This window comes from Channa argus, chromosome 2, assembly GCF_033026475.1.
Source record: "Channa argus isolate prfri chromosome 2, Channa argus male v1.0, whole genome shotgun sequence".
NCBI lineage: Eukaryota > Metazoa > Chordata > Actinopteri > Anabantiformes > Channidae > Channa > Channa argus.
In genome coordinates, this window is record NC_090198.1 from 30,196,450 (window position 1) to 30,340,628 (window position 144,179).

General features: G+C 41.9%; 1 protein-coding gene and 2 non-coding genes across 5 annotated transcripts; 2 read left to right on the forward strand and 1 right to left on the reverse strand.

Moving 5' to 3' along the window:
• The first annotated feature begins 1,751 nt into the window (after positions 1-1,751).
• On the forward strand, positions 1,752-70,558 carry LOC137107626 (nuclear receptor ROR-alpha A-like). 3 transcript variants are annotated; one of them, XM_067491372.1, is made up of 12 exons: positions 1,752-2,269; positions 43,327-43,359; positions 60,043-60,128; positions 62,127-62,268; positions 62,837-63,099; positions 63,193-63,379; positions 64,513-64,634; positions 65,293-65,425; positions 66,307-66,414; positions 67,033-67,143; positions 67,274-67,386; positions 70,077-70,558. In XM_067491372.1, the coding sequence occupies exons 1-12, from the start codon at positions 2,113-2,115 to the stop codon at positions 70,239-70,241; spliced, it is 1,620 nt and encodes a 539-aa protein (XP_067347473.1). In that variant the 5' UTR covers positions 1,752-2,112; the 3' UTR covers positions 70,242-70,558. The 3 variants fall into 3 exon arrangements, with proteins under 3 accessions (XP_067347473.1, XP_067347482.1, XP_067347493.1); XM_067491381.1 differs by lacking the exon at positions 43,327-43,359; XM_067491392.1 differs by lacking the exons at positions 1,752-2,269; positions 43,327-43,359 and adding an exon at positions 47,307-47,459.
• trnav-uac (transfer RNA valine (anticodon UAC)) lies at positions 32,405-32,477 on the reverse strand. The gene has a single exon. It is a non-coding gene; the product is annotated as a tRNA-Val (tRNA).
• Positions 42,695-42,767, forward strand: trnav-uac (transfer RNA valine (anticodon UAC)). Its single transcript has one exon. It is a non-coding gene; the product is annotated as a tRNA-Val (tRNA).
• Positions 70,559-144,179: the final 73,621 nt, after the last annotated feature.

Sequence of the window (144,179 nt, forward strand, 5' to 3'; positions counted from 1 at the left end):
GACACCGTGGTAACTTATGGCCGAGCCGCCTCAGCTTACGGGGAACCTCTGAAACATCCTACTGTATGCAGCCAGTGTTGCGTAGCAAAACCTTGTGTAGAAATCCTTAACAAGCCACAGATCCTCCTGAGGAGTCAGAGGACATTCTCCAAGGTTTACAAATTCCATCGAACAAACTCATCTATTTGTGCTCTCAGTTCTGTAGTTGGCAGTTTCCCAAAGTCAAGCCAACAATCACAAACCATAAATTTGCCTTAGAGCACAAGCGCACAACTGCAGCAGTTTAAAGGAAGCAACATTTCAAAGCAGGTGGACGGTTTCACCGTGCTGAGATGCAAATGAGTAAAATATTTGAGTTCCTGAGGTTTTTCACTGCAGGATAAAGGAGACTGCCGACTGCTGTGGCCCTCAGCAAAGCTCTAAATAATCATCATATTCAGCTCTTTTTATTTCATCTGAACTAATTAAGGTGATGAAATCTGGAGCAATATTCTCTCTTTTCTTTATATTTTAAACGTTCCTGTTGCGAAAAGGAAATTAGTGATGGGAGAAGCTGATGATGAAAAGGGGGAGGGGGAGGCGGTAACAGCTGGCAGGGTTCACCGACTGGAGGGAGGCTGCAGGAGAGTCCGAGCAGTGCGGTGATACGTGAGATGGCACATTGGAAATGTATAGTTTATCTGTACGACAATCCTCCTCGAGTCAGGGAGAATATGAGTCACCTCTGGGACGTGACAGAGAGGTTTTCTGAATATTCCGTGTTATCGGTTTACGTTTGTTTTTATACATTGGGCACATTTCTGGCTTGAATATAATGATCCATCGAGGATCTGTCAACGTGTTTTTTAAGGTTTTCAGCCTGATGCATAAAAACGTAAGAATACGACAGAATTAAAAGATGGCTTTTATTGTATCCCCATCTCTCCCTCGCTCTTCCAGGTCAGTTTAATAAAAAGAACCTACGGGTCATTTCCATGAGGGTGGCACACGGCTTTCTGTGAACTGGCTTTAAACTGGTGAAACCTTCCAGTCTGTGATACTCTACGTCCCTTAAAGGTCTGACTGAGGTAGTGCTGCTCACATGTTTGTCCCGTCAGCTTCTCCCACTCTTCTGTTCCCTGACAGTGACTGCTGGGTTCCTGGCCACCTCCCTGACCAAGGTCTTTCTGGTCCAGCTTCCATCTAGGAAGAGTCCTGGTGGTTCCAGACTTATTCCATTTTAGAATCGTTGAGGCCCCAGCGCTGCTGTGATCACTCGGAGCTTTAGAAAACGGTTTTATACACTGCCTCACCACAAAGTGTTAGTGTGGAGGTCTGCAGAGACTTGACTGGACTTCATGGGTTTGTGCTGACACAGTGTGAACACACAGGCACAGGCCCAGAAGTCCAAGAGGTCAGAGGGTCGACTGAGCCCACGAGTGAAGAGTATTTCTTGCTTGCAAGATACAAAAAGTGACCACAAAGAATGAGAAGTGACAAAACATAACACAATGTAGAACAATATTCCGGACGTGGGTTAGTGTGTGTAGACTGATGGTGAGTTTAAATATTTACCAAGCAGTGAATTGTGCAAAACAATAACTTTGTGATATTTGAATGATCATTTGGACAAATCTAAACAGTGTGTGTGCTGAGGAGGCCCTGTCTCCGCCAATGATACACACGTTACATAAGTCTGGCGGTGTAATAGTAAAATCCGTTTTTGTGTCACAGGTTAGTCCTGGTGATGTCACACAGGTGGTTCATGCCTCTGGGCGGTTTCCAGAACTCCGCTGTTTGAACTAAGCGACTTGCTTTGGTTCACGCTGAGAACCGACTTTCAGTTGTGGGTCAAAGTCACGTTAGAAGACTGCGTTTGGTTTGTTCTCACACACTTTTTGTGCCGGATCTCAGCCTCCAGGGAGGGCAGCCCTGCTCTCCACAGCGCCGCCCTCCCTCTCTGTCAGCCGGGCTCCGTCTCCTCCGAACTGCGCTCACAGCAGCCGCTTCTCGCTCTGTTCCCACGCGCCGCTCCGCCGCCTCCCAGCTCAGTTTGCCGTCGCTCGGTTCCGCTCCTTGAGCACCCACGGACCCCTAAGAGAGATTAATTCTTTTTTTTTAATCACTGTACGGATGGAGTCGTCTCCGCAGGACTCGGCGAGCGACGCGGGCATGAGCGGCTCGGAGCCCGCTACGCCGCTCACGCAGGCGCCGGCGAGCGTGGAGACCGTGCGGGGCGGGGAGCACCTGACGCCGGCCAGGAGGCCCAGCGACTCCGGCTCCAGCAAAGGTAAGACCGGCGCTTTGGTAGTGTTCCACAGTGCTGCTGGTGCTGCGGCTCAAACTTCTGTCATTTTCCATGAAACACACACTGTTTGCGGGGACGTCGGTGTTTGTGAAGCCGCTGTCGGTCACTCAAAGTCGGACACAGAGTGAGCTGAGAGCCGCTGAGTGTGGAGATGGAACAAAGTCCCCCAAATGTCTCCAGCTTTGATTAATGGAGGAAATCAGAAACTTTAAAGGATAAAAATATGGGATTAGTGTCTGTTGTTGTGTCTTCTGACGTTGGAGTCTGCTGTTCCAGGTCCGGGCCTCTCGGGTCCAGTAAGCGCAGTGTGAACGCTCGTCCAGATTTCTGGCAACACTTTGTCTCTCAAGTCCAACAGGACTGTGTCCACATGTATCTGGACAGAACAAAACACCAGAAACAAAGTTGGCGAGAGGCCACAATTAACGTAAAACCCGCAGGGAGTTTGGAGCTTGTGTTGTGTAACTGTAACACACACGCTGACATGATGAACTCGTGTGTCCCCGGTGTGCAGCACATTTTCCTGCAGCTCATTACCGGTATGCAGCCTGGAGAGAGGCGGTCAGATGGAGCTTCATTGAGTTTCTCACAGCAGAGTCGGTTACATAACAGCTGTTCAAGGAGAAGGGGGGAAAAAATCCCAGTGAGGGTTTGAGCTGTGGGGAAATGGAGACGAGCAGATAGTGTGACTCTGTTTCGGAGACATTCGGTCCAAGCAGGGAGCAGCCAGGAGCCCGACCCCCGTAAATAATGAAAGATAAATAGAACCCAAGTCCCAGGGACGAGCCGGCGCTGCATTCAAGTGCGGCTCGTGAATGCAAAGATGTGGACGAGGTGAAAGTCTGCTGATGGGCCGAGTACAAAGCCCCCGAGGTGAACGACAGAGCCAGTCACGGTGGGTTCACGCGTTTGAAGGCCAAAGGCCGAAAACGCGCAGTCGGTCCCTTGTCGCTTCTCAGTTTCCACTGGCAGCACGTGGTGCAGTGTTTGGCACAGAAGAAACAATCAAAATTCCTGCACTGAGATATTATCAGAGTGCTAGTAAACAGTGCAGGGACGTCCAGATACTGGCTTTGTGGACTTGTGCCTGACACCGTGTTTACCTACGTACAGGTGGAATAATGAGCTGATGTAAGATCAGCCAACTACAGTTACTACAGAGTCACTTATGTTTAAGAACATTTAAAAAACATTTTGCGAATGACCGAGGCAACAAGGGTTAAATATAGAAACTGGAACGAGGTTTTCCAACGTTCTTTTACCTTCATATTCCTGTGTGGACACTACAGACCATGTTGTCCACGAGCTCAGTCTAAATCTGTGCTTTGTTTTTGTTCTTTTCAGCAGACATTGTCTAATAAAATACTAAAATGTACTTGTACTTGTACCCAGTGTGGGAATACATGGTATGGAAACCTCCCTAAAACAGACAAATGCCAACAGCTCCACACACAATCTCACAATTTTCTGCAGGTTCGTTCTAACACAGTAGCTCTAACCGGTGCAGCTGGTGGCTGAGGAGGTAGCACAAAGTCGCTAACTACAAAGGCTGGCAGTTTGATTCCGGGCTCCTCCGATCCACCTGTCGAAGTGTCCTTGGTCGAGAAACGAATCCCCAAGTTGCTTCTAGTGTTTGTTCCTGTCTGTGAGCTTGTTCTGGATGAAAGTGAAGTTTAATATGATTATGCCTTATGCATGTGATGGTGTTTGGGGTCACGTTGTGTGTCACCTTTTGCACGTCGCAGATCTCTTTCTCCTCACCTTGGTATCTTTAGTCCAGACGTTCCCCAGAGTTGCCCGTGTGCAGCGCGTTTTCATCTGGTTTTTTGGGGTAGAGCCTGCAGGACGAGTGGGGGCTTCAGAGATTGCAGTGATTTGTTCACCATTTCAGCATGTGTGAAAACAGCTTTTGTTTCATGTTTCAGCTCGTGCTTCTCACAATATATTTAGGAAGAAGCTTCATGTAAAATCACACTTAGAGGATTTAGATCATGCTGTTCGTTTTTAGTGAGATTCAGCATGAGTGACTTTTGCAAGTGATCCGATTGCACACAGTGACACGCTGTGAACCTTTAAGCCTGAGGACTCTTGTACATCTGAGACCCCAGAGCATTATTCCTCTACCAGTGTAATCCAGCTTCATTGGTTTATTAAATATGTAAATTCCTGGCACTGCATGTGTCTATGCGCATTACTTACAGACACTTGTCCAAACATGAATTTTTCTGTCATATTTTTCACATTTTATCAGCTTTTCAGGTTTGAAACACGCCTCTCTACAACGATTACTCTTATCAGATTATTTTTCTGAACGTTCCTCAGGAAACATTTGGATGAATTATGTAAAAAAAGTAGGATTGTTTCCCCAAACATGCGGCCGAACTCTCATTAAACGCAAACGAGTCTCCTGCAGCTACATTTGCATGGAAGTCACGTGTCTGTGTATCCACCTACGGTAAAACTGCTCGTCAACAGCAAACTTGACCTTCCTCCATTTGAAGGTCAAAGGTCAGACTTTAAAGCTGGTTTGAAGCGTGTGAGGTTGAAGTTCAGAATCATTTACGAGGCGTTTAAAACAAAACATCAGACACGGTCGTTCCAGCCGTTGATGTGCGTTTGAAGGTTTTTATTGCTCGTCTTCACTGGTGTTGCTAAATGTTAACATCCGTCAGTGCAACAAAGAAGCTTGTGCTGTTGTTGCTTTGCTATAAATTTAATTTTGATGAAAGTTTTACATCCTCAGTTGGAACCAGTGAGCAGTGATTACAGATGGCAAAGAGTGTAATAATACTTTCATGGCACGTGATGCAGCTCTGAATCTGGTTTTTAGTTATCTGGAGTTTTATTTCTGCTCAAACACATAAAACATGTCATGACTTGATCTTGTTATCCAAGAACTGAAGTAATAAGTCAAATAATATTTGAAAGTATTGTAGATTAAGTGTGCTGATTAAACACAACATGCGTTGTGTGAAATGATGTCACTGTGAAAATAAAACCTCGTGATGAAGTATTACATAAGACAGATTGGTTCCTGTCAGCTCTGCTCTCGTTCGCGCTGTGTCAGGTCCCTCCTGCACTCTCAGCTGGCAGTCGTGCTATTTCGGACGGCACTCGAAGGCAGCAGGCGTGTTATGTAAGAGGTTACGGGGTAGAAGGGCAGAGAGCCAGAGTCTGTGAGAGTGACAGCTTTAAAAACAGACCTGTGAACAGCTTCAGGGCTCAAAGCATTAACTAACCTGCTGACCCACATTCCTGCTGCCTGCTGGCAAACACAGGGAAACTTGATTAATTTTTCTTTTCTTTTCTTTCGAAACTAATTATATTTTCAGGAAAATAGCCGTCTACATCTTCCAAACGTGAACAAATCTTTTTGAATTGAACAAAATTTTCCATTAACCTAACAAAACACAAAGAACCATATAAATTGTTTCAATATAAAACATTTGTCAGAGTTTTTCCAGAGTTTATAGAAAAAAATCCCTTTTTCAAAACCTCCTGTAAAATTCCGATATAGTTTATGTGAATAATGTAGATTAAGTCTGTGATGGATTCGGAAATCTAAGAGGAGAATTGTGGAATAAAATGCATTATCACTAAACCTTAATAAAACTAACTTTGCAATTTCTGCAATTATTTTGTGCTGTGGGTTCGAAGAACAATGAGAAGTTCCCAGGTCTCGCTGGATTTGTGGGGTTGTTTACATCAGAACATCCAGTCGTGAGGTGTTTGCACCTTCCAGTTATGTGTGAACTGTCCAGTCTTCAAAAGTCTTCAGGTGTGTCCCCACTGGTATTTGTCTCTGTCAGTGTCCCTGTCCTCATACAGTTCTAATGATGTTGTGACACTGAGATGTTCTTCCGTCTCTCATCCTCCTTTTTGTCCTCTGGGATGGTGTCTCAGCCCCACGGGTTTCTGTGTCTCGCCCACACAACTCATTTTCCTCTTTCTTGTTGCAGGTTTTAGCATCATTACAAACAATAAACCTGATGCTCTCAGAGCTTCGCCTCCTCTCCTATGGTTTTTGTGGATAATAAAGCTGCTTCGCAGCTGCCGACTGAGCTGCAATGAACAAAGCCAACATTTCTGTTGTTTAACTCATGTTGGAGGCGAATCTGACCTGATTGACACTGAGTCCCAGACAAAGCGAGAGTGTTGCAAATGGAAAATGAACATGGTGACTGGTTTAAAGTCGTTACCTTTAATTAAGTGACACCACTTTCTTCTAAAACTGCCAGACTTTGACCATCCCTCTTTTTTTCTGCTGCTGAACGGACCAAAAAGCGCCGTGTTGTTTAGTCTCAGCTTCACATAGTCCCATGTTTGATGATCGCAGTAAAATTTTCACTAGACACAGTCTTCTTACTTGCTACTTGACGCATCGACAAACGTTGCGTAAATCAATGTATTTACGTAAACGACTATGTCGACGCATTGTCCCACCACTACACGAATCCCACCCTAACGAGCCCCCTCCTTCTCCATAGTGTCTCCTTCGTGATCTGATGCCAGTCAATCAGTTTGGGCGTATGTAGCCTCCTGTACCCTGCATTGATTTGTTTGACCTGGTTGTGTCATCAGAACTTAATGGAAATGCTTTGAACCATCTCATGATGTTCTTGATTTAAGGGTCTTCTCTGTTGCATCTCCCACCTTCTGGTTGTTTCTTTCAAAACACATGTGGCTCCAATAACCTGTCCACAATTAAAAAAACCTACTCAACACTCAGTTTAAAAAAAAACTGCTTTTGAATGTCTGTTCCTTTCTTTTAGTGTTTTTTAGGATATTTTATGATATTTTTCTTTAGTAAAGTGTCTTTGATTATTTTGAAAAGCACTATATAAATAAAAAGGATTATTATTAATGAATAAAGCAGTAATACAGTAATTAACTACTTAAAATAAACATCAAAATCACCAGAGATTCACTCATGAAACCATTGCTGTCGTTGCTCTTTTGAAAACTGATTCTTGATTTTACAGATTTTAAGCAGGTTTCAGCTTCTCAGATAGAACTGTTTAATGTTTCTGTCACATACAATATGACAGACTGAAGTAAAACAAGACTTCCTAAGACTCTGCTTTGTGCTGTGAGAAATTAAAGCACACAGAGTGTTTGTCACTGTTTTCTGACATTTCGTACGCAGAGCAATAAGTGAATAAATGGCACAGGGTTAGAGGTCACATGCTGTGTAGATGTGTTGCATCGCTGCAGTTTTTCAACTCTTTTTGTCACTTTCAGAGAAGTTGAATGTGAACGTGTGACCCAGTTTGAATTGTTTCACAAACTGGGTGATGATGTTCTCTGCACACACAGATCGTCCATGGTGCTGTGTGTGAAGTTATTTTGGCCTGCAGGTCCCTGGTGGCTCTGTGGCTCCAGTGGCTCCAGTGGTTTGGATGCTGGAGGAGGTTTGTTTCAGGCTGGATGTGACTTCCAAAGTTTGCATGTGGAGTCACTTCACAGGAAGCAGATGAATGTTTTTTCATGACAACCACCACTAACAGGATTTAATTATATTTCAGGACTCGATCAGCCAAACTTTTAAGTTATTTTTTTCTTATTTCTACAAAGATGCACTGGGATCTGAATCTCTGAAGACTTCAGGGCTCTGGGAGTGTTTGCAGAGGTTTGATTGGCTCAGAAGCAGCTAGGATGTGTTGGAGATGGCTGGCAGCAAGGTCTCTGTAGCTGTCCAGTGGAAAACATTTTTGTTTTGGTGACTGTAACTTTTTCATTTGAAGTAAATGCTCCTTTGTGGTCTTGGTAAAATGCAGTTTAGAGTTTTTAAGCCGAATGTCGTTTCTGCGGCAACCCTCCCATTTTTTCTGGGCTTGGGACCGGCACCATGGTGACCCTTGGTGGCTGGGTGGGGCCACACCTGGTCGGGCAGGATACGATCCCACGGATTTCTGCATCCCAACCCAGGCTCCCCAGAGCTCAGCTAGAAAGTTGCATTAATTTACAGCCATTTAGGATGTTTTCAGTCAGACTAGCAGCTCTGTGAGGTTGTGCTTAGACTCACGGCTGCTTTGAAGCATGCAAATGTTACCATAGTCACTTACAGGCAGCAGGTAATGTAACAATTTCTAATGTAATAAAAGGCCAACTTGTAAGTCTTAAGGACGTGAAGCTTCATCATATAATGTAGTTGTTGCCTGTAAACATCTTACAGACAACATCTGAGGCTAATGTCATTAGCTTCACAGTTAAAATTGTAACAACAGGAAAAAATGGAGCAAATATCTTGAGCAAGTATCATGTGAACTTCTTTATATTTCTCTGGATTTGGACTGTTGGGAGGATCAAAAGACATATTTATACATGTCAGCTTTGGAAAACTTTAACAAGGAAATAATTATGATATTAATCAGTAATTAATACAGTTCTGCACACATTAAAATTCTGACCTGATCAAAGAAAAGTCAGAGCATCACCAAACACTGAAGGAAATGTGAATGTCTGAGCCACGTTTCACATCACAATTCATCCAATTGTTGAGATTTTTCAGTCAGCAGCACCCAACAACATGCTGATATTCTCATCCCGAGTGGACTAAAAATGATTTTCCTAATCACAGGTGTTGGTGCTCATCAATCATAATGTAAATCAAACCCCAAAAGGAAGTTATGTTGCATAAGCAGCAGTGTGTGTTTCAGCCACACTGACTCTGAATGAGTCTGCTGTTGATCTGCACGGATACCTGCCCTGCCTGCAGGCCCTGATGCCTCATTGGTCACATCTGATGTTTTTCCATCTGAATATTTCAGACGATCGTCGGCTGGTTTGGAGTCAGGCAGGTTCACTGAGCACAGCTGGAGCTTTGAGTCTCCCTGCTAATTAAAGCATCAGTGTTCAGAGAAGCACAGCCGTCCAATGGAAACACTGCCCCTTTACCATCACTTAACACCACTGAAATTTATATCCAGCTGATCTCGACGTCCTTTTTAGCTCGGTTTTCTCTCTTCTTTACAGACTTTCAGTCACCACATGTTATAAACAAGCATTTCACATATTGATATCGTCACAATAAGTTGCATATTTTACATGTTTTAGGACAGAATTTATAAAAACCTTGACAAATTTTATGCAGTTTCATGTTTTCAGTGCACATGTAAACATGTACAACTTAATACAGGATACTATCTGTTCCTGAAATATTCTGAGGCTTAGTAATATTAAAAAAATGTTTACCTGACTTGAAAAGCTAAATTTTACTCTACTAAATGTTTCACAGTGTCCATGTGGAACCATAAGTTTAATCGGTCCGCAGGAAAATAAAGTTCTCCAAGAGAACTTTAAAAATGAATAAACATTATGTGATTGAAACTAATCACATATTTTTACACTATAATGTCACTGATGTAACATTTTGTCCATTTTTGCACCATTTGCAATTCAGACTCCATTACTTTGCTATAACTCGCTTTGTAACAATTATTTCAAAAAGATCTTTTCCTTCAGTTGCATTGGTCTCTGTGTCCAGAACATATGTTATAGCAGTCAAAGGTACAGACACATTTATATAGTGCGGATATACAGTAAACATGATGTAGTTTATAAGCCAATCTGGAATCAGTATCACTGGTTCCATCAACAAACAGCTGATTGGATTTTTCCATTCTATCAAGGCCTTTACTCTTAACATGATATGATCTTGCTTGTAATTATAAAACTATTATAAACTGATAAATCTACAGGTTGCAGATAACGAATAATAATGTGAAATGTCCCTAACAGCCTCTTTACTCACTTTTATCCATTTGTTTGACTTTTTAAAGACATACAAGCCTAAGAAAAACAAAGTCGGGTAGTAAATGATGAATTTTGTCTATGTAAAATAAAACATGAAAAACTCTGTGTTTTTGTGTTTAAAATCTAAATTTGCTTTGAGCATTTAACCAAAAAAGCCAATGGGGAAAAAGCTGTTGACTTAGAGCTGGAGGAGCAAAGAGGCAAGCGGATTAACAAACCTAAAATACTCAGTTGAACCATTAAAAAACACCATAAACAGAAACTGTAAAATGTACTGAGACAAAGAGTCACAGAGGCTCCAGCTCCATGGTGAAAAATGTTTATCTATTACTTGACATTTGTGTAATTCCCAGCATCCTGGAGGTTTCTCTGCTGCAACTCAAGACGACACAAAGGAGGTATTTTACTGCAGGATGCAGATTAAAACCTCTTTCTTCTCTTCTTTCTTGTGGAGATGTGTACAAATACTTCAGGTTCGTTCCTCCTCCTGCTTCCTCCCCTCTCGTTCATGAGGTGGATTTCTCCGCTCTCCTGATAAATACCCAGAGTGCCTCTCGCTCTGGCCTGAAGCCTGATTTTAATTGGCGTGTTGACGGCTCCTTTGTGCGACGGCGGCGGCCCTGTTTGGCCTGACACGCCTCGTTGCTCTCTGATAAAGACAGAAGAGAGCTGTCATGGAAATTTCATTATCTGAATCAGAACCTGATCCACTTTATCTAGTCTAACCTCTAGTTGACTCCTGCTTCTCTGTAAATCTGGGAATCTGTGACTGACTGATCCTATCTTTGCTTCTTAAAGGGCATCTTCACCATATGTCAACTTGCCCCTCACTGGGTGTAAATATACAATAATGCTTTTAAACTTATCTCTGAAATGCCTTTATTAAAATCTCTTGTTCTGGCTGAAACATGCCTACAGATGACATCACTTGGAGGAAACTGGTTCCGATTGTCATCTTGTTGCTCACACTATGGTGGTTATGATCGTGGTTAACCTGCCTTTCCAGAGCTCCCTCAGATGATATTATCTGAACTCCTAATGATGTAAAACTCCTCTGGAGTATTTGAAATATGAAAATAGAGAAGTCCAAGAGAAGTTTGAAAGCTTTATTGTATATTCACACCCTAAACTAAAGCCAAGGTGAGCAAGTTAAAAATTGTTGAAGCTGCCGTTCAATGCTCGTGAGGACGGTAAATGTCACGGGCTCCGTGTGTAAAGTGGGTTTTTTTTTTTACTTAAACACATTTGTGTAGGAAAATGCAATGAGGAGGTTTGGACGATGGTAAGAAAAAAGCAGGTGAGGAGACTCTGCATGAACATCCTTCACTGCTTTAAATAAAATCCGTTTTTAATGATAAAATGATGAGGACCATCAGTCTGTGTGACGGCTGACTGACTGATAAACTCGGACATCAGAAAGTCATCAGACCGTGTCACTGCTCATTCCACATCGGCGTTGACAATTGGAACTTTTCTTCATCATGCTGCACATTTTCATTCCAATCTGCTTTAATTTATTGGTTGATTTAATTAATCAAGAATCGGCTTCATTTAGTTTCCTAACTTTAGTGAATCTGCACAGTGTCACTTGTAACCATGTAAAGGTTTCCTGGTATGAACGCTTCAAAGTATAAAGCAGAACGTTGTGTTTGGGGTGGATCTGAGTGTCTGAATATTTCTGTAACTTTCTGAAAGAGACGCTCACTGATTCCTGAGCTGTGTGGATATATGAGAGAATGGAACCTTTTACATTAACAACCCTGTGGAACACTTTTCATCTACCACGTCCTTTCTAGTTTTATCGGGCTGGTGGACTTTTAACCTTGTTGAACAGATAAGCATTTGTTCTTATTTGAAGTCCCACATTCTTCGCTCTGTCCTAAACACAGACATATGTGATGCAGCCCGCTGGTGTGGTGCAAGGGAAGTGTGTGTTATCAGTCGTTGTCGTCCTCCTGGTTCAGTAGGTCACCTACCGTCACCAGCGTTGTTATCATGATCGAGCTGTGCGGTAAATTGACATCATGTACTGGTCACAGTAGCTGTGACTGGAACATCAGCGGCAGTTGGTGACATGATTTCAAGCCAAAGTCTGTGCAGTGAGGAGGTCGATGCAGATGGATGGATGACAAAGGACTATGTACAAGAGACATCAGTTTGTTTTCCATTTCAAACCTTAAGAAAATGTCTGTATTTTAACCCAAAGCATGATGGTCCTTTAACCCCAACTTTCCTGCTTTTGTGCCTTAACCAAACCATAAAATGTATTTTTGGCCTCTAAACCAAACAACATTTTGGTGCATAACATGTCATGGTAATGGAGCAGTAGCTATAGTGGCAAGTGTCTACACGTCATGAGTCTCTGTCTCAGACCAAAATGCTTTTAAAATGAACTACAGTATGAATAATGTGTAATGATACAGCTTGTGTTTACTGCTGATGTGTCAGTTTTAGCATGTTAATCTGCCAAATGTAGGTGGTTCACTTTTACACCTGATGAAAAGTAGCATTTTACTCATATTATCAATTTCTCTCAAGGATTAATAAAGTTGTTTGAATCTTGGATCCAATTTCAGCCTTGCAGAGCTGCAAGGTGGCAGACTCCTGTTTCAGAGCGTGTCTTTTATTTCTGTGAAGCACTTTGTAACTGTGCAGTCAGGTAGCACAGACGTGCAGTTGTTACAGCGTGATGTGTGTGTTGATGCTGAGGTGAAGTTTCCCTGCAGGATTAGAGCGAACCATCATTTAACTGCTGAGAATCCCGATCAGCTTCTCTCTGCACGCTGGAGTCTTGTCAGCCGCTGCCTTTGATGTCGATATGTTCCTCCCAGCGCTGGTGGAGTGGGTGTGGGGGTTGATTTACATACAGAGCTATTCTCACCTCCTCTTTGTTCCTGCACAGAGCGTGGAACCAGTAATTGTCTTCATTAGTCAGGAGTGTTTATCTGGTCGGTTGAGTGCAGGTGTGGCGTGACGCCAGGTGGTTGCAGGAAATGAAATGAAGTGTTTGGTAGGGTTTGAGCTGAGGATGCTCACGTTGTGTCAGACCAGGGGAGGTAGGGACTCGGGTCAGACTTTAGACTCAATAAAATCATAAAAGACCTGCAACTGAACTTGGACTTTAGCACCTGTGAATAATGACTGATGATTTAAATTCTCTGCACTGATATAGAGCTTTTCTACCTATCGGTGCTCTACACTGCTTCTTATTCACCCACTCACACACACTCACACTCCGATGGGGGAGCTGCTATGCAGTTGGCCTAAAAATCATTGGGAGCTGCTAAGCTTGGCTTCAGTGTCTTGCTCAAGGGCACTTCAACAGTAGACCAGCGGTATCGAACCAACAACTGTGGGATTGGTGGACGACCGCTCTAACCCCGCGCCACAGTCGCCCCTTTTGACTTGAGATGAGCTCCTCTTCTGCCCAAACATTAATCCTTATGATTTAAAAGTGTGTGCAGCGAATCAGCAGAGCTTTAAACAGTTTTACCACATGACTGTGACTGTTTCAACTTCACTGTCAAGTTTATTTTTACTATGAACAACCATCTAAAACACAGGTGCTTCCTGCAGGTGTCTCTGCTACTGTTGGTGCGTGAAGTAAAGGACCATCTGCTTCATTTTAAAATTAGCGCTTTAAATGTCAAATTTAAAATGCGCCGTCTAATCAAGGGTTTGAAGGACACTCCTGCCTGTACATATCTTACTGCACATTATTCAAATGTCATTCACTCACACACCAAGACCCTGGACTCAGTTCAGTGGCAGTTTAGTAGTAGTGATTTGTAGTAATTTTTTCTGACCTGAACTCATATACTTTAACTATGTACAGAAATTTAAAGCAACAATTATTTGGCCACAAACATAACGTTTAGGACCTGGGACTTGAATCTGGACTTGCTTCTTGATGCAGGACTTGACTTAGGACTTTGTAATCAAGCCCTGAGACTTAATTGAGACTCTTAAAACAGAGACTTTGTCCCAACTGTGCAGATCGGTGCTGAATGTCCTGCAGTGACGAACAGTAGACGACCTAAAGACTAAAACCACTTCCCACTTTGTTTCTTCATAGTTTTTCCCAGTCACATATTACATGTGTGTATTTCTAGCTGCAGTTTATTCAGTTAATGTGTTCATCTACGTGCACTTCATGCACTGACACGTGTTGCTACTGTTGCGCGTGTTGTCACTGGGCTTCATACCTAATGAACTTGAACTAATAAGAATGGAATTTTTCATGATGGTGCCAGTTCTGCTATAAAACCTACTGAAACAAGCCAACACACATCCTTCATACAAGCTGTCTTTGTTAACTCCACCCTTCTTAAATTTTGCTGTATTGTAGCTGGACATTTTTTTTTTCAATCCGTGCGTCTTCATGTTTTCTTTTCAGTCAGCATGTTTGAACGCCTGTTTATTTAATTGCTGCTCAGAATAGCAAAGGGCGACTTGATGATAATTTGGAATAAAAGCGAAACCCTATGATGTCTTTTATTAGAAAAATAATCCACAGGCTGGTAATTATTTCCCCTGATTATAAATTCATTTCATTTCCAGTCAGATCGAGCTCATCAGACTTTAACTACTTTCCTCCTCCTCTCTGCTCTGGCAGCTGTTTCTCTGTTGGTGCAGGAGCAGGGATTTTATTTTTGTTCATTGCCTACACATGTGTATATATAGTTTGATAAACACTATGTTTGTGTTTATGGGCAGAACAGAACATGTAGAGCTGAGTGATAGAAACAACACGGTCGGTCCTGAAATATTACAGTGTGAAGTTATTGATGCAGTACTTTAACTGCGTGTGTGTCGGTGACTGAAGATTCAGAAACCAGAGAAATACACACACACACACACACACACACACACACACACACACACACACACACACAGTGAAATGGGTTAAATGTTCCTTTAAATGCAAATCATAATTAACCAGTGAATGAATTACTTTACTACATGTGTCAATTATGTGACTAAATGGAATTAACCACCAAGAGTTATTGATTTTAGCCGTCACTATAGTCAATAAGCTGTAAACATTACATGAAACATCCGCCACTCGTCGACGTATCAGTCGACTACAGGCCAACAGAGCTGCTTGTTTCCAACTATCCCCTGTGAGTTTCTTCGCCCACTGAATGTAAACACAGCCTGTCCAGTCTAAACCAAGCATCTATACATTTATAATATAGGATTCAGTCTAAATTTCTGCAGCTTTGTGCACATTTCAGGAAAAGGAGCTCACTTAATCATATTGTGTGAAACACACATAGCCACTAAAGTCAGAGCTCTCTGAGCTACAGATACTTGGTTTTCCCATGATAGTGACATAGTGTTAATGCACTGAAGGAAAGCGACCAAACTGTGAACCTCCCCGGCATCGTCTCGTCTCTCTCCGGACTGCAGAGACTTCCACATCCCGACAGCCAACAGCTCTTTAAAGTAACCGAGCCGCTCGGCTGAGATCAAAGCAGGTGTTTCCCATCAGGCTGATGTGATCTGGTGTCAGTCTGCAGCTCAGCTTGCTGCTGCTGCTCCAAACATGCTGCTGAGTCCTGGCACCTCCTCTGAAGCCCGCTGCAAACTGTCTGCAAGCACCGATGAGCACGTAAAGCTTGAGTCATACTTTTTCACATGTCTGTATTCAGCGCTGTTCTCCTTGCTGCTGAGGAAGAATATTGTTTTATGGTATCTAAGGAGATCTGGTTCTTGTCTGTTTGAAATTTAAAGGTGTTAAAGGAGTAAAAACTTTCTAAAGGTTCTGTTGGGGAATGAAGTAGTTTGGAAGGTTTTTGTAGTTTGTAGTAGTAGCCAAGTGAAAAGCCACAGAAAGTCGTAAAGATTTGGCAAAAGTTTTTTTTATGTAGGGCTTTTGGTCGGCAGCGGCTCACTTGGTAGAGTGGCCACCCATGACCGTAGGGTTGAAGGTTCGCACCCCGCTCTCCCAGAATGCAGGTCAAAAACACTGAACCCCAAACCGCCTGTTCCCATTCCCAGCTGTGCAGTGCTGTTCCAGAGTTTGGTAAAATTGGGCAGAGTTGCGTCAGGAGTCATAAAAATGTGCCAGTCAACATGCAGAGCAATGATCCACTGTGGCAACCCTGAAGTCCAAAGTCCAAAATAAAGAAAAACTATACCTGTGACTCCTTTATCCCAGGCTGAGTACAAGTACTTACATTTGAGTACTTGGCAATACCAAGTACCAATAAAAGTACAAAACTGTTTTGCTTCTAGAATGAGTTGCTGTGCAGTAAAATATTCATTAATCCACCGCAGTTAAGCAAATCTAGCAAGTACAGAAAGTCTCAAGTGTTCTTCTGCCAAAACAAATATGGCGGCAACCAGTGTTTAAAGAAGCACCTTTTGCTGAAAAGGGAAAAAGCACATATTTAGGGTGAGTTTCTGGATGTAGAAGCATGGACAACATGGAATGTAGAGTTGGAGGTTTTCATGTTGGGAAACCTGTTTGGAAAGACGAAGAACACGTTAGCGTTACGAAAGAATAAAGCATTAAGGAAGAGAGAAGCTATGAAGGTAAAATAACTTTACGGAACTTCAGAGAAGTTCAGGTAACATTCTTTATAACCCTATTTATCAGTTGCAAATATTAAATGGTATTTTAAATATTATTAGTTATTATTAGAGTTTGACTTGAACTTAAGACTTTAGCAGTGCAGCTTTTATCATCGACAGTTATTTTAAAACAGCTCTAAACCAGGCATTTTTTAACGTGCTCCTACCTGAGGAGGCTAATGTGGTAGATTTACACATGCACAGAGACAGGATTGGGCCTGACGCCGTGTCTGAAAGGTGATATGAACTAAATGCCACGACAAAATACACAGCTGGCATGAGAGCTTTAAGCTTTGAGGAGGGGGTGACTGAAACTGTTTGTAGAGAAATGAATGATGCTCCCACAATGAAACCTCACCTGCTCCTTGGGTAAAGCTCAACAAACGCTTCAAAATGTTATGATTTGCTTTTAAATTCTTCTGAAACAGGCCCAAACCACACAGAGCGGCAGGAAGTCTTAAAATATGAACACATTTAAAAAGTTCTGGAGCATTTGTGCCGTGTTTTCCAGAAGTGCAGAGACTCCAACACACACACACACACACACACACACACACACACACACACACACACACACACACACACTGTGGCCTCCTGCTCTCTGAGCTTCAGGCCAAAACAGCACAGATCACTTTGATCTGGCTGCCATGTCTCAGCCAATCATGGGCCTGACAGCCACCGGCTTCAACCAATCGCTTCGTCCTGCTGAGCGAGTATGTGGACACTGCTGATCAGTGCAGAGCTCTGACCTCAATCCCGTCCAACACCAACTGACGGTCAGACCTTAACATCAGACCAATCATTTAATGATTACCAGCCACGCAGGGCAGCAGAATTTTCTGATTAAAAAATGTTCTTATTTAAGCCATGTGAATCTTAAGGGTTCATATGTGAGGAATAAAGATCATGGTCACACATTAACAGCTAGTTAACAGGTTAAAATGATCACAGTACCATAAAAAAATAATCCCAGCTCACTAGGAAAATAATATTTTTACGTGGACACAACACAGTTGATCGTGAGATATTCTAAGTTGTAAGTGTCTAAATTGGAGTAAGTAAAGTTTAAAGTTTTATTCAAAGCTTAAATTAACGAAATTAAATGAAAACACACAACGCAGACGTTTGTTGCCAATTTTCCCAACTTGTTTTTTCCCTCTTTCACAGTGTAGACAGTTCGGGAAATACACAACAAGTCACATTAACTGAATGTTGTCTATCGTTGACGAGATATTTTGGACAGTGACAGAAAAGTCTGCAGCCCGTCCGTCATTTTGACTGATCACAGCACAGAGGACAGTTGGTGCTGAATGTGCATAAATCGGTGTCTGGTTGATCTCATTGGTCGACAGGAAGCGGGAGCACGAAATACTCGATGCTCTATCACATATTAAGGACTTTTTCACCTTGATCAACGCACGTCTTTCTCCACGAAGGAGAGCAAAGAGGAGGCGGCAGCCATGTTCCCCTCTCTAAGTGGGACGATGTTTGAGCGGCTGGTGATCGATGAGGAGGTTCCTCCCATCTTTTACAGCAGTGGGTCGGCGTGAGCTGGTATTCTTAGACTGACCTGACACAAACACACACACACACACACACACACGTTGCTTTGTCTTTGTATCATAATGTTTCAGAAGTAGGACGCCGTGTCTTTTCTCTGTGATGGATCAACTTTTGATGGTGTATCTGTCGTCTGTAACTTTGTGCAAAGTTAACCAAAGTTGAAGTGAAAGTGATGTTTCACTTTCCTCGAGGAGTTTTTCTTCCTCTGTTTTTTTTTTTTTTTTTGCCCTCAGGAGCTCGGCAGGTTCTCTCAATATTGATTCATTTCTGTTTCTCAGACGAGATATTCAGGGAGAAAACCTGACTGCGCACTGAAAAAAGTGATTGATAGCACAAAGTAAAGGCGTGGAGCTGCTTTAAAGGACAGCAAGAAAGTTCTGTCCTCTGGTGACAGAAGTTTGCAGACGGTCCCCTGTGCTCACTGTGTGATGGGCAGCTAATGAGCATTAAAGGCATCATTTAGTTTGGGGCAGAAATAATAATATTCTAATAAATTCAGACAGTTTCTGAGGGAACTACTGGGATCAAAGAGGAATGATTAGAGGGAGTGTTTTTTAGGTCAATGAAGCCACGTGGAGATGGTCAAAAAACAGCCCGCAAGGATCTGATTCTCCCATAAGTTCTGACCACTGCAAAAACAAACAACTTCACAGCAACACAATCAAGTTTTCTACAGATTAATTGATCCAAACTTTATTCAAATACAATCTTTCTTGCAGATTAATGTAATTCAAAATGTTGATTAAAGGTGTGGCAACCATGGCAATAAAGATAAAAAAACAAACATCCACACTCCGATGATATTGATGCCCTTTTTAAGACATGTATGTAAATTATTGGGTTTTGTAGTGATGAGCATCCATCCATTAGTGAAGCCTATCCCACCTGTCACTGAGCAAGTGGGTCCACCCTGGACAGGTCTCCAGTCTGTCTCCGAGACATAGGTAAGAGAAACAAGTCATTTTAGGAATAACTCTATAAGGGAAGTGAGAGAAAAAAAACGATTCATAATTGTTAATGCAAGAAATCTTCCTAAACCTGGAAAAAGAACAGACGACAAATAGAGGACAGAAGGAAAAAGCCTCACAATGGGGATGCAAGAAAAAAACAAATTTGTAGTTTGGGGAACAAGGACGAAAGAATTATTGAGGAAGTGACAGTCACAGTGACGCCTCTGCAACATAAACAGGAGACGTGAAGAAGAAATTGTTCTGCAGTTGAAAGTAGTGATGCATTCACAGGCTGTTGGAAACCTGATTAACATGAACCTGAAACATACAGTCAGCGGTCAACTAATAAATATAATAGTGTAATATTTCTCCTGAGGCGGAAACAACATTATCACTGATGTGACACACACAGACACACACACACACACACACACACACACACACACACTGTCCAGAGTCTGTGTTATCTCTCAGCCACATGTGTGAGTAGGAGGCCGTCGTTTCCAAACCTATTTAAATTCCATTATCGGGCGTTATAGCATATCAGCGATGCCACGTTCCTATAGGTTTTTTATTTATAGGAACTGTGATGAGACAAAGTCATTGTCAGAGAAAATTGAAGTGTGTGTGTAGGTGGTTTATAGGGAGCTTTACATTATTTCCTTAAACGATAAAAAAGTGCAGATGTTTCACAAAATAAAAGCAGGTGATGCATCAGTGCTGGTTAATATTCTGGCTGTCACCTCTCCCTCCTGCTCCTCTCCAAATTAAACTGACACTGGCCGCTCACCTCCTGCTCCGAGAAGTAAATTAACTTTCGGAAATTGAATTTTTTGGGTCTGAAATATTTCTGTCCGACCTGCTGGTGAACAGTGGAGGGGTGGGGGGGTCGGAAGGAGGCTGCAGGTAAATTAGGTCTTCAGTATTAGTTTTAGCTGTACTGATCCCAGAAAGAAGTGTAGGAAGTTGTTCGGTCCTTTTTTTCCCCGGCGGCCTTCTTTCTCCTGGTCCCTCATGTTCCGTCACTCTTCCCAGCTGAAGAACTCCCATCATCCTCTTCTCCTGCTATTTAAACTTTCTCCTTCCTTGCTCAGCACACGGTTCCTTCTTTGATCCATAACTGGGAGTTTTCTGTCCCCTGGAACTTTACTTTCTTCCTCTCAATAAACAAGCTCCTTCATCATGAACGTCCTTCATCCTTTAGCATAAATTAAGAATATTCCACTTATTTTATGTCTATTTGCTAACGTTGAAGATTTCTCGTTGGTCGTTTTGGAACTTTTTCCTTAATGGCTGATGCTGAGTTTAAGGCCGTTCCTATTTCAATGACTCAGACTGGGGAACAGTTTAAAGTACGTTGACTTTATCGAAAAGCTGCCTCAACCAGCTTCACAATGTATACAACAGCATTTCTTCCCAAGAACAAATCTTCCTTCTTCCTTGCTCTATACAGTAAGTACGGTGTTTCTCTCTTCCTCAATTCTTTATTCTTTCGTAACGCTAACGTGTTCTTCGTCTTTTCTAAACAACAGAAACCTGTCTTTCCAAACAGGTTTCCCAACATGAAAAGCTCCAACTCGTCGCTTCGTAATTACAAAGGGTTTTCCTCATTCTTAAATAGGAATATTTCTTCTGCATTTTTCTGCCTTGCTTTACTTCCTACTCTTATATGTTTCTGTTAAATAAATGTGGAACCTTTATCTTTCTCCCTTCCCTCCTCCCTAACTGACACACTTAATCCCTAAATGATCGGTCTCCTTGCTTCCTTTTTTCAAAAAAGTTAGGTTTGATTGTTTTCTCCATCATTCCCTTGCAGTGAGGTAGCTTCCGCTCTGCATTCCTTCTTCCTGAGTAGGAGGTTTTATTATTTCTAACTAAGATGCTTCTTCTTAGTGTATAAATTAGGAAGCTTCTCCTTTCTCGTCTACTTGCCTCGTTCTTTCTTTGTCTTGCACCAGAAAGCGCCTTGTTCATCAGTGAGAACTTTTTTGATGAGGCTCCTCTGCTCTTGGTTGATCTGTAAAACACCAAATTACACAGAGAAACACACACCGGGTGGTGTTTGAACGTGCTCGCCTTGTGTTTCACTCTAAATATGGAGAGTGTGTTGCATAACAACCTGCAAAGTTATATCACCGCTCATCCAATTTCGAACGGGAGGAACAACTTTTCTCTAGAAGTGTGCGAACCCCACGACATCCAGCTTTTAGCAGTGATTTAAAGTGACTCTAAAGAGATTCACAAAATGACAAAATCAGACATTAAAGTGCTTAAAATAGCACCGAATGTCCACTGAAGAGCAAAACACACACTGCTTCGTGTTTGTTGTTTTGTCTCGAACTGTAGGAGGCAACTTACTGGAAAAAAGACTGAAGAGTATTAGACAGTTGCTGGCTCATTTTTAACTTTGCCGAGATGTTTTGCTTCATTTTCTTTCTGCATGATTTGTTGTTACTTTTCTATACAGGATATAATGTTGCCTGTCACTGAGGTACGACTCTGATGACTTCATGTTGTCCCTATAAAATAGATCAAGAGTTCTACTAGTCAGGCTTGTATCTAAGTAGCCAAGTACCTCAAACCAGCTTGGCTGTAGCTCAGTTGGTAGAGCAGTTGTCCACACAGCACAGGGTCAGCGGTTTGACTCCTGGTCCTCCTGGTTACTAAAGTGTCTTTGTATTGAATTGGAATTGAGGCCCAATCATACTTTTGACGTCCACGTCTCTGTGTGCGCTCTCTGCAGACTGTCACAGCTCTAATGTGCCAGTTAAACCAGCCCCTTGTTTCCAAAATATCGAAGGTGTGAGATGTTCATGCAGCAGCTGACGCTCGGTGTGAAGCACTCACACACACTTCTTATTTCTTTCACTGTTTTATGTTATTCAATCAAACTCAACGAAGAAAGGAGCTTCTTCTCGTTGTGTCCACGTCCAAAAATGCACCGATTCCTTTTTTTACTTTGCCACAGTTTCAGAGACAACAGTTTAGTGGGAACCGAACAAAGCCTGTAAGCAGCTGTTGTAACATTTTTGTCTCCTCTCACGTCTCCTCCTCCTCCTCGTCTCTGATTCATTTTCCACTGCAGATGTTTCAGCCTGTGGTGCTGTTGTCTTCCTGGCTCCAGTACGGACAGATTCACACTCCTCTAATGGGATTTAGCTGCGTTTGATTTGTCTGTCTGGTTTGTGTGTTTTCTTTATTTGTTGTTAAGGATTTTTTATTTTTTATTTTTTATTTTCCTCCGACAGTTCGGTGCTGCAGAGGCAGGCAAACCAAATGATGGGTCTTTGTTTCTACTGCTGGACTGTGATATCTGGCTGATGAAACCTTGATGTAACACAAACCCTCAGAGCTGTTGGTAAAGTGTACAAGAAACTGCGTCAGGACTCACAGTAAATATATGATCTGTAGCCAGATTCAGGCCTGTGATTCACTACAGACCATTATCAGTGACCGTGTGGGAGAAATTACAAATCTTAAAATTTCAAATGAGACACAGTTTTTGTTAAGAACAGACATTTATTTTATTATTTTTTCTCTTTTCATCAGTTTTTGAATATTGGGAGTTAGGTTACAGCTACTGTGACTTTGACTCCACTACATCTTAGAGCAAATATCTACATTCCACTAGATTTCTGTTGTGTAAAGAAACATAATTGTAACACATTACAGCACTGTGTCAGAAACTCCTTCACTAAACCCATCAACAGTAAGCAGGCATATTGTTCGTCCATCCGTCCACAGCCTTATTTTAAAACTTTGACATCTTTGGTCCAACATAAAGAGGACAGTTGTTGTCTATAGAAAACCTCTCTAGTTTTTCATATTTTTGAACTTAGCTTCTCTGCAACTGTGTGGAGTAGCTGAGCCCCACTGTCACAGAGCAGGAGAGAGGGTGTATCTCTCACTCTGGTCTCGCAAGTGCTGATAAAATGCTACTAGTTTAGAACCAACCTCCTCAGAACCACTGGGCCCAAATAATTGTTCAAATTGAAGAGTTTTATTCCCGAAGCAAGTGAAATGCTCACACTGTGGGTTTAAAGTGAAGTGTTTACTGGCATTTCTTTAGCAGGCATATTTTGTTTCCTGCCATCCAGATACAATGGTCTCAGTTTTCAAAGGCTGAGATGAACTTCTCATGTTGCTGAGGACTCTCCTCTCTCAGTTCAAGTGCTTCCAGCCTGTTTCTAGGTCATTTCTTTGTATTTAAACTGTGAGTTAAATACCCCCCGCTGTCTTCATCATCCACCTCCTACAGCGGCAGAACAAACAGCCTGTTCGTTCATTAGCTGTCTGCGTCTCCTGCAGGCCGAGCTTCATCCTGGGCTGAGGATGAGGACCAGAGCGGGGGTTAATCAGAGTGTTTGGCATCTCCTGCTCGTCTGCACACCCATGTCACCGGCCACAGCTGCAGGAGCTCATGTGTTTAACATTACAAACTGTTACACAACTGCAGCACAGGAAGGTTAATATAAACTTGCAGATAAACACGAGGGAGGCGACCGTCTGTGCCTTCGGCTGTGGTCGGACAAAAGTCTGTCAAAATTTATACATTTAGACAATTTTCCTCATAACACTTTCTCCACAAATCCACTAAAACAGACCGATAGGTAACATCTAATGTGATAAAAGCCAGAAAACCATCTGCAAGAAAGACAAAATGCAGGAAGATTAGCAGATGTTGTGTTCATGTTGGCAGTAAACTGTGCATTTAACCTCTACAACGCACAAAATTTAAAGTTTAGGTTTAGGTTACAAATGCAGCTGGAAGTTTGTAGTTTCATACTCATTAGCAGCTGTGCACTTCACCACAGTTGACTTTCAAGCCTTTTAATTGTTCTCTACAGTATGTTACCGTGGGGCAGCTTCAGTACACGAGAAAGCAACAGACCTGGGGTTACACATTCACACTGTAAGTGTGTGTGTGTGTGTGTGTGTGTGTGTGTGTGTGATGGATGCAGGGCACAGCCTCAGGTAATAATAGCCATGATGGATTCTCACCTGGCCTGGTGAGCTGCAGCTCGATCGAGGAAGATAAAGATGTGCTGGAGCTGGTGCTCTGCACCGTGCTCCCGGCCGGAGCCAAGGGAGATATTAATGACAACTGCAACCCCCCCCAACACACACACACACACACACACACACACACACAGTGAGATTCCCCGTGGAATTAACTGGATGTGTTTGGACCAATTCAGATGGATGCTTTTGCCCTAAAAACATTGTTAGCCGATGACCAATGGTGTAATGGTATGTGGGGAGACCGTGTGTGTGTGTGTGTGTGTGTGTGTTAGGTGCTAATTAATGGGAGATAATAACAACATGTGTGTTTAAGACTCACTGGTGTAACAGCATCATTATTGAGGTCCCACAGGCAAAGGGGTTCATCTGTGGTATGAGGTTTAAAATTAGACTTGAATATTTAAAATACATCTGGTGATTTTCTTCTTCACATTCAATCCAGAGCCAAACACCAATCAAGCGCACGACCATTTTTCATCAGGTTTTTATCCTGAGCCGTGCGCATGCTACCTGCTCTGCTGTGTCTCTGATGTGGCAATAAAATCAGCAAAACCTAAATCTAGGACCACGTCTACTGTACATTAAGACAACTTTGACTGCAACTTCCTATTTTGTCTGTTCTGGCTTTGTCCACACTGAAACTGCCGTTTCTTTCACTAAAGCCAGAATCTAAAAATGCTGCTCTATCAGTATCCAAACAGGTGTTGGCAGTAGCCTCTGACTTCTTTGGATGGATGAAGAAATTCGGTTTACTTCTTCCGTATCGAAGCCAAAAATACTTGCAGGTGGAAATAATATTAAAAGTTTCTTTCTTGGTTATCAGTTCTGTGCTCAGTGGGAGGAGAATCACCAGTTTCCCAGTTTATTGGCATTTTACTGGGAACAGAGAGAAATGCAGAAACAACCTGTCAGTACACTGGCAGCTATAATGATGAGGATACGGTAGACAAAATATTAATTTAGCATTTAGTTTGTGAATGAACCTGCACCACATTCTTGTATCACATTTGAATTCCAAATTCATTCAGATGAAGCCACAACAGTATTTAATTCAAGGGAAAGTCTTCTGTGGCTGGATGTCTCTTTCTAGTTCAGGTAAAAAACACTCTGCTGTGAGGAGCTGATGTTCGGAGACATTTGTTGGGGCAGCAGTAAAAATTGTGGATCCATTTTTCTCAGTAAACCTGAAAGCGCTGCAGCCTGCGGCCTTTGCAGGGCAGCACAGATATTTCACATATTTCAGGAGCCTCCTCGGGGACAAACAAGCCGGCCTCTCTCTCTCCCTGCTCTCCTGTTTTTAGCTCCTGAATGTCTGGAGACGCTGCTGTGATTTATTCTACCTCTCTGCTGCCGCCGCCGCTGCTCAGGTGAGAGTCGACTGCACCGACAGGATGAATGAGCAGCTGTCACACCTGCTCACTCACTCGCACATGCACGGCTTTATTTTAGGCTGTAGGAAGAACAGAGAGCACAGATTTTTCCGAGCCAGTTTATATTCATTCAGAATCTAAGTCAATGGGAAGTACAGTCGGTGAAAGCAGCTGAAGTGTCACTTGTACACACAACTGGAGCTGAAGTATCAGGAGAAGCTGGAAAAGAGATGACTTGCCAGATGAAGTGTGAGCAATAGGCGCTGAAAGGAGCAAAAGTAGGAAAACTGCAAAGATCAAGTGTCAGCGGAAGTGTGAGTTAAAGGGTCAATGTGAGCAACGAAGAGTAACAGTTGTGTCCAAGATGAAAGCTGAAGTCAGTGCAGTTGAGTTTACTGTTAAAATATTCACTGAGAGCAGCTGTGTTCATACTCACCAGCTCTGCTTTTACTCCGGCAGCACAGGAGGCAGCTGCAGAAGTAGGAACCAGGTGAATTCATGAATCGAAGCTTCTGTGTTGGAACCGTATCGAGTTTGCCACCATGTTGGTTTTTTGTTTTGTTATCTGACTCGCAGTGGATTCGTGACACTGAAACACCATAGAAACGCTGTGTCGAACAGACCTGGCAGTGGGGTTGTTGGGAAAAGAGGGCGGGGACCATAACTCAGTCGGCCTACTCGCACATTTACTCATCTACAGACTTACAGGTTTACTGCCTAAAGCTCTGTATCAACGGTTGAGCGGCTTTTCTGGAGACATACAGTTGACCATGTGCGATTCAGCCTTTTCCTAATGTTCAAATTCGCTTTGCCTGTCTGAGTATTTGGTTGTAAGGCAGCACAAAGTGAGATCTTGAAGTTGAGATTGAACTGTTTCTGAAACTCTGCCACTGTGGACATTTTATCAACAAGAGCAAATTCTGTAGTTGAAATACTGAAGAAGACTTGTTGTCCACAAACTGAATGGAAAACATGTCCTTTTAAAAACAGCAGTGACCATCCAACGTGTTTTACCTCGATTAAATCAGTTCCAAATGACAGGAAAGTGCTACAAAATGAAAGTGGAATAAGAAAGAAACAAACAATGAAGAAGATTAAAAGAAGTTTTATTTCAACAACAACAATTTCAGCAAGTTTTGTTTCAACAACAACAACAGCTTCTTCTTCTTCTTTTCCTTTGGGCTGTTCCCTTTCAGGAGTCTCCACAGCGAATCATGTGCCTCCATCTAACTCTGTCCTCTGCATCCTCTTCTCTCACACCAACTAACCTCATGTCCTCTCTCACAACATCCATAAATATCCTCTTTGGTCTTCATCTAGACCTCCTGCCTGGCAGCTGCAACAAACCTCAGTCACAAATGCTTTATCAATAGGGTTAGAGATGAGCTGCAGTGTGTGTCGCTGTGGGTCACTGACTGAACTGCTGTTTCTCTGAACTGTCTTATTCTGTGTGGAACCTCGGGAAGCAGCGGCTGGTGGACGGCGAGTTATTTCGCTCTTGGTTTTAGGTGTAACTTTACATCCTGGTACCTCACATCTCCCTGTGGACTGTGGAATCCAGACCCACATCAGGGACAGAATGGGTGTAGTGCAGGGGTCACCAACCTTTATGAAACTGTGAGCTGCTTCTTGGGTACCGATTAATGTGAAGGGCTGCCAGTTTAATACGCACTTTTGAAATAACAAATTTGCTCAATTTACCGTTAATTATATGTTATTATTAATAATTAATTAAATTAACGATATTCATCTATGTGAAGACACGGATCATGTTAATGATTACTCATAATAGCTTTCAAATGTGATTTAAAAAAGAATAGCAACAAAAAAAATTAATTGCATCTCATTGATAAGTGGCACTAAGGTGAGCTATTTTTAGAACAGGCCCGCGGGCGACTCGTGGTCCTTGCGGGCACCATGTTGGTGACCCCTGGTGTAGTGGGTCCTCTTATCCTCTTTTCTTCATAGTCCCTAGCGATTGTGGAAGTGGGACGGCCTCTCAGCACTTTTGCACAACCTTTCTGTGATATACGGCTTGTACATAAAAAGCTGTTCTGTTCCTCTTTTCTCATCCCAGTATCATCATCTTCATTTTGCTCTTCATATACAGACTTATTGTCATCAGACTGCATCATCCTGTTTTCAAAAGAAACCAGGAAGCATTCAGTTAAAACAGGTCATGTACGTCTCTTCACCCACTGATGCACACGGCCATGAACCCTCATCTCCTAGCTCGCCCTCAATCCTGATTCTGGGGTCCACTCTTCCTCACTGTCCCTCTCCTCAAGCTCACTGTCCTCACTGAGCCGAACACCGTGCTCGATCATGCTCCTTATACCCAAAAAATGTTTACGCGTCCATTTCCTGTGAGTAATAGCAGATAGTACAGGAAAACATCCTCCACAAGCACGTTATTAAAACTGCTCCATGTTACCCTGAGGCAACGGATGAAAAACTACCATTTTCATATCAAAACAAAGACCATGTCTTTACTCAATCACATATTCATTCACATCATAGATATTATTTATCCAAATTATTTAAATTTAAACACGTTAAAAAGGGAAACGTATCTTACCTTCTGCCAGCAGTGTGTCCCAGCCGGCTACGGGCCCAAAAAGGACTGTTCCACCTCCAGATGAAAGTTCAAACCCACGTCCACCTCAAGCTTCATTGTTTCAATGTTTTAATGCGATGTTTTAAAGGGGCAGTGTGGGGGTCTGAGGGGTTTGTTGCCTGAGTCCAGGCTTGACTTAAATACACCCAGTGTTGAGCTAACATATCGCCTACACAACATGACGGAGTTGTAAAAACCTGCTCTTTGGTGACTTCTTGCTCTGGGTAGCGGGCACGTTTCACATTTCACCCATTTTGACTGAGAACTTTTCCGGGTGAATTTACCTTAAAACCTCAGAAGTCACATTCACTTCTTCAACTTCGGGTAAAATAAAAACATCGTTATTAATTTCATGTTTCTCTCATTTCGTGCCTCCTGTTCCTTCTCCTTTTCCCTTCCACCAAATTCCTCCCAACTGCTATTGCAGCGTTTATTTCAGAGTTGCCCCGCGGCAAGGATATGGATAAAAGGATTAACTTATCGTGTACCAGTTTAGAGCTCGTAAACTCAGCCTGACGCTCCCCTGAAAATTGAAAAGATGGATGGCACAGAGGCTTCACTCAATATGTTAAATTCATTTCCCCTGTTTATTACACAGACAAATGTTAATTTTTAAAGCGTGAATTTTTAAGGCTCAACAGTATGAAATGGCAGGACCTGAACTGTGTTGAGAGTCCAACTGAAATTATTTATAGTTAGAATTAATCAGATGATAAATGCAAAACTGATCGCTCATAGAGAGGCCACATAATCAGTCTCAGGAGCCCTTGAAGGCCGAAATCAGATCTGCAATAGAGTGAATAATGGTACCACACATCGCTAAAATGAATCATTGTGTTGCTCTGTAACAGCTGCATCTGAAAATGATCACATGCATCTTTAATTTATTAATTATTTACTGTCATGGAAATTAGAGCATCCAGTTCTTATTGACGTTTGGACCAGGAACCAAAATGATGTTGCAGTGGTAAAAAACTGTATTTGGCAAAAATAATATGAGCCAAACTTTCTACTTTCTACTGTGAAAAAACAGCTTTGTCGTGTGTCCCATGTTCTAGAAACAAATATCAATTAATATCAAATATCAATTAATTATTCATCAAAGGAGCAGCAGATGATAACATTAATCGCAACTCTCATTTGTATTATGGGAAATGTTTTTCTTTTCTTTTTTGACAATGAACAGGAATGTAAATGTGCTGGAGATACTTTAAAAGCAAATTTACAGTTCTGACACAATTAAAAATAATTAGAGCAAACAATCAAAAATAATAATCATAAACTATTCTAACGATGTAACCCTAACCCCAAAACCGAACTTCCATCCGTCTTCCCTCCTTGTGAATCTAATTTTATTTAGACCTTAATTTATTCATCCATTCATTCAAAAAATGAGTTTGTTCAAAACATAATCCATGGATTAAACTCCTTACAAAAATGTAATCACTGTTGCAAGTTGCACAGGAATGTAAGTTTTAGGGGACATGATTAATTCAAGAGGATTGCTGTGTTCAGCTATTATAAATATTCTAAATATGAACTGTCAACAGGAGCCAAAAGTTATGTCCTTAAACTGCAAGAACCCAGAAAGCTAAAGGGGTCCTCAGAAACGGTGAAGCACGTCATGCTTGCTGATATGTTCAGTGTTATTTCATGTGTTTTTTGTGTAAGGCTTTGTCTCTTTCATAGATCAATTCGTTAGTCTTTGGTAACGTGAAGAAGTGTCATTAATGGATTCACAAATGTGCGTTCAGAGAGTGAGCGGCTGAGACAAAGCTGAAGTAAACAGACAGTAAACAGAGCGATAAACCCACACACATGGCTGCAGATCATCAGTCACTGTGCTCCCAGCAGATGTCAGTGTTACATAATGACTCTGATGTAACACACACACACACACACACACACACACACACACACACACACACAAACACTCCGAGCATGTGTTAGCTGACAGAAACAGACGAGGACACGAGACAGTTCACAGGACGAATGCAGCCAGAACACCTGGCCCTCAGGTAGTCAGTGCACAGTTTGAGCTCTAAGCTGTTAAGAATTTTCTATCCGCGTTTTGTTTTTACCAGCGTCAAGCAGCTGGTATTAATATTAGATTGATTCTAGATCTTTCTTCCAATAACAACGTATTACATAATCTGTCATTACGAATGTGTCTCAAACAGCACATAAATGTAGGCAGACTTAGTTTGTACACTAATACGTTTATACAGAAGGCTGTGACATTATGATGATGGTGTGTATCGTTAAACTGACACTGTAAAAACACTGTGGTCATTTGACAGTTTGATCAGCTTGGGATCAGTTTCTGTTGGTGGTAAACAGCACAGGGACATTATGTTAATCCGCTCCTGGACACAGTGGACAGAACCTACTCGCCTTTGATGACGCCGTCTTTTCATTTTCACTCATGTGTTCACCTGTCGGCCCAGTGAACACAGGGTCAGTTATTATATGAAAAGGTTCCCAGTGACTCTTACAATGAAAGGAAGATGGATCTGATGTTGGTTAATTCGCTCAAGTGAAACCAACTGCTGCTGTATCTTAGTACCATAAATGACTGTTTAGAAGCAATTCGTCAGATGATGTTTGAGGATAATAATCATATGCAGGTATGAAAGGCACCGACATACAAACAGTCTGTTAGTAAAATGCTCTACTCATCTGGATCAGCTTCAGCGGACATGAAAAAAAAATCGATGCTATCTCACTAGGAGACAGTTGGTTCTCCTGACATTCTACAATATCTTTGTAGCATCAAAATAGATCAATTTTGTCAACTTTTTATAATTAATACTTACATTACAATACATTAGACTAAACTTTGACATTACACATGTACAAGTACAAGGCAACGAAATGCAGTTTAGCATCCAACCAGAAAGGTCCTCTGAGATGTGAGAACTTGAAGCAAGCGACACGTTCAATGTCCTGCATCCTCCAAGCGCCTACTGCTGTGGTATCAAATCGGAGGGGTCCAGTGTCTGTGGCAGGCAGGTGTGCCAGGACCAGTTGCCCAAAGCGCTTCATAACAATGGGTGTGAGTGCGACAGGGTGGTAGTCGTTCAGGTGGGGGGGGGCTGTACCAAGTTTCACTCCGACAATGAAATGGTGCTGATTACAACTGGTTCACCTCGTCTTGGCCCTTTGTTCCATAGAGTGACTGCTCCTTTGCCATGGTTAGAATTTTCAGATTATCCTTTCTTTCATCTTGTTTTTCACTGGGGAAGTGATGCCCTTTCCTCCAGCAAACGGAATTTACTTGGGAGACCGAATGACTCCCCACCAACTGTGAATTCTATTGTGCTGTTCACATGGCATCATAAAGTGCTCACTGTATTAACTGAAACTGTCTGCGGCGTAGCCCAGGGTTCTGTTCTGGGTCCAATTCTGCCTGCCTTGTACAAGCTTCCTCTCGGCCAGACAATAAGTCCATGCAAAGGCACATCTTACCATTTTAAAAAAAGCAGGGAAATCAATGAAAGACTTTACTTACTGTTTACTGCCTCCAGCTAATGTTAGCTAATTGTATTTGTCTGAACAAAAGCTGGAGAAACTCAGGGTGGAGCTCATTCTCCGTCACCAGCTGCTGATGAATCCCAGCTTCTTTTATCTTCTTATTTCTTCCAGTGAACATGTTGTAAATAAGAACTCAGTGTTGCGGTACTTTGCTTCAGCTGCTTTGCTTCGGACTGACGTAGGTCTGGTGAGTGGGACAGAGACTGAGTTAGAGCCGACTGTCCACACAGTAACAAAACTGTGGCTTTACTGGGGATTGAACCCAGGACCTGCTGCATATAAAGCAGATGTAATGGCCAATGCACTATGGACCCACTCATCATGTGGGTCTGATGAGATTCTGAACATAACCATAACATCAACACCTTGAAATGTGAATATGTCAAATGTAAAGACCTAGAAAAGATTCAGATCTGGTGAAGCTGCTTTTTCCTCTCACTTTTTTTACGTCATAACTTTTCATAAAGCTAAACGAAAACTTTTTCTCAGGTTTACACAAACACATACAGTAATTAATACAAACATGCTTAATTTGAATATATTAAAATTTACAAGCTACTACCATGACACCTGCAGGTTGATGGGTTTCTTGCATATTTGTAGAGAAGCTGCGGGAAAAACAAAGAGAGACAGAATCACATGCACGCGATCAACATGCTTCTTCATGTGTGAGGAAGATGATTATGATAGAACTTGAGTTTGACCACTAAAAAACATGACGACATTATGATTCCACTGGGGTTTGAACCCAGGACCTTCTGCGTGTAAAGCAGACGTGATGACCACTACACTATGGAACCTCAGGTGTGCTGCGTAAAGTGTCTGTGTGATCATATTCCTTTGGTAGTTACCAAAAGGTTATGACCTTGGGTGAGGGTGGGAACATAAATTTGGAACCTTGCCTTGCTGTTGTGGAGCTCTTTAACTAACTCAGAGACTTTCACCAGCAATATGGATGAAGCTTCTCCCAAGTCCTCAGACTCTTCCCCCCTCCTCAGAGGTCATGTTGGTCGGGTTGAGGAGTTCCTCATGGTATTCCCTACACCATCCCACAATGTCCTCTGTCCACGTCAGCAGTTTTCCTACTCGGCTGAGTACAGCCTGGACCAAGGCATCTGATAATACAACCACAGTGTGTCCTTGTGTGTCCACCATGGGTCACCCTTAGGTTCCACCAATGGTTGGAAACATACTTTTTACACCGCAGACGTGTGTCAACCAAGACAGCCTGGCAATGTCCAGAGCTTGATATGATGGGATTCTGACTACAGACTATCAGTAGTAAACATTGACCTCAGCATGACGTCAGTGTCATTCTTTGTGTATCTCCGTTGGATTTGAGCATCGACATAAAAAAAGGATTTTGATAATACTTTCAATAAGCCAGTACAGATGATGAATTTAGTTCAGCCTTCACATAACCTTATGCTTTGCCCACCTTTTAGTTTTAGCAGCATGAATTTATTGCTCATTATCACATGCAAATTAGACCTTAGTCTAGCTTAGCTATGCTTTCCAATGTTTGTACAGGTTGATTGTGGTAGAACTTGATTTTGACCTCAGAACAACATAACAGACTTGTGAATTCACTGTGGTTTGAACCCAGGACCTTCTGTGTGTAAAGCAGATTTGATGACTACTACACCTTTGAACCACTAGCCAACAGTTTTATTCGAATCGATTGTAGGTATAAATGGGACAATAAAGTTTGTGAACTGACTAGATGGCAGCTTCTTTGGCCAATTCAACGTGTCGTGTCAGTGACAGGGGCCTTTCTGGTGGTTTGGTGGTTCAGCTTAGCGAGTGTACGAGATGAGAACTGTACTGGCAATAACAACACTGCTTTGCTTTCAGTATCTCAGATTTCCTGCTTTCTCTACCTGTTACGCAAGTGCAGAACATGCTAAACCTTTGTCGACTGTCATCTTTGCCATGTGTTCAGGTGCCACTTGACTGCACAGACACTAGGCAACGTGAGATGATACAGCAGTTGACCTTTAACATCACTTTGGTGTTTCACAGTCCTCAGGTCGACTCCATGCGTCACTCTTTTTTAATGTTTTTTAACCACATTGCCATGTGACAGAGTTCAGGTTATCGTAGAGACTGTCATGAGATTTTATTGAAGTAGTCTTGAGATATATTAGACCACATTTCCTTTAGCAGCTCCTAGAGTTTTTCTTTAGATTTAGGCCTTTTATGTTGTTCTCTGTCCCATAATGCATCTTCAATATTCAAGTCTGGACTCAGTGATGACCAGCAGCCATTTAACAAATTGCCATTTAATGCGATACAATATATCGGCTCTGCAATAAATTCTACTGTGGGAAGTGGAGTCGTATTGGGTGCATTATACTGTAAGAAGGGGTGGTTCTAATGTTTTGGACACATAATTCATTTGAAATAGGATGCACAGCTTAATGTTGTGCCTGATTGGTGTTTATGGATCCACATGTATGTGATTGCATTAATCTCTTGTGCATTCACAAGGGAAATATTCTTTTTTTAGAAGAATGATGAACAATATTAAACCTCTAGACAGGAATGAAACTCACAATCTTACTTTTACCAGCTTCCCAAACACCCATGTGAGCTTTATATGCTGTACTGTACTATTTGCCATGTGCTGGGCTTTCTGCTCATGTCTGCGTGAACAGCTTTGTAAAGGCTCATCCATCAGGTCCATATGGGGCCCTGAGGGCAAGAAGGGGTGTGTGTGTGTGTGTGTGTGTGTGTGTGTGTGTGTGTGTGTGTGTGTGTGTGTGTGTGTGTGGAGTTTGGGAGCAGGCACAGAAGGCTGAACAGCATGTTTCTCTCTCACTATGGAGTCCAACTGGAGCACTGAGAGGCTCAAACAATTCTACTTAGTATGTTTAATAAGTTTGGCTGAGGAAACATTTGCATGTGTATTATCTTCAGAATATTTTGTCTATCTATCCCAAAGGTGCTGTTTGCTTGTAGTTCTTGAAGACGTTTCTCCTCGGTTGTGGCCAACTGGACCAGAGAGACAGGTGAACTCTGTGCTCACCTGGGGGGTTCGTCCTGCCCCCAGATGCTTTAGAGTGTGAATGACTGTGGACTGTGGAAAATACAATAAAATACACACCACGCTGCACATAGCGCAGTAATTTAGAGTAACACATCAGTAACACTTCCAAATTTCTCAGCATCTAAATTCCATAACTTGTGTAAAGCACCTTGAGTACCAATAGGTAGAAAAGCGATGTATACGTTTTTTCATCAGTTTACTACAGAAAAAGTTTTGTCTGAGTCAGCTGATTATTTGCAGCCTGCTCGCTAAGCCAACAAGTTGACTTCTGGCGACTCCAGCAAAGCTGGACACATTAGGCTCCTCTGCTAACTTAGTTAGCCGAGTTAGCTGATGTTAAACGTCAAAGTAAACAAAAAGAAACAATGTGACACCAGTGAATGTTCTGTTAATCAAATGTGTCTTCACCACAATTGCAGCTACACTAGCAGCAAATACCTAACGCTAAATGTTCCTTTTAATCACTCCCACAATGATGACTCCTCTTCATTTTCATCATCTGGTTTTCGATTCATACCTGTGCGTTTACACTGAGTAACGTGCTACTTAGGGAGGTTTGCTACTGGTAATATCGTTGCAAACCTTGCATACAGTCAGTGCTGTACATAGTTTAACTTTTGTGAACCCTAGCGGGCCCCATACTGGCCCGGGTTCTGATTGACGATGCCCCGATACCACTTTTTCCAAGAATAAGTACAAGTACAATGAGAGACACTGGGCGGACACTGGTGGTACAAATATCAGTGGGGAATATACCTAAAGACAGAGTAGAACTGACAGGGTGAAGTATTCACAGAGCTTAACTTTATGTTATGTTACATCTTTATTTTCTAAATGAATTTCCTCAAAATTCTACAAACAATATCCCAAAATGACAAAGTCAAAGAAGTTTGTTGGAAATCTGTGCAAATTTATTAAAATAAATAATAATACAAAAAAATCACATGTACATAAGTGTTTATGGCCTGACACTCAAAACTGAGCTGTGGTGGATCCTGTTTCCACTGATCATCCTTGAGATGTTTCTCCAACTTGACTGGAGTCGACCTGTGGTTTGTAAAGGCACACACCTGTTTATATAAGGTCCCACAGCTAACAGTGCATGTTAGAGCACAAACCAAGACAAGAAGTCCAAGGAATTATCTGTAGACCTCTGAGACAGGATTGTATTGAGACACAGATCTGGGGGAGGGTACACGAACATTTCTGAGCATTGAAGGTTCCAAAGGAACCTATGGTGGCAACCAGCTTTAAAAAACAAAAAACAAAAAAACACCTCAAAGGAAAAAAAGATGAACAAAGCACAGATTTTGGATGAGAAGTCTTGGACTGTAGAGTCTACAGATGTATATAAAGGTGAAATAACTTTGTAATACAAAGAAAAGTTCAGGTAAACTTGCAGTAACTGTAGATCTACCTCAGTTGTTACAGCAAATGTTGAAATATTAAACATCAAACATTTAAATAAATAATCTTAATGAACACAAGTGTGAATCTTAAGACATTACGCAGAGCAAACATTGCAGTCAGCTTTACTTTGTTTGACTTATCTTAAAACTGCTCTAAACCACAGACATTGTTTCACCTCCACCTACAACATGAGGTTAATGTGGTATCAGGCGTTGTATAGAAGTAGGTTTTCTGAGTTTGTGTACACGAGACGCACAATGGAAGATACAGGTTTAGACCCTCCCAGTTAGTGTTCCAGAGGGTGGTGCACATCAAGTAAATATTGACCTGTGTTTGAGTTTCCTTCTTCCATGTTAACTGCACAGTCCACAAAGGTCGGGCAGTTCCCCATGACCTCCTGCTGTTTGAACTTGGTGACCCAATATACATAAATGTTGAGATAATAAAATAATTTTCGTAAAAATATATATTTAAAGAAACTTAACAATTCATATATGTAACAAGTCCTTTTTTTTGTCATCACTGCAACATATCAGACTGTCAAGGTCTCCACTTGTTGACTGATGTTGTTGGGTCCCTTTTTTTTTTATATAATGGCAAAAAAAGATTTGCACCTAAATTGTCAACTAAATCTTTTTAAATCTTTTTTTTTTTCACTAAAAGTAGACGTTTAGGTGAGGATCAGAGTTGGGTTTATTAATTTAGTTGTAATGGTTATGGTTGGAAAAGAAGGACTATAGAACTATAGAAGGACTGTTTGTGTGAAAGTACATTGGGGAGAATTTGCTGAATGGCTGGTGGGTGTCTAATACACCTCGTCTTTTATTGTGACAATGTGATTTATTCTTGGTAGATAAACTTCAGTCTCTTCCAAACATATCACAGTGAAAATTAAACCACAATTAACCTTTGCAAAAAACAGGAATCTGCATGGAAACAAAATGTGGGCAACAGTTTAGAAAAACCCAATAACTGATGTTCAGAAGTGTCTGCTACAAGTTATTTTCTATTGAAAGGAGGCATCTGTTGATATTTTATATAATGTCTCCTTATACTAACAACTAGTGTCTTTCCACACACACACACACACACACACACACACTCACAAAGCTCGTGGTAGTTGTTTCCTGTAGTTTATTCTCAGTACCATATTCACCGTCCTGCTGCTACAAATGAAAAACCCTAAATGTGGGTTAAGTGAAAATACAGATACAATCCTCATTTTCCTCCTGTTCATTTCATTGAAAACTACACCACTACGTGGTGTTTTTTGGAAGGTGTAAACTATTATGCTCTGTAGGTCTGTTACGTGCTATGTGTATCCCAACAGTGTCAGTATACAGTTTGAAGTGCACGGACCTGTAAAGGACAGGCGAAAAAAGTGAAGTGCTGCAGCAGGCTGATCCAACACTTGCCAGATGAAAGCAAAGCGGGTACTTTTAGCGACCACAGATGACTTTACAGCGGCGTGTGATAACTGCTTGTTTGGCTGGTTGTTGTTGTTGTTGGTGGTAGTGGTAGTGTTGGTACTTCCCCAGCTCTTGTACCTGCAGTAAACAGTGTTGGGAGCAGCTTCAGTTGCAGCAGCAGTGTGTCAGTTGTGTTTGGCTGCTGGTGATAAGCTGCTGCTCTTTCATGTGTCACTGTCTGAGGTGACAGCGAACGTTACTGCTGTTAGACAGGAAACAACTACCACGAGCTTTGTGAGTGTGTGTGTGTGTGTGTGAGTGTGTGTGTGTGTTTGTGTGTGCACTGTACTCTTGTCATAGGGAAACCTGGTGTATCCAGTAGCTCATGAACTTCAGCTACAAAATGATTTGAAGGTGCATGTGCATCAGTAGCCATAAAGGTTACAATGTTTTATGCAAGATCTGAGCAAAAACGGGATCGAACAGAAACGTATGTTAAAATGTGTAAATATAACTTCCAGTGTCATTTGATCAGTTCACACTTTACTTTCAGCATGTGGATAAATTTAAACCAACGTTCCTCTGTTGCATGTCTACAGATGATCCTCAGCAGCAGCAGCAGTGTTCCTCACTCCCTCTTGTCATTTTAAAATGAGTCACTGAAGGTTCACTCACATCTCTCTGTCAAATCCTTAAATCTCATTTTATCTTCACCATCTTAAGTCCTCAGCGGCTGCAAGCGTCGAGAGGGAGGGTGTTTCTTTTTTTCTTCTTGTTTCGAAGTCCCTGATGAGCTGCGATGAAATGACTTCGTCTGCTGCTGCTAATGCGCTATAATTGGCACGAGGAGCCGCGCGCTCTGAACAATTAGAAGATGTGGGAGCTGTAATCTCTGCTGAGACTCCGAGGGAGACCGATTCTCTCTGTTCTGTGTGTTTCAGAGCCTTAAAATGGAGTCAGACACAATGGAACAGCAGTGATTGTAGTTCCTGACAGTGCAGGTCGCACTTGCTGCAGCCTGGAGGACTAAACTTTAGTCTTTCTCCTGTCAGTTGTGTTTTTGGAAATGTGAACTGTCAGCGAGCAGACGGAAACCTGACACAGCCTCAGCTTCAGTTTACAGGCTGCCTGAAGGCCTTTAAAATGCTCGACAAAGACCAGGCCTTCAGGACGCCCGTGGAGCTTCCTTCTGTGTTTCCCACAAAAAGACACGTGAATCCTTGAGGTCTGACGTGTTGCACGTATTTTCTTCCTCAGGAAACAAGCAAAGATGATTTTTAAAAATAGTTTAAAACCTGCATGGCTGACATCCGTGTTTGCTGGCAGCAGTCTTTTCCTTTCCCACTTCTCTCTATGTGTTGCACCACTTCTTGTCACACTAACATGACAGTCATCATCATAGGAACCATGTGGCTGTGTCTCACACTCATATGTGACTTCATGTGCCTGCAAATACGCAAGTATACAGGGATTTGAAATATTTTGTAGATCTGATGATGGGGCCTGATGAAGTCAGGGGATTTAACCCTTTAGAGGACATGTCTGCACCACATTTTCAAGATGAATCAGATGTGGCAGAGAGGCTGTGATGTGACTGTGTCTGATGCAGTTCAGTTCAGTTCAGGCGGATCAGTGTTTTTAGGCAAAAGGGCAAACGATTAAAAACACACGAAAAGGAAGTATTTGTGTGCAGATATAGGTACATGCAAAAGAGTTTCGGAGTGAATTCGCCCTTGGCTCAAACCAGCATTGTTTTCCTCTTCCGAACTAGGCTCGTGGAGTACTTCTTTAACTGAGGTATTCATATCACCTAAGTCATCAAGCAGTTGGTTGCACTTTTCAGTTTGGTTTCCAACTCCTCCACACAGCAAACACCATCCATTAAACAGTTTATCTTGTTCTAATTTTCCGTCAGCTGCCCTAATTTGGCCTTTCTGTCTCTATCCGACTTTGCAGAGCATAGTTGGCTTTGCTTGTCGTTTTTCCACTATATTCTATTATTCACAGCGGATGTTAACCCATGTGTTTAGTCCATGTAGAGATGGTTTCTTACAGGTCTACTCGTGTCCGGCGGTCAAACAATTATCCACTACAGATATCGTTGTATGACAAACATTTATAGGATTCCACGTTCCACAAATTAATTCCACAGAACACGGTAAGAAACCGTTGTCCCTCCACAGCTACACACTCAACTTTGCACTACTACCTTGTAGGTCCAACAGCTGTAAACAAATCATCGTTTCCCTGACAACTGACTGGGCAAACTCTAAAGGCATCATCATCGGTACACTGACATGCACTTCTTAACATCTCTAACCCTTCAAGACCCAGCGACTACAGTAAAAACTAGACAGAACAAACACAGAGAAAACTCCTGTTGGCTCTTGCACAGAGAAAAATTCTTTTTTAGTTAGTAGTAAAGCTGTGATCTGAATCCATCTGAGCTCTTTTGCCCTCGTGTTCAGCTCAGTGTCAGCATGCTTCCGTCCTCCGTCCATCAGAGCCGGGATCCACTCACCGTGTTTCCTGCTTTTCCAGTTGATGCCTCCACTGTCCACTGCAGAAACTCAGAAGCCATGTTTCTGTGTTTCTATGTGCTACTGCTGCTGAATTATGGAGGAGGGCAGGAGGAGAGCATCTTCAGCATTTGCTTAGATTTACTACATGGACCTGCCAGAAAATATGATACAACCATCATCACATGGATTGATTAAACAGCCCAGCATCTCTTGGACTTGTTCTTAGCTCTGATTGCACAGATGTTATTCACACATTTTTGTGTGACTGAGCCTTTGAGAATACTGTTATCCAGGTCAGACACAATTAATGGGCGGCTGTAGCTCAGTTGCTAAGGCAGTTGTCCACGGACCCCAGGTGGTTCGATTTCCGGTCGCTGCTGGCTATGTGTCGATGTGTCCTTGGGAAGACACTGAACCCCAAATAGTCAGGTGAGCACCTTGCATGGCAGCCACCACCATCAGTGTGTGTGTGTGTGTGTGTGAAGCAACATTGTAAAGCACTTTGGATTAAAGCGATATATAAACGACTGCCAGTATTAATCAAGAAAATATAGGATAATAACAAAATCTGCAAAGCTACATTTCCAAAATGTAGAACAATACAGAGAAAAAAAAGCTCATCTATGACATTATAATGTACTTCCCAATTCTTGTAAAAATTAGTTTTTACTCCTTTTTTAACTTTCCTCTTCAGTCGTCTCACAGTGAGACACAGATGGACTAACAACTAGCTCGTTGTGTGTTTTCTCCAGCTTTTAGGGTTTGTTCACATTAAACACGTGTAGTTTGTTCGAGCAACAATATTTCTTGTGTTACGTTTATGTTCCCTTTGTTGTCAGCAACCACTGACTCTGCAAACTCTGCATGTCAGACTGTAATGGTCCCACAAACTTTACTTCCTGAATGTCCTCCATCAGAGTCGTGTCTGCTCTGAATATTTCAGCAGTAAGCTGCAGGTTCTGGGTCAGTGTGTCAGTGTGTGATCTGCTGTGACTGAGAAGCTGGCAGAGGAGCAGTAGGGAGGCAGCCTGAGGAGGACGGGAAGGGGCAGCAGTCATGGCAATACTTTCAGCAGCAATGTGTGCTGTTGACTCCACAGCTTCTGATTTATCCCTTTTTGTTCCAGCTGCACACAAAATGGATGAAAGCTTTTTACATTGTTGCTTTTCGTTCACCCAACAGGAGCCACTTAGGGTTCAGTGTCTTTCCTAAGGACGCTTTGAGCCAGGAGGGACCAGGAGCCAATCCACTGACCCTGGGCTCCATAACGATCAAGACTAAAAACACAAACAAGGCCGAGAACAAACGGAAAGGACAGAGGGAACAAGAGGGAAGAGACATGGAACAACCAGAAAAAGACCTAAAACACGCAGAGAGACCAGGTGTTGCTATGCATCATTTTCTGGGCTCCTGCTTTCTTTCTGAAGCAGCTTCTTCTACTGCAGCTTAGAGTTGAAAGAGCAGAGAGAATAAATCAAATCTGGCCCAGATTCCATGTTAAAGCCATGCGGGTGCCTATTATCATGTCTTTGAAATATGAAGTGCGCGCAGGCAGGATTAATGTTTGAGGCAGGCAAAGGTCGCAGCAGATAAACGACGTCGGCCGCTGGACCTGGAAACACAGCGCCAGTGTTTTTCTGCTGATCAGGGGGTTTGCAGCCACATTATATCACATTGGAGTTTGATGATCAATGAAACGATTAGTGTTTTTTTTTTGGGTTTTTTTTTTTTTTTTGGCTGTTGCCCAGCAGCAATTGCAGCTTCATGCACCTCGCTCAGGTTTTCTCAGTAATACCACAGTAGCCTCAGTTTGTTCTGAGTCATCGGACAGGAAGCAGATCAGATCGAGAAAGTGTAAACCACTTCGTGCTGTGGCACTTACGTAAGTTGCATTCAGCTCCCTGGGAATGATTTTCTGCACTGTCAGAACTTAAGAGAATTCTGGTCACTGAGTTCAGGGCAGTGGATCAGGCAAATCCTCGCACTCTCCCGGTGAACACACACCTCTCTGCCACGTAGACATGTAAACAGCTTTCTAATCAGCTCTTCACAGATGCACATGTGCAGGATAAACATGTGCAGACTGAGTGGAGCAGCTGAATGAAAGAAGAGATGATAACTCCCAGTCCAGGAGTCTAAATAACTTGGTTTCTGTATTAGTAATATTCAGTTCGTCTCCAGACTGGTTGACCGTTGTGGTGATTGAGGACACTGCCACTATTGGCCAACCTGACCTGGTCCCTAACACACATGCAATAGGGGAAAACCGAGCAGCCGAAACACAGAGAGAAGATGCAAGAGTTGCACAGAAAGGCCCTGTCTGCTCCAGGGATTGAAGCGGGGACATTTCTACTGTGAGCCACTCTACCACCACGCTGCCCTAAAGATAACAGAGCTTCTCTCATACTACAGAAACATGTTCTATTGTTACTCCCCAGCATGCAGCAGAAATATAAACACTATCCATTAGCATGAATAACCTACTGTTTATATCAACCTATTTCCAGGACAGTTTGAGGACAACCTGCTATTTAAACACCACTTTATCCTTTCGTCAATTCAGGGGTCAGCTGGAGATCTCACTGTCCCCAGGTCAGTTTTTGACGAGTCTGTCTTATAAACACAGAGGTTCCATAGTGTAGTGGTCATCACGTCTGCTTTACACGCAGAAGGTCCTGGGTTCAAACCCCAGTGGAACCAAGAATGTTGCCGAATATCAAAGACTTGGGCCAGTAGTAGTTGTTTTAAGCATCTGTTCACCTAAATTTGTGTTAAGATTCCTTGTGGAAGTGACACAGCTTGTGTCTACAAAATGTTGTTACTTTGGGTAAAGCATCTACTAAACATACATTACGGTTTCTCGGGAGCTTTCTGTCTGCTGTCATGGTCGATGTGCAGAAAGACATTTAAAACATCAAAGCACACACACACACACACTCTGTGACCTCATCCAGATGGGCTGAGTGAGTCGAGCATCACCAGATGCCTCCTGTGAGGTCAGAATCTCTGAGCAGAGTGCAGAGTGGATGGTAGCTGGAACTTTACGCCTACAGAGGTCATTTGTCCACAGCATCTCATGCCACCAACAGGAGCATTTGTCAAAATGCTCTGCACTCCCACAAAGGAGGCAGGAGCCGAATGAAAACACACAGATTTGGCACCAAATGTCAGACCTAAAGATTTGCTATCCTTCTTTTTCACCTTCTTTTTCCACTTGACCTGCAGCAGAAAATGATGACTTTCTTTCCGTTTCTTGCAGGTTTGACTGCAGCTGTGAAGAAGACGCATTCGTGTAAGTTTACAGTTTTTAATCATTTTCACCAGCTGCCGGTCGGTCGGGAGCTTGAAATGCCTGAATGTGTTATCATCAGTCTGGCTGTGATGGTTTTGGGGCAAAAGAGTTCTCTCTAAGACAGACCGGGTTATTTCACAGTTACGTGGTTGTTCGTTTGAAATAATTGATTTGAATATGAATGTGCTGAGGTGTAACGTGTGTTTGTGTCCAGATTTGAAACAATCTCTCGGTAGTTTAGATCCAGATTGTATGTTTGTAGTTGGAAGTCCAGCAAACTGGATCCAAAACAGCATTAATTATCACCTCATTACCAGTGACGCATAAATCTATCTTCAGTTTCATTTGGTTGTTAGAAATGACCATCATGTCCAGACATTTGTTACTGGACTTGAACAAGGTGACTACTTATTTCCTTCCAGCTCGTAAACACACTCATGCACGTCTTAGACGTCTATCTCTGCAACTTCCTGCATGTAAACATCCAAAGGACTTTAAGTGTTGCTTGTTCTTCCAGTTGATACGTATATTTTCACGCATTCTTCCCATGGATGTTGGTGACTGCACAGTTCCTACAAACCACCAGAGTGTTGTGCACTTTAAATAAAGTTGCACGGAGATGATGCTTTTGTGCCAATAATCAATGCTGCATAGATTTCTCTCTTTGTAATTAGGTTGAACCGACAAAGGCAAAGGTGGTGGCAAGCGAACTCCTTCGCCAGATGAGCTTTTGATGCTGTTTTGTCCTCTCCGTGGCCTCTCTTCACGAGCTTTCTTACTGTAAAACATGTAAGAAGCGTGAGTGTGCCGCAGAGATGAGGATAAATGTGAGAGGGGGGACTGCTGCCAGAGTCGAGTGTCTCTCATTAGAGCTGATAAGGATGGATAATGAATGTGAGATCATCCTGCATCGACTGTGCGTGGGATGATCGCAGGGAGAAACACTGATCCTCCGGGCGCTGTGGAGGCATTTTCCACATCTCATAACACGCTGCAGAGAATCCTTTGACTGGGTGTGATGGGGAGGAGGTGGTGGGCAGCCGCCAAGCCGTTCCGAGCGTAAATCATCATCCTGTTGTGCCAATTTGGAGGAAGAAAGAAGCTCCTGCTGCTCCTCAGTTTCCTCTCCGCGCTGGCAGGAGTTGTTCTCGCCTGCAGCACGAACGTCTCCAGCGCTCTGATATTTACTCAGCCTGGCTGTTTGCTGCGAGCCTAATCGTTTTCACTGATGCTCTGCAGCTCAGCGGGGATTTGTTTTATAAAGCTGAGTAGGATGTTGGGTGAAGTGGCCTGTTAGCTCAAGCTGCACTTCAGTCTTTTCACTTACAGCTGAAATATGACTTATTTAACTTTGCAAGAGAACTTGTGTGTTTGTCTCCACAGATACAGATAAACAGGAACAACAGGGGAGTGAAAGTTCCCAGTTCTGGTTAGGGTCACAGTTAGATTACAGCACAAAAACAACTCGGGGAGGTTTAGGAAGAGATTGTGGTTTGGGTAGAATTAAGTTCCTCTTTACAGGTAGAGAACAAGCAGGAAATGAACAGTGTTTCCCACTTGATTGTCCACTCATCACAAACCCTGTGTACAGCATGTGGCTTTGCTGCTTTGCCATCACACTTCCTTTATTTTTGCCATAATACTGCAAAAAATGCCAGTTTGTCAGAATGAGAAAAATGATGAAAGACTCTGGAGGGTAAACCAAGGTGGTGGTCGTCCATTACCTGTCACTGAGGGTAGTGAGAGCTAACTAGTTTTACTAACTAGCTGGCTCATCCAAAGTAATGCTACAATGGCATCAGCAGGCTATTTTTGACTGTCACATACATTTGTTTTAATAACTGCTGGCGACGGTGGGTTTTTCCCCTGTTGAAGTCATTACGCTCACACTCCCGCACGTCTTTCTGCCAAGTGACATCGTACTGCTCAGAAATTTCTGAGATCTCCGACTCTCATGATGCTTAGGGCGTATGGGAAATGGTGTTTCTTAAAGGCTGCTACAAAATAAAAGACTGGATAAACAATGATGGTAAATGAGAAAAGCTGGAGTTTTAGTTATGGAATTAGCATTGATAATGGGATTTTAAAAGTTTCCTAATTTCTGCACCACAGTCTGGAAGTGTATTTCACGCTTCATAAAGTGCTGTACGTGTGAAGGGACTATTTTGTGAGGACACCGTCATCATTTATGATTGGGCTTGTTGTTTGTCGTGCTGACAGACAGAATGACAGTGGACCCTGTCTGAGGATCTAAACATGTACCGTGTCGAGGTTTCTGTTGAAGCCGGTGAGCAGACACTTAAGAGCTTCACTTATGAATATTACATCCAGTGTGTGAGTCGATTGTTTGTCTTGTCTTGTGGACAGATTTGCGCTGAAGCCGTGTCTCTCAGTGGTTTTGTGCTCTTTGTCTCTCGTTTGCATGTCCTTCCTTCCTTTGCATGTCTGCTCAGCATCTCCCCTGTCTGCATGTTGTTGTTTTGTGAACCACAGTGAAGGAGAGAGGCGGCACAAACACACCACGTACACTGTGTGTGTCTGTCTGTGTGTGTCCAACATCATGCTGCTCACTTTTTCCTGATGAGAAAAACTAAGCCGCTGTCTTTGGGTCCATCACTTTGAGCAGTTATTATTTCATGGTGACAACAAGACTGCAGGAAGTACTGGGCCAATATAGCCGCCAACACATGGTTTCACAACAAACCACAACGTGTTTTCTTGACATTTCGATCATCTGCAGATTAAAACAAACAAGATTCACCGGTTGACTAAATGAGCTTTAAAGGTGTTGCGAGCTGGAACTTCAACTTTCCAGTGTTGTGTAACACACACAAATGAAACTTTTTCTCATCAGTGTTAGTAGAAAAAAATCTTTGTGATCATGTCAGCATGCTGGTGCTGGTCAGTTCAGTTCTTGTGTGTTTAGGATTATTGTGTATCTCTTTCTGGCATTGTGTTGCTGAAAACAAGACCTCACCTCAAATAGTCTGTACCACTGTGTCTATCAATGCCCCCCACAGCATAGCAGATGCTGTTGATGTGAGTACTGAGAACAAGTCAGATGGTCCCTCTTCTCTTTAGCAGGGAGGAAACAGCGTCCACGATTTCCAAACAGTCCATTTTAAATGAGTTCAGAAGGTGACAATGTTCTTTTTTTTTTTGTCGTTTTTACATTTGTGGCTACAGAGACAAACTGCTTTCACTGACAGCGGTTTTCAGAGACGAGTCCATGCAATGTTTTCCACTGCAGAATCATGTCTAGTTTCAATAGAGTGGCCCCTGAGGGCCGTAAGATCAAACATTCAGTAGTGTTTTTTGTTCTCGTCCCTTGTGTGCTGATGTCTCTGGATTCTACAATGATGAAATCCCCAAATTATTTCACATGAAATTTTTGCCCACACATTGACACAAAGTGAATCCTCACTTCTGACAGACACAGTTTCTCTCAGATGTTCTTTGTTTGTTTGAATTACTCACATTTTCTGCTTTTTCTTGCCCCGTCTCAACTTTTTATCATTTAGCTTATGGAACTGTAACTGATGTCTGTAGTTAGCATTTTAAATGCTTTCCAACTTTACTCTTAGTTCCTGTTTTGCACCGTAGTGTAATTGCATTTCCTTCTTCTAATATTCTGGGCCTTTAAAACGAGAGAAACATAGTGTACTATACAGTGTGTACTTTACAGTACACACTGTATAGTACACACACAAACCTTACTGCATTAAAACGAGCTGCATATCCTTAAGAAGGAATTATTTTTTTTATTGTCATTTGTTTTTTAAATAAATCTTTATCCGAGAATTTTTACATGCGCGCGCACGCGCACACACACACACACACACACATAAGTTGAGCGCTTACCTGTACTCTCTTGTCATTGGCTGGCAGCTGTGTCAGTCATAGGAGCAGGCGTATGGTGGGAGGGGCATGCTGATGATGTCACAGTCACATGCTTTCTCATGCTGTGCAGGGAGCAGCTCAGGATGTCAGTGCAGAGCGAGAGTAGCTGCTGATCACACATGCACAGACGAAACTCCTGCTGCTGTTTCCTCCAGTAGTGTGGATTTTAAATATGTATTTTGTCATTTCTGCCATGAAAGGTCAGTGATTGTGTCTGTCTGTGTGTGTGTGTGTGTGTTTTGCACTGCGATCCACAGCAGCACAGTCTGCATGCAAGACTGAGGGTCTCATGTTAATTATCTTCCACATTCAGTTCAAAGTTTTCCAAGTCAAAGATATTGTGTTGTCTGGGAGGATGCTCCACTCTGCCTCTTTTTGTTTTTTCCTTCTGAGGAGCAAAACTGATTGTATCCTGTTGTCAGGTGGTTCTTATGAAACCGTTTGCTGTAGCTGTGTTTGGTGGACAACTTGTTTCAGTGTGTTCTTGTGTTTACTGTGAAGCCCGGAAACATGACACCGTCACTGATGGTGTAAATGCTATTTTGGGGATTGTCGGTTAAATTGACTACTGTAAAGGAATGTGATAGAAAGGAGGCAGGGAGCAGGTCAGGAGGTGTGTGGGAGTGAACAGCAGGTTTTCACATGTTCTCAGTGTAACATTGGAGTAAATAAAAGTTTATTAGCTGTTGACAGGATGAGACCTAAAGGTTTTAAGCAAACTGGGATTAAACTCATAGAGAAGACTAATGGTGATGAGCGCTTGCAGCCATGCAGGCAGTGTGGCTCATGAAGCTGTGTGCAGACGTTCGTGGTCCTTGATGATAAGTCCTACTGATGTTCCTCTAGCACCATCAAGTTGTCACTTGTGGTTCTGAGTAAAATGTTTCCACGGCTGTTGGAAAGATTGTGATCGAATGTGGTTCATTCATGTTCCTCTTAGGATGATTTGGCTTTATTTGTTTTTTGGTGTTGCGTGACACAGTGACACATCTGCTGCTTTCCAGGGTTTTTTTCCAACAATACACATGACACTTGTACTTGCTAAGTAAATGTACTTCACAGTTGTTTGTACTTACTGTGAACCTTAGTTCCTCTAGATCATGTTACACGTGTAAGAATAATTTTATATGAAAGTCTTGTGGATAACAAATTAACTGTTACTTGAGTCAAACTCTTTGACCTTATGATGAAATAGCAGACAGAACAGTGTCCATTCTTCTCCTTGTATGGACTTTTGTCAGGGTTGGTCATCAGAATATATTTGTAGTGGTGAAATTTGTAAATGATTACAAGTGACTAACAGGACCAGCAGCTTAAAACCATTCCCCAACACGTGGACAGGAGAAAATGGGGCACTGGGCTCAAACAGGTAAAAGACCCCCCAGCCACCCACCTTTAGTAGTTTTTAGTGTAACCTGGTTGGAGTTTTTTCTCTCTCTCTTTTTTTTTTTTTTTTCTTTTTCGAATACTCTGAACTCAGGAGCATCCTGACCTCTGTGCCCCATAGACTCCTGTTCCTATCTGTGCTAGATAAAAATGGCTGATGTTATCCAAAGTCAGTGCGTCAGAATTACTCAGAGGAAGAGTCAATGTAGGACTTTAAGAGGCTTCATAAACTACTTTTCTGTGACTTTCACTAGGTTGGTTTGTAGGTTTTGTAGAAAGTGGAAAATTTTAATACTAAAACAGTCTACAGGCCAAATCATTCTATAAATAACAGATGACACAAAATCATTAGTGACATGTTTTACACTAATCCTGTGTGTTTAGTTGGTTAAATGTATTGAAATCATTAATTATTGTCTGTTGTATAGTTAAACTGCTGTGGCTTCTTTTTGTTGATCTCTAAACTGTGAGATGGACAAATGAATGGATCTGTGCATCTGTGGAGCTGCAGGAGCCGTCAAAGTTTGATTTATGTGAACAAAACCAAAATCTGCCTCGTTTTCTCCGTTAAACACAAAGTGTCGACGATTTTATGTTTACGACGCGCGTTTCTCTTTTTGATGGAGCAGTTGCATCCTGCACAAGAGCTGTCAAATAAAACCCAAACGAAAACACCTTTTAATGAGCTCTGTGTCATGGAGTGTTAGAAACATCTGTCCTCCTACAGAATCTGTGCTCGTCTCTGCCTACACACCATCTCCTGGCTTCTCCTAACCACTCGGGACACACTGAGGCCTCCTTCAGTTTGGAATCTTGAGGAATTGCTCTGATTCCTGATCCTAAAAGTGGAACCAAACTTGGATCATTCTCGAGTATTTCTGGGAAGTTGGGAGTGATGGTTAGAAAAATTTGCATCGTTAGACATTTGCTCACCTGCTTTTTCAACTTATTGACAAACCAGCTACAACTGATATCTCTCTGACAGAGCTTTTAGTGGAGCCTCAGTATTATCTTCATCACTTGCATTGTCACATATTTTCTCCTCGTACTGACAGACAAATGTACCTCAGTCAGTTCGGAAACAAACTCTGAGCTTTTTGTGTCATGAAGCAACATAGAAACAGCTGCTCGAGAAATATTTAGCAGCCACATGTTCATTTACTTTTGAAGCGTTGCCATTGTAACAATATGTGTTGAATCTAATGAATATGTGTATGTCAACACAAAACTAATCACATTAAAGCCGATATTTGGCACTTTATTGTAGTATGGAGCAAAGAAATGTCTAAAATGTCCAAACACTTATGGTCTGAACTGGACCTGGATGTTTACATGTCTCCGTGTCCCATTTTGTACTGAGGATGTCCAGCCTGGCTGTTAAGCATTGTCAAACCAGGTAAATCCACTGAACGAATTAGCCGCTGAGGACCTGAGGGGATGAGGATCTGGATCTGTTACACTCAACAGAATGAACCCAGAGCCCCGAAATCATTGATCATTTAATGCAGCAGCAGCTCAGACATTAAGCCGGACTTTAGTTGTAGTCTCTGTTGATCTCGGTGCACAGAGGCGATTAACATTTGATGATCAGTGCAAAGCTTAACACAGTTGGCCTCAGTTCACATATCACTGTGACTTATTAGTGAAGTTTTATTGCCCATTTTATTGATTTTTATGTCCGTTAGAAGCCGATTCTGACTGAAATTGTGCCCAGTTTCACAGTTGGTTACAATTAGAAGAACTAACGTTTTTTTCATGTCAGCGAACAGTCATTTAGAGTTTTCAATGTATCGTGTGTGTGTGTGTGTGTCTGCATCCTGTTATGTCACCGGATTACAACAGACAGGAGATTATTCAACTGTTCTATGCAGGTGTGTGTGTGTGTGTGTGTGTGTGTGTGTGTTGCTGACATCACTTGTATCTCACCTATTACAGGTTTTACTTACAAGAGTAGCCATCAAAGCAAAAAAAATCCAAACCATTTATATAAATTAAGTGAGTGAAATACACCAGAAATGCTGAAATAAAGCTGCAGGCAATATAACACAGCTCACAGTACAAGAAACTACAACTGACAATATTTAATCTACTTTAATCCCCTTTTGCTCCAAGTTGTAAAAAAACTTGGTACATGCAGAGAAGACTTTTCCCAAAACAGCAGAAACTACTCCTCACATGAACAACATGAGCTGACGCTTTCATTTTTAACTGTCTGCCTCAGCACTGCCCACGCCAGTAGCGTCAATGATAGACAGTTACCCTGGAGACAGACAGACTTGTAGACATCTCACACATTGATGGTGCTGGAGGTTTGACTGGTCTCCTGACCTGAGCAGGAGGAAACTGACGGATGTTGAGTCAGTCCAGCAGGCGGAGCCGAAGGTTAGATAAAGGTCGAGAGAGCTGGAGACCTGCTGTCCACCAGCCTGTGGAGACATGTCTTAGTTCTGAAGTCCTGCAGCTATGTTTGCTTAAAACAATCTACCGTCACGAAACAATGTCCACTGTACGGTTCTGTGCATCTGACCGGAAGTTGTTCAAGAATTATCCAGTGCCCTGCATAGTTGAGCACGAGACACAGAGGCCCAGGAATTAGCCACTTCTGTGTATAAAGGAGGACAAGCTGTGGATCAGTGTGTTCAACTCTGCCTGGAACCTGAAACTGCAGCCATGTCTCACAAGCTTTTCAACTGCTGCTCTCTGCTTTATATTTAGAAATCGCTTTTGTTTCCAAGGAAAATCAGCACTGAGAAAAGCTTAAAAACCATCTGTAGGAGGGGGAACGTGCAGGATGCAGAAACTCAAATCTCACTTGAGCTGAACTTCAGAAATAATGCAGGAGGATGGAGGAGTGGAGGATGGTAAACCTTGACATATTTTTGAAAGCTTGGTGGCCGTCCACTTTCCTCCCTCTTTGATCCAGGCTTTGAAAAACTTTGCCATATTTTTTAGAGCCATGTTTCACATAATTTAACCATCAGGGACTTGTTTTGCCTGAGCTTTAGCGTTTTTAGAGTAAACAGCGGTGGCTCTCATGAAATTCTTCCAGCTCATTAGTCTTCCTGTAGCGCTGAGACGCTGCTAATTACACAGTATATAGCAACATCCATACGTGAGCATCTGCAGCATCCACAGGGAAAACTCTGAGGTTTCAAGTGTTCATCTGGTCCTGGGCCATAAACCAAAGTGTTGATGACGACGATGGCGCTAAATCATCAAAGTCACTGCAGTTCATCCTGAACACGAACCACATCTCGTAACAATCCACCCATTAGTTCTGACTGAACCACAAATGTCAACAAGACCAAAGTAGGCTTGTCCTTAGTGTCTCGTCACCTATAGATTCCTGAGGAAGACCTAGAAAAACAGGAAGTTTGGGTTGGTTTGTGAAGGCATCATGACCTGCACTCAAAGGCAAACTACAAGACCACGAACAACAAGAAGAGAGGAAACATGAACGTCAGCTGCCATCCGGAGGTTGAGGCACAGAGAAATGTCCAGTCAGCTGTTTGACTGGATTAACAGCGAGCATGTGTCACACACCGATCACACAAATGTCCACACACAGGTTGTTGCTTGGGGGACATACAATTAGCTATTTACCGCATTTTCATGTGTTGCGCTTGTGATACAAATCATATTTACATTGGGTAACCAGTGTATCTGCATTTAACCTAAGAATGAAGGCGGTAAAGACTCACAGATTGGAGATTACTGTGCAGCCCTGCTGGAGCGGTGACTAAGTGAACCAACTGTGGCTGAGGAACAAGCTGCTGCTTCATCTGCTGACGGACTGAATGCATGTGCTGCCATATGTCGGCCGTTATTACATCCACTCTGAGATTATCTGGAAGCTGGCTGATGAAATTAGCTTTGTCTGCATGAGGGGATGGAGGCTGAATGTTGGCCCACAAGGCTTTTCATCCTCGTTTACTCACGGTGTCAAAGCACATCGGACCCTCAAGGGTTTGTCTGAATAGTGCGATTGCTCTTTTCCACGCTGGGGCACGGTTCAGTGTATTGTGCCATGGCCTGCTTGAAAGGGGGAACTAACATTGGCATTAATGTTTCCAAAGAACAGCTTTAGAAACCGTTATACCATCATGTGGTGACAATGATGGCATAAGGGTTAAATGCATGTAGAGGCGGCTGTAGCTCAGTTGTTAGAGCAGTTGAACCACAGGGTCAGTGGTTTGACTCCCAGTCTTTGGGAAAGACACTGAGCCCATTAGTAGGTGAGTGTGTTAATGGGCACCAATTAACCTAACATGTCTTTGGACCGCGGGAGGAAAAGTGAGTACCCGTAGCAAACCCACAGTGTTTTTGCAATGATTGCTCTCCATGTAAAACGGGTAATTCCCCATCTACTGAGTGTGGTTAAAGGGCTGACAAACAAACAGGAAAGAGTCTCAGTACAAAACAAAGATGTTCAAACCGAGCGGGCCATCACAATTTCAGTGAACATTTTGAGTCTTCAAACAACAAGCAAATAACATTTTTGTTAAAAATTGACCTTCTTTGTCCATCCAGGAAAAAAAAAGCTAATTTCCATATAATGGGAAACGCAGCATCACTGCATTTGAAAAAAAAAAAAAAGTGGCATTTGCAACTGAGGAGTTAGATGATGGTGTGTGTATATGAAAATGTATCTCACTTAAGATGTCAAAAAGATCCAGATGCATTGTGGGTGTAGCAGGCTCCGGGTTTTGACAATGAGTGGACAGTGTAGAAGCCCTGACGTGTTCAAGGGCACAGACGGGACCAGGCATCTGCAGCAGAAAGTCTGTTAGTGCGACTAAAATATGCTGTTGAAGGACTTTTATCTGACAGGAGGAGGGAAGACGAAGGCTGGGACAAAGAGGATGATGATGAAGAAGAAGAGTGTGTTCTCTGAGGGACTGTCGTACACACATCCTGATGAAAACGGATTCAGAAACACGGCGGCTTCGTTCTGCCCTCTGTTGTCTGCAGACAAAAGCTGAACAGACACTGACGAATATAAAAGTGGTGTGTGTGTGTGTGTGTGTGTGTGTGTGTGAGACGGCTCTGACAGCTGATGAGTCATTAAAACGATTTCCTCTCAGGTTCACTGAGAGGAAGAGGAGTGCGACCGAGGACAAGAAACTGTCGCATCAGAATCGTCAAACCAAAGGTCAGCCTGAGCTGGAGGATGTTGACTGAAGCAGCATTATGATCTTATCGCAGTCTTATCTCTTACTAATTCAATTCACAATTTATTTAGTCTAAAATAGGCAGGAAAGATGTCAGCCACTGTTTCTCAGAAACCATGGTGACATCTTCAGATGGTTCTTCTGACAAGTTGTCCAAATCCAAAAGCGCTCAGATCTCTGTGATACAAGACTGAAGAAAGCGGCTTGTTTGATGTTTTCTGCCTCGTACACGACTTATTAAGAATCGCTTATCAAAACACTTGACATTAGATTAAATATTTGTGAGACTGCTAATTGCTTCAGCAGGATTTACCAGATGTTCAGTCGTAATTTAACGGATTGCAGTATATTTGACAGTGTAACAGAAGCACAGTGAAGCATTTAGGGACATAATTCATAATTCAGCAAGAGAATCTTAACCGCTCAAACTCAATCATCAGACGTAAAAAGTTACTGTTGGGGTGTAAACAAGCTACACAACGGTCGCTTGGCTCAAACATCACCACCACTAAACTTCCAGCTTGTAATTGGATTCAGTTTAGGACCTTGGAACAGTTCCGTGGCTCATTTGGGACTTCCTGGATGATTGGTCTCTGTGCTCTTGGACTTTGGAAGGTCTGCTGTTGTTTAGTCGTCTCCATGGCTAGATTGTGTCTCTCCCAGACAGAGATGGAGTTTAGGCTGGTAGTTTTTTGGATGCAGTAACTTATTTTGAAGATCTGAAACATTTTAGCCTGCAACACTGCTGCCACGTAACTGAAGCTAATCCGTTACAACAGCCATGTTTTTAACAGCTTGTCTTTATGAAGCACGTGATTTTAGTTTTTGTTGTAATTGGGGAAAAATGTTACAATTCACTGATGTGTTTATTCATTATTGGCCATTTACATACTGAAAGGCTTCACAATATAAGGAACACACAGATGTAAAGTGCACGTAAACGTCCTCAGTCCTTCATTTACTGTAGGAGAAGCCAGAGAAGAGAAAGAAGAGCTGCAGTGAGCCTGAGGCTGGATGCTGGACCCAAAAAGAACAAAGCAGATGTTTGTGTTTGCAGCTGGCTGTATAAATAACTGCAGCTCTAATTTCAGGCGGTGGCTTTGCTGAATGTCGTCTTTGATGTTGAAATGCAGAATTCAGATGGGATTAACACTCAGAGAGCTAATTAGTGAGAGAGGAAACTGCAGCGTAGACTGTGTGTGCGAGGCTTTTTCTTTTTTTCTCACTTGTTTCTGCACATACTGAATGTGTCAAATTGGAACCACTGTGTCACACATTGTATATATAGTTTGCATGTTTAGCCTTTATTTAATTCTTTCTGCATCTACTGAGTCTGTTGCACTGCTGCACATACAAAGGAAGGAAGACGTTTGAATTTTAAACCTGCTGGTTTGACACATTGAAGGAGTGAAGGGACAGCCGGTCATGTCGACATGCTGCACTCACATTATAGCACCACACTCTGACATCATTTGAATGATTTGTTTTCTCCTTCCAATCCCTGATGTCGGATATGGAATTTGTTTCTTGGGTTCTGGAGCATTTTCTTTCCAAGATTTTCTAATGAACTTAATGTTTTTCCAGTAGAGACGGTCACGTCCTTTAAAAAGTGTGACTCACACTGACTCTAAGATGTGTATCATGTGTATCTGAATAATGTCTGACGGCACAAATTGAGTAACTTAAACACTGAGGGATTTACAGTAGCCAGTTTTACTTGATTCCATAGTTGAACGTGTTGATAAGACGATAAAACGTCCTACTGCACAGAGGTAGTAGCTGTTGAATAGACGTGTGTCCTGCATCTAATGATAATTCTTTTTGGTCGATTTAAAAAGATAAAATCATTATTTTTCCATTAAGCTCTTTTTGTTTTTTCCATTAATAGAACAATTCATTTACTGAAAATACAAAATCTTCTAAACTCAGAATTCCTAAAAAAACTGTAACTCAGGTATTGGACAAAAAGGACATTTCCTAATGAGGAAGCCTGCACCTGGGTTGCTGGGGGTCTAACTGGATTTGGACGTTGTGGCAGACTGAAGTGGAGGCTCACTGAGGGACCAGGCTCTGCATCATGTGTTGACAGGTTGTTCTCAGTGGAGCTTTGTCCCAAGAAACACAACCAGAGAGAACTCAGTTTTTAGCTCTCAGTAAAAGAGCCGGTTGATGACGATTTACGATTAACAATGCCGACTTCTTCTTTCTGATGAGTACAGATTAGCGTGCAAACAGAAGAACACGTCGTTCTCTCTGTACTGAACCTTGTGCTCATACAAACCACCGACTTATGAGACAGTTCAGCACACGTCTGACTGAGGTTCAGCCTGTGCATGTTTCATTTTCAGATCACAATACAGTCCACAGCAGGAAGCTGACAGTAACCACCAAGTTCATTTTGTTAAAGGGAATTTTGGTCCTGGAGATGTTGATCAGTTGTGCACTGATGATTGTCCTCTGTCCTTTTTGTTTGTGACCTCATCTTCTGATTAGAGTGGTGGATGCTGAAGAACAGCTGCTGGAGACAGGAACAGCAGGTTTGGTCGTGTTATTCTAACGTGTCTGATGAAACATGAAATGCTGACACACCACTCACTGGAAACGGGCTGTGGATGTGACTCTTGTTGTTCACTGGTTCAAAGAGAGCAGCACCTGCAGCCCCGTTTCCATCGTGGCAGTTTTAGGGCCCGTTTGGAGCCATTTCTGAGCCGGTTCACAGCCAGTTCTTCCTGTTTCAACAGCCAGCGTACGTGCTCTCAGCCAGGAAAACTATTTCCAGAGCAGTGCTGGTCTACAACCAAGTACTGTTTATATGAGGGGCTGGGTGCAGGATTTAATTACCAACAAGACAAACGAAATCACGTCTAAGGTGTCTGTATACGCTCTTAGACGGCCTCATGCCTTTTGCAAATCAAATCAAACTCTGAACCCGGCCCAGGTGTTAAAGGGCATTCGATCTTCATTGACTGTGCCAGCTGGTGAAATCCTCTGTTGGACAGACAGAGACGGAGAAGAGGAACTGAAGAGTTAGTTCAGGTTTTTGTGCCTGAAACTGCACAATCGCAGACGGTAAAGTAACAGATGCAAAATGTTCTGTTTTCCAAGCAGAAACCGCTTCCAGCTGAGAGCAGAATGAGCTGTTAGGACGCAGTGACCACGGCCCTCAACTGCCACTCAACAGAAAATTCACAAAATTCCACCAAAATTCAGTCAGTATTAGTAATTTTCTGCAAATGGTGGATGTACAGTATTAACCGTTTGTGGCGATGAGGTCGGGCACATGAGCGTTAAGTGGGAATCTGGTCTCTTATTTGTTGATTGATAAATGAGTCTGAGCAACAGCACGGAGGGTCTGCGCTGCCCGTCTGATGAATTCAGCAACATAATCAAAAGGCTGTTTGTGCTCATGTGTAGTTAACAGCAGGATATGTGTGTGTGTTCATGTGGGTGCACACTAACATAACTTCCCTCGGCTAAATATAGCTGCTTCGAGGCGACCTGTCACTCTCTTCGAGCTGCTGCCGAGCGTATAAATACACACAGCCGGGTTCAGCGTGAGCCCGTCTCACAGATGAAATCCTTCAGTTTCACTTCTGAGCTGATCCTCTATGAAAGACTGAAACAGGAGCCACATGTGATCACTTCTTGGTGAAGATTACAGCATCAGAACACCTGTACACACGGTTACAGGTAGACATAAACCAGCATTGTGAGATTTATAGCTCATACGTTCACACTCACTGACTACACTCGCGTAACCTGGTGAAGTCCCCACATTTTTTAAAGTTATTTATCATTTTATTTATTTACAGTCGTATATTTTCTTGTTCTTTCCCACATTTACTTTGTCACTATTCATGTAGTGTTGAAACTAACATCAGATAATAAAATTGTTACGTCAACCTTAAAAATTCAGTATCTATGGTGCTAAAGTTGTTAAACCCATTCAGGTTTAACTCAGCTCTGGAGGCGTAACATTACTGTGAGCTGTTATTGAATAAAATCATTATTTTAGTTATAATTTTGCCATCTATGATGGAGGATTTTTTTTTATGTTATCAAGACAGTTTCAAAAAGAATTTTTTTCCTCAGTTTATTTTATTGGAAAAACTGTTAAAAACAAATGCACACATTTTGTAGTTTGATTAATGAAGTAAACTGACCTCAAGTCAGTTTGGATTAAAAGGAAAAGTCTGGGCAATACATGTAAACAAAGGCCATTATACTTCTGATGTATTCACCTCCTTCGCTTAAGACTTTGCTGAAGAACCTTTAGCACCAATTACGGGCTCAAGTCTTTTGAGTATGATGCTACAAGCTTGGCACAGCTGGCACATTCGTCTTTGCAGTACCTCTTAAAGTGCATTTCAGCCATTTTCAGATCTCTCCAGAGATGTTCAGTCGGGATCTAGGCTCTGGCTGAGCCACTCAAGGACATTCACAGAGTTGTCCCGTTGCCACACCTTTGTTATCTTGGCTGTGTGCTTAGAGGCAGGTTTCCATCAAGGACGTCTGTGTACATTGCTGCATTCCTCTTTCTCTCAATCCTGACTAACATCCCCACAACATCCGTCTGGTAACTCTACCATACAGGCCTGATTGGTGCAGTGCTGCTGCAGCTCTTTCAGAGTGACCATCGGGTTCTTGGTCACCTCCCTGAATAAGGCCCTTCTCTCTTGATCGCTCAGTTTGGCTGACGGCCCCATTCTTGGAAGAGTCCTGGCAATTCCACACTTTCTCCATTTATGGATGATGTAGGCTACTGTGCTCATTGGGACCTTCAATGCTCAGAAATGTTTCTGTGCCCTTCCCCAGATCTGTGTCTCAATGAGGTCTACAGATAATTCCTTGGAGTTCATGTCTTGATTTGTGCTCTAACATGCTCTGTTATCTGTGACACCTTATATAGACAGGTGTATGCTTTTCCAAATCAAGTCTAATTAAATGAATTTGCCACAGGTGGACTCCAATCAAGTTCTAGAAACATCTCAAGGATGATCAGTGGAAACAGGATCCACCAGAGCTTGATTTTGAGTGTCATGGCAAAACATGTGATTTTTTTAATTTGATTTAATTTTTTTTATAAATTTGCAAACCAAGTTCTTTCATGTTGTCATTAAGGGGTATTGTTTGTAGAATCTTGAGGAAAATAATACATTTGATCCATTTTGGAATAAAATGTGGAAAAAGTGCTGTGAAAACTTTCTGGATGCACTGTTTGTCATCTAGCACTATGAAGTTTCTAATCATGGTCAACCTGCTCTTCCAGATGACATCATCTGAGCTCCTATTGATGAAAAACTCCTCCAGGTGACTCCTCATGGAGGAGTTTTTCAGCTTTTTTAATACAAGGGATTCAGAAGGAAGTTTTAAAAACATTAATTTAAATTTACACCCTAAACTAAAGCCATAGTCCAGTGACCAGCAAGATGAAAACTGATGAGGTTGCTCTTTAAAGTATCAAAATGAGATACTTTATTAATCCCTGAAGCGGAATTTTTGTGTCTTAGTAGCTGTTACACAAAATACAGTTTATATACAAAGTAATAAGATATTATTAAAATTAAAAATGTAATGAAATAATACTACTACTTAGACACAGTACATACTGTATTAGTGAGGTGAACACTCCTAAAAAGCCAGAGCTATGATTCTTTATTCCCTATTGAAAACACCTTAGTCCATGCTGTATGCTGTTTATATGTAGAATATTAGTGACCTTTTCATAAAAACACTAGTCCTACAATCCATCAAATGCTTTTTCTCTATTGTGGCAAAGTTTAGGTTAGAAAATTATATAATAATAGAATTTCTTGCTAAAGCAAATTATTCTTCAGCAGGTTTTTAGTTCACTGCTATATTTGTTTGTTTGTTTATTTATTTATTTTTAAATCTTAGGATGCAAAGACTTGTATTTACCAGTAAACAGAAGTTTGTCAAGTCCATTTCATTTCACTATGCTCCTGTTAAAGAGTCAGGCTGATAATGTTCCAATTCATTTTGAGAAATACTGTATGTTGGTTATACGTTTTTATAAGATTTTCATTATTATTATTATTATTATTATTATTATTATTATTATTAACATTCAGGATTTTCTTCTTCAGGTCAGCTGACAAAGAGTCAGTAAATCGTGACATTTCGACCTGCATCATCTGATTGTTGCAGCTCCTGCTGATGGATGTTTTGCTGTGTGAATCTGACTGTATTTATTTCTTCCCTGCAGCTCAGATTGAAATCATTCCTTGTAAGATCTGTGGAGATAAATCATCAGGGATCCACTACGGGGTGATCACCTGTGAGGGTTGCAAGGTAAGCCTCACTTTTACATTATTATAATTATTATTATTATTATTATTATATGTCTATAAATGTGGAATATGTTCAGTTACGGTGGGGCATTCAGGGTCCAACCTCATCGCTCTCCACATGGGAACATTAGTGTTGGTTTAGTCCAGTGACCAGGAAATTTTGGATAATTGGAATCATCATTGTGGTCCTCAAATTCTTATTTCAACAAAACCATGTGAGACATTTTGAGTTGAAATCACACTTTGATGTGACCTTTCACTAACACTAGTTACTATAATTACTAAAAAGTGGCATTAAAGAATCAAGTGATCATAATAAAAGATGATTTTGTAGATAAGTCTTATGCTGTCCTTCGTGTGGTGATGGTTTTATTGTTTGATTCAGGTTGTTTGATAACTTTCAATAATTCATGTTTATATTATTTCTTTCACTGATCAATTTATCATTTTATTGTGGAGCTCTTTCAGACAAACTTATCAGGAAGTAATAAACAATTCAGCCATAGGTGGACCTTAATCAGGCAGTAAGGTCAGGTGGTTACGTTTGGGCAACGCCATTGGTCGAGGCGATGAAGCCCAGTAACCTTACTCCCAGAAAAAGTTGAATCTTTCCCACCGAGGCTGAGAGTAAACCCTCATCTCTTTACTCTCTGATGTTATTGTGCTGCTCCTCTGCTTTGACATTCAAACTCTACACCTGAACGAAGAGCAAATGTAAAACACTTATGCAAAGAATAGACATTTGTATAAATTGCAGTCTTCAGTTTTCACAGTGTTAATTTCTGGACATGGACACAATCTTACAACATACAGTGCCTTGAAAAAGTATTCATGCCACTTAAACGTTTCCACATAATTGTGAAGTGAAGGGAAAATGATAACTGGCTTTGAAACATTTTTATAAATATCTGAACAGTGTGGCATCCATTTATATTCAGCCCCCTGAGTCAGTACTTTGTAATTATGTACCACTTTATGTTGGTCTGTCACATAAAATCCCAATAAAATACATACAAATGTTCAATACAGTTCAATACTTTTTCAAAGCACTGTTTGTATTCTATATGCATCTAATCTTATTTTTATTGTGACTAATACAATTATTCTGGAAGTTGTTGAATATGGGAAGTGCAAAACATTGCACTTTTTAAAAAATAAAACCTGATTTTAATGCCAGACAAACGTATAAAGGTTTGATTTATTAGATTAAAAAAAAAAGTATTTTTCTGTGCTGGATGTTTGTCGGACGACTTTACATCATTGTCTTTTCTAGCACCACTACTCACATTAACCTTAATATGTAACTTGTATCCATAGTTCATTTATTACTTCTGCTCCTGAATTGTCTCCATCTATTATGCAACTCCTTAGTGTCGTCTCTTCGGGTACGTGCTGCGTTTGACAGATGAGACATAACAACTGTCTGTTTGCGGTGTTAAAAATGTCCTCGTCAAAGGTTTCGATTTTTTTTGTGACATTCTGACCCAGCAGTGTCTCAAAGACACATAACTTTACCCAGTGAATCCTCGATTACATTGTAATAACTGACTTACTGTATTTCAATCCGTTCTAGCAATGATTTTCTTTTTTCCTTTAAACATCCACTGTCAGCTGGACAGCTTGTCTTTCTGCCTGTGGTCCATCCACGGGCTGAGTCTCATTACCAGAATCAGAGGACACATTTGATGCTCTGTTTGGACCATCAGTCACAATTGTTTGGCTCAGAAAACCCCAAACAAGCTGGTGTGTTCAGCTGCAGCAGCTGCTGCTGATGTGACAGCTGTTGGCAGCTGGAGGCTCATTTCACAGCCAACGAGCAGCTGATGAAGATTTATCTATGTGCACACTCACGAGAGAGACAGAGAGAGAGGCGGATGGGAGCTGTGGGGATCATAGATAGAAGGAATTGTGGGTAGAGATGATGGGAAGAAAAACTTGGGAGTTTAGGATTAAACATGGTGTCACAGCTGTGTGAAAAACAAACCTCTTCCTCTCTCAGGGTTTTTTCAGGCGGAGTCAGCAGAGTAACGCCACCTACTCGTGTCCTCGCCAGAAAAACTGCCTGATCGACCGAACGAGCAGAAACCGCTGCCAGCACTGTCGTCTGCAGAAATGTCTGACTGTGGGCATGTCCCGAGACGGTGAGACACACACACACACAAACACTCTCACCTGCAGAAACATCTGGTGGTCAGCAGTTTGCAAGATGTTAGTCTGCAGACACAAGTGTGTGGCTGGATGCAACATGTGGTCAGTGTTCACGCTGTCTGCAACAGCAAACGGTTAGATTAATGAAGAGACGTCTGTAGCTGCGATGACATATTGTTGGACTGTACGTCCCCTTCAAGATTTATCAGTACGTCAAAAGTGAAGTAACAAAAGGACAAATGCGGAGGAGTTCAGACTTATCAGGACTGTAGAGCTTCATATCTAAAAATGTATAAAAGTGTTGTTGTTGGGTCGGTAAGGACAGGATGTTTAGTTTTAAAGCATGTTGAAAGTAAGACAAGTTGCAGGGACGATGTCTGCATTGAAAAACTGTGCAATGTCAAACATGTAAGGACAAATTTGGGTTTGTTATTTATTTGTATTGTTCTAATACTGAACAAATCCCATGAAAAAACCAACCAACAACACGCTGTGTATCTCAGCACCTACTGTTTAAAGCTCCACGTGTGACATGTCGCTTTTTTTTTTCTTGAAAAACAGCTGTAAAGTTTGGTCGCATGTCCAAGAAGCAGCGAGACAGTTTGTACGCCGAGGTCCAGAAACACCGTCTCCAGCAGCAGCAGCAGCAAGGTTCCCTCCTCCTGTCCCACTCCAGCCTCGGCAGCCCAAGCCCAGACAATGTGGAGCAGCTGAACGGGTCCCCCCATTATGGTCTCTCCTCCACCAGCATCACAAAGCTGCCAGACGAGCTGGGAGGCTACATGGAGCAAAACTCGCCCGAAGGAGGCTCAGTGTCACCCAAGGTTTGATGATTTTCTCTTCTGAAGGTGTTTTTTGAAAAAAAAAACAAAAAAAAAACAAAGACTGACATAGAGCTCTTGCTCTCGTTTCTCCAGGCAGACTCTGGAGGAGAAGGAGGGGGGTTCTACCTGGATGTCCAGCCATCTCCGGACCAATCCGGGCTCGATATTAACGGCATCAAACCGGAGCCGCTGTTCGACTACAACTCCAGCAATGGCTTCTTCCCGTACTGCTCCTTCAGCAATGGAGAGACATCGCCCACTGTGTCCATGGCTGAACTCGGTGAGAAGTCATTCAAACAGAAACCAAACTTAAGTTTGGCAAGCGGTGAAACTTAGCACAGTAAGATTACTCCTAAAAATAAATATCTAAAAATCTGCTAAGACACTGCACAAACAGGAACAACGCAACCAATGATATGTGTATTGATTATACATTCATCCCAAATGTGTGGACAGAACGTCCAGTAAGACAGTTTCAAGGGCTGGAGAGACACACTGAGCTGCATGATTGACATGTTTAGAGATTATTTTTGTGTTGTCAAATCCCAGGAGCACTGGGTGTAGCTCTGATTCCCTTTGTGAGCTCTCAAGATGTATAAAGCATCCAAGTCGACTCCTGATGCTCTGCGAAGGAAAACAAAACAGCCGCCGTACGGCAGACGGTTGTAGGGAGCTGGAGGGAAAAACAGTGAGAGAGACGATGAGGAAACACCAAGAAAGGGCTGAAAAAGAAAGAGAGAGCAGGAGGAGAACATAAGAAAAGGAGATGGAGGTATAAGAAGGCGCATAGACAAAGGAGGAGAGAGAACTCTGGGGCAAACAGACAGAGAAAAGCGTTTTAAATAGCGGGAGGTTGAAAACTCATCTTCAGAGCTCATTAAAATCTCTGCGTGGTAATTAGTTGTTCGTTAATTAGGGCCAATTGGGACGTGGCAGGGCGCTCGATGGGGGAAATCATTTCATTCTCCCTGGAGATTTATTTTATTAACTTTTTTTCCTTTGACAAAAGCATTTATTGTAATAACCCCCAACCCCTGAACCAAGCACAAGCTTTGTTGTCGGACTATTTTAGTACCGTGATGTTTTAGTCTTTGCAGATTCGTTCGTTAACGCTGCAACAATTAGCAGCGGCACAGAGACGCTGAGTAGAACAATCGTTGTTGTATGTTTTCTTTTGGGCTCCAGACCTCAAAAAAGAAGAAGGGTGTTTGTAGCCGTGAATCAAAGCCCCACTTCTTTTTAAGGATTTGTTCAGTGGAGGGTTCTCACTGAGATCCAGGTTTAGGTTTCTATTACAACTGTCAATTTTCATCTTTACGGCCTTTACGAGACAAGTATTGAGTCCATTCCTGCTTCCCAAGAAGGTCAGTTTCCATCAGCATCACCATCTCACAGTCGTGGGTTTTGTTTCAGACCACCTGGCCCACATCATCTCCAAGTCCCACCTGGAGACATGTCAGCACCTGAGAGAGGAGCTGCAGCAGATGAACTGGCAGAACCTCCTGCAGGACGAGGTGGAGAGCTACCAGAGCAAGGTGTGTCTACAGTGGAGTTTGGTGACACAATTAGAAAAAATCTACTACAATCTACAAGTACTGTTAATACCGTCTGTTGTTCTAATCACTTTCACTCACTTTCCCATTTTATTTCAAACAGAATTAAGGTCGACTTCTTAAATGAAGAAAAAGGTGTTTTGATAATAGAGTTAGCTAGTTAGCATAAAGCTAATGAACATTTTACACACACACACAAAATTTAAAAGTTGAACTATTGTGAACAAGTCAGACATATAAGCACAAAAATTGTATTTTGGAATAGTTTCACTGTGGGACCCAACAACAGGCAGTGAATCACGTTAAAAAACTATTAAAAACATTTTTTTTAATAAACGTGCTAATTTTTCACACACTTTACTGTGTTTAATTGCAATTAACCGACTGGATTTGGACAACAGTGGCCTGTGTTGTTTATATCGCACTTTCCGTACAAATCCACGCAATTCAAAGTGATTATAGATGATTAAAAGTTGAAGAAAGGTGAACCAAGCAAAGACAATGATAGATAAAATAATAGTCTTGTTTTGATGACATTAAATCATATTCTGTAGACTCAGTCACAGTGATCTATTCAACAAGTGTTAATTCGTTCAGTAAAGGTAACGTATGGTTTATGTGTCCTGTCTGTTCCGTGCAGCCGCGGGAAGTGATGTGGCAGCTCTGTGCCGTGAAGATCACGGAGGCCATCCAGTACGTGGTGGAGTTCGCCAAACGCATAGACGGCTTCATGGATCTCTGTCAGAACGACCAGATCGTGTTGTTGAAAGCGGGTGAGTGCATGTCGTGCTGTGCTCCGTGTCCTGCTCGTCGATAAATCCGTGAGCAGGCCGTCACAAAGCCCGAGTGTGTAGCTGAAAATAATGAGGCATTTTAAAAGATTTAGATGATGGATTTGGAGCTGAGGGCAGATAAAAATGTCGAGATGTTATAACACATTGCTTTTTGAGTGATTTATGGGATTTCTAGGCATTAAGAAAGATATAAAACATCACCTACCACTTTGTTTGTTTATATTGTCAATGTTAAAAGGTAACAGATACACAGAAATGTTCCCTGAAGGCTGAAGGTCCAATTTCCCTTGTAAACAGTTTCTGTCTGTTTTTTAAAGCAGTTGTTGATTTTGCATCAAGAATTATCACTGGTTTATTTAGCTTTCTAATTTGACCCTGAAGTGATGTTGGCTTCATCAGCAACCAGGGGCGGAGCCACAGGGGCGGAGCCAATCAGATTTTAGGGGCGACAAGGTGGTAAATAGCTGATGTAGAACCTGTTTGTATTTATGACAGTTTGGAATATATAAAATGCATAAGTTAGATATTTGGCATTTCTTATACAAACACTTCAAATGTTCTTATTAAGAATGTTTTCATTCCCCTGGAAAACATTTCTGCATGATCCCCGCATGATGCATGATGGGATTAGCTTAGCAATTTTCTAACTAGCTCATTTATAAACAGCTACTGTAGTTTAGCTAATTTAACCTTATTTTATTATTAGTACATTTTCCCTGCATTCACTTAAAATGATGTTTTTATATGAAAATAGTTTTAAAATCAAATTTTTAAGCAGTCAGTCATTAAATTGTCATTAGGTTTGTCTTGACCTGAGTCAAACATTCATCATCAGTGTCTCCACATTGTCTCTGGCTCAGGCTCTTTGGAGGTCGTATTTATCCGAATGTGTCGGGTGTTTGACTCTCAGAACAACACCGTCTACTTCGATGGGAAATTTGCGGGTCCTGACGCCTTCAAAGCATTAGGTGAGTGGAGGAACAGCTGATCTTTAACCCCTTTCTTTTGTCATTGAGGAGGCAGCTTCCCCGAGTATCGTCTCCAACATTTGCTTAGATGAAGCAGTGTTAGATTTTGTGGACCAAATTTTTTTTTCGTGATAACAAGATCATTTATCAAAATCCACATGAATGTCTCAGTTTCCATATATCACAACTAAAGTCTTATCCATCAAAGTTTGCTTTTCTCTACATATTTTCTGATGCGTTGTTCAAATATAGGTTACAAAATATTTCTTTAAATTTCTTTTAGTGTGAAACATTAGCTCATCATTTACAACAGATTGCACTGTGATCTGAAGCCATTTTTGCTCCTTGATCACTGCTGCAAACAAGCTAGAATGAGACAGAGCAGCTCCTCGTTATCGCTGCATGTGAAGCAGTACCTCCATCAGGCTTGTTTTTGAGCACTGACTTCTCATGAGAAAAGACAAAAGGGGGAAAAAAAAAGACATTATGAAGTAAATGTTGCATCTTTGGGCCTAAACTAAGGCTTAACAACCTTGGGTATATAATCCGTGCATGTCAGTGTCCAAGCATCATTGTGTTCACTATTTCCCGTCTGTTTGTGTGTGTGTGTGTGTGCAGGTTGTGATGACTTGATCACTTCAGTCTTCGACTTTGCTAAGAGCATGTGTTTACTGCACCTGACGGAGGAGGAGCTCGCTCTGTTCTCGGCGTTTGTTCTCTTCTCTGCAGGTGTGTGTCTCTGAGGTTTACCTCCGTCCCTATCTGTCGTCATAAATAATCTGCAGCTATGTAATAAAGTGTGTGTGTGTGTGTGTGTGTGTGTGTGTGTGTGTGTGTGTGTGTGTGTGTGTGTGTGTAGACCGATCGTGGCTGCAGGAGAAGCTACAGGTGGAGAAGATGCAGCAGAGGACTCACTTGGCTCTGCAACACATCCTACAGAAAAACCAGAGAGAAGATGGAGTACTGAACAAGGTACACATGTTAAAACACACACACACACACACACACACGCACACATTGTGTTTGCAAGTCCCACCATCAAGTGATGCTTCCCATTACTTCATTTTATGTCTCTGCACTCGATAATCTTACAAATTTTGGGACATTTTTACAATAACCTTGATAGAAATATTAAAAATAAGCTTATTGGCTTGTTTTGTTTTTAAATCTGATGCAAACCATTTTAAATCCTAAATTCAAAATACATGTTTTAATGAATGTGTAGGTGCTTGTTAACTGATTTATTTAAGAGGAAACCTGCAGCACTATTACGTTCGGTCATACGTTCACCTTTTGTCAGGTTACACCCCTGCATCTACAATAGTTACCAGATACCTGCAGACAATTCAACAAAGACCAGCAGTAAAAAAAAAAAAAAAAAGTCTAATTATCCTAAAAACATGTCTCTCTCCCACCATTTTACTTACATCTGATGGCAGAAGGACGAGGACATTTTAGATTTACATTTAGTCATCTTACACTTTTTAAACAAAGTAACTGATGAACAAAGCAGCAAAAAATCTAAGTCAGGGAGGAAACATTAAAGCACAGTGCTAAAAAAAGAAATGTTTGTTTCATGAAGCCCAAATACAGAACAGGACAGGTAGGATTCTTTTTATGTTCACAGGAATTTGCAGACAAGGTTCCACTAAACTTAGAGAGGTTCCACTAACCTGCAGAACTTTGCTTGGGATCTTTTGCTGTTTGAAGGCACTGCAGTGGGCAGGAAAGTTTGTAGACCATGATGAGGAGGTTTGGGTAAGGAGGTGCTGCTGAGTTGACCACTCTGTAGATGAGAGTTCTTTGAAGCTGATGAAGCCAGTGCAGAGGTCTGAACAGTGGTGTGATGTGGTCTTTTGGCTGATCAAAAATGAAATGTTCTGCTTCATTTTGGATACGTTGGAGGGGTTAGATTGTGCTGCTGGTGGCCGTCCTGTCAGCAGGGCATTGCAGTAATCAACATGCGATATGTCCAATGACTGCACAAGGAATTGGGTGGTGCATTCAGAAAAGTAGACCCAGATCTTTCTGATGTTATAGAAGGCAAATGTAGTGCACGAGAGATGCAGGGGATGTCGTCAGTGCTGACCACCAGATTTCGGGTAGAATTTGTAGGGACAGTAAAGATCCAAAGTTGATGCAGAGGTCTTGTTGTCTGGCTGAAAAGGCTAGAACTTGTGTCTTGGAGAGGTTGAGGTGAAGAGGTTTCTCTTTCATCTAAGTAGAGATGTAAGAGAGACAGGCAGAAATGTGTGATGAGACAGTGGAATCATTGGGTGGAAAGGACACAGAGAGCTGTGTGTCATTTGCATAACAGGTATTAGGAAAAGCTATGTGTGAATTACACAACCCAGGGTATAGTTGGCAGAAAGATGAGGGCCAAGAACTGAGGCTTGTGGCACATCGTTGATCAGGCAGTGAAATTTACTGTAAAAACTTTCCCCTTCCAAGACACCTCGAGGGTGGTTGAGATAGGTAAGACTTTAGGCTGCAGATAGGTTAAATAGGACCAAGACAGAAGACTGAGCCACAGCTTTTGCATCGCGCAGGGATTCCATGACTGTCATGGTGCCATTTCTGCAGAAAGACCACTCCTGAAGCTGTTGTTCAGAGAATGATATTCTGAGATTTGATTGAAGGCTGCTCATACAAGGGGCTGTGCCAGAAATGGAAGAAGAGAGTAAGTCTTGGTCATGAGGGAGGCGTCGAAAGTAGTCTGTTTAAACAGTGGGGTAACTCAAGCTTGTTTAAAGGAGGTGGGGAAGGTGCCTGTTGTGAGACATGATTTATGTAATAGCTTTGATTAGTGTGGGTGCAGTTCCCTGAAGGAGATCGGAAGGATGGAATCCAGAAAACAGGTGGTGGGATAATTTGAGAGGAGGAGTGTTGGTTTGCCATCCTTGATCAGAGTGTAAAACGAGGAGGGTGGTGTGTTGTTTGAGGGTGTCTCCATCTGCTGGAGAGAACTGGGGGCTGATGGCCGTCTTCTTGTTATTCAAGAAGCTGGGAAAGACATCAGCACTGAGAGTCGTGGAATGGGGAGGTGAAAGGGACTAGAGGAGTGAGATGAAAGTGGAGAACAACGTCCCGGTGTCAGTGGTGATGGTAACTTCATCCTGGTAGTCTTCAGTTTTTGTCTTGGTGATGCTGTGAGGCTCTGATATTCAGCCAGCAGTTCTGAGCATGGTGCTCTGCTCTCGGATCAGGCCAGTGAACCAGGGATTAGGAGCAGAGGGACGGGCAGGTCTGGAAGACGGGGACAGGGACTATCCAGAGAGAGATGGAACGTAATAAGTGGGGTGGGAGCATGGGAAGGTCTAGAGAGAAAGACACTGATCTGATATGTGCACAGATTTTGAAGTGAAGGGAAAAACCCAGGGAAACGGATCAGACTTGAGGTTCAGCGTAAACTGTTTCATTCTCAATGAATACGCATAAGAAATTTAAATTATTATCTATAAACATCGACCAACGTGCATTTGTATGAGTCAGACATCTTCAAGCAGAACATAACCACACACTGCCATCCTGTGGAGAAGTTGCAGGCTGCAAGAACTAAATCTCAAATCCCTCTGAAGAACAGGGCAACATGTAACCAAGCGTAACACTGTCTACCAATGTTACAGGAATTAACTTGTACTTCCTTCTTGTCTTTTCCTCAGCTTAGATGTAAAGTATCAGCGTTGCGTTCCCTCTGCAATCGACACACAGAGAAGCTGTCGGCGTTCAGAGCCATTTACCCCGACGTCATTCGGACACACTTCCCTCCTCTTTATAAGGAGCTGTTTGGTGCTGACCTCGAACTGACTCTGCAAGCCGATAACTAGATGGCGACCAAACCACGGAGCCTGGTCCGGTCAGGCACAGGTGGATTAGAAGACGTCTCATGGAGCCAAAGACAGAAACTTTCAATAAAATGGCTGCTGCACTTCTGGGAAACTGAGGTGCACAAACAAAAGAACATTGTGCTCTTCTTCTCTTCAGTTTGTGGATCTTCACCTCATTCTCCTCCTCTCATGACTCTGAGGGAAGAATCAGGTGGTTTTTCCCCACCTGTGCTGAAAGACATCTTACATCCAGGATCTTGGATCCGGATTAGATTCAGCTCTGACATTAAAAGGCACTTTCATTATTTACACTGAAACCTGGTTTTGATTTCCTTCAGCAGAAGGTCAAGACAGCACTTCTTCATTTACTAACAGGTCCTGGTTACAGCAGAAAGTGGCTAAATGGTCATTGGTATGGAGGCTCGGTGACATAGTTACTCTCAGTGATTAGTTAGCTAGTTGCTGTGGCTGGTGAACAAACTGAAAGATCTAGAAGGCTCAGGGGCCATAAATCAGACCTTCTGTTTCAACTTCCTGTTGGAAACACAATGACCACAAACAAGAAGATTTACCACGTAGAAGAATAAATCTAAGGACTGTAGATTACAAAAAATTACTCAGAATTAACAAGACGCAAAACAAGTACGAGGGGATTCAAACGAACCTGATAAGAGACGCAAACCAATGATGTAGAGAAACTAAACAAGAATCGCAGAGGCGATCAAACATGTTTCTAACTAATCAAACACAATAGTAACAGAGCTTTTGTGGAGCAATACACCCACAGCAGGTTCCTCTGTTTTAGGCTCACTGCCTCTTCGTACCCTTAGAGAACGATGGCGGATCAAGTCTCAGCTCTGGTAGAATCAACACTTTTTGTTTCTTTAAATTTGGGACAAACACACACAATGATGGAAACATCTGCATCATCATGAAGTTAGACTGAATCAAATATTCAAAACCTGATTAAGAAAAAGTTTTTTTTACGGTTTAACCAGAATTCTGCAGCTTGTCCTGTGACCACTTAGACACATTTCACCAGAACTTTGGGATCTCCACTACACTTCACTTTCTATTAATACTTAGCCTAACATTATAGTCAACATGTTTAGGAGTTGAACTGAACTTCCATGAATGAAAATAAAAATGGAAATCAACCAGTGCTTCTAGCATCTGCTGAAATTAAGAAACAAACTTCATATGTTCAATGTTACTTCCATACAGCCAGCCATGCTCTGCTTACTCTTCAAGGTGTGAACATCAAACCAGAAGAAGCAGAAGTGCATCCACAGACTGAAATATCAGCGTATATCCTGGTTTTGTTTAAATCTACAAGTTTTGCAGAAAAAGTATTTTGAATTACTTTGACATGAAACTTATTAGTTTACTTGATTATTAATTGGCAGAAAACGTAAACACTCATTATTCCACCAGATCAGAAAATGGATCACGTTTTTTTTCCTCTGTAGGAACTGAGAAGTTCCTGTAAAAACCCAAATGCGAAGATGAACAACTGACATTCCAACAGTTTATTCGAGCTGATCTCTTCTCTGTAGCCCCAATCACTGACTCGAGACTTCAGAGAGATTTACCACATTTAAGAAATGTTGTAAATGGACAGTAAATGTTACACTATATTGCCAAAAGTATTCGCTCACCTGCCTTTAGACCCATATGAACTTTAGTGACATCCCATTAATCCATAGGGTTTAATGTGACGTCGGCCCTTTGCAGCTATAACAGCTTCAACTCTTCTGGGAAGTGTGTTTATGAAATACATAATACACAGTGCTCGCAGTCTTCGCTCTAATTCATCCCAAAGGTTTCTATCGGGTTGAGGTCAGGACTCTGTGCAGGCCAGTCAAGTTCTTCCACACCAAACTCACTCATCCACGTCTTTATGGACTTTGCTTTTTGCACCTGAATTCATTTGTTTGGATGGTGAGCGAATACTTTTGGCAATATAGTGTAGTTTAGGAAGTGGCTGTATCCACATAATTACTCTAAAACTGAACAGATTAAACTTCTCACACAGAAACTGTAGCACGTTCAGGAACAGACGTCTTCACTTACCACAGACGTAACCAAGTTGGACGGAGCAGAACATACAAGTCATCGTTCATGAGTTATGGTTGGATTTTGTGTCACGGTTTCAATCTCCTCCCAGCAGCACCTGCTGATGCGTCTGTGCTCATAGATGAGTTATTCTCACTCAGCAGTTGGCCTGCACCGCCATCTAGTGGCACCGACGTAGAAGTGCAGGTCTTCTCACGTCTCCTGTCAGTTTGTTTGCAGCTCAGGACTGCAGCCAGTGAAAACTTCTTCTTCACTTTGTCTTTGGCTCTCAGTTCCAATTTGAGTCTTGCTAAACACCTAAAAAAGACGTGTAATTATGTAAAATGGTCACTGTAGAAACGTGTGCATTTGTTGAACTGAAATGTCTTAAATTGAGACAAAAATCCTGAACCAACAAGTCAATTTCTTTTAACATTTTTACATTAAGACCATCCACATTTTACTGAAACTAATGATAATGCATCTTAATGAAAGCAATAACCACAAGGAGCAATATAAAGACTTTATAAAAAAGAAACTATGCAGAGTAAAGCAAACATCACTGCCTGTTGCACTAGTGTGTGTGTGTGTGTGTGTGTGTGTGTTTAATTCTTCATCCATTTTCGACATTTGGACAACAGGAGCTGGGATGAGTGACATTTTCCCACCATTCACTGCCTCACGTTTGAAGAAAACTGCTGGAGTCTGTTGGGCAGAGAGAACTTCATCATCCACTTCATTAACATGTTCATTATATGGCACATGCAGGGGATTAAAGCCGGAATCAGGAACCAAACTTAAATAAGAACACGACAGTTGCAACGAGGTAGATGCTAAGAAACTGTTGGACACTTCAAATAAAATATACAAATACATAATAGGTTCTTAAATGACTGAGAATGACTCAACTATGCTGACAGACAAACCAACCAATCAGGCATTTACTAAAAGCACCATAGATGTACTCCAACACATTATGACTAATTATGAAATGATTATCACAGTTGGCAGCAGGTTTCTAACCACAAGACTCTGCCAGAGGTGAAAACTGGATTTAAATTTCATCAGAGGACAATGGAACACTGCTTTTAGCATGTTGATGTGAAAGCAAAGTGGAGATATCCGGACATTTTACTCTCCCTGGGTCTAACGTGTGCGATACATGCTCTGAAAGTATCCTTTCCCTGACACGATGCAACCTCTCATTCGTCCCCCAGTCTGGTTTTGATTTGACAAGCTCCTCCACAACTACAGCTGTTTTCGCAGTTTTCACTTTTAAAGGAAAAATCTTCAGTGTAAATGAATGGTTGCTATGTCTATCAGCATAGTTGAGTCATTCTCGGCGGCTGTAGCTCATTTGGAAAGGGCAGTCATCAATGGACCACAAGGTGAGCGTTTCGATCCCCAGCTGTGCAGTGCTGGTCCAAGCTTGTTTTATTACACTAAGATTACATTTTACTTTACATTAGACAGCATACATTGCTCAAAACCTTTGAAAAAAAGTCTAAATATTTTTCCATCCTTAATGAAGAATAGGAAAGAAAGTCCTGAATGATGTAGGAATATCAACTATAAGTAATATCAATATGAATAATCCTCACTGTAACGTTTAGCACCTGCTCTACCCCACATTTAAGGTCCAAAGCCCAATAAAAATCTGTGTTTCTGGCGAATAATGAAGGTAACTTAAGCCATAACTGAATGTCAAGCAATAATGTAAATGTTGTATTTTTATCTTTATTGTGTACAGTTTGAAAAGATGGCATTTTAAGGCCAACTGACATTTCATTTGGGGTGTTTCCTCTGAATCTTGTCGTTTTTGGTTCAACTTTTTGTCCCAGAGTTGTGTATTCGCATATGCCGACGACACAGTATTCTCTTCCTCTGCCACACGAGTGGTTTAGCAGTCACTGTGTAACTTTAAGTGTGTACAGACCACAGGAAAATACTGCTATAGAAACCCAGTGAGGGTCCAGGTTTTTTCCTGCTCATTTGTTTGAACCAGAATGTAGAATATCTGGTTTATATGCACTGCTCTCCTAAAACTTAGTTTGGTTGCAGAAAGCAAAAGAAGCGTTAAGAAGCGTTTGGTGCCAAGTTACCTTCTGTTATCAGGGTCTGGAGTTCGTCATACACCACAACAATGCCACATTCTCTGTTTCCTCACAGGGTAACACATAAAGGAAACATTTGTTTTTACCAACCAGATAGTGAGAACATTTTCAGAATATGATAAACCCTTAACTGGTTATGTTCTGCACTGTAATGTCTGGTGCAACAATGTTGTACCGAAATGATTTGATGTAAATATATAAACTGTTGTACTGCAATAAATGTGTGGCAACACTGCAGACAGGGAGACACATTTTGCACGGGAGTGAGACAGTGCTAAAACAACCGAATGACTGATTTGTTAATGATTAACCACCAAAAAAAAAAAAAAATGTGCAAGATGCTGTGAATGAATTCCATATTGTCTTCACATCCCAAACTAATATTACAGTGTATTACATTGGACTCATGTTTTTCCTGCTCTTCTTTATCAAACACTGTCACAAAGCTAACAAGCTAGTTAATTAATCTCACCTCTGAGTCAATTAAAAAACTATTTACCCCAATCTGGGCATCGTTTAAAACAGTAAAATGTTCCATAAAAACTAAAATTTCCTTTGAATTGTGAAGCATAATGATGCATTGTGACATCATTGCCAAGCCTCCACCTGCATCAGTATGTCGGCTCGGGTCAGTCTGTGGTTAAACTGGTCACATACCACTTGATTTGTTCGCATACAGTGCAGAGCTGCTTTATCTGAAATGTGTTCATAAATAAAACTGAGTAATGCTTTGGTTTCTTTTCTTTCCGTCACTTTCCGTCAAATTGTACTTAAAAAAAAAAATGTGAATCTGACTACATTTCCTGTTTCCCATAAATTCAGGTCAAATAGAGGTAATCTTGATATTATAAATACATAAAAGTACATTTACAGTACATTACATTCCTGATGTACTTACTTGAAGTGCATTTAAAATGTAACGTGTACAAAAATTAATTATTAATTCAAAATATGCTCAATTGTACTTTTAATGCCGTTTTCTGACGTTTGTTCAGAGATTCCTCAAACGGAGAAACCTCACAATCTGACCTTGGACACGTGTTCCAAGGAAGAACTTCATAAGGCTGCCACTGAAAGGCCTAAATGAAAATGTGGATGTTGCCCACAGACGCTGCCATTGCAATTTAAAATGCTCAAATTCAGGTGTGAGAGTAAGAGTAAGAAAACCAACCTTTATGGTAACAGAAGTCAAACACATGCCATCGATCCAGGGAAATGTTCAGCATAAATGTTGGGACCAGAACTGTCCCTGGCCAGCGTCTCAAAATGAAGGATCTCAAAAGTAGGAGACTGTTGCTCCAGGATAAAGCAGGTAATTCCCTCTGATTTCTGGAAAATAAGTTAAAGACAAACAGTTAAGTGATGACGGAAAACATTTGATCTTTTCATTGTGATTTCAGCTCTTTGTGATAAAAGTCCTTAAATCAATCAATGAAACGTTATTTCTGCAGCACCTCTCGAACAGATTGATGCAGTTCAAAGTGCTGTACAGATGATAGAAAGCTGATTAAAAGGCACCAAGCAAAGACAATAAAAGACAAAATCACCAAACAAGAACATTTAAAATAAATTAACAATTTAATTTAACAGTGAGCATCATCAGCCGTGTTTGGTTTCCATTTCATTTCCTTTTGCAGGTTGAAGGGAATGAACATCTCATTGGTCTCATTTCCTGTGTCAACTCGAGCCCTTTGAAAACCAATGTCTCATGCTCTCATCCTGAATTTGTTCCTCAATTTGATATTGTTGGGAGGGAAAGGAAAAAGAAGAGTTAAAGCCAAAGGGGGGGGGGAGCAATCTGCTGGTGTTGATTTTCTTCATCGAGCTGCATGTTTTCCATTCCAGTAGATGGCAGCACAGTACAGGTGTCCTACAGTAGAAGGAGTCTGTTTTTTAGCAGAAAACAAATGCATTTCATCAATTGCTGTGATGTGATAACTTTATAGCTGGTTGGTATCTTGTGCTCAGGGTCAGTATCAAACTGTATATGTTAGTGATCCACATAAAGAAACAGGAATTTAACTCTGTGACAGCTGATTTCTGCTTTTAACTCCACCACCAGGTGTTTTTAATGTTGTGGCTAATCAGTGTAAAGACAATGAAGAAGGAAAGATGTGTTCGCATCTGTCTGCATGGAGGTAAAATGCGGGTGGCAGGCTTATTAAATTCTCCATCTGTAATGAGAATTCCTTTGGTAAATTAGTCCTTCGCTAATGAACAAGCATCTGAAGCTGTAAATGGGTTTTAATGAAAGTGGAAGTTATAAAACAGCTCACACTTTTATTGCGCTGATCATTTTGTCCTCATTACCACCTGTTTAGCCTCACACACACATCTAGAAGTGATGGAAAGTACATCAGGGAATAATAATTACAAAATATCCTCATCATCACTGTCGAAATGTGCAGAAGTCGAGTCATTGTGCGACAACCACAGCGAGAATCTGTGGATTTGAAGAGCGTGGTCAGCTGATGTAAAGGGGACATTTGGACACTTATCACATTTTCAACTATCCTCATACAGACACTGAAGCCAACAATGAACTGTCTCGAGTTTGTAACCAGGATCAGCTTCTTGCTCTGCGCTGACGACCTCTGTCGTCTCAGAGAGGAGTTTTTTAAAATGAATGAGGAGGCCAAAACATTAGACCCACCTCTTCTTATAATGCACTGCTGCTTCGACCTCAATCATAAACACAGAGTAGAATTATCACCTTTCTGACACATCATATGTTCCATGGATGCTGGACACTCAGTAGCCACATGGATAAAAGTTGCTGCAACCTTTAACATGATTTTTTTCGGTTCTGAAATGTCACAGTTTGAAACACTCTGCCTGCCTACGTGTCCTGTACAAGCAGCCAAAATAAAATAGCGTCCTCCCCCGTCCTAACACACAGCTTTGGGAAGGTTTAGCTCACTGTTACTGGGGGATGAAAAGCACGTGAAAAACAAGCAGCAATTTGCTCAGTGAGCCAGGGCTGTTAATAGCACTGGCAGGCTCCTTTGTTTCTGAGCATTGTTCACAGAGAACAGTTTACATTTAGCAGCTGTCTGCTGGCTTTTTCTGTCCTCGCTCTGGCTCAAGACAAACTCTTAAATATCACGAGAGACCAGAATTAGCCAAAGCAAGTCGCTGTGTTCGCCGCCAAAGCCTTCGTCTGTCTCCTCGACAATCTTTGATTTACACAAGCAGCTTACATGGGCCTCCTCTGCTTTTACCTCGTCGCCCCTTCGTCCAGCCCTCCGGCTCTAATTACCCCGACACGCAGGGGGACGTCGGCGATGACGGGCTGAGGGAATGAGGCGAGAAGGAGGGAGCCGCTGGGGAGGCGTGTTTGTTAGGGAGATAGATCAGACTTGGCAGACAGCAGAGGCTGGCAGCAAACTGTGGACACAGAATCTGTGAGCTCCAGTTGCAGTTAACCAAACAAATCTGGAGCAACAGCAAAGACCTGGACTGTAAATAGCCTCAGAGTCTATTTTAGAGCCTGGGGGATTATCTCCTTTTTCATAGAGTCAGTTTGCTAAAACCTCGGTGAAGCAGGACTGATTTCATGGTGGGACGGGCTGAGAGGATTGTGGCTTCAGTCGCAGGAAGGTTTCTCAGCGACAGGGATAATCTGAGCGAATAATCAGGCAGAAAAACAGATCTGCCGCCTTCTCGGTGGGCGTTTATCACACACCAGCACGCTCCAAACAGGTGTGTCGGCTCGCACATCAATAGGAAACACCTGTTGGGAGATTGCTGGCTGAAAGGTCGACACGCTGGAAGGCTTGGTGCCATTGAAGGGTGAGAATGAGACTGCGTTTTATCCTCGAATTACTGTTGAATTAAGGATCGAGCATGAACCGAGTCTGGCAGCAGCTGAGCTAAACCCCAATGAGGCCAAAGTCCTTTTGTCTGTGAGATATTAGAGGAAATACGCAGATGCTGGAAACCAGTCATTACGGTTTGAGGCAGATTCCAGAGGAAAAGAGTCCAATGATTCCAGCTGCAGGTTACATGCATGTCTGCCCAAACCCATATTCTAATCAGTTCATCCATGAGTGTTTTAGATAAGAGCCGGAGACATTTACAGGTGTTTGTAAAGCAAATGACTGGACAATGAATCCATCTAATATTCAAAAGTCAATGAAGCAAACTAACAGCCCCGAGCTTCCTACTGCAGTTTGTTCCGGAACATTGCAGCCACATCGTTGAAAACCACCGCAGCCGTTCGTCTCCGACGGACATTTATCAGCTTTCAGCCTCTGTGCTCCATGTTCTCATCTCCACCTTCTCCACACAGATTCCACTCCCATCCGCCAGGTTATCTGTTCAGCGAGGCTCCGGCCGTGGTCGCCCTGCCTCCTGGGGCAGGTTTCTCCCTGTATCAGGACGCTCTGATAAAAATCACACTATGCTCTCTGCTCCAGGCCAAAGCCATTAGCTACTCTTCACAGTTATTTCCACTCAGGTCACTGCTGACTCGAATCATTTCATTCACAGGAGGCCCCGACGGCTACATTTTCACACACTGAGATCGTCCTGGATTTCAGATTTGTCATCCGGGAAATGAAGGAACAAGTGATGACAGTTGTGACGACACAGCATCATATTTAGAAATAACACACGTTACAAGATGAGTTTGATGACTTGACCTCCATTAAATGTCTCATTTTCAAACCTGTAGTTTGATCACTTTTCTCCAAATCAGTGCAATGGTCTTTAAACTCGGTCCATTTCCCACCTTGTTGGACTTTCTACCAAAACGCATCACAGGATGTCACACAATAGTCTCTCGTCCACTCGTGTGGGACGGAACACGAGAGTAAGCACAGGAAGTAGATCCTGTACGAGCGTATTTCTGACCACACAACTGGCATTTGTCCAGAACCCCGGTGATTATCTGGGCAATAAACCAAGCTTGACTTTGCAGCAGATGTTGAATGCACACAAAGAAGAGGAGTCGTTAGCGAGCCGTTCAGCTAAAAACCTGAGGTCAGATCACATCTCATCACCAACAAATCGCTCCAGTTTGATTTGGACCAGACTGAGCCTCGGTTTGATCCCCACCCGAGATATTTTTCTACTCCATCTAAAACACACACAGGCTCACACAGGAAGCCTCGACTTATTTACAGAGGTTTAATGATCCCGTCAGCTAAAATAAAGCCTTTTATTTCCTGAACTCCAGCATATTTCGTCTCAACCAGCTGAACTCCTGCAGACGAAAGTGAGAAGTAAAGTGTGTGGATTGAAAAAAAATACTTGCCTGGATTCTCCATCTTCTGACAGCGTTTATCGTGAGCAGGCAGCAGTGGACAAAACCCTGGCTACAGTTTGGCCTGCTGCATCTCCCGGTCACAATGATGAATGAGGGCAGCATGTAGCCGGTGTTTCTACTCAACCCAAGGTAGTGAGAGAATATACTTCACTCGGAACAACTGCAAATGAAGTCGGCGCTCAGATAAATATACAGCTGGTACCTGGTCAGACTTGGAATTGGCCTGTCGCTGCCTCGGCCGAAGAACTTTCTGATGTGCATCAATCAGCAGCATTTAATAATGTTTGAGTCCAAATAAGATCATTGTATAATAAAAGCTACATAAAGTCCTCGTGTTAAAATACCTGAATACGTGTGCACTGGCTACATCATGCACGGTCATGTATGAGCTATTGTGTATGGATTATGGGAACTGGGTTCCAGTGTGGTGCTTTGACATCGTTGTTTGGATAAAGAACCTTCACTAAACCTTTACTTTGTCCACATTTCATTCACAGCTCCTCTGTCTTCTCTCTGCAGCTTTTAATAATCACACGTCTTTGTTTGTCATCCTCCTCCTCTCTTCACCTGTTTCGGTCTAAACCAACCCTGAGAGCCACCAGACCTGATCCACACCTCCCATTGCCTGCACACCACATTCCTGCCATGTCCCCCTCGTCCCTGTGGGTTCTCCTAACCTCCCCTGCAGCGTGTGAAGAGGTTCACCTCCGAGCTGCTTGTTACATTCAGAAATAACTTCACGTTACTCGAGTCTCGGGGTGAAGATCTAACACTGATGGCTGAGTCGCTTTCATCCTCCTCCACTCGTCTTTCTGTCTCTCTCTGTGTTGTGCTCTAACTTTCCTCCTCATGTCTCAGACTCTGTTTACTGTGTAACTTCCTAATCTTTTCATCTTCACCAAATATTTGCAGTTTTTGTTAAATCTTCCCTCCATCATGTCTCGGGCTCCCAGAGCACAGCTGCAGTTCTGAATCTGGAATTATTAAAGCTAAAGCTATTTCAGATAAATAGCTATTTCAAGTAGGCAATGAAGGAAACATGTATGTTGACTATCAAACAATCAAAGACTATTATCCTATTCTGATGCCATTTCCCAGCAATAGTCCATCCATCCATTATCTGAAACCACTTATTCCATAATTCCATATTTTGGACACATGTAGTTCTGCTGGGACACTACAAGGATCAATGCTTGGTTCCATTTGTTTCTCAAATGTTTTCTGCCTTCCTCAATGTGATTATTGTCAGGATTTCTCTTGTCATCTGGCTTTAACTGTTCTTACAGGTGACCCCACTGGCTCTGCTGCAACACTCACTGACCACCCTATTTAAAATGAATGAGGTGGCCAAAACATTAGAACCACCTCTCCTTATAATACACTCCAGAACGACTCCAATACCCACTTTGACCCCGGTCTTCAAATCCGGAAAACTACCTATTCAACCTACCTGTTCAAGATGGCCTACTCACTATAACCTGTTAATACATTGTCCTGTCATTAACTTCTGTTTGTTGATCATTTGTATAATGTTATGGAAGGTGCTAATAAATAAAATGCTAATAAAAGTGCTAATAAATAAAAAGCAGAGAATTATCACCTTTCTGAAAGTTTCAAACTGAGAAATTATAAGATTTATCAGAATTCATGGCAGAGCTGCTGTAAAATCAGATTGGATTAGATTGTACAAGTGTACCTAATAAAGTGGCCAGTGAGGTTATACATCATGTCCATCTTAAGCTACAGAATTTACCAAATGTGTGCGTCTTTAATATCCATCTCAAATTCAAAGTCAAATTCAAAATGTACCAGTGATTTTTTTTATGTCATTTTGGACTAAACTTTAAAATAAAAAAACTTTCCAGAATTCACAGGATATAAGGAAAATTATTCATATATATTTTTTTAAATATATAATTTACATGTTCAATTAATAATAAATTTCATTTCAAGTTTGGGAGCAGCACAAACTATTTTGAGCAGCACTATTTTGTTCTCATTCATTTTTTTAATCTTAATCTAAAAGCTGCTAAAACCTGAAAACTCATCCACTGTCAGTGTGTCTGTGTCAGGCAGGTATTAGTATGCGCACAGGTGATTCGTCCTGCAGCACTGGACGAGCAGAATACAAATATATATTAATTAAGGACTAATTTCCTGCTCCGTTGATTCCAGCTCACACGTAGCTCAGCTCCTCTCCTCAGAGGTTCAACGAGAGCACAGGCAAAACCCCAGGTACGAACAGTCACGTGGATTGGATTTGTCTGCAGGTCTGTTTCTTGGCACCGATTTCCCCCCCCCCCCCCCCCCCCATTTCTTATATTTTTAGACGTGAGTCAGTGAGGTGGGAACTTCCATAAACTGCTGCTATCGATGGAGAGACACGGCCTCAAGGTTTCACTGTGGGTGGGGTAAAAAGGTAAAAACACACGTTAGCTTCTTTCTTAATGGACCTTCAGTGCAGCTGCAGGGAGCATGTGTGGGATGAGGCGGGATGAACATTTTGTTACATACTAGCAGAAGTTTTAACAGTCATCACAGATGGAGGTTTTCTGTGCTTTTGCACCGTCTGAATTGCATCTCGTGACTGAATTTGAGCACCGTTTCCTAAAGATGTTACAGAGATGGTCACAACATGGATTTCTGTGAAGCCTGAGCAATCAGGGTTTTTCAGGGTCACTGCAAACATCGATGCTAATGATGCTAGATGTATATGTGTGACGTCATTTCACACCTTAACACCAACAACACCATTTTCAAAGAATTTACTTTTGAAAATGTTTGTGCTGTATTGTATTCAGGGACAAATTAAGCAGCAAGGAACTTTTGCATTGTATCTGTGCATCTTATTTTATAATTCAGGGGAAACATCACGAAATACAACAATTATTTTGTTGACCTGCAGCATTTACTGGGTTAAAATGATGAATGCAGCAATTCAAAATCTGCCTACTAATCAAAATTTTTATTACCTTAAAAAGTTACTCTTAAAACCTGCAGAGCTTTGCTGATAAAAAGCAGCTTTTAAAAGCATAATACCGGTCATAATAATTATTGTTCATAAAATGCCAACAAGTGTTTTAACAAGCGCAGCGATGATTTGTACATCGGTCTGAAGTGTGCTGGTCACTTGCTGCAAGTGGGAGATCTCCCAGTGGAATTATGCTGATTCGCAGCATTTGTTCACGGTCCCTAGAATTTGGCCCAGAAGAACCACGTCACCGCAGGCTGCAGACTGACAGGGATTCGCTTGGGGACTGTTGAAAATAGCATTAATTTAATAAACGGTCCAACCTGTCGGCTGAAAAACAGTCCGTCTTGATTGTGTATGAAGTGGGGCTCATGGTGTCAGACTGAAAACCCCTCATCAACCCATGGATACAGATGGGAGACTTATGCCAGCTGCTCAGATTCACCACTGGTGCTGGTTTGCTGTGATTAGCAGCACTGACTGTCTGCGTAGCTACAGACAGTGATGTGAGCTGTGCTGAGGAATCTGAGCTGCAGTCGTGTTTCTTTTATGTTTCTGTCATCGACCGTGTTCCTCTGATCGAGCCAAACAGCGTCACACTCAGAGAAACCCACCGAGCTTATCAACACTTTTACCATCTTTTAATTTGTTCATCCGGCTTCCTGGAGAGTAAAGTAGCTTTGTGCTGCTCCCATTTATCTCAAATACAGCATCTTCTCCAGCTGCACACATAATGCTGCTGGAATAATAACAAATGTTAGATACCAGAGCTGTCAAAGTTATCTCCCGTAAAAAGCAAGCGCTTTCTTGCAGCGTGAATAAATAGACTGAATCCACACACACACACACACACACACTCTGTAGAGTCCAATCAAAGGTAAACTTTGAACTTTCATGTTCAGCCTCAGTCAGACAGAAACACAAGACTACGGATTGTTTTCCTCCATTGAGCCTGACTGACACACTTCACTGGACTCAGCACAACTTGAGTGCAACACAAACTGAGGAAGCAACATCAAAGTCACCATAGTGATGGAAAACGTCCTGTTCCTGACTGAAGGGACAGACAATACTATGTACTTCAAGTATCAAAAGTACAACAGAGTGAGATAATATCACTGGATATGTACAGAGTTGTTTGTGTAGTTTTTTTTTAAATTTAGTATCAGGAGGTGATGGTATTAGCATCTACTTTACACATGTTTGGTTAAAAATACATAAAATTTAATAAAGTGTTTTTTATTTTATTTTAACATAATGTGTTAAAAATATCTCAGAATAGTATTATAAAGTACAATAACTCCCCCTGAATTTAACTGCATTCGGTTCCAAAGGTTTCCTGCCCGATTTAATGAAATTGCATCAAGATGGATGCAGATCGAACTGTAACCCTCTAACATAACAACACATTCAGCTGGTACAAATTTTCCTTCCTCATGAAAATCAACAAAAAATAGACAAGGAGGGTTTGTAAGGTGATGAGAAATATATTGGTGCAAAAGTTTGAAAATAAAAGTGTTTCTGTTCTTTTCTGATGAGGGAACGTTTGTATTAGCTGAATGTGAACAATGCGATGAAACATTTGCATCCAATAAGATTTAAAACACATTAATCCCACATTGAGCCCATCATTTCACTCACAGGATCGAGTGCAGTTTTTGATTTTTGAGTCCATTTTCTAGTTACATGCATGTCTATCCAGACCCATTGGAATCCGTTGATTCACGAGTCCAAGTGGATGTCTTTGCCAGCTGTGCTGAAAACCCCTTCAGGTGTTTCTGAGATCCAGCATTGACATAAATAGGAAGGATGTAAAGTCAGAGCTTGGAGGGGCTGACATTCATATTTACAAGTAGTCATTAAGCAGAGGCTCTTATCCAAAGGTAGAAATACACACGAGGGCGACTTAGACTTCACGTTTTGCCCAAGTACACTTTGATATGTGGCCAAATAGAAGCAGGAATCGACCCGCTGACACTACAGTTCCTGAGCGACTGCTCTACCCACTGGGCTGCCAACATCTGTGCCTAAGGTGAGAAATTCCCTCAAGGCCTTTCTGAGAGTGGGACAGACCATCTGAAAACACAAGGCTTCCGGCCGGATGCATGGAGATGAGGAAGAGGAAGTTAAGAAGTGGAAAGTTTGAGTTGCGCCTCTGCTCCCTTGATAAGATACCGTGCTGCCAGGCACCATCGACCGTCGCCTCCCGAGTTGCTCTTCTCTGAGCGAAGCCCCGCCGACGCTAAAACAGCCGGTAATCACATCCACCTCACCGGAAGACCGAGCCACAACACTTAAACAAAGAGTCGATAAAGTGCTGCAGCTTTTAGACAATGACGGCTGCCAGAGTTAGAGCAGAACATCCCAATATTACTGAGCGTTAGAGAGGCAGAGCATTTGCTTTTTATTTAGCTGTTAATGGCTGAGGTGAGCGTTCGATGGAGCAGAATAATGAGGCAGATCGATGCCTATCGACCCGCTGCCCAGCCGGCTACACTTCCCATTACACTGATGCCTCAGGGTTCCCTGATCTGCTCCCAGAGTACGAGGGTAACTGGAAATAACATTGAAGAAAAGAGGGGAGTTGGGGGGGGACTATTGATTCATTCCATAAATGATAAAGTTATTGATCGTTTTGGGGTTTCAGAGCTTAGTTTGGACTCAGAAACGGCTCTGTCACCTCTGCGGTTGTTTTCTTTTTGGTCAGTTGAGTCGATTTCTGCTCTTTTGCAGCAACACGTTACAGTACATTCAAACACATGTTCACAGAGTGATACTTTCCCCGGTGCATTTCTCAGTTTCTCACTTCCAGAGGATTCGTTTCCCAACACGGTTTGTTTTTCACTGACTAATATAGTTTTCTACTTCTACTTCCAGACACATTTTCTAAAAAGAAAAAAAAAAGAAAACAAAATCTGTGTATCATTTCCTTTCTGGACACAGTGAAGTTGCTCAGTGAAAAAAGTGAAGATCCTGTTGTCATATAAGTGAAAGTTAAAACTAAATGAACAAATTCCAGATTTTACTTTCCATTGCATTTTAGAAACAGTTCGGGAATAAAATTTGTCTCCTCGAACTTCAAAAGACAAAAAGTTTATTCCTGAAGCTAAAAGACAGACACTATAATGTTAAAATTAAAGTTCAGGTCCAAGTTTTCATTTACACCATCTGCAATAAGCTCTATTATTTCTAATGCATTTTCAGCCTCAGCTCTGCATTTCATTTCAGCTTTATTGCTCGTTTTATTAAACATTGGATTGTTGCAGCACTTTAATTACTCTCAATTGCCTTTTTCATTTTCCTTGTTCATGTTTCATGTTTTTGGGTTATTATGCTTCCCTGCTGCAAAACAAATGTCCTCTTTTTGGACAATAAAGACAAAAACTCCAAAGAATCTTGTGCCAGCAGCCAATTCAAACACAACTTTACTCATCTGCCTACACATTCATTTTCCGATTAATTTAAAGCTAATAATAAGTGTTTTGATATGAGAAGAAGGATGGAAGGATGCTGCTTCACTGCCCTTAACAACACAAACTGTAGATTTCACGGTTTTTATTTTTGTGCGCAAATTAAAGCTTTAGAGGTAAAATCGTCACCAATCTGCTGTAAACGGGTCATGAGATTAAGTTGTGATTTTACTAAAACAAAGTGACGTCACACGAGCTGTTTTCAGACAAACAAACATCTGACACAACGGCCTCCTAATCGGAGAAGTGCTTCTCTTATGAAACGCGACACAACACGACGAAACATCCATTTACTGTGGCTGCGGAGACGATGGACTCTCCAGGGAGGACTTTGGCCCCAATCAGCCTCCCAGGAGCGTTCAGGTGGATGCAGCGACGGCCAAGCGCCCGCCGCGACTCATTCACTTGTAAATTGGGGAAAATAACAGGACCAGATGTTCTCATTATTTCGACTGGGCCGCAGAGCATCAATACCAGTCACTGTTCAGGCCAATTTTAGCAGGCAGAAACCTCTCATCTCACCGAGAACTGTGCTCCTCTGTCCTGTCCAGCTCCCAACAGGTGCTGCGAGGAAACAGCAAACAGTCTCATCCTGCTGCTGAAAATGTGTTTCATTTGTTTGTGTGTCACCACATTAATGTTGCTCTCTGTTGCCCACTTGCAGATTCATGAAAGCTCCTTTTGTTTTTGACAGTACAAGAAAAAAAAAACAAAAAACAGGTAATTGTGCCACATTTTCTCCATCCAGTCCATAACAAACATTTACCAACACAACAGGTAGAGTCTCAGGCTTGTGATTCCTCTAATCAATCAGTGAAAACACATGGGGGATGTTTGCTCTGTGGTTTTCCCCCAGTTGGAACACGAACCAGCATCAGGACTGGACTGACCCAGAAAGGTAAAGGGCATGAAAAACCATAAATTAACTACATAGATTGATTCATTTTTATTCTATTTACACATGCTTAAGTTAACTAGTTCTGTCTGTTAAACTACAATAACATGTACTTTCTTGTCTTTGGGGGAAAGTCTGAGAATTTATGATGCTTATTTACAAGCCACATTCATCGTGTACAGCATCAGCACAGGGGTTGGCCGCTTAGTTTTCAGCAGCTTTTCTCAGAATCACGAGTTAGTTTAGATTATGACTCACCCTTTCTGAGGATTTCATCTCTGATGTCCATAGAATCGAGCCAGAAGTCAACAAAAAGCATCCGAACTCCAAAACGGGCCTGAGAATCACCATAGTCCCGTGAATTCAGCCAACTGCTGGTAACTAATTCAGCATATTTAACTGATGCTAACTTGCCATCATACTCCATGTGACGTCTCCATGTCTACTTCCTCTTTATGGCCCCACCCCACGGAATCATGGGAGCTGTAGTTCCTCAGTCTGTAATAGTATGATTTTCCTGAAAATAAAAATGAAATCCTCTGCCCTATTTGCAAAGTTTGAACTTATGGATAAAGGCTGGCAGGTGGATTTGAACTGGTGCTGCAACATGGAAAACCGTACTACTATGGATGTAAACATCATCTGGCTGTAAGTGTTTATGGGCTGTGTTTTTATCTCATCTTTGGGGCTGCAGACTAGCAGAGTTCTGTTCCCGAGTGTCATCCTTTCTGTTAGAGGCCGAGGAAAACACTGATTAGTGATTCGTCTTCATATGTGAGTGACAGCGGGGAGACAGAGGAATCGACCGTGACAGGAAGACTCACTACAGAGAAGCACCGTGTTCTTCTGAACAGAAACACATCAACCAGGCAGGCTGGCAAATATTTAGCAACCACCTACCCACTCGCTCACACGACACCGAGCCCACTCCAAAGGTTGTGTTCGCCTAATTGAATTATCGCCTGTGGTCTGGTTAATGTGCAGCATCAACAAGGGCTTAACAGGAGGGAGAGCTCTGATTGGCACTGCTACAGTGCTACAATAATTCCTTGGAAAACAACGCTATCAGGAACACAAACGACCAACCTCGGATTAGTGCTGACAGACCCTTAATTGGATTTTGTCTATAGTTTATTGATTTGGGCTAAATGTGCGTCTGGCATAGTTTGGTTTGGGCTTTGGTGGATGTGCACAGAAACAGAGTCCTCATGTTTGTAGCACAGTGATAAGTTCATTCTCAAACATATTTCATGCATTTCACCTCATTTCAAGTTGTTGGTCCGTTTGGTCCAGAGGACAGTTGTTGGTCCTCATTTTCTCCTCCATTATTTTTTTTTTTTTACTTGCACCAACTACTTTTCCAGCCTTTTGTTGCCCCCGTTCCAACTTTATAGAGACGTGTTGCTGCCATCAAATTCAAAATGAGCTCATATTTTCCATGAAATGGTAAAATGTCTCAGCTGATATGTTGGTTATGTTCTATTGGGAATAAAATATGAGTTGGTGAGATTTGCAAATCATTGCATTCTGTTTTTATTTACGTTGTACACACCGTCCCAACGTCTTTGGAATTGGGTCTGTCCTGGTTACGTCTCGTGTTTCTAATGTCCCCTGGAACCACTGTAGACAACTGTCAGCAATTGCTCCAGGGGGTACAATAAGCTGACGGACATTTAGATTTGTAGATGTATTTTTAGTTGCTCCCGGAGACATTTCTGTTGTGTTGTGGCTTTTTGCAGCACATTTCTTAATGCAGCGCCTGTGTTGTCAAACAGATGAAGTTGTGTTTTATCTTCCTGCAGTGCTCGGAGCTCTGTGGGCCACCGTTCCTTTCAGATCGTTTGCTTCTAAACGATGGTGCATGTATGTGCACAATTTTGGTGTTATACCAGGATAAAAATGCAATAAAAAAAAACGTAATAATGAAAAATGCATAAATGTATAAATGATGCATATGAACCAAATCCCCCTTAAGCCTTTTCCGACTCATACTGTAAGAAACGGAACATGCAGGAATAATATGCACAATGACAGTTCAGACCATGTGTGCACACAGTTTTCTACAGGCAACGTGAAACATGAGATGAGAGATCTAATTAAACATTGTTTAGTTGTCCTTTCAACGGGCAAATGCACTTTCATCAGCTTAATTTTAAATAATTGTTAAAGAGCGATGGACTTTGTCCGTGAACTATGACCTAAACATGAACATAATGATAAACTATAATAATCGGTCAGAGTGTAGTAACGACTGAGATGTAGGTGACTGTGCCTTGTCTGCTTCTCTTGCCGTTTGTCACAGTGACACTTTTACCCACCGAGGTTCGATATGCAAATACATGTTTAAGGCCATTTCTATGTGGAGTTGTGGTGAACTGTGGACGTGGGTGTCAGGCTTGTGCACAGCGATTCTCTAAAACCGAACCAGGCATACATGTCTTTGTAAATCGGATGAAAATGCAGAGAATTGTTTACAACAGATACATGAAAGATGCATGAAAACTGTTCACATGCACTAAAACCCAAATTTGCAGATACGTGTCTGTGAATTAAGGTCTTCTGGGCCTTTAATGACTCATTAATGCTGCTCTGTGTTTTCTACTGTTTGATATCGACGTGTCGGTGCAAAAACACCAAATGAGACGAGTCACGGGCTGATGAGCCTGCAGTGCAGTGTGGGTAATTAGAGCGCTCAGGCTAATCAATCACCACACTCCTCGTCGTTCCCTTTTAAACGACGAGCCGAGCAGATTAGCCGCCGGGTGGTTCTTTAATGTGCTGCGGTGAAACAAACCGACAACAGGTTTTCAGCTGCGGGTCCATTTTTCAGCCGCCAGCCCTCATCACATCAAACACCTTAAGAATCGACTGATTTTGACACTTGATCCAATGACAATATTCTGTTACAAAGTGATTGATCACCATCTAAAAATGTGGTGTATGATTTGGAATTGAAAAAAACATTGTTTACCCTGAAAACTGTTATTGACCCACCAGCAACGAGATGCCCGCAGGTCATTACTGAGGATTCAGTAAAGAAGAACAATCCAGAAAAGTACCAAGATATTTTAAATAACTCTGACCAATCAGCCACTTTTTTAAAACCACCTGACAAATAATGTGTAACCTCTGAACGTGTCCTCTGGTGTCGAAACTTCAGCAGCAGATTCTTTAAATCTCAGGCTTTGGGCAACAGAATAGATTGATGTGGAATCTGGAGGCCAAGAAAACAGCCTGATTTCTTTATCATGTTTCTCAAACCCTCCCTGGACATTTTTGCCTTGTCCTGCAGGAAGAGGCCACTGCTGTTGCTATAAATGGGTAATGTTTCATCTTAATTTAACAGAATCATTTGAAGAGCACAGCAAATGAAAATGGTCCGGACACATTTATTAGAAAAGATCCTAAATAACTGGATTTATTATGATGAGCACGTCAAAGGCAAAGGCTGTAAGACCATACTCAAGCATTGTGATGTGTCTGTGCGACAGCTGCACATTTCATTAAGAAGTTTAAGGTCCATTACTCTCCTAAAGACGTTTGCTAAAGAAGAGTGCGTCAAACTACCTGTTGACAGGTGCAGAGAGCTCCTCTCATTTTTGTCCAGGACATTTTCATTTCTTTTATTATTTTAAATATTTAAGTGAACCCAAAATAGAAAAAAACTTGGAAAAAAAAAATTCACTTCGTTTGATTCAAGTTATTTTAGAGAACTTGTTTTTCAAATAAAGGTTCCAACAATTTTGTCCATGTTTGTAGCTTTGACCCAAAAACAAAGTCCTGACCCTCAGGCAGCTCTATGAAGGTGTGAGACTGGACAAGGTGCTCTCAGCTCCACAAAGCATTCTCAATCCAACGGTCCTCACAGTGTCCAACCAAGTACTGCTCCCAACCACACTGCGGACATTCGAATTTCGGTGTATATTCATGGAGCTTTTCAGCCACACCTTTACAGGCATCACTTCACTTTACCTCCTGCAGCTCCCTGGCGCCTGAATGCAACAGCCAGGAATCCTAGAGAATCCGATTCCTCTTTCCTTTGTTCTATGGCTTTAGTGAAACGCACCGATTTTGCCTCAGTGTTTCAGCTGTGGTCGGGACTGAAGTTAACAACCCGCAACACAGTCACGTCCATCTGTCTCCATCTTCTCTCAGTCACACCACCACAGGTCCAATTTGTTCATCGGCCCATAGGGAAAAGTCCCGTCAGACAGCCACTGCTTGTAATCTGCTCCATAGCCCTGCATGTTAGTATTCCTGGGTGAAGCTCTGGCTGCTATGATTATTGGCGGTGTGTTTTTCCCCGCGTCTCTGTGCATGTTTGTCCTGTCCACAGGCCGATAACACAGGCACAATAACAGAGCGGGGCTGGCCTGCTGTAGTAAGAGATAAGAAGCTGTAGATGAGGCTGACGATGAAGGAGCCAAATGTCAAGCTGTCACAGCGCTGATGAGTCACGAGGTGAGGGAGCCGTGACATTTCTCCACAGCCGAGGTGCGAAAGGCGGAGGGGAGAGAAGGAAGATCATTTTCAATTTCCTCACATGCAACACTTTAATAAAAAAATGGCACGAGTCAAATGTGTCTGAGCCTTTTATGCAGATCCACATGATAACACTGTCTGTTATTTGGAAATGTCAAAGGGGACACGAACGGGTTTCATCACAGTTAAAGTGCTTTTAAGGTTCAGGCCATTTGCAAAGGCCTCTCGAGCCTCTATTAAAGTCGTGCCCCTGACATCAGGCACCGACTGTGAGACACATAAACCGCACTTATTATTCATCAGCGATTAGAGGAGACTGGTTGGAATCTGTCAAATGTGAAAACACATGGGACTCAAACACAGTGCAGCCAGAAACACAACTGTTGCTGGATTCTTCGCCAGTCAGAGGTTTAAGGGAGTGAGAAGAGAAATCGCAAAATCTCATCTATTAAATCTCATTTTGAATTCACAAGACAAGACTCTGCAGTCGACTGGAAGATGGTTCTACGGTCTGATGAGACCAAAGCCAAAGCTTGTATCTCCTTCAGGGGAGTCAGAGGGGTCTTGGTGGCCATGGTCTCTCGTCCTGCTCTAAGCAGATTTCAGTGTTGTTCTGTTAGGGATCTTTTCACAGAGCTGAATGTGGAGTGTTGTTTTGTCTTTATGCTGTAAATTTTGTCCAGGACCATCGAGTTCCAGATATATTCATACAACATTTACTGCATTCAGCTGATCTCCATTTAGCCAATTATGCAACTTCAGAAACCAACTGGCTGCACCAACCATCTATTTTCTATTCGTATCTAATTACAAAATAATGTCAAAGAAGCTGTTTTCACTTTGATAGCTTGTCTGTCACACATTGTGATTGTGATCACACGTTTCCATTGGTTGCAGAAATACGCCCATTTACGTCAGGGGTGTCAGTGCCTCACAAGTAGGACGTATGATGATACCAGTGATGAGCGAGTGAAAAAAACAAACTCTATTAGTATTTGAAGCAGAGACCAAACAACATGGTGCTTACAGTTGATTAATTGCACCACATTCCTTTAACTTGAATGGAACTAGCTCTCGCTCTAATGATATTGTGGAGAGACTTTATATTAGTCTGTTTAAACACATCACCAGCTAAGACTGGCCTATTTAATTTTTGTTAAGTGCTGCTGTGCAGACTTTCTCATAAATGTTTGTCTAAATATAAATGACTGATGAATTTAAACGCAAATTTTTTGTAAATTAATTGTTATATTAATTCAAAAATAAAGAAGAGCTTAATTACTCAACCAAAAACTAATCGTAAGTTGCAGTCCTAGAATGTGTTTGTTCTTCACCACGTCATGTTCATGTGGGATTCCTGTCAATCTGACGCCCACGAGACAGAAGAGTCTGTGATGGAAAATAAAGTATAATTAAATGATGGCATTTTCCTCTTAGCATTTTACCTTGTTATAATAGCAACTTGTTCTCAGTGTACTTTTGAAGGATGTTTAAGATGTTGTTCAAACTTTGTCTCATATTCATGTTTTGTCCTGAAGTGTTTGCAGAACTGCTCCAAGGTCAGTTGTTGTCTAACAGCAGATCATCCCACACTGCAGTGACCCAGAGTCACTTCATGCTCACAGGTGCTTATCAAAGTGCTGAAAAGGGAAAAGGTTTCTATAAAAGGAGAAAAGTGCTAGGAGCAGTAGCCTGAGGGTGGAGAATGTTCTGCCCAGCAACAGAAAGTTGTAAAACTAATGTGTGATGTATGAAGTTTAGAACAGCATAGGATGGAGAAACTCTGTCGATGTTCTTCTCTTTCGCAACATAATCAAACCCTAAAAATCATCCTGGATGTTGAAGCTTCTGTACTGATTACACTTGAGGCGTCCAAGACCAGATATGGTCATTTTCGACATGACAAAGTCTCATCGATCAATCGTGGACGTTCAGTGCTTTAAACTTCAAAGTTCTTGCTGCTGTGGTTTTATAGTTTCACTGACAGGAGCTGACGGCACCTTGACTCCCCAAGTTCGTCTCAGCAGAAAAACACTTGTCCCCCTCCAGAGACGACTAATGGGCAAAAAAGTAAACCTAAAGGTGAGACGTTGACATGAGATGTGCAGATTATAAACCGTTTTATTAATATTTTGGAAGAAGTTAATGAAAACTCCCAAAAGTTTCATGGTCTTACATGACAAGAAATAAATAAATTGAAGATAGTGTCTAATTCAAATTGGTTTCTATAATTAAAACCCAGCCAGTGGTCCTGGATACACTGAATTAAACAGACAGCATTAAATCCTGCCACAGATCTCTCAGATTAGCACTCATTCCTGGGGATTTGTGTGGCAGTATGGCTGGAGATAAGGGACTTAAATACGCAGACAGTGTGAATTTTGGACATAGTGATAGTTTGAAACATGTTGTGCATTAGTAATGCTCACAAAAAAAAAAAAAAAAAAAACACTCTGAAGCTGATTTCTTCATTCACTAATCTGGGAGTGTGACAGCTGTAAGTCAAACATGGGAAAGAAGAGTTTTGAGGTGGTTTTTAATGATGCTCAATCTTTCCTTCCATTGTTCTTTTTAGCAGTTTTTTTTTTTTTTTTTTTTTTTTACAGTTTTACTGGTTTGTCAAACCAGATGATCGTCACAGCACAAACAGGCCTCAGTAAAGACAACAGGCTTCCCTCCAAAATGTGTCAGTATAGTGCTAACTTACATTTCTTGCATTAAATTTGTGTCCACTAAAACTAACTGTATTTACAGTCCGGATGGAGCTGCGTGTTAACTGCATCAACATTGATGTTGGTCATAAAAAAGTAGCTGAACATAGTACAAGGTTCTACAGAAAAGATCTAGTCTGACAATAACTCACTCATGGACTCGACTGCTACAGTAAAGACAGTATCTGTAAGCCTCTATTAAAGTGTCTGGCTGAAGAACGAAATGTAAATGTGGCAAACAGACACCTACCAGCAGCAAAAATGCGAGCTACAGAAACGAGGGCCTGGCTGGACTTTTTCCTACAACTAGACAGTAACTGGCTCACTGGTGTCATTGTGCACGGACATTGAAAGTCTGGAGGATTTAAAATGTTACCCACTAGAGGGCAGAATAGAGCCTAATTAACCTAATCGTCAAGTTTTTCTTCTTCTTCTCTTGTTGTTGATTCATTTTTTGATACTTTGATCTTGATGCTTCTAATTTCAACTATATGTTAAGAAAAACAAGGTAGGTGATAATAGGTCCTTCTCACTGCTGTTTGCTTTAAAGTATTGACAGAAAAGGACTGAAAAAACAGAAATGTACACTCCCCTTGATGTAGTTACATTATGCAGTGTGAATGTGAATGTACTATGTTTGGTTTCATCAGTCAGGACTAAGCAGGTGGATTCATGAATCATTCAGGTTTGTGCTCACTAAATGAACCTCAGTTTGGACAGATCTTGAACCCCTCCCCTGTCTCATGAGGCGTCCTCAGGGATATTGGCTCCACCTGGCATGTGATTGATGGTGAACTGAGATCTGTGATGTTGCTCGTCGTGAATCTCAAGTTGCTCTCGACCTTTCCTAAAGGACACCAATGGAAGCTAACAGGAATCTTATGTCTGTGTGTTTGGTTCTGTTTGTGTCCTCAGCTTCGGGTGTAGCTTGCTTCTTCCTCTAAAGAACTGTCTGGGTGAATTTCATTGCTCTTAAGGACTAAGACCCTCGGGAATGACGCCAATTCAGCAGCAGTTCTCCTCTTTTTCTGTTAGCGATGTTTGAACCGCCGTATTTCCTGCCCCTCAGGACCCTACTGTACTGAATCTACCTGCCTTTATTGATTTTCAAAGACAGATTGAGCCAATACACCACCGATAATCAACTGTCCCTGCAGCTCCTGGGAAAGGTTCCCTCGAGGTGCCCTTTTCAAATACACAAACTTTTTCTTTGGTTTCTCTGTCCCTGGAGAAAACAAGCCAGATTGAGTTTCCAGGATGTACAGAAAGTTTTATAGGCTTCTGAATTCTGCCAAGTTGACCTACTTGTTTGTTAAAGTGGAAAGATTTTAAATATTCCTAGTTTATTTGGCTGAAAATGCTCTAATAACTCTGCCTTAACTGTTGAGCTCTGTAAATGTCTCTCTAAATGTGCTGGCACATTGTTAAACCGCATCTGGACCAACACGTTCTATTCCCACAGCGTCAGATAAAAAAATGACACTTTTTTACGTCTTCGACTTGCCTTTACATAACTTTATATACACACAGAAACTGTGTTCGTGTTAGGGAACAACTTCAGGGTTACGTTTCTGACAGCATGGATTAGAGTTATCCACAAACACTGACCCAGAGACTTTTCAGGTGCCAGACACTGATGCTGAGCATCAGACGTCTTTACATTTATATTATTTGAAGGCCACCTGAAACATCCAGACTGCAAACTGTCATGCGGACTCTGAATGAGATGACTTAAGGTGAATAAGAATTTGGTTTCATCAGTGGGGATGTTACGTAGATTCCCAGCCTCAGTGAGTGACACATGATTTCTGCAGAGCAACAAAGACGCCATTTGAAAAACAGACTGGGTTTTATGAGCGTGTTCCTCACTCGCACAGTACTGTGGGAGGATTTACAGGTAAATCCACTATGGATGAGCCACACAGCTCCAGAGCAGGGGTGACTGAGGCGCAGGAGGCAAAGCAGTGGTTCACCCATCCCAGGGTTGGTGGCTCGATTCCCAGCTCCTCCTGTCACATCAACCCCTAGTATGCTGCTCTGTGTGAATAATAAGCAATGTAAAGTGCTCTGGGTACTGATAAGGTAGAAAAGTGCTATGGAGGCACAGACCATTTAGCAGCAGTGAAAGTCCACACTGTCGATGTCTCATTTTATTGGGAATACTGCAGTTTGCAGATGTAGAGGTGAGAAGTGGACTGATAACTTTCACTGCCTCCTCTATATGTTAGTGTGTGTGTGGGAACTGAACGGCAGGTGGTGGAGTGGATGCGACAATCATTACATGTAATAAATATTTAAATTGTCCCTCTGTCTCGGCGGCTGCAGGGAAACATTTACTGTGAAGGGGACCAGAACAGAAGCTATTTGCTTTACAAGCCTGACTGCACTGCATACTGAGACCCAAGAGAGTGAGAGAGAGAAGATGGTGAAGTAGTCAAAATGACAGGCAGACTTAATTATGAGCAGATTTAGACCAAACTGCTCTTTGTGTGATCAGAAATTGATCTCAGAATTAGATTTCCAGTCAGGGAAACCTCCCTCCACATTGACCTTGACTACACCTGCTTCTGTCTGTGAGGGTGAAAGAGAAGCAGCAGGACCGAGAGACGAGGACGTGCTTCAGCTTAAACTGAAATCTCTAGTATCAAGTATTAAGTTTTATATGTGCAGCTTCTTGTCAAATATTTGCCTCGAGGGGATTTAGCATTTTTACAGCATTGCTGCTACAGCACCCTCTGTCCACAGTCCTCAAATCGGGTTGAAGGAGGAAACACACACACACACACACACAAAAACTTAACACAAAATGGTAGAAACATCAGAAAGGGCTACGGAGAAGGGGTCTCTGTTCCAGGACAGACAGGATGCAGCAAATGATGCTGCAGAACAGAGGAGCATTAGATGTGTGTGATGGACATTCCGAAACACAGTAAGAATATCTATGAAACCGAATGTAACAGCACATGAGATGCACAAGCTGGGGGCAGCTGGATCAGGATTGTGAGACCAGAGCTACAGGCCTGTTTGACTTGGGCGGGGAAACGTTCAGACCTGTGGGTGCTGATTCACACTTCAGGCCTTCAGTGGAAGAAAAGTGCTGTTGTCACTGACTCAGCTTGTGTATGTGGCTTCGTCTGTTTGCTGATGGAATCAACTCACCGATCTCTAAATCCAGACACTGTGACACTGCTCACCTGAATTCTGAAGGTGTTTTCTGAATCCTTGTAGCACTTTGAACTGTCTGGCATCGAGAAGACTCCAGTCCGCTGCACAAAAGACTGTGTTTTTAAATCAGTCATAGTTGAAGACTCTGACAAAAGTACTTCTTTGTAGGAGAAATGATACTTATTGATTTTGATATAATCTGATCAATGAAAGCTTTATTCATAGAGCACCTTTCATATAGGTAATGCAGTGTTTTACAGATGATTGAGAGTTGAAAAAGGTGTATGAGCAAAAATAATACATTAAAGAGTTGAAATAGGTTTAATAATATCCATAAAACAGGACAAAAAAAATAGTTCTAAATAAATTTTTAAAAAAAGTGAAAAAGTTACACCCAACTAGGGCAATAAGACATAAAAGTATGAAACTATGAGACAGTGAGACCTTGTACACGAATAAAAGATTAAAGATAAAAATCAATGAAAACTGTTTAGAACATGATTTTTTTCAAAAACAACAAAAAGAAACTAAGATGACACGTAAGAATTAAGTTATAGAGACATTGACATTTTTTGTTGTGGTATACGCAGCACTGATGTTAGCTTTTGTTTTAATAAATTGTCTGAGAGTTTTTACATTTCACCCAAAAGTTGAATTTCCCTGACCCTTTGTGAGCAGTGTACATATGTAAAGGTAAAACGGTGTCAAAACTAGCACCTAAGCCCAGCAGGAGCAAAACTGAAGGTTTATTGTTGTCCTGATATCATTAACTACTGCAACGAGGCCTTTCTCTGTACTGTGATGAGTGCGGAAACCAGACTGAACCATTTCTAACTTTTGCTGGTATTAAGAAAGCACTTTAGATGTCTGTAAACTAGTCTTAAAATTAAAGATTGGAAATTGATCTATAGCTTCTGGGTTGTTTTTTCACCCCCTAAATTGCCTCTGTACCCGTTTTTTAGTTTAGTTCGTCGTTCACCAAAAACATCTGTGTTTTCAACAAACTGTGCTCTTTTAGTGTGTCGAAGTCCAAATCTGCATTCATCCGCTATGGAAGCTTCTAATCCTGCCAGGAGACATGGGGGGCTGGCCTCGCTCCCAGCTGCATAAGAGGCGGGTTAAAACCCATCAAAGGTTAACTAGATTAAAATGTGTAAATAATTCACAGCCGTCCTGCTGTTTATTCTTAAAAACTAATTCAAAATGCAGATTATATATGAATCTGGACAGTTAGAAGATGAGAGCTGTCAAAACACTAAAATTCCCCACGAATTGATTCTCTGGGTCGTCGGTTAGTTCATCTGGATGTATGGTGACACGAGAGAAACACACCCTTTTTTTCTTCCACCCACCCACACACACACACACACTACAAATGAATGTTAATAAATACAGAAAATGCTGTTTGCTGATGACACAGTGAAACCTCATTCTAATTCAAACACAGTGAGTGTTTTATCCATCTACACTCATGCAAAACATAGCAGATGCTGAGGCTCTAACTCAACAATAACTCACTTCCTAAACTAATGATCCTGCTGAGATAAACAGATGAAGAGTTCAAAACAAGAGCGGATATGAAGAAGCATTGCAGCTACAGCGGAGTAAAACTTTTGCCTCCGACAGCCGACCATATGTTCATTCACACTTTAAATGCAATATTGACTCGGCTGGAGTTGTGGGAACGTGCTGTGATTTGGGAGCGGCTGACTACGCTGCGGCGAGTTCTCAACAGGAAAATGACTCAATGATGTTTCATAATGAAAACTCTCAGGAGAAGTGATTGATTCACTCACTCCAGCTCACCTCTGTTTTCAATTTCAGTCAGTGTAATCACGGATATGAACGTTTGCACCAGCTCTGCTCCCTCCCCTCTTTTTTTTTTGGTTCCCACTCCTCCACTGGCAAACCAAACTGCACCCGGCAGGAGAGACAGTGATGCAATCATTCAGTGCTGCGTCACAAATCAATGCAGATTCCCCACACGGCAAAACTAATACGCAGTTTCACTCACATTGAGAAGGTAAATGGAGTTACACAGCCAGACAGCAGCTCTAAATCAAATGTACTGGAGGAGAACAGTGGATCATGTACGGCATCGTGTGCAGTAATGCTATAACCACAAATGAAGGCCCTGTATTTGTGCTTGGCAACGAGGCGTGTTGCTTAAAACCCAATAAGATATTGATTTTTGTCACTACACAGAAACACCGGACTCAAAAAAACGACACCGAAGAACAGTTCAAAGCCCTCCTGCCCTGAGATCTAACGCAGGTAACAGCAGGTAACGGCCTGGATGAGGGGCAAAGTAGCAATGGCCGCTAAGGCAGATTCTAACTATTAGACGCCTCCAGACACCTTCAGCTTTGCTCCCATGAACCGTGTGCTGGAGTCGGCGGGTCAGCAGTGACGGCCAGTCACTGCTCACACAGAGCCAACAAAGAGGCTCTTTCCACTGCCTCCCCACAACCTCTGAGCAGACATCTTGCTCTCTCTCCCCATTAATCGTGGAGCTGTGAGGATCTTCCACACAGCCAACGTCAGCTGGAAATAACCAGGCCTGCCACCTTTAGGCTGTACATTTTTTGGGTCACTTGGATGACACAACACAAATATCAGCGTCTTTCGGATGTGATAATCACACAGCAGCAAGAGGTGAAGATGCTGTTCTAAACTTAATGTAGCCATGACAGTATCTTTTCCATCTGGATTCAGCGTTCAAATGTGTTTAGTAGTGTGTAGTGTTCACATGAGGTACTGAATCAGCAGCTGGTGTTATTGCTCAATAAGCAAGATAATTTCATTGTTGTTGCAATAATGGAATTTAAGCTGGTAATTATATCCGATAATGCAGAGCTTGTTTTCTGTGTGGACTGAGCCACAACAAGCCCACCACACACACACACACACACACACACACACACACACACACATGAATGAATCTTTACTTAGAGTTAAAATGAGTTTTCCACTGAAAAACGACTAACGTCATAGATTTTGGGACGTTCTGTCGTTGAAATGTGCAAATGTATTTGAAATTGGTGTTCTGGTTCAGGAAATCCGAGAAAAAGGCTCCATTCTGCCCCGTCAATCGGAGGGAAAAAAAAAAACAAAATCCTACAAAACCCATAAAGCATTGCGCTCTGACGTTGCCAAGGCCACACCCACGCTTGCTGCGATTGGTCAGAGCACAGGACCGCTGCCGTAACAGGTTGTTGTCCGTGTGCTGGTTGTTCACTTTGTCTTTACTCTCGATTTATTATTAGAATTTAGGATTAATAGAATTTTTGTTTCGCTCTCGTTTTTCAGCCGCACCGGGCTAAGAGACGCCAAGAAAAGAGTCCGGTGTGCAGTGAAGGGAAGTTTGAAAGCCGAGTCCACCTCAAACTTCGGGCTTTAATGCGGTTTAGCGGGTGAAACGATGAGGTGGACTTTGAACAACTACATTTGGACAAACAGCGGGACAAGGTCCAACCTCTGCTCAGCTCAGCCGCGTTCGGTGATGAGACACAAACGTGTGTCACCTGCTTCAGCTGTGGGGCATCTGACCCCCACCTGACGCCCATCCTCTCCAGGGTCCCAGGTCAGTGAGAAAAACACCGTCGGTCTTATGGGAAACCAAGCTAAAGGGCTCAGCCACCGAATCTCACGTCACTTATTCGGAAATTACGTGCAGTGACGTTGCTTTTCTATTTACGTGCTTCGTGCATCAGTTCATGTGCGCTGCATCACACTGTACACAGACAGCTTTTCCCCAGTGAGCTCAGTAATAAAATGTAATAAGAGTCAACAGATTCCTAATGACTTCAGTGTAAACACACAGTGAACATTTCATGTTCATGAAGGAGGCAGGTCTGTGTTCCTGACACACACACACACACACACACACACACACACACACACACACACACACACACACACACACACACACACACACACACACACACACGAAAAGCAAAGTTACTGCTTAGCAATGTAGGGGATGTTGTTAGTTTTAATTTGGGAGGAGCTTGTGGATTTTTTGTGTTTTCACACCAATAGAAAAAGATTAGTTTTGTTTTCAGGAGAACGTGGAAGAAATCTGTTCCAGGCTCACTCACACTCACAGTGCACCAACATCAACACTTGACCTTTACCCACCCGGTGCAGAAATGGTTCTTTGGCAGGATGCTCTGCTGAGTTGTGGTCTACTGAACTGTCTTTCACAGCAGTACAGAGCACAAACTGTAATGACAGGAGAAAGTGTGTGAAGCCTCTGGAGTTTGTTTTCTGCTGTCATGGTTCGGATGAGGACATGAGTTATTTGATGGACAAAGGGAACTATGGTGTCCCGTCCTTTGTTATTGAATAAACGTCTGAATACATTGAGAGAACAGGTCATTTCGAAGACCAAATGGTAAATTGTGAAACCTTCTCAGTTTTCCTTAACCAAATAGGTTGTGTTGTGTGTGAAGTATGATGCTCTTTTAATAAGTCATACGTTGAAATTTACATCTCAAAACAATCTGTGGGACCCTGTTGTGTTCTAATAAAAGTTCTGCCTTTTATCAAGAGGTGTCGTCCACCCTGGACAGGCCTCCAGTCTGTTCCAGGACCAACGCGAACACACAGACAACCATTCACACGTACAGTCATTTAGAGTCAGCAGCTAACTTCACATGCATGTGTTTGGACTGTGGGAGGAAACACCACATCTCAGTGTGAACATCTAAACAAGTATGAACTGCTTTTCAGTTCTATTCCCAGTTTCCATCATTATCCAATCAGCTTGTTCAAGGCCCATCTCCACACAATGCGCTTGCTTCTTCCATTCTTTCCCATTTGAATGAAGAATACAAGCCACTGCCACCTCCTTGTATTATTTCCTCTCATGCAGGCGTAGGATGATGTGCTAGTTGGCCATTGGCTGTAGTCTTTGCAGGGTCTTGTTTTGCCACTTGTTGGCCCAGACAAAGGCAACATGAGGCAATGCGACAGTTGACCTTTGTTCCCACTAGGTTTTTAATGTCTTTCTGCTCGGCCTGACTCCCAGTTTCTACCTATAACCAGTGTGCTGTTACATATTAATATGGCAGTTGTATGAAACGCTTTAACAAAATGAAAACAGGTTTACAGCTGTGACGTTTAGCTTTACATTTAACACTTTGATCCCCCTCTGCAACAAACCAGTTTCTTTTTGTGAAGTTCATTCAATGTTGCCCTTTAAATGTACGAGGAACAAATCACCATATAACTTCCTGTTGAGAGAATAAGTGCAAAGGAAAGTACAAGTAGTTTAAAAGCCTCCTATACATGGTCCTCTCAGTGGTGAGGCTGCAGCCTCCGAGCCCACATGTGGATCTAAAGTACGCCAATGAAAAGAAGTGTTCCATCCATTTTCTGGAAGCTCTCCAAGCGTTTCTACCTATCGGCTTTGCTTTCTGAGCTCTTCTGGTCTCTACGGCAGCTCGCTGTGCATTAGTGCTAATGCACAATATGTAAATGGAGTAAGTGCACTTAGACACAAAGCAGTGAAGGTAGCTGAATGAGGCTGCAGCATCTGTTGAGCATGACATCTTTGTATCAGCCAAACTGTTTGGGGTGTACACTGCTCGACTTAGCAGTATCACAGAGTAGATGTAGAACAAGAAATAAAATCTTTCTTCACTTTGTGATATACTCGCTTGTTACCAAGTGACACTACTCATCACCTGCCTGCACATTTAGAGTTTCTGTGGATGATAAAAAGCCTGAATAATTCCTGGCTGAGTGTGGAATATTGCAACACTGCATTAAATGTAACAGTGCAACTGAAAAGCACAGTTATTCTCTGAGAACATGCAAAAATGAATGTATGTTAATGATGAGCTCATAACAGAATCTTGTAACGACCCTGTTCTTTCCCTTGTTTGTACCATGTGTTAATTTCTGAGGACGCACACAACTAACGGTTAAAATAAATGCAAAATGTTGAGTTTGGCATCAGGTGGAAAGTGCACATGTAAAGGAACCGACAGAAATCATGTTACATTTTCACTGTTAACAAAGCAACAAAGATTTTCATTTGTAATAATAAAATGTTGTGATAAAATAATAATAAATAAACAATCTCCTAATTCTGAGATCTTGTTTTGTAATTAAGAGTCCAGCAGGTGCCATGGAAAAAACAAACTGTGCAATAACTTTCAAAAGAAGTCTTAATAGTAGGACAATGTTCAACCACACTATAATGTAGAAAAAGTAGAAATGAGATGAAACGTGAATATGTTAAATGTTTTGACCTGACCAACTGAGCTTGCTTTGTTTTTCCATTGGCTGTGTCTCCATATGAAGCAGGTTTTAGCAGACAAGTAAAGAGTTAGAATGTGACTGTGGGTTTGTGTTTGTTCTGCATCATCGGCTGTAATCAACGGCAGCCTGTTTTCATGTGTCATTTCAGGAGAATCTTTTCACCTCTGCGTCCTGTAAGAATGAAAGAAGCCTCTCCTGTAGACATGAGGACTGCAGAGAGTGGTGGTCGTCCTATAACAGGACATTGATTCAGGTGCCAGTACATCGATGTCTTAGTGGATGCTGTGCCTCCGTACAGATCCGGCAGAACAAATCAACATGGTAATGTGCTTTTCTGCTACGATGAGTCAGGGTCAGACAGACATGAAATGATTGAGCCGATCCTCAGACTTTTCCAAGACTGATTCATGAGAGATTGATGTGATTCACTTTTGAATGCTGAATCAATTTTACCCCGACCTGCCTTGGCTCTTTCCACTTCAGTTAGTCATTTCCTGCATTTTATAAAATGCCCCTTAAGATGTGTTGTTTTCAGCTGTGGAGTTTCATGAGAGAACTATTGTTTTTCCAGTTTTTAAAAACTGTGAAAACATAGATGAAACTTCTCTTGAAGTTGCAGTAAATTCAACCTACAACTGGTCCTGTGTTGGATTTTTCCCTTGTACACATAACTCTAGAAAGAAGCTAGAATCAGAATAATTTGTGGATTAGTCTTAGGTTGTTAATATTAGCCAGTTTCTGTTACGATGTAACTTTACCCAACTAATCAAGAATAAGAGATGTTACTGGACATAACAAGAGCCATCATTACCTAAAATATGGGTAATGTGTAGATGCAAACTTTCATTGGATATTGACTGTATCTTCTGATCATAAACATAAATGTCTCCAGGGTCCTCTGTAGTGGTCTCACATACATTTGTTCTCCTGGAAGTCAGAATGCTTCTGAACAGGTGAAAGAGCTCTGTTGAGCTCTTAAACCAGTGCCAGGAGAACAGCTCCAGTACATTTCAAACATATGTTTAAATAGTAGTAGATTGCAGTCACTGATCTCTTTCAGATCAAAGCGTTGGTAGGGGAGAGTGTAGCCAGACAACACAGGATGGTGGTGTGTAAAATGACTCTGGTGGTGAGGAAGAGGACAAAGGCAGAGGACGAAGTGGTGAAAGTTGAAAAAGGAAGAATGTTGTGTAGGTTTCAGGGAGAAGCTGCGACAGACTCTGGGTGGTCAGGAGGTGCTTCCAGATGACTGGGGGGACAGGTAGGAGGGTACTCTGTGTCAGTCCCGTTTCCATGTTTAGTTGTCCAGCTTTATTTCCTGTCCTTGGCTTTTATTTTGGTGCTCCTCCTGTGCCACTTCCTGTTAGTCTTGTTTCTTCACCTTCCTCGTTTGTCCTGATTTCTTTCACCTGTTCCAGTTATCCTGCTCTCCCCTCTGTTCTCGGCCAGTTCGTTTTGTATTCTGTACTCAGCATTTTATATTCAGCACCCTGTTGCTCACACCCCTGGATCATCCCTGTTCTGGACTCTCAAGTTTTGGGTTATGATTCGATTACTCCTTTTTATTAGGTTATTGCCTTAGTTTATCCTTCACCTGTCTGTTTATATCCTGCTCCCAGCATTTGTTATTCTCGTCATGTTTCCCCTTTTGCCTTATTTATCCTCGTCTGTCAGTTCCTGTTTAGTTTTGTTAACTAGTCCTTGTTAATTTATCCTTTCACCTGTTAGTTAGCCTTTTGTCTGGTCCCTGGCTGTACTCTACATTTGGTTCTGTCTAGTCAGTGTCTGGTCTGTCTTGTATGTGTGCACCCTGTTGGTTGAGTAGCTGTCCTGTCTGTCGTTTTCCCTATATGTGTATAGTCTGTTAAGACCAGTAACATGGTTTCATGCCTAGAAAGAGTCCATCAGATGCAGTATTTGCTTTGAGGATGCTGATGGAGAAGTACAAATACGGTCATAGGGAGTTGCATTGTGTCTTCGTAGATTTAGAGAAAGTGTATGACAGGGTGCCGAGAGAGGAGCTGTGGTATTGTATGAGGACGTCTGGAGCGGCAGAGAAGTATGTTAGATTGGTGCAGGACATGTATGAGAGCTGTAAGACAGTGGTGAGGTGCTGTAGGTGTGACAGAGGAGTTCAAGGTGGAGGTGGGTCTGCATCAAGGATCACTGGGCAAGAGGTCTACAGGAGGTGATTTTTGGATTTAGTGAGAGAGGACATAAAGTTAGTTGGTGCGAGAGAAGAGGATGCAGAGGACAGGGTTAGATGGAGGCACATAATATGATGGGCTGCCTGAAAGGGTGGTTGACTGGCCAAACTGAACAATTGGGAGAGAAGGGCCTTGGCAAGAAAGTGGACCAAGAACCCAATGGTCACTGAGCTGCTAAGATCTTGTGTGGAGATGGGAAAAAGTTCCAGAAGGACAACCATCAATGCAGCCCTCCACCAATCTGGGCTTTATGGCAGAGTAGTTAGACTGAAGCTTCCCCTCAGTCCAAATATGTGAAGCCTGCCTAGATTTTACAAACAAGCACCTGAAAAACTCTTAAGATGATAAGGAACAAGATTCTCTGGTCTGATGAAAGCAACATTGAACGGTTTGGCCTAAGGAGAGTGGGCTGCAGGTGTTCACTGCATTTGTGGTGACACATTATACTCAGACAGTAAATGTAGCTTTGAAAAGTTTAGTATTTGCAGTCGTGGAGACTCTGGTGGACGCTTGTTCTCTGTTCAATTCATGTTTCACCTGTGGTGGTCCTTTCTTCATAAATGCTGAATCCTCCTTTGTGCTTCACAATCCACACTTTTATACTTTCAGTTCTCCACTTTCCACACTGACTTACATACTTTAGATTTCTGCAATTTCATTTCTATTCATTAAAATAAAATTTCAGCTAAAAACTCGTGTGGTCTCGTCCTCTTTGTCATCTGAGCCACATTGTTACAGAATAAATGAAATGGCCTTGCTGTTCCAGTACTTTCAGAGGTGAAAAGTCCAAACAGCTTTGTCAAGTGGATTTGACAACTTAAACAGCAGGCAAGAAAAATACTTGCCAGCTGAAAGAATTTGACACATAGATGTTTCACCTTACATCAACATGTCGTCCCATAAAGCCATCGATCATGCTTTACGCTGAGAGTAGACATCAAATTAGACATGGGCCCATCTGTGAGCGTCAGAAAAAATTTTAACTAAAACATTTCAATTGTGAGATGATGATGATGATAGAAAAAAAAGAGGAGAAGAACCAGAGGACATTATACAGTGGAGCTAAAGAAACCTAATAAACAGTACATAGTACATAGAGCATATAACCCTTTTTATTCATCAAATATTAGTCATAAAAGGAAATGGTAATTAAACATGAATCCCAGTAATCAATCATTCATTATAGTGCTTTTGATAAAATGTCATATACACATGGCAAGAAGTGACCAGTAATTCCAAGCACTGGCCCTGTGGTCCATGAACAACTGCCTTAACATCTGAGCTACAGCCGCCTCACACTGAGAAGAAGTTTTTTTTTTTTTTTTTTAAATCAGGACCATTTTACTTTATTAAATTAAACTTAAAGGATCATTTTCCTCTTCCAATAAATATTCATAAAACCGTTATGACTTTGAATGTTTTAGTAGATAAAACCCATTAAAAAAAAGTTTCTCTAATAACATGCTGACCCCCCCAGAAGTTGTGGTTCCTGCACTTAGTGTTTGTCCAGTCCAACAACCAAATATCTGACCACTAAATACAGCCTGAAAACAGAATACTTGTTCTACATTAAAGAAAAAGGCTGTAAATTATCAAGGTTCTTGATAGACTTTCACTACATTAGTAATTCTATCACTGGGGAACTTTGATTTTTGTATATTAAGAATTTACACAATATTCATTGAATACTAACAGTGGGCTCTTTACAGTACTTAAGATGCATTTAGTGTCACCAATCAGAGTTAGTGACACTGGAAACGTATTAAATACTGCAAAGTACAAACAACGTCTGTATCTGTCACATAAACCTTAACTAAACATCCATTTCAATGCTACAAATGTCTGAAAAGACATGAAATTATTACACAAAAAGTAATTCCAGAAATTCCAGACACCATCTTGTCGTGTTGTTTACCCACAGAAGCTAAATGAACAAAATGTCTGACTTTACATCTTCAACATGGTCAAATACACCTTTTTCTTTTTGAAATCACATCGGAAAGGCTTTAAAAAAAGTCCTTGAGGAGTTAGCTGTGACTTTGTTGAACATGATACTGACCTGTTTAGACAGAAACTAGCAGGAGACAGGAGACATTAGCTGTGTCTGTTTACCTGGATGCTCTAGCGCTCACCTTGGTGGATCCTCCCCTGGTGGCCTATTTGGGAAATTGCAGACTAAGACGAGGATTTCAAATATATTGCAAAACGCACATTTTCTTTACACAAAACTACCTGGTTTCATCTTTTCCTTGGCAGCAATTTCTTCTCCTCAAACGCAAAAGAATAAGTCTTTATAAACGGGTCACTTCTGGTCCTTAAAGGCCACTGTCCTGCTTCACTGTCCTCCCTGCCCCAACCCAACTGATCACCCGGCTCAGGTTGTGTTCAGTCAGTCAAAAGTTGGAAGGTATCATCATATAGGGGGGGCAATAAGTTGGTGTCCTAGAGCAGGGATGGGACATTACTAGTTTGGACACTATCGACACAAAATTCAAATAAATGAATTTAATAAGTGCATCCCTGATTGTAAGTCAGATTTGTAAAGATAAATAAAAATGTGACATTCTTCCGCTCCATGTAAAGTGCTCACTCTTGCATGAATTTGACAGGTCACTGTGGACGACGACAAGCAAAAGCTTTTAGCAAGTCTCCACACGACAAGAGATCATTTCAGGGCTTTAGACCACTGGGTCTCAGTCTGAAATGAGCATGGGAGGAGAGCAGCAGGGATAATGGATCTGAAACCGGTGGAGGGGGAAAAAAATAAGAGTAGAGGAGCAGAGCTGATGCAGGAGGACAAAGCCTTTAAAAATACACCTAAATATGTCTGGACACTGACCTCACATACACAAAAACCGCTGATAATTGACTGTCTGCAACTGATGGACAGAAAATAAAAAAAATATGAGAATGCATAAAACAATGCATTTACAATATTTGTATTTAGTGTTTGCACTGAATGCAAATATATTATAAAAGTAACAATGTCATTATTAGGATTTACTTTAAGTTACAGCTGCCAAATACATATTATACACAAACACCATCTAAAAAACAAACAAAGCAAAATAAAGTGAGCTAAAAGCAAAGACCTTTGTGAGGGACCAAGCAAAAAGGCAAAAGAAAGCAGGTAATTTCCAACAAAAAAATAAAAAATAAAATTAAAAAGGGGTCAACAAAACCAAACTACACTCAACTGAATTAACCAGAATTATCTCTAAAGAAACGTAATAACACGAACAAAATACACTGTATAATTGCTGATCAGACACACGGGGGGGGGGACAATTACCCCAAACAACTCTCTAATAACTAACATAACATGGCTATTAGTCCAAAACCATAACAATCCCCCCATTAGAAGTCGCTCACACCAACTCTGACACTTATTTGAGCAAACTGTTGTAATCTGCACACTTTCTTGGAACAAACTCCGGCACCTCTTTATTATACGAAGACATGTAATGAGACTGATTTAAACATGCACGAAACAAAAGTTGGCACAAGACCCCGAGATGAACGCACAACATGGAGGAACGTGAACTCAATGTTTAATGTTAATGACTGACAGACGGAGATCAGCTTTGTGTTACTGCTGATCCTGGCTGACCTCTTGTGTAATGTGTGTAGTATTGTGAGACGTACGTTAGAAATGCCCCAGTGCTGCACCCACGCACGGTTAAATCACCTCTCGACATCAAATACGGTTTTCATTTTGTGGTAAAATATTTTCATGAGATTTTGACAAGTCGCTCTCTGAATGGTCTGTGTGTTTCCTCTCCCTCTGCCAGGCTGTTCTTCAGGCAGCAGCCGATGTCACTCAATCAGCCATCAGTCAGAAGCTAATAGCAGCTATTTTTGTTCTCAAAGACTCATTTAAAAACCCTCAAAGAGCAGCAAATTGCAGCTAATGACTAGTGTGGCAGCGACTGACTCTCAGCAGCTTCTGTGCTGATTGATAGTGGTTACAGCCAGCAGAGACAAAGAAGGTAGATCATTTAAATAAAACATACCATGTGTAATCACTGCTCAGCTGCTTTTTGGTTTTTGTTTCAAACCAAAAACGAATGAAAATATTATGGTGGAAAAAGATTTTATTCTCTACGAAACCTGCCAACTCATGCAGTAATTTTCATTTATTTATAAAAAGGGACGATGCAGGTTTCATCTGTAACCTCTTGTCCTCTTTAGGAGCTGCAGCCGATCCCAGCTGTCATAGACCGAGGGATGGTGTCCACCCTGGACAGGTCTCCAGAAGATTTCATATCTTCCGTTTACACCTACGGACAATGCAAGTCTCCATTCTTCTAGCTGTGTATTTGTGTCCAACATAACCAATGTTGTCTCTGAACGTAACCTTACTCGAAGTAGTTTTCACTAACCCTAACACACAGTTTGTGCATATAAAGTCCTATGGTGCCAAATCCTGCATCGTCCAATAGCAACTCAAAGGATACGTATTTATGTTCCATGTTTAATTGATTTTCACCTTTGTGAACACTGACAACAAACCTCAGAGGAGAATACAGCAAATTAATCCAGTTATAAGATATAAAGGCTTTTTTCTTTGTACAAGACATTTATTGAATTTGTGCAAGTATCAATTTTCAGGTCCTGGTGCTGATTGATTGCTTCTCGCTCACTGCTGATCTATTTTGGTTGCTAATATTGATTTCAGCTGAAGGGTTCTGACCTCTTATCTTAGCAACAGTGTCTTGCGTTGGTTGCAGCAGAAAACAGCAGCACATACTGCAGCTAAAGCAGGGGGTGTTTACAGGGACCTGGAGTGGATATAACAGGTTCATCAAAAGGTTGTTTCTTCATTACTTGGCTCACAAAGTCCACATATTGAAGAGTTTCCCCAGGTTGCTTTTCACTTTGACTAATTAAGGCGTTCGGATAGCGTGGAAAACATTTCCCGCCTCATATCTGAGCGTTTCTCTCTCCTCACCGCCGTCTCCACCGTCTGACAGTCCTGCACCAGCTTTTCACACATTCAGCATCCTGCATGTGCCCACCCACACATGTGCAGAAGGCGTTATGACATTTCCGTGACTGTGAGGGTGGCACTGCGTTGTTATTGTGAGAAAAGAGGCCAGCAGAGTGAAAATATGTTCGGGCAGAGCTCCCACACACAGGGCTTCAGTGGGATATCACAGCCGTGACCTTTCTGCTTCTTCGCTGTGGACAAAAGCAGCCGCGGTAAAGCTGCTGTGATGACGAAAGAATCATGAGAAGCTTTCAGAAAATCCATGTATAGGGGAGAAGAAAAAAAAAAAAGAGCCCCCCCCCCCAAAAAAAAAATAATGAGAGGACCCCTGACATGGTCTGCATAAAAGGAAACGTACTCTCTTTTCAGCTGCATAATAACCACGTAAGGCTGCAATATTAGCATTTGTATTTTCTGTAGGCTCAGTGCACACGAAGACAAAGTGAGAGGGAAATCAACATGTGAGCCGCTGGGAAACAGAAATGCAAAGTCCATTTTCTTCGATGCTACTCAAATGTCAAACTGGTCAAAATCTTTGTAACAACGTGGATTAAAACACCTCGGTGGTGGGTTACACTCGGCCACGTGTACCTCAGTAAAAGATGTTCACCACTGTCCTCCACCCTCGCCTTTGTGTAGTCCTCTTGTGAGGCTATGACATGTAGCTCTGTGAAACCTGGTTACTGTAAATCCATGAAGACCTGCAGCAGCAGCAGCAGACTAACCAGATTTCTCCTCAACCTCAGACTTATTTTGAAGCCTGGCTCACAGAGTTTGTCAGAAAACACTGCTTTCTGACTTTTTGTTTGTGTGTCACAGCAGAGTAGGGAAAGAGGTGGGAGAGACCCACACGGCTCATACACAACAGGAACTGTGGGAATTGTAAAAATCCAGGAGGGGAAGTTACATTTTTAGACCTGTACGAAGAACTTTGTGTTAGTTACATTTTCTGTCTGACGTCAGACAGAAAAAAGGAGGCGATGTCCCCCGTTAACGATCTCTCCATTTTTTTCCCCATTCACTCAGCCGTTTGTTCCTGTCTGCAGCTTTTTGTTTCACACATGCTCAGTTGGAGAAAGATTATTAGAAACCTGGTTACTGGAATGCTCTGCCAACAGAAGTCTACCTGGGGAAACCGGGTTTCTCTTATCCCCCAACACCAAATTCAGACACCAGCTGACCAGTCTCATGCTGCAACAGAGGAGGGGTCAGACTGGGACCTCCCTCAGGTGACAGGTGCTGGGTGGACTCACCATTTGGCTTATTTTGCTCTCGTAGGTGAGAGTTTAGACCATCAAGTCACACATTTGACACTTCAAATGTGTCCAGCGGCTGAATGCAAAGGGAAGTTGAAGGGTTGTTGCCACTGTACAGTGCAACTCTCTGGGGCCGCAGAGTAAACCAGTCACTCACAATATTAGAAGGCTTCTCATAGCAGGGCTGATGCATGAATAATCAAAACAAACTTTACTTTGCCGATGGATCCACCTTCAACACGTTCATGAAAGCTGGCAGCCTCTTCCATTTCTGTTCACATAAGGGAACCACACGGTATTTTTGGAAGTAGCTCCAGGGAGAAAAGGGCCGACAGGGTGCATGTTGAGCACTGGTTAGCTTTCAGCACACATGCCTCCAGGCCACTATCAGTCCTCACACTGGTCCAGATGGCCAGAGTTCTGTTGCCTGGAGGCAGAGAGACGAGCAGGATAATGTGCAGATGTCCATAGCTCGGAAATAAAAGCGCACTACAACACAGAACCTGTTGAACTAATTTTATCTTACGCTCGAAGGCATCCTGTCTTTTGATGGGAGTCGAGAGCACGATTCAAATGATTTATTTTTCCAGTAATCTTTCACACCTAATGAATGTTACCAAAGGTTCTTTTTTTTTTTTTTTAGATCATAGAATCAAATTTTTATTCAGTTTAGCCTGAGGACCCAAAGAATGCATAATTCATAAAAATCAGGACATTGGAAAATACATTTGTTAACTACTCGCTGTTGTATTCATCCCTTAGGTAAAAGGGTAAAAAAAAAACTGTGAGATTTCCACTGTCGTTTTCAACAGCAACCTGGCCGAGACAACAGCCAACATCAACAATATAGTTACAAAACAGTGTGAAACACAATCACACACACACTTTGATTTTGAGTAACAGTTATGATTCAATATGTTAAGACACCAATACAGTTTAACACCCAATAGTTCTCTTTAAAACCCATCTGTTACTTTCTCCATAAATTCTAAGTCCTTCTAAACTTAATTCTATGCGACAGGAGACGAATTCTCAAACGCTGTTTTACCAAGTCAAAGGACTTTGGGACGCAAAGCACAAATGGGATTTATAAAGACGTCCAAATCATCTTTAGTTTACCATTTAAAAAAAAAAAAAAACAGATGTAAAAATACATATGGAAAACAAAACAACTCCAAAACTTACTCTTCCATCACTAACGCTGCACTACAGTCCAGTAAAATGAGGGAGTGAAGAGGTCACAGATTTCCTTGCATATTTTTTTTTAGACTGGGCCTTAAAATTGCTCCCGTTTATTCTGACAGAGCACAAACATCATCCACTGCTGACTTCAGGCTGCAAGTCCAACTATTACACTCCAAGCATTTCCCATGTAAACATACTGGAAATAATGCAGCTTGATTCTGGGTCAATCCTTTTAGAAGCAAACAAAGAGGCAGTAAGTACACATTTAGCTGCTTTAATAACTGGAATCCTCTTTGGCATGAGGGGCAATTATGAAGCTATACATAGAAACAGCAGAGGATAAAAGGAACAAAAAGATGAAAGAAGATGAGTGGAGAATAGTTTTAGAGGCAAAGACAAAGAAATGGATTGTTTTTGTTCCGTGAACAACGAAGAAGAAAAAAAACGAGGGGAAGGATTAAACACTCCCACCATTTGTTTGTTGCAGCACAGGATAAATGTGAGTGTGCATTATAATAATTATCTACAGTAGTAGCCAGGATTTCATTCCAACACTACAGCCAAAAACCTACAAATCTCATGATGCAGGGGCTGATTCCACAGTCTGCTGTAATGTGTCCTTATCGACAACATAATGAGGCCGTTTTAAGGAATTTCTATCACACGAATGGAATAAATCAATTATGCACATTATGTTAAGCTGTTGTGATTATGTTGATTTCCTTTTATCCGTTTACACTGAGCCGTGCGTCTCATTCGCTGTAATTCTACAGTGTGTCACCATCGATTTAAGTAAAGAAAAGTCACATTTGTCCAGTTGCTGTTCATCATACAACTACGTGACCCTATATTAAAGTTGTTCAAGATGAGATTATTTTCCTGCACTTTAGTTGGTTAAAAATGCTTTAAAACACATTAGTCCGGTTTTAGCTGTGGAGACTGTGTCCAACAGAGCAACTTTATTTAACATGAGCAGGCCTCTTCTCAACCCGTTATTTCAGAATGTAACGGGAACCTGCAGTTTCTCTAAAATTTGACATTAACAGCCACAGGCCACTTTATTAGGTCCAACTGATCCAACAAATCCAGTCCAGCACAACAGCTCTGCCCTGAATTCCACTTTTACAAAAAGGTTCTAGTGTCTCTGTTTCTAAGTTAAAACCGTCAGAAAACTAAACACACTAACCGTGTGTTTGGCTTATTTTGAATTCTTTTCCTTTTCCCGTCCTTCACCTATTGTCTAAAGGAGGATGACTGCCGACCTGTTTATTAATGATGGTTAATGTGCCTGTATGTGCTTGTGGAACGAGGGTTGCACACTTATATTTATGACTTTTCATTTTAAACCAACATTAGTGTGTTTGCTTGGAAAGATATGTTCTCTTTTTTAATTAAAGTGGTATTAGCACAATGTTAAAAAGCCTTGTACCTGCAGAATCCCTGCTTTTGTGTAAGCTGGCAAACAGCTCAGGAACCACCAAAGATGATGCGTCAGGTAAACCGACTAAATGCACAACTACAAATGTCGTCATGTAATTAGAAATAAATCCGCTCTTTTCCCCAACTCGAGTTGATTGGATTTTCCTTGTTGCATCCGTCCGTGCAGCTTCCTCGGTCTCGTTGTTGTGAAGCTGCATCAACATGCACATGCAGCTCTGCCGAACCTACAGTGTGTCACTGTGGATTTAGTGCTTTGTGCTCTGTGGAAAGAAGACATTTCTTTGTCCTCAGGTAACGGCCTACATAAATATCTGCCCCGACAAGCTGCATGTGAATCATTACCACAGCAAGAACAATAAAGTTTTTTGTGGAAATGCCAAAAGCTATAAGTCTTCTCCGCATCCGACGTTTTCGCTAACATAAGACGGCGTCATCATCAGTGAATAACCACAAAGTCATAAGAGCAAAGTCACACGAGGGGGAGACTCAAGGATAATGTGGGGAGGGGGAGAGAGAGAGAGAAAAATCCAGCCAAGATGTGGGAAAAGGCCACTTTTTCCCCTAAAACAATGTGAGCAGTCACTCCTGCTGCTGTTGTCTCTGCAGACAGATTTATGGTCACCAGCTGATGGAAGAGGCTGAGGAGGGGGAGGAAGGGGATTAAGGCCTCTCTCTAAGATGATGGAGGAGGGGAACAGGTGGGCTACTTATGTGAATAATAATCAGAAGTGCTGCTACTTCATAGCAGTGGGTGAAAGTCCAATTCCAGCACTAAATCCTACCTCATCTCTTTCTAGGCTGGATTTCAGAGTCATCCTCTATTTTCTCTGAGTCCTATCTGCTTTTCATTTTTTTTTAAAAGTAATGTCAAAAATAACATTTCCCATATCACACTGCAGAGGTTCAACACTTCTCATCTTCATTGGCGCCTGGCCCTCTTTCCCACTCCTGTTTAAATTCCGGCTGAATACTGCATACATGTCTTATTAGGGCAGTAAAACAAAAGAAAATCCAGTCTGTTCCTATTATAGGGCAAAGAAGTGGCTTGCTGGATTAACAGCATGGGACCAAACATATTAGTTGCTTCTTGTCTGCTGCAGGCTAATAATCAAACAGTGGAGTTGGAGCAGAGTCTGCGTGGGTCAAATAAAGAGGCATGTTGTCAGCTGCAGATGTTTCCCTTTGATTTAAAATCCATTTACTCCCCTCTGTCCTCCTTCCATTAAACTCACTCATTGTTTGACTACTATAGATGCATCTTAGGGTTTTTTTAGGCTGCAGTATGCAACTTTACTCACAATAAAATACCAACAAATAAATGGGACCTGTTCTGCAGTAGTCACATAAAATGGCTGAAAGACCACATGTTTTGGTGGCGTCTGAACGTTGCGTGTTGCTGCGGGCTGGTGAGCTGACGAGTGTTCGGGGTAGACACGCGATTTTTCCTCAGTAAAAACAAGAGCTTCCTCTTGTTGTTTGGTTTGTTCTGTGCTCTAATCGACCCTCTTTGCTTTATCTGGGACCCCACCTATACAATCTAATAAAATCCTTGAGAGCAGCTCTACTTTTAAAGCTCATTATTCCTTTGTTTTCAATATGAATATGAAGTTTTCCCTCTCCACTGTGGCCTAGTGCTGGTTTAAGGATTTGTTGGGTTTGCTCTCTACCATGTAAGAGCAAAGCGCTTACAGAATAAAGTGCCTTGACAAGACTCTGCTGGGATTCGGTGCTGTTGTCAAAACTGACTTGAACAATGACCACAAGAAATAAAACTTGTAGTTTTCCACCAGGAAGATGAGTCAAATTTCAGAGGTCCCTTGGCAAACCACCTTACATGTAACGTTGAGCGCCATTCAGCCAAGGTTCACAGCATCTTGTAACGGGACTTTCCTGCAGGTAGACGTCTACTAAAAATGATAAACGGGCTGAAGACGACAGTCTGTTTACCAAACCTACGAAAAAGACCAATGCAGCAACAGAGGCCTCATTTAAAGTGGCGCCCATCTTAACGAAGCACAAAAAGCCCTCCACCGATGGCCGGTTGGCAAAGGAGGCCAGAACAGCACACACACACACGTTATGGAATCGACCATGTGACGGAGCCTGCTGTTAACATCATCAACTCCATTCGAGCTAAGGCAGAGTAACACCAGAGCCTCAAGCTTTTCCTGGAGGAATGCTGTGCAGAATATGGGGATCTCCTCCTCCACACTGAAGTCAGAAGGTTAAGTGGGAGTAAGATGCTACAACACTTTCCTTGCTGGGTGAAATCCTGGCTTTTATGGAAATGAAGGAGGAGGATCCAACCCTATTATCTGATGCAGAGTGGCTACTTGATCTTGCTTTCTCGACAAATGTAACTGAGAAAATTAACCAGTTGAACTTACAATTACGAAGCAAAGACAAAAACATCTGAAATGATCAGTGCTGTTAAGGCCTTCAGTTCAAAACTCATTGTACATTCAGCAAGTGAAAAAAGGTTTCAGCACTTAGCCTCTGTCTCAAAGACATTGGAAAGTGACTCTGATGCAGCCAGTGTTTGAAATGTTTGTATTGTGACCTCTTGTTGGCGGATGCTCTTCCTGACGCAACCCTCCCCAAGTTCTACCGGGCTTGGGACCGGCGCTGCACGGCTGGGGATGGGGAATGGGCTGTTGGGGGTCCAGGGTCTCGCACAGAGACACTTTGACATACAGCTGGGACTGGGGATCAAACCACTGACCCTGTAGTCCGTGGACGACTGCCTTTACCAACTGAGTTAAAGCCGCCTCCAGAAATGGAAATTGAGGGGCTAAACATCCAAAATAATGTGCAGTAAAGGCTCAACAGCATATTTAGCATTTCTGGACATTCATAGAGTCAGATAACCATCAGGATGTTCACCAAGTCGCTCTGAATTGTGACGGGTCCAAATGCAGTTGTTGATGTAATTATGGATATTCAACTGAAAACTGTTTAATCTTCAAAAGGCGTTGCCATAGTGAGTCGGCCTTTTCTGACACGAATATCATGAACTCAAAGTTCAGAACGTGGCTGACAGATGCCTCCATCACAGTGAACCTAAGTTCACTTTCTTATAGAGGCCAGAAAGTGCCAGTCAGCTCATTAACTTAAAGAAAGACCAAATACATTTCAGACAAAACTGGACATGTGTAGAACTCCTGTAAAGAGATACATTGACATGGACAGATATAACAAATGAATGAGTCATATCTGCGTATTTGTAATTGCATTGTTGTGTTTTGGAATGTTAGTAGCTCTCAGGGAAAAAAGTTTGGAGACCTCTGATCTATGCCGTGATTGGCTGTACAACTTTAAAAATAAATAAATAATTTTAAAAAAGAAATAGAAAATAGCCTATAGAAAAAAATGGACCCATGTAAATCTTTAACTGAATACTGGTTTTATGAATACATATTGTATATTTTTAGGGTAAATCATTAATTTCTGCTGAATGTTTCAGCAATGAGTCCAGATCAATAGTTCTTTCCACAGGCAGTCCTTTAATTAGCTTCTCATATTTTCTTTGTGTTGAATTCCTGGAAGCATTTAGACTGAGCTTGTTTTATGAAATAATCATGATATGGCTTTAAAAAAAAATAAAATAATATGGGACATGTGAGGTGCTGCTCAAGACAAGTCTTAATAAAATGCTGTAACATATTGATTGTTTCGTTTTGCAGTGACGCATTTGAAAGAACATGTAAACGTTTCTTTCCAATACAAAGCTGCAGAAAACTGGCCGTGTTCACATTTATCTGCAACACTGCGAGGAAAAGCCTTTTATGATTTACTCAGTCATCCGTTGGGCACAAAGAGTTGCTTCAGAATTTGATAGCAACCCATCAGATGGTTACACTCGACCAAAATACCAGATGTCATTAAGATACAATATGGGATTAAAACTTCAAATGTCTGTCCAATAGTTGCAGAGACATTTCAGCAGATCTTCACTGTAAGAAATTATGCTGCCACAAATAAAACCTTTGTATAGTTTTGGTTCTGCCTGGTCGACTCTTTTGTCCAGGTAGTTTGGGCCACGAAGAAGTTACGTGATGTTCAGTAAAGCTTTAACAGCAATATATCAACAGCAGCTTTGTACACACAGCTGCTACACATGGTGGGGAAAAAGAAAAAAAAAAAAAAAAAAAAGTTTTCCCAGGTTTGGTCTAACACACCAAGTCCTCTCCTTCCTCCACACAGACCCCATCTCAAGGTTACGTTTTACTCTGGAGACACAGAATCTGTAAACTGTGATGTTATGCGCTGAATAAAAATCTCAGAGTAAAAGTCTATTGCACTTAATGTTTCTTTTTTATTTGAATGCAACTGAGGTGGATTCACAACTGGTGCAACAGACTTGCAGGTTTACGTTGTAAAGCAGACTCTTCAAATAGTCCCTTGCTTTATTTAGGACTTAATCCACTAAAATGCACCTGTTCAGTGGCAACACCTGGTACCCATTTCCCCTCTTCTGGTGAAAGTCCTACACGTGTTAAGTCAACATGTACCAGTCCAGACCATCAACTGATTCAGCAAACCAAACTTATCCGCCTGTAACTTCCAGACAAGCCAATGCCCAAGAATATATTAACATAATGTCAAAATAAGTTAGTAAGAGTGATGTAGTTCTTGAATTCCTTAAACTAACTTTGTGTTTTGTTATGGCCAGTTAAGCTTTAGTCCTCTACACCAGGACACATTTAGCTATAGTGCTGCCATGTCCTCACACAGCACAGAACCCAAGAACTAGTTTACCCTGATGTAGATATGCACACCTTCATCTGTTATGTAATGTACACTGCACATGTCCATATGGTTGTACCCAACTCATCACAAAGGGTCCAGTCCTCAGGAAGTGCAGCATGTTGATCTCCTGTAAGCAAAGGTCTCTGTTGGGGAGGATTTTAAATGAGTGCACAAACTTAACACAAGCCCCCTGAAAAGTATTTAAGTTCACCCAGAGTGAAATTAATGCTGCAGGAAGAGCCCAACAATTTTGCATATATGGATCTGGCAACACAATGTGACCAAGCAGTGTAGAGCTGAGCTGTGTCATTTCCACTGTGTGATGTGTTGTAATGAGGGAGCAGATGTTTAGCTGTCTATCTGCAACACACTGCAAACAGATGAGGAGCCGAGAACAGGAAGATCATCCAATTTTGACTCAGCCAGGTTGCCGCCACTCCAGCACCTCTCCCCTCCGTCGGATCCGAGGAGCAGAGTTTTTAAAATGCTAATCCTGTCGACCTTGAAGCCCCGAGGCAGAAGCTGAACGAGTGCGGCACATCTCTCCTGAGATAGCTGTCACTCAGTAATCAAACAGGCTGAACCTCCACAGGCACCTTTGCAAACCTCCCCACCAATGATCTGAAAGCACGTCGCTGTGTAGACACATACATGTAATCAGCACAAATGTTGCATCAACACCCCCTCAGTCACCTGCCTCTGGAAACACTCTTAAAGTGGTGTGTTCTCACTGTGTATTCAGTGTGTGATCTGCTGCAATCAGTCATAAGTCAACACATCGTGACCCGTAATGAGCGGTGGTTTACGGTATTAGGGGTTTAACCAGCCACCTCCAATTATGATGATGATTGGTGAGGATCCTGTGCCAGGTGAGACAACATTACTGAGGGAGCGCTTTGCTCTTCATGCCTGCATGGTTCACCTTCCACCATAATCATTCTATTCTGCTCTCAGAAAGAGCAGAAGTGAGTCTCCTGAAATATAAAAGAGGCGGCGAGGTGCAAACCACACAGCAAAGGCTGCACCTAAGGATTATTTTCAAATTAAGCCTTTTTCCCACAAAGAAAAGATCTTTTTACTATTCAAGTAGTAAGTCTGCACTAAAGCACTTTATTCCCCAAACAAAAACTAGGCCAGTTCCAACTGGTCGTCTGTGCTTTACAGACTAGCTCCTTTCAAGTTAAAGAATTGTGGTTTACATTTAGCAAGTCGACAGAATATCTGAAACAATTAGCAGAGCTCCCAGAGCACCATGTTGTTTGGTCTCCACTTCAAATACCCCCCACCCCGCCCATCAGTGGACCCCATGTTCTCATTAGACAAAACCCATCCCACATCCTATTTGTGATGCATCGATGCACATTATGGAAATACGTCGATTTACGTAATCGATTACGTTGAGGTGTTGCCCACCACCACATACAGCACAATGGAAGGGTCTGCAGCGTGTTACATGTGTGCGCATAAGGAGCCGCTGCTTTACCTGCAATGTTGTTGGCATCATTTAACAAGGCTGAATTAGGATGACATCACGCAATTAGCCAACAAATGCATCTTTCAGGCTCTTTGCATGAGTCAGTTGGAGAAGGATTTGTAAGAGCCAGAAACTGTTTTCATTTCAAAAATGTGTTTTTTGGGGTTTTTTTTTTTTTTTACTATAAGCTGTGTTTCATTGATTCTGTCTGATGCAAGGATGATCAGTAGATGGCTGAATGATACTGAAAGTCCAAAGTTTGCACAGTCATTTGTCTGTGTTTCATTCTTTATCCCCCTTTAAAAAGTGAATTAGAAAACCACGTTGAGCCCTGCTCAATACTTAGTAGTGAATATTTCCTCTCCACAAAAACATAAGTGTTGGAGCATATTTCTATTACACATACACACTGTAGCCTAAAACCTGCACACAATTTGATTTCCTGTTTAGTTTGTGGGTGTCAAGGGAGCTGCTGCTGATGTGCTCCCACAGTGCTGAGAAGGATTGAGGAGACGTCCTGTTAGCAGGCTCCCTAACATTTGCTAGAATCAAGGAAACAGTAGAGATATGGATTGTAAAACATTGGAGGCTCAACAGTTTGTCCTTTCAGGGGTCACCACAGTGGAACATGTACCACACATTCGTACTGCAACCCTCCCAAATAAGTATTTTTTTAAAGAAATTCTTTTTAACTCTGGCTCGATAGCGGCACCAGGGTGACCCTTGGGGGCTGGGTAGGGCTACGCCTGTTAGGGTGGAATTTGAACCCTCAGCATTCTGCATCTCACCATAATGCTCCTCCACTGATCCCCCACGCCCCAGTCTATTGTAAAACACTGGAGACTAAACATCACAAAATAAATACATTTCAACTTCCTGTTTTGGTCTTAAGACAAAGACAAAAACCCATTTTAGGTTTAGTCAACTTGTTTAGTTTTTACCTTGTTTTAATACAGGAAAAATAAAAACAGCAGTGTTTTTAATGTTTGTTTTTGGTTTGGTTTTGAAATGGAAACCGTCAAGAATAACAGTGATTCAAACATCACCAGTGCCTCACAAAGATTTTCCAGTAACACCTTCTTGTATTCAAGAAAAAAAAAAAAAAAGGAAGAGGCACCGATACATTTAATGGGCATCAGCAGAGACAAACATTTGGAAAAAGGCGACGCCACTTAACATTTAGCGAGGCACTTATGTTCACTCCACTTTGAGGGTAAATAGAAGGCACTTTTCTTAAACCCCTCTGCACTTTACTCTTAGGTCCACCGTAGTTTTTACAAACCACTTCAATGTCTTTGTTTAAAGGCTCAAATTTTAAAATAATTTTTCAGCACAAATAGAAGTAAAAGCTCGAGGCTTTATAAGAATTCACCCTACAGTCACTAACAACCGATACACAGATCTTTAACGATAGTAATGTTCACAAAAACAGACTTACCAACATCCAAGCTATGATGAACAAGTCAGGAGAGAAGGTTCAAAGCAAACAATCCTAGGAAAGAATCCAAACAGGTGACGGTAGCAGAGAAACTGTGTCAGTGAACCAGAGAAAATGGCAGCTTTTTTATACTGACAGGTGAACGCAGCAAAATGGCAGTGCAGTGTGTGTGATTGGTGGAGCAGAGTCAGCTGGTGGGACTGGAGGGAAAACTTAGCAGAAAGAGCAGGAGGGGAGGGGCAGATAAGGAGAAAATGTCCAGCGACTTCTGGTGGTAGAGTGAGGGATGTGGCAGGGGACAGACGCAGAGACTGGACAGAAATGCAACAAGACACATTAGACAGATAAGACTTTAATGATCCTAAAGGAAACTTGTTGGAAAATGTTGGAGCGGCAGCTTCACAAATCCAAGGAATCCGAAAAACGACGCTGTGGAAACAGTTTAAAGGCTAAATTGACGAGATAGAATGAGACAATACAACCTGTCACTAAACTCAGTTTTAATATTAGTACTAGCTGAATGTGCTTTATTATTCTGTTAGGTTTGGAGTTATGTTAACATCGTCTTGTGATGAAATGAAGAATTAGGAGATGCGAACGTTTGCACCCAAAACTCTTTGTCAGCCATTAGTGACGAATACTATGCTGTTCTGCTGTTTCAGCCATCCGGTGTCTGTAAGCACTTATCCTGTCATAACACCAGGTCCAGCCAACACAGAGACATTCACACCTACAGCCAATTTACAGTCACCAGTTAACCTAACATGCATGTCTTTGCACTCTGGGAGGAAACCAAGCAAACACAGGGGGGCAAACTCGCAACCTTCCAGCTGTGGGGAGGCAATGCTAACCACTGCACCACTGTGCTGCCCTTGTGCTGTTTTATATATTATTAAACTATATTTTAACATAGGCATGATTTTTCTAAATTAGTGAAACAGCATTTTTGGCTGCAGGTTTGTGAACTGACACTAACACGATTTGATTTATGAGTTGTTGTTTTTTACACTAAATTTCCGTTTTAATGCTGTAAGTCAGATCAGGATCCGGCTGTGTTACAGAAACCAACAGAAGCTCATAATGACATAATTCCTATCTTGAATGACATTCAGACTTTCTCTCCATCTGTTTCCACGTTACCTGTGTTTCTGACCCCTTACAACATGGCCACCTGTCTAAAATCGTTTAGAGACCAGTCTAGATGTTTGATGACCAAACGGATTACCAGAGGGCAGATCAGTCATTGTAGTGATTTAGGGGGCCTGGTGGCTCGACGGTTAGAGCATCAGGTTGGGATACAGAAGGCTGCAGGATCGAATCCCAACCTACCAGATGTGGTGCTTAAGCCTCAATAAGATGGGAGGGCTGTGGCAAGAAGAGCATGTGGGTGGCATAAAAAAAACCTGAACGCACAAGCTGAGCTTGAGCTAGTATTATTTAATCATTTTAATTCTATAATTATGTTTTAAGCAGTAGATTTTGTTTATGTTCATTATTGGCCCCCACATCCTGACCAGCCAACGAGTCCTTGAGAAAAGAGATGCAGTTCTGTGCTGGGTCCCAGCCACATCGAGTCCTGTTGGGCTCGAGGTTCCCAGGACATTACTGAGAACCAAACTCTCAGTAGTGAACAGACATAAGGGATGGAAAGAGGAAGTGTAGCCCTCAGTCTGTTCGGCTCACAGCAGCAGAGGGCAGGGTTCCACCTGATTGATGGTGGTAACCTTCACCATCTCTGATTAATTTGCTCTCCCTCCATCAGGCTTATTGAGCAGTCACATACAGATGAGTCCACACCAACATCATAATTAGCCTTTAGATTATAGAAATCCCTTCAAACAATAACCAATTACTCTCCGAAGCTTCTTTTATAGCACGAGCATGATCCATGGCTGATTTAAAACCAGGGTTAAACACACACACACACGCACACACACAGTCAGGGCTCACTACAGCACATTGATCTGCACATGTATTTCAGAGCTTTCTCTCCTGTGTCAGTTAATTAGGTACCCCTAGCTTGTTGGCCTGAAGGTGTCCCTCCTCCATCCTTATTTTCCTCAAAGCTAACTTTTCTTTCAGCCCTGTCGATTTGCACATGAAAGATAAAATGGGCAGTCGAAAAAGTTTTTTATGTTTGGATGAGGTGAAAATATGTGCCAATAAAAACGAATGTGTCACAGGGCCATGGAACTTCAGTTGGAGCTGTCTGATCCTTTTCTTAGTAAATAATTAACCCAGTTAAGTATTTATCTGGATGGAAAGATTCATTCGTCTTGTTTAAATTAGCTTTGAGACGACTCTAATGCAATGCAACAGTCCTGAGGCTCTGAGCTGTCTAGCAAGGTCCAGTTTTTCTTCAAAATGTGTCGAGAATGGACTAAAACTGGACCCATCATTTTAGATACGCATATAGTATCTTGGTGTGGACCAATCGTTGTCAGGCAGACAAATCTCCCATTCACAGCTGCAGTGTACACACACATTCCACTGCATTACGTCACGTTCTGACTATGGTTCTGACATGTCGTTGAAGTATTTGTTGTGGTTATTAAACATCTTTTCCTTGATTTTCTACAGAACTTGTTTCCCCTATGATATTTATATTCCAGCTGCTTCCTTTCTCCACCTTCTAATCCAAAACCTAAACACATTCTCCCCCTTTTGTGTTCCGGGTGCATCATTTGCATTTTAACACATCGTGCTCATTTCCTGACATTTCATCAGACCAGGTTGGTTTTATTAGTGCAGCTCACATACAGTACTGACGCTTAAAACAGACACTAATGTGCATGTTATCCTTTCCCGTCTGGGGCCTTAACCCATCTTACATACATGTATTTTCATGCATTAGCATTCCATTATCGTAATTAATGACACAATTAATGCTTATCATATCTGTCATGCAGGCCATTAGCAGCTCAGCCCCTCCGGCTTTCTGTCGTGTTGCTGCAGAGTCCGGAGAGCAACAAGTGTGGAAATGATAAAAACAAGCTGTAACATATAAACAGCTCAGACGGTAGGATGACATGCTCATTCTGCACGTTTGAGTCTGAAACTCAAACCGAGAACAAAGCTCTGAAATCCAAAGCTGTTTGCAGTGAATGTTGAGAGCAAGACTTAAGTAATGAGGTCACACAAAGACATTCATGGGGAACCAATTAAGTCATTTCATGGCACAAATTTCTAAAGTGAGGTTTATTCAGTGTAGAAATGATTAATTAGCATGCAAGTATTTACTCATCAAGTGCACATAGAGCATCATCATCATCCCATTAGTGTTTGCAGAGTGTGTGAGTGCTGTTTGTTTTAACCCAGTGAAACTCCAAATTTCACACGTGATAAACGTCCAATATTCACTTTTTTTAAAGCTCGGGTTTGGTCTCTGCAATTCTGAAGTATCTGAAAAGCGCTCGTCTTCCATGCAAAAAAGTACAATGTACGCACAGGCCAGTTTGGTGAACTTTGATGGGGCTTTGGCTTTGAATGACTTAAAACTCTGCATAGATGCTTAGAGCTGTGGTACTCAATCCAGGTCCTCAAGGAGCCCTGCTCTGCTTGTTCTCCAACTAACCCTACACTCATCACTGCTGATTGCCTGGGTCAGGTGTGTTTCGTTAAATGAGGGTGGAGGTGGAGGAAGCCAAAGTTAATTAGTAAATTACAGCTTCTCATAGAAGCAGAGCAGGGGCCCTTGAGGACCAGGGCTGAGAACCACTGATTTAGAGTAAAGTGTGCGTAGATCATTTGATGAGTAATATAGGCCCAGGTTGTTTATACATATTAGTAAGAATGATAAATATATGATGCTTACTATCAGTTAAAATAATAAATGTTGAGTATGTGTATTGTTTGTGATCTATGTGCCAGGCTGAGAGGGTGAAAGTGCAGGATGGAATCAAGTCGGGCTCATCTTAAAGCCACATGAGGCTACCTGAGTGTGTCAGGTACAGGCTTGGTGCACCTGCAGCAAAATATGCAAAATAAAAAGGAGCTGTTTTCAGTCAATTTCCAGTAATAACATGACACCTAATCCAAATTGGGAGGCACCTCTCAGATTTACAGGTGAATGATGTGAACCAATGACAGTAATACAGTGGTATTATTTTGAAACCCTATGATAGGATTTGAAAAAAAAACAACAGAACTGGAAACTGGAGAGAAACAACAGGGTGAAACATGAGTAATGGGAGCGTGAAGGGGGGCAGCTGGGCATGAAACAAAGAAACTATGCATGATGTGCGTAATTCTATCAGTTGGTCCAAAGCCTCTGTTTGGTTTATTCATGTGTAGCAGCACTGTTGTCGTATTCACATTAGCACTGAGGGCTAGATTGACGTGTAATGCTACAATATGTCTGTTAAACATAGTAAAAATAATGTTACCACACAGTTCTCTTAGATAAAACTTTATTCGTCCCACGGTGGGGACATTTCCATTAGAGCAGCAGAAGAAAATGCCCAAATGTACAGCAACAATTTCTGTACAACATTAAAAACCAAAAAGTCGGTTTACAGTATAAACAAGTACACAATCAAACAAAAAACAGCACTTGGGTTCATGTGACTGCATATTACAGTAAATGATCACTTATACAGTGCTTTTATGGCTGAGGCCACCACAGAGTCAAACAAGAACTTCAGTATTGCTCCTTGCATTCCAAAAGACCTTAGTGTCCTCAGCAGAAAGAGTCTGCTCTGTCCTTTCCTATCCGTGTTATCTGTCCAGTCCAGGTTGTTCTTTAGGTGAACACCCAGGTATTTTTCAGAGTCCACCCTCTCAATGTCCTTTCACTGGATGTTCACTGGTGTTTGTGCGTCTGCAGAAGTCCGCCGCCAACTCTTTGGATTTCCCTGCATTAATCTGGAAGCAGCTCTGCTGGCACCAGTCCACAAAGCCCTGCATCAGTTTTCTGTACTCATCATCATCTGTGATCAGACTGACGTTGCCTGAGTCATCAGAGAACTTCCGCAGGTGACAGGTTTCTGAGCTGAACATGAAGACAACCATGTCTGACTGGTTTGTGAGGTAATCCAGTATCCAGGTGGTGAGGTGTTGGTCCACCCTCATGTGCTCCATCTTATCCCTCAAGAGCGCAGGTTGAATGGTATTAAAAGCACTAGAGAAGTCAAAAAACATGACTCTCTTCCACAGGTTAGAGAGAACCCTTTTCAGGAGGAAGATGACAGCATCTCAAACTCTGATGCTGATAGGAAAACTGAAGTGGGTCAGAACCAGAATCATATTGCTTGTAATCAGTAGAGCAGCCGGCTGCAATGTGAACACATGTGCAGGTCCACTAAAAGCAGGGCAGGGTTCATCTGTGACTCACTGTCCACTTTCTCTCTTCCTTAATCCCTCCACAGACATCTCATCACCTGAACAAACCAAAATTACCAAACCAAAAAAATTAAATAAAAATTGGAGCCCAACTGACTGCGGAGCCTGAATAGAGACACTGCTGTTTTTCAGTTTTTGTTTCTGCCTGTGCTGGACACTTTTCCAGTTCATCAATTTGAAATGTGTGTTGCCCCTAAAATGGTTGATTGGAGACGACAAAAACTGTTTGATTCAACAGATATTTATCTCTGTCTTTCAGTGTCAAAGACGTGACATTTTCTAAAGGCGCCTCTTTTCTCTGCAGCTGGGATTTTACTGTTTGCGGCCGTTAGGGGCCAAACACAAGCATGTGAAATTATCCCATCATGCTCTGTTCTGCTGACAGTCCATTAGACAAAAGCAACAAAGTGCTGCTGTGAACATGTCTTTAGTGCTGCAGCTGAGTCATCTGACGGAACAGTCCTCCAGACCGGCTGCACATTTACACTGTTGTTTGTTGCACACGAACAACGTCACTAAAGCACGTTTGCTGCACTTTGCTCCGACCAAATGCTCCTTCAGTTTTAAACACTGCAGCTGCTGCACCAGCTTTTTGCTGCAAGCCAGCGTTTTTGTGGCGGGGAGGGGGGCAGAGCTGTTGTTGGAACCTGATGGATGAAAGTCACAAAAATTCAACTTAACTGGTGAAAACCTTGACTGCCAAAAAAAAAAAAAATACCGTTTATTTCTTTGGCACAGTCCAGTGCTTTCATTTGGAAAATACATGTACCTGTTGAAATCCTGGAAAAAACAAGACTGTTTACAAGGCCACGCAGTCACAGATATAAGGTTATTCTGTATTTTGTTACTCTCAACTAATCCCATGAAAATACCAACACTGAATGTGTGAGTCTTGCAACACTTTCAGTCAGGAGTTCAATGGGTCTTTAAAAAGACATAAAACAAGTAAAACTTTACAAAAGTCTCAGCGGGTTTAATAAAACATCAGGCCTGTGTAGCAGCAGCAGCAGCAGCAGCAGCAGCACTAGTACAAAAATTCCCTGTAGAGTCACTGTTATCAGGAAATTGTGTATATAAGTTACAGTTACTAATCAAAATGTGGTGACGACAATGTCGTTAGAGTATATTTGGATATATTCTTTTCAGTAAATGTGTTTATGTCCTGTAGAATATAAAATACATTTTGTTGCTTTGCATCTTTTGTCTGTGCAGCAACATCTACAGATCTTCAGCCACGATTCTTCTATCAAGAGCAGGATGCTTTAAATGGGCAGTGTGTCAGCAAGGCGGCTTCATTTGCAGTGTTGTTGTGATTGGTCCTCTCATCTGACAATCAAGTGCACAGTGCTGAGCAACCAGTAAAGATCAAACTTCCAGCAACACTCGCAGATTATTGAAGGCGTTTTGGCCTTTGACCTTCAGCAGTCAGTCTGTAATATGTATATGAAAAAGAATATTTAACTAGAATAGGTGTGAAAAAGAAAAACTATTTAAAAATGAAGGACAAACTACCATTTATACTATTTATCAGGCAGTCAGAAGTGTTTACATGGGTGGGTTGGTATATGTTCAGATAGTTTTTGGCCAGTCATCTTCTCAAACTGGCCAAAAGTCAAGGAGCATGGTGCTTTTCGACACATGAAGCATCATTGATATTAAATGAAAGTATGGGGCGGGTCTGGTAAATGTGGTGCAATAAACAGGCAAGTCATTATTTTTTTGAAATATAATGAAATGTAATGCATTTAGACTAATATTACATTCAGAAATATGTAGGCTTTCTAGATTGTGCCCTGTTAAGGGAGGCGGCCATGTTGTCGGACAAATGTCTTTCAATGCTGGAAATACTTTTTTTTGTTCAGTCTGAGACGAGCTCTAGCACATTTGAACAGGAATGAAAACCTTCCAGGTCAAACCTGATAAAACGTGCATTTAACCGTCTTATGAAATAATTATTAAAGTCTGTACATTTTCTATCGTTTTATTTTATTTTTTTCTTGTTAGTGAACGTTTGGACAATCAGAGACAAATTCCAGTAAATGTCTGCATTGTGGGCTGAGGATGACGGCGACCAGGTCAGTGTCTGGCTCCACGTCTGCATTGTGTCAGACGTGTTAAAATGACCTTTGGGTCACATGTTGAAAAACAGTCTTGCTAGTGATGTTTTGGAATGTGAAGAACTGATCCATTTAATTTGTAGAAGTAGACGAGAATGTGTCTGAGGAAGTTCTATGGAGTTTATAAATTTTCTAGCCCTTTGTGTGGGACGCTGGATAATGTGTCATCTCTTCAGTTGGATCATCTCCTTTTACTCCAACACTCAATTATTAATTCTCCACAGTAACACAGATCCTTGAACTTTGGTTTTATCCATCAGGAAAATATTTTACACCTTTCCAAGATCTGTTTTATTGCTACTGGCCACCAGTACTTTGAACCTATGTCCAGTCAGTTCATTGCACAAAAACACGACAACATCCATTTCTAACAGGGTTTCGATTTGTAATTTAGTTTTAATTATTAGCCATAAATGTCATATTCATGCATTTTAAATCAAACCTACAGCATAATAAATGGAGCAAAAACTGAAGGGGCCTGCAAACACCCTGAATGTATGTTTGCTGTAGCTGCCTGAGAAAACTCACTAAATATTGGATTCTAATATTACACAGCTTGTGTTTGAAGTGAGACACTGGCCCAATATTAAGCTGCAAACACAGCTAATGAATTTGATTGCCTGTAATAGTAAGTTCATCTGCTCCTCTCCGTCACTGCCTTCCTCCCAGCACAACACTTTAATTATCTCTGCTGTACTTCAAACAACAAACTGCTCGAATTAAACCTTCAGTCAAAGCGTGTAATTTACTCCTGCAGAGTAGGTGCTGACTGCAGCCAATAATATGGCAACAAACTTTAAAATGCTTTTCTTCATCTTTTAAGCTTTTCGTCCAACATAAAGGCAGATTGGTGTGAAGCAAGTCTTCACTTAGGGATGAGCTGTCAATACACCAGAGCATTCAGGTAAATGTTCAGCTAAAATAAAAAGGCTGACAATTTGAACATTTTATATTTTTATGTTTGTAACTTTTGTTCTTTTCCATTTTAAAGACGTTTTTTTTTTTTTTTTTTGGAAGGTGTGAAACACAGATCAAGCTAATTTAAATATTTTAACTGATATATGAAGGTAAAATTTTTCCAACATGAAAATTGGGCATTTCACTTGCAGTCTGAGATGAAAACGCAGGGAAATGATGAGTCATTTCAGTTTTTTCTATTGGTGCCTTTAAAAAGCAGCCTCTGTGTAATTAAGGTTGGATTCTTCTTCAGTATTTTGACCTTTTTATACCAACAATTTTGCAAGATTGTTGTTGTTTCACGGGCTGCAACAAGCAACTAATGATTTTGTTTATTAACCTGCAGTTTGTTTTAATTAGTCGTTTGGTCTAATTAAGGAAAAAAGCTGCCATTAAAGTTCAGTCAGGCAAATGTTCAGGATAAGAAGGAGAATATTGACTTTGACGGAAAGAGTCTTAATGAAGGGAGCGAAAGAGTACGACATCCCTCTGATGGAGTCTAGACTCTGTTGAATTAACAGGGGATGCAGGATACTGATGGAGCAGTCGAGGACTCATGACAGGCTGAAGACGAGTTGAGACAAACTGATCCAGAAGAGCATGGTGGAGGATCGAGAGATGACGGGGAGGATCCAGAGTGATGGAGCTCTAATCCAATAAGTGAGAAATGACTGACAGCTGACAGAAGGCAAGAGAGAGAGGCAGGCTGAAACTTTGACAGCTAAAAATTGATTGGATCGTGGTAGAGAACATTTGGGTAGAAAGGTGAAACAAACCTCAGACAGAAGAGAGGAGGTCGGAGTGTAAAAGTGCTCATCTGGCTTTGAATAAGTCCAAAGGTGTGATTAGTTTTTAACCGAGTCTTTGTACTTTAACAAACTATAGTTGGGACAATTCCAATTCAAAAAGCCTTTAACAGATGCAGTGTTCTGACCTGTGGCAGTCGGTCTGAACTGCACCTCCCAGTCTCCTCTGGATATTCACCTAGTTCTATAAATACTGTCTCTCCGTTTCACATAATTCCTCAAGAGGAGGGGCGGCAAAATTGTAAACATTTCCAAACTCAGTAATTGGTGCTTCTCAAGAATGGAACAATGGTAAAATGAATATGATTTTTTAGCAAACACCTTGATGACTTTTGTGTAAAGTGCAAAGTCTCTTAAGAACGTCTGGAGGCTGAAGTGGAGGTCGGCATCTGATGTGGAAGCTCTCCAGGCCCGAGGTGACCCGAGCTGGAGGCCGGTGTTTGATGCAGAAGCCCTGCTGGGGCTGGGCTGGAGACCATGAGATGGCTCACGAGGGAAAGAATGAAATAACAAAATCCTCACCTGAAGGAGGTTGCAATCAGGTACATGAACTGAAACCTAGAAACGGACACTAAGTAACTTAACCAGGGTGTAAAAATCAGGAATGACTCAGTTAGCAACTAAGACTAAAGTAATGTGGGACTGGCAAAGAATGGGAGCGTGAGATATTAGCAGATATAAAGAACACGGGATATCAAAAGGAAACTAAAATTCACTCCAGATGGGAGGACAGAGGCCGACTTGGCCTTAGAGAATTACCAATTCAAAATAGATACAAAAACATGAATCGGGGAAAATGTAAAACACACAAGTGGGACTAGAATAACTGTGGACCATCACAAATAGGGAGTAGCAGGGTACAGACAAAATAACAGATGGGAGACCGGCAGAAACAGTAACTCAGGACGGGCACCAATTGAGCCGGTAGCATACAAATGAATGTGCATGTTACATGATCTAGAAACAGGTTTAAACTGAAACGAACTGAAACAAAAACACAAAGCTAAAGGACGAACACGATAACCGAAACTTGGACCAAGAGATAAGAGGCAACAGAGTCCAATAACAAGAATTAAAACTCCAGATAACAGGAGTCAGACGAACAAGAAGATAGCGTGTTTCGTAAATGGAGAAAAGATGAGGATCTGGCAGGGAACTGAGGGGAGAGCTGAGTCTAAATAGGCAGGGGACCAGGTGTAAACGATAACGGTGGGTGATAAGTAGTGAAGCTGGAGAATTAAACTAGGAACAGGACCTGGAGCTAAAGAGCCGGATCATGGCACCTATATACACATTTAAACTGTTATGAGCTACTGGTCTAAGATAAGGAGATTTGACTCCATTATCAGTTACACATCCTGACCTGCTTGTTAGGAAGGACTCAAACCAGTGCAAAGCATCATCAGAAAAATAAAATATGGAAATTTTGTTAAAAGAACTTGGTGGTTAACAGTATCAAATGCCTTTTTAACATTGAGGACTACAGCTCCTACACAGGAATAACTATCCAACAGGCACTTAACCTTCTTCATGAACCCAGTCCTTTCAGTGCAGATTTGTCAGCGTGTAGCCCATCAGCAATTTGCCAGACAAACAGGAAGAAGAAGCAATAGCTGGAATGTGCAGGTTCAAGAATCGAATGACGATAGAAACGTGTCTCCTATGTGGTTGGTGCTCATCAAGACACTGCTGCTGCTGATGAACCGTATCCCCAACATTTCAGAGGTCAGATCAGATTTGGCCTTAGCCTACCTGGACTGGCTTGGCCTTGCAGACATTTGATGGCGAGATACCCACAAACTTTCATCAGGAACAAACTTCGACCCAAAACATTAGCTGCAGTCCAATAATATTTACAGGCTGGACTTTTTCTTCTGAACATTGGTTGCTCCCCATGGGCCATGTACATCTCATAGCATGTTTAGCAAACCATATATGCTACACCGGCTACGAAGCCTTGAAAGGAGAACTTTGCTTCATAGAAATATCAGAAAGGAGCATAAACCTTATGACTTGGTAGATACAGTCGACCGGACAACACACTTGAAGCACTGCTCAGTAATCACTGGAGATCTAGTATTAGCACAAAGCAGACATGGACTTTAAGGAGCAACTCAAATATACAGACTGAGATACTTGAAAATACTAAAGTTGAAGCTGTGTATTTACTGGCGTGTCTCTCAACAATATGAAAGTAACGTCATTGTTGCTGATGTCATTGATTTGTCAAGGTCGGAACTTTACATATCACACTGAAGAGTCTTCAGTTTATCACCATGATATGCACTTGGGTTAGGTAACAGTTACAGATCGACTGGGATTCCCTCCCTTTTATTTGTCTCAGAGATCATCTCCCCATTTTTTTCACATTGTATCTTACTCTCCAAACACCCTCAATGTTATGGATCCAAATCCAAACCGATGACGTACAGTGATTCATGCTTAACACACCCTTCATCTCATCACGTCGTCGTCCTCCTGCAACGAGGAGCTGCTCTGTTTGCTTAGCAGCCATCCCGGCGTCTAACGCTGAGAGCTGCCAGAGGAGGAGATTAATGGAACGACGTTCTCCTTCACGGCGATAAAAAAAATTCCCCATCGTGCCCTTCAGCTCCTCTTGAAGGCCGTATCCAAATGGATCTGTCGCAGTTTTGTGGAGATTAGATTCAATTTGGTGGTAATGCAATGCCGTTCTGTGAAGAGAGATAAAGCACCATCTGCTCTTCTTTCCCATTTTGTGCTCTCTCATCACCTTCACACCCCCACAGACACTTTTTCCTCCCAGTCTCAGTTCCTCCCTGTATTTTCTCACACATAATTGCACTGAATATTTCTCTTTATAATCCATAAACACGCCCTATTTCAGTTATCCACCTTCCAGGTAGACAGAGCTGCTTCTCTGCTGGAGTTCTGCAGAGTGCTGGTAGATGGTGTGGGCACCGGACTCACGCTGCACTGACTGCTGGTCTTTTATGGATTCATTTAACATTTCTAACAATGGAGGCAAATGTGCTCGCTGTGAGGAAGTCGACAGGTTCAACTTCCCTGAGCCATTCTCTCATCTGTGAATGAATTCTTGTTGTAGGTAAACCACACATACACACACAAAAAAAAGACCTCAGGAGCGTGAATGTCCTGTTTTCTTCGACTGGAGAGGAGAGAAAAAACGACACTGTAAATACACTGTAGAATGCAGAATTTGTGAGAATAGCTGTCAAGCTTCACAGGGTTCGATTCCAATTGATACGGACGATTAGATTCGAGTCCTGACTTGTCCAAAGCTGTATGGTGCAATGGTTTGAAAGTATTTATTGTGTTATTATTTCTAGATCTAAAAACACCCAAAGGTATTTCCAGAACCTTCTGAGACTTTTCTGCTGGATTAAAAGTCGGCTGGTCCTCTACTTTAGTTACACATTTCACATTGAGGGGGACAAATAACACCTTTATTTTACCTTCAGTTAAACCTGTAATGACACTTCAGCTGATGACACCACCTTAATTAGCCTCATCACCTGCACTGAAAGGTGTGAAGATGATCATGGACCTCAGAAAGCACAAGTCCTCCATTCAGCACAACGGAGTCCCACAAATTCCTGGGAACCACCATCAGGCAGGACCTGAAGTGGGACATGAACATATCCTCCATCAGCGTGTGGAAGGAGAGTGGACCACAATAAAATCCTTTTTTTGTTGTTGTTATTTGGTGAAAGAATCTGATTCAGCAATAATCATAATAATTTAATTCCTCAAAAATATGCAAAATCTTCCCAAATATAATAACTTTTACCATGCTCTGTCCCTCCATCACATTTCATTGTCTTCAGGAACATGAAATGACCCCTCTCACCAGCCCCCTGCCAACACAACAGTTTGTCTGAATGTAGCCTGAGGCTGATGTTGCTTATTTTGCTCGTTATTAATTCTCAGAGCTCAGGAAATGACTAAATCAATAACTGTCTGTAACTTTTAATCATTAAACATGGCCCACGACTGTAATTTCACTTGACTGAAACAGTCATTTATACTAATTTAATAAAACAACTGGAGGAAATTGTCCATTTGTTGGGGACTAATTTTCAGTGCAAAAACAATAGACTGGATACGGAGACACACACAAAGTCGACCAAAAGCGTCAGTGTAATCAGTTACACTGAGTGAGTATTTGTGGCAGCAGTTTCTAAGCACAGGACTTTCATCTTCAGACCTTTCTTTTCATAAGGCTGATGAAATATAGGTGTGAAGGTCTAAATCACTTCAGCACTGATTCCATTAAACAGCACTGACATCATTGTCTCCTAAACACAGCTTACAAAGTACATTTTTAGAGGCCACACATTTTAACACCTGTCCAGGTGTCACTGAGTCGCATCCCGTGGTAAACTCGCTGTCCTTGTCCTCAACCTGCTGCTCGTGGATTATTCCCATCCAGTTCGTGTGGTGCGGGTCTGCGCTTTATCCGCTGACTCACATCTCCCATCAGCTCCCTGTCCACGCGGCAGGTGTCCCCTGTCCTCTGCTGTCCACCTGAACGTCACGGCAGAGTTACACCAGAGTCCAGATGGGCCTCTGACCCCGACGCTCTCTACGGGAGCTCAGAGGAAAGGTCACGCCGCTGTGAAGACAGCCAGCTAAGAGAAAGGAGACGCTCAGCGGCAGTGACATTCACACAGTGATAGTTTGTGTGTGGAGATGCTCTGGCTTTGTCACAGGATTGTGCACAGGTGAGAAAGACTGACAGACACGAGCAGCTTTTGTGAAGAGCCAAGACACATAAACATCCAGACCACGTGACTTTCTGAGCCAAATGTCGGCTTGTGTTTTTATTTATGGAGCAGTAAAAACTGCAGTTCCAGGTCCCAATTCCATCTTATATCTAGAATGAGAACATTTGTAACATCTCCCAGGCTCAGTCTTGTCCCCTGAAGGTCACTGGTTACTGTTCTTATGAACCTGAACTCACCCCAGCTCTTACTGAAGCATTGGAAATACTACTGTGGGCATTTTCATGTTCTGTACTTGGATTTCTCAGCAGCACTAACAAAAGCAAACCAGACACTGGAAGGAGCTGATTCTCTCTGCCTCTGCACACGCTGCTCGTTAATACGATCCTGATCAGGAACTCACAGCTGCAGGCGATGGAGGACGCTGCAGACAGGGGACAAAACCAACCAACAGCAACCTTCACTCCGGAGAGTGAAGAATATTTCCTGCTAAATTATCAAATGTTTATCTGCTAAACATTATGGACCAGCATTTGTTTTTTTTTAATAAAAATCAAAACAGCCAAATAAAAGCTGTAAAACTGCAGGCACCTCCAGACTTATTAATGTTTCCTTATCCACCTTCTCCCTACAGGTGCCTATAGGCAGAATCAAGGGTCATCAAGGACAATCTGGATCACCTGGTGGGACTGGTTCTATATGCGAGTGTCAGCCACAGTTTGTTCGTCTTCCACTGGTAGTGACGTGGAGGCAACACAGCACCAGCAAAACTCAACATTAAAGGTTGTTCCCCTTGAAAATAAGTTTTGTAGCCTTGATAAATACAAATATAATGAGCCTGACTGCTCCTTTCTGTCCAGTCCTCAAACCTTCACAGGTCTGTCTGAGAGTTAAAATCAGGTTTAGGTTTAAAAATCTGAATCTTGTTTTTCAGAACAAACTTGAAGATGAAGACAGAGGTGGTTACAAGTTGCAGAGCAGATTTTCCTAATAAGACAGTTCACAAACTACAGGAATTTAATTCCCAGTAATATCTTCTTCCAGCTCTGTGGACCTTAAGTTTTTTTTTTTTTGTAATTACTGTTTAGACAAAATCTCAAAATGTTGTCTGTTTGTCTTCTCAAAATTTCCCAAACGTGTAGTACAGATTTAGACTATTCCGATTCAAATGCTTCTAGAAGATATTCTCTCTTACAGCATTATCCTACAGATAACGACAACTGTTGTTACTCTATCTAATGGACGCTGTTATGAGACAAGATGTATTAATATTTGTTGGGAAAAGGTCTGAACTGTCTTGCAAACTGCTACTAAGATGAGGAAGTGTCATACAACATTAATCATTCAGAAATGTTACCACACAAAACACACTTAATATGAAAAATGTGAGAAATGTGTATCTTTTTATTGTAACAACCCTTTAGATGTAAAACAAATATAATAAATATATTTTACTCTTATTTTGGCAACGTGACGTATAGTCTTGATTTGTTGACTTTTGTTAGTAGTTAAAGCGGATTTTCGGTTTCACAAAGTTCTGTAATATAAGCAGAGGGTCAAGGTTTAAAACAACAGGATCAACTGCATGGGGACTTCAGCTAAATGATGCCAACCCATCCAACCCATCCAACTCTGGCTGGTACTTCAGTTTGGCCAGAGTGGTGGGTCACGCTGTCATCCTTTACGTCACATGGCTGAAAATGTTCTGATGGAAAGTGTGAATGTGACAGGTCTCCACAGACCGTCCAGGTTCACTGCAGGTAGAGATGCTGTTAAGGTGCAGCCCCTACTTGTTTACATCACCACCAGCCTCCTTTTTCCCCTGGTCCAGCACTGGCAGGCTCTCCAGTCAGAAAGAGTGGAGGCTCAGTATAAGGAGAAATAAGTTTTTTGAATTGTAAATGATCCCAAACTATTTCAGTAGTGCCCAAGAGAAAGAATCTAAACCTGACATTATGCATCATATGCTCTTTTAAAAATATAAAAATTAAGATTAGGCTGAGAGAAAGAACAATTTGGTTTTTAATGAGTAGTTACACAGTTTAGAACGTGTAACACAGTTATCGCAAAGTTTAAGATTCAACCGAACGCAGGCTTTTTCTCTGACTGCCTTCTCCTCCTCGGGTCCTCGCTGAAATGGCTCTGGAAAGCTCGATAATCTGACAATCTCTGTGGACATTACCGGTTGTGGCCGGAAGGCAGGTGCCTTAATTTCCAGTAACGGGCAGTTATTACTGAACAGATCTTCTTAAAATGGAGTAGGTAATGGCCCATGGTGCTTTGGGTGCTCGTCTAAGCTGCCTATTAGAGCCTAATGTGATTTACACTGCAGAGAGAGGAGAACAGAGGTACAGCAGAGGAGATGAGAGCTAAATCAGGACAAGGAAAGAGCTGGTTTATGTGTGAGCGGGTCTGAAATGTGAGCAAGAGCAAATTCATGAAGGAATTTTGCACTGAATGTGAGCTGCAAGTCCTGCTGAGGAGAGAGATGAACAAAGTCATCTGCCAGACTTGGGCACAAAAGGACGTCAGTGTTTGAGCGAGGATTTAATAAAGTACATTTCAGGATTCTCTGCTTGAAGATCCTCCAGTACACGATGACAGGAGCTTGTTCCTGTTCACAAGGCAATGTTTATTCATCAGCACCATCTCTTTGCTGGTGATGTCGGCACAGGTCACCTTCGGAGTGAGGAGTGTTACAACACAGCTCAAACTGCAGAATGTTGGGACAGATGGCGACACGTCCAACACAGTGGACACTGAGGTGCTGTGAGACCTGATTTCACATGGGAAACCTCAATATATTGAGGCACAAAGAGTTTTGTTTGACATTTACGTCTCTGAAAACATTCGTGAATTAGGATGATCGACCCAGAACTCATTTTTATTTCTACTTAGCAAAAAAAAAAAAGCACTTTTCCAGAACAGATTTAGTTGCAACTAAATAAGCTTAAATCGCATCTATACATGACATCATGAATATTTGTGAATGAATCCAAAGCATTTGAAGGGGACACGATGATGAATAGTAAGTGCAAGTTGTAAAATATTACAAAAATGTATGTTTTGATGAGATGAAATCTCAAAACACATGCACAAGTTCATGTCTCTGTCTGTGTCTCAGTGTGTCTCCGCACATTTGGGACGTATATACAGTCCCTCCACGAGTCTTGGAATGACAAGGCCAATTTATTTTGGTTTTGCTCTTTACTGAAGACAATTTAATGATTTGGTTTAAGGTGAATTTCAGCTTTTTTTGGTTTTGAGCATTATTCATTAGTGTGTGTGTGTGTGTGTGTGTGTGTCTGTGCTCCACTGCTTGAAAAAGGCTCAACATTAGGTAGCTTTTTTTTTTTTTTGCACTGAGGATGATTCCCCCTCCAGCTCTTAATTTCCACTTTCTCACAGTCCGCCTGCTTCCACCTGAAGCTTCCTGCTGTGGGTAAATGGATTTCACTCACTTTAAATACAAGGAGCAGGTTATTTGCATATTCAGATATAGCGCTCTCTTAACAACATTTCACGGGAGCACGTTGGCGAATCAGCAGTGGGAGGTCTTGAGTATGACAAACCTCTTGTCATTCAGAATTCGCAAAGTTGAGGAGCAGCCGAACTTTTCATGAGCTGCTTTTGTTGCAGGTGTCATCGGCAGGTCGAAGCACCTCTGCTGCGAGGCTGCATGTTAATGAAGCGAATGATCCACGGAGTCATTTCATCCACTTGAAAAGGTACTTGAAGCGTGGAGGGTAGCAGTCTTTAAAAGAAATGGTTCCAAGGTCAGGGGTTTCTCTCAAGCGGGCATCGCTGCTCCCACCTTTTCAACATCTCGTATACAAACAAAAACCCCACAAGCCACCAGGGCGCTGCCAAAACCGTCCTGCCAAGCAGCCCGATCAGGGAACCGGGCCGTGATTAGTCTCCCCTGAGCCACACATGAAGGACAATCCACCAAGCTTGTCCTCATTAAGTCTCCATTAGCGGCGGTGTAATGGATTTTTAATGAGGGAGGGAACACAAACACAAAGATGAGCTCAACTCGACCCCGACATCAGCGTGAAGCCAAGCCGATCACCTGCTGCCGATGACCAGAGTGGGAGATAAATATGCAGCAATTCACTTTTTATGAAGCTTTTGTTTTACAATTAAAGATTTAGCTCAGCGTCGACTTGTTGTTTTCTGCACTGCAAAGAAACACAAATCCCACTGACGCATGTTCTCTCTCCCGCGTGAAAGCTGTTTTTCTTCCACTTAATCTCTCATTAGCAGTTTTGTTTTCCCACATTCACCAACGAGCCAGTTGTCACAAAGGGGAACTCCTGAGAACCAGAAACAATCAGTTCCTGTTTTTACGGGAGTGATGTTCGTCCCCTGACGCTGTCGAGTCCCATCACACGAGTCTGACAAACACCAGTAAAGATCCTTTCTGGGATTCACAGCACTGTTACTACTGCGTGGGGAGTCATTAAAGCTGCAATGATCAGACTGACGACTTGAATCAATTAAGCAGAACGAGTGTGTCACATGATTGTTTGCAGATTCTCCTTCAGCCACGTTTTAAGAGGTTTAAACACATCAGTTCTTTACGGTGAACAACAATGTTCCTCTCTCTGGTGAGAAATGTTGAAGTTGCTTCTTAAATATGTGCAGTGATTTGACCTCGTGAAAGCTGATGCACTTATACTGGGACTTTTGCCCAAGTCCCCATGGCTGCAGACAAAGATGAGGAGCTGCTAGAAGTATGTTTAGCTTGAAGTTGCTACTCGCAGAAGATGGAACTTAAGAAAAAGGTGGAGGTTTGAAAGTGATCAGCCCCAGATTCCTTCAAAGAACACGAACCTGCAGGAAAACAAAAAACAAGCTGCCTGTCTCTTTAAAGGCAGCGTGGGCTGAAAGTAAATAAGGTAACATCACGTCTGAGCTCAAAATATACACCAGATATAAACTGGATGATTTTTAATCCATTTCTTTTGTTTTTGTCCTTTTTGGGCTTATCCTGTTTGCACTGTTAGCTTAGAAACTGCCGTTCTGAGAGTCTGACTTTACAGGAGGCGTCGACAGCAATTCACTTCCAGGAATCAATCCAGGATTTGAGATCATGTCAGAATCTGTCCTAATGCTCACTGAGGTTGGGATTTAACTGTTTCTTGGAGTCTTGACCACAAGCTGAGGGTAAAAAGGAGCAAAAGACTGACGTGTGGACTGGTCTGGCATCAGCAGTACTGTGGACTAGTCATTGGAGGCTTTGTGGGTCCCTCCAACTGGTGAGAGATTTAAAGGGTCGACCCAGAGCACACGGGAGTTTTCTATACCTGGCCTCAGGTAAAAACTGCTGAGCAGGAAGATGCCTGCGCTACCACAGCCTGAAAACGTGGCGGATCATAGATGGATGCATCTTTCATGCACTGCAGTGACTTTGTGACTCGCTCACAAAGGCCTCGCATTCGATGAATGTTATCTTACACCATTGTACAAATCACTCCCCAGCTGCACCTCGTAATAACCAAGTTATTGATTGCATTTAGCAGTGTTTAAACTCGCAGCATTTGATTTAAAGGAGTAAAGACATCCTGCTTAATTGCTGTCTCCAAAAGGTCAATTTTAATTAATGTTGTGACTCCATAATGCAAGTGTGATTATCAAAGAGTTTCTCTCGGAATACAAAGCGTGGAAAAACGCCACCAGGAGTTTTTCTTTATTAAAGGCGTTTGTGCAGCGTCCCTCATTGTCACCAACAACCTGAAGACACCACACAGCAGCAGGGCTCATAGAGCTAAATCAATCATAATTACCTCCAGGAGAGAGAAACTTGCAGTGGCTCAGACTGAAGCTTGTTCACTAAATTAATGGAAAATTGATGAGAGTGAAGGTCAATCATTCAGAATCATAGCACTGTGCTGTGCAGGCAACACAAAGGCTCTGCTAACACTGACTGATACACTGACTGTAGCGTGTGCACGTTATGTTCTGAAGCTTTGCATGTTGGACCATCACACAATGACAGTGACAGTCTCACTAACAGCTCTGTCATTTCCAGGATAAAACACTGACACAACCACTGAGAAAATGTCCAGAGAGCTGCACATGAGGCGAGGAGCCACAGAAATAAATCCCTTAACGAGGAGGAAACATGAAATGTGAAGCTCTGTGCTTCTCTTGCAGCTTTAGTTTGTTCTTCACACCTGATTTAATCCAAGTAAACACAGTGGATGGTCATTAGTGAATGTGGCTGCTTCCTTCAGAACGAGGAGGACAGAAAAAATGTCCATCAGCCATATGGATGTGTGAATCAGCAGGGACCAGCTCTGTCCCAAGAACTGCCCCTTTCTGAGCGCATGGGACAGAGATGGAGAGGGAGGCAACGCCAAGTTCAAGTTCAAGAGGCGCTGTTTGATGGATGTGACACCACATTTAATGATCCTCTGTCCATAATGAAATCTACTTATTGAAAGTAAAAATGTAGTACTTGTACTTTGCACTATCCACAACTGGCTAAAACTTGACACATTAAATATCTAATTACTCCTAATAAAGGTGTTTCTGCTGTCTGGCACCTCCAGCTGAGATATCACAGCATCTTCAGTATGTTCTCGGTCAGACAGTGCACCTGCACCTGGTTGGTTTGTCCAGTTGTCAGGATCTGGCCTGTGGTTTTCATTTTGTCTTCACCAGCTTCACTTCCTTTGTCAGACTTTTATTTTGTAGCCCCTTTCCCCCACTTCCTGTTCCATAGTTAATTCTGACAGCTTACCAGTTCACTTGGTCCTCTGTCTGTTCATACCCAGCTCTCCCCCCCCAGGTCCCTGCCAGATTCACACCCTGTAACCTTGTTCTCATCACCCTGGGTCACACACTCCCCCAGTCGTCGTATTTGTGTCCTTATTTATATTCTTAGTCAGCTCCGTCTTCGTTGCCATCCCTTATTTCAGCGTGTGCAGTAGAGCCCAGTTTGTGTCTTAAGTTAAATTTCTATGGTACTGTAATCTTGTCTTTACCATTTATGTTCCGGGGAGTAACTTTGTTAGTTGTCTTCTCCTACCTGGCGTTTATTAAGTCTACTTTGTCTGTGACACTTGCATTTGAGTCCACTTTAATACAAAACATGACACCAAGGACGATAAGAGTAAAGTTTTATTGACACGAGATGACTGCATCCTCACCAAGTCAGAGAGGCTGAGGAGTTTTACCACGAAAGAGGTAGAAATGCAGAGTGAAAAGCACAAGGAGGAGCAGACGTGCACTTTGTGTTAGGTGCCAGTGCATTTTAGGGCTCGTTAAGTCTAATTCCTGTCATATCTACGGTGTAAAATCCTCATCTGTGTCTACGTACAGTCACACACGGCTCCTGTCAGGGACTATTTCATGGTGTCTGCTTCATTATATTTACACACAATCAACTTCTTACACCGTCCAGGCCAACGTCATTGTAGTGGAACCTTTTTGAAGTGAGAAGTAATCAGCCTGAACTTTTCTTTTTTTTCTTCTTTTTTTTTTAGATGAAAGGTTTTTAAACAATTGGAGCCAGTTCAGAGACGGGGCTGAACAATGACAAACTGAAAGGAGTCAAAGCCGGAGAGAAAGTCATGTAATCAAAAGGGGAGCGAGCAGAGAGCCACAATTACCACGTATTTTCTCATCATTCCCACTCCGACCTGCTGTTACCGTACATGCAATAAGAGCAGGGGAGCAGTGATTTTCTCATCAGAACCTAACAGACTGTACACCGCCGAGCCTGCACACACGGCCGATCCGGTTGCAGTGACATCGGAGACGCTGCGCTGGTGCAGACAGAGACAGAAAAAAGACATTTCCCCAGAGGCCTTGCAAACTTCATAAAGAGTGACGAGCGGATTGTG

What these genes read in the sequence shown, in the direction of transcription:
- LOC137107626 (XM_067491372.1), top strand. Translation starts at nt 2,113, where the DNA reads ATGGAGTCGTCTCCGCAGGACTCGGCGAGCGACGCGGGCATGAGCGGC. An exon ending in TGTGAAGAAGACGCATTCGT is followed by an intron (nt 43,360 to 60,042) that starts GTAAGTTTACAG and finishes TCTTCCCTGCAG; the next exon opens with CTCAGATTGAAATCATTCCT. An exon ending in GAGGCTCAGTGTCACCCAAG is followed by an intron (nt 63,100 to 63,192) that starts GTTTGATGATTT and finishes TCGTTTCTCCAG; the next exon opens with GCAGACTCTGGAGGAGAAGG.